This window comes from Dendropsophus ebraccatus, chromosome 2 (genome assembly GCF_027789765.1).
Source record: "Dendropsophus ebraccatus isolate aDenEbr1 chromosome 2, aDenEbr1.pat, whole genome shotgun sequence".
NCBI lineage: Eukaryota > Metazoa > Chordata > Amphibia > Anura > Hylidae > Dendropsophus > Dendropsophus ebraccatus.
In genome coordinates this window covers 213220502-213364680 of record NC_091455.1, presented here as the reverse complement: position 1 = coordinate 213364680, position 144179 = coordinate 213220502, and the positions used below count along the sequence as shown (strand labels likewise).

General features: G+C 46.3%; 4 protein-coding genes across 14 annotated transcripts in view; 2 read left to right on the top strand and 2 right to left on the bottom strand.

The window, feature by feature from the left end:
* Positions 1-15776, top strand: part of AKAP9 (A-kinase anchoring protein 9) — a 161265-nt gene extending 145489 nt beyond the window's left edge. For all 6 annotated transcript variants that reach the window (XM_069959453.1, XM_069959451.1, XM_069959452.1 and 3 more), the window contains 20 exons: positions 1-149; positions 764-910; positions 1216-1731; positions 2215-2278; positions 2586-2695; positions 3021-3209; positions 3715-3903; positions 4180-4318; positions 5290-5509; positions 5753-5903; positions 7882-8541; positions 8973-9169; positions 10628-10736; positions 10857-11039; positions 11743-11931; positions 13040-13272; positions 13357-13439; positions 13821-13950; positions 14783-14904; positions 15295-15776. The exon at positions 1-149 is cut by the window's left edge and continues 4459 nt beyond it. In XM_069959453.1, coding sequence (XP_069815554.1) covers positions 1-149; positions 764-910; positions 1216-1731; positions 2215-2278; positions 2586-2695; positions 3021-3209; positions 3715-3903; positions 4180-4318; positions 5290-5509; positions 5753-5903; positions 7882-8541; positions 8973-9169; positions 10628-10736; positions 10857-11039; positions 11743-11931; positions 13040-13272; positions 13357-13439; positions 13821-13950; positions 14783-14904; positions 15295-15338 — 3824 coding nt within the window. In that variant the 3' untranslated portion in view covers positions 15339-15776. The remainder of the gene's footprint in view (positions 150-763; positions 911-1215; positions 1732-2214; positions 2279-2585; positions 2696-3020; positions 3210-3714; positions 3904-4179; positions 4319-5289; positions 5510-5752; positions 5904-7881; positions 8542-8972; positions 9170-10627; positions 10737-10856; positions 11040-11742; positions 11932-13039; positions 13273-13356; positions 13440-13820; positions 13951-14782; positions 14905-15294) is intronic.
* A 1369-nt stretch (positions 15777-17145) lies between these two features.
* On the bottom strand, positions 17146-36878 carry CYP51A1 (cytochrome P450 family 51 subfamily A member 1). Its single transcript, XM_069959455.1, has 11 exons — positions 36518-36878; positions 27150-27317; positions 24191-24289; positions 23154-23330; positions 22166-22292; positions 21732-21906; positions 20422-20541; positions 19426-19621; positions 19251-19346; positions 18998-19166; positions 17146-17975 (listed from the first exon to the last, which is right to left on the bottom strand). Exons 2-11 carry the CDS (start codon positions 27309-27311, stop codon positions 17797-17799), a joined length of 1500 nt encoding a protein of 499 aa, XP_069815556.1. The 5' UTR covers positions 27312-27317; positions 36518-36878; the 3' UTR covers positions 17146-17796.
* A 6293-nt stretch (positions 36879-43171) lies between these two features.
* On the bottom strand, positions 43172-77939 carry KRIT1 (KRIT1 ankyrin repeat containing). Of its 5 annotated transcripts, none has more exons than XM_069959445.1 (18): positions 77878-77939; positions 64463-64547; positions 56833-56982; positions 54661-54820; positions 53771-53863; positions 53361-53490; positions 52229-52472; positions 52011-52126; positions 51124-51267; positions 49860-50016; positions 49621-49728; positions 48468-48624; positions 47127-47278; positions 45739-45905; positions 45436-45523; positions 44747-44953; positions 44029-44145; positions 43172-43442 (listed from the first exon to the last, which is right to left on the bottom strand). In XM_069959445.1, the coding sequence occupies exons 3-18, from the start codon at positions 56932-56934 to the stop codon at positions 43353-43355; spliced, it is 2232 nt and encodes a 743-aa protein (XP_069815546.1). In that variant the 5' UTR covers positions 56935-56982; positions 64463-64547; positions 77878-77939; the 3' UTR covers positions 43172-43352. The 5 variants fall into 5 exon arrangements, with proteins under 5 accessions (XP_069815546.1, XP_069815545.1, XP_069815547.1 ...); XM_069959444.1 differs by lacking the exon at positions 77878-77939 and adding an exon at positions 70320-70424; XM_069959446.1 differs by lacking the exon at positions 77878-77939 and adding an exon at positions 65196-65217.
* Positions 70786-135021, top strand: ANKIB1 (ankyrin repeat and IBR domain containing 1). 2 transcript variants are annotated; one of them, XM_069959442.1, is made up of 20 exons: positions 70786-71057; positions 86685-86947; positions 98598-98898; positions 101047-101229; positions 101999-102116; positions 108669-108877; positions 109848-109936; positions 111899-112043; positions 113454-113620; positions 115471-115559; positions 115890-116020; positions 116662-116796; positions 118372-118458; positions 127218-127284; positions 129691-129836; positions 130870-131048; positions 131783-131834; positions 132867-132975; positions 134004-134047; positions 134157-135021. In XM_069959442.1, the coding sequence occupies exons 2-20, from the start codon at positions 86760-86762 to the stop codon at positions 134862-134864; spliced, it is 3147 nt and encodes a 1048-aa protein (XP_069815543.1). In that variant the 5' UTR covers positions 70786-71057; positions 86685-86759; the 3' UTR covers positions 134865-135021. The 2 variants fall into 2 exon arrangements, with proteins under 2 accessions (XP_069815543.1, XP_069815544.1); XM_069959443.1 differs by lacking the exon at positions 70786-71057 and adding an exon at positions 78118-78203.
* Positions 135022-144179: the final 9158 nt, after the last annotated feature.

The following is a 144179-nucleotide window of genomic DNA, read 5'->3' as shown; positions in this document are numbered from 1 at the left end:
AGCAGGTTAATGCTGCAAATCAACAAGCGTCCGAGAAGGAGAGACAACTCCATGAGCTGCAGAAAGTCCTGGAGAGCAGCTGGGGCAATAGAGACATAAACTGGGTAAAGGGGGAACCAGACGCTGTCGAGTCCTGTGCACCCTCCCAGGTATCGTTACATTCTCTTCTGCTCATACTTGCTAATATATAGTGATAATGGTTATGGAGGGCATCGTTTCCCTTTTCTATGGATAGACCCCCCCCACCCCCTGTCAATTCATCTGGGAGTAGGCCCATAGCTGTGTGGTTGCTCCTATCATCCTTATTGACACTAGGGGTAGATGGTGTAAGACCAGGGATGGGGAACCATTGGACCTCCAGCTATTACAGAACTTACAGCTCCCACCATGCCTGGACAGCCTTGGTTTTGGCCGTCCAGGCATGATGAGAATTGTAATTTTGCAACAGCTTAAGAGCCAAACCTAACAATACAAATAAGAACATGTAGACAGGTTTGTGTATACAGCTTCTAGAAAACCCTGTGTAGTCTCATCCTGTAGTTCCATGTCCCTGCAGCCTCTCTCCATCTTCAAGGAAGAAAGTTACACATAACAGCAGGATCTGACTACACAGGGTTTCTTTTGTCGTCTGTTACCATGGAGATGCATGGCTCTATAGTAGACTTTTAGTCAGGACTGTTTGCACAGTTGTATTAGAGAAGTGCAAGAAGAAATGGTTGCAAAAGTTTACATAACCTTCATTTTTAAAAAATTTCTGTTGCAGTCACAGGGAATTGTTATACAGCCTAAGGTCAACACTGTGACCGACCTGGAAAATGCGCTCCAAAGTGTTAAGGCGGAAGCGACGGCTACCAAAGAAGAGCTGTGCCATTACAGGGAGATGGCCGAGAAGCTGAAGGAGGAGCTCATGGTGGGGAACTTTTAAGAACCTCTAAAATCTGGTCCTTTTAACCTCTGCACATTGCTGCTGAAATATGTATACATGGGAAACGGGGTCCTAGAGGCCGCTGTGTAATGCTGAGCATCGGAGGGATAACATGGGCCCCCATGATAAATCTGCCCCCAGCTGCCTAGTGCTATATACTTTTAACATTTTGTATTCTATATTTGTATTATAATTTTGAGGTCAGCCACCAACATGGCTGCCTCCACGTAATCACTTTCTCTGTAGATCCTCAGTCTCCTTTAAATATGATCCTCATAACCCACCTACAGGTCAAAGAATCCACCTTGGCTCATCTTGAAGAAGACCTCCGGGAGGTGAAGAAATACCTGGCTCACGCGGAGGAGAAGCTGGCGTTTTACATGAAGAAGGAACTTCAAGAAGAGCAACAACAAACCATGGCGGCTGTAGATTTCCCTGACGAGATTAGAAGCCCCGAATGGAGCACCAGGGAGCGATCAACATCCTCATCCTCACAGACCGACATAGTGCCAAGTGTGAACAACGGCAACCAGACAGCCCGGATCCATCACAAGAACATTGGAGTCCAGAAGGAGCCGGAGAGCGGCCGCCGGAGCAATGCCTCAGAGGAGGTGGCCGAATTAATGGAGCACTACACGGAAAAGATCAGCCAGATGCAGGAGCTCCACGCGGCCGAGATCCTGGACATGGAGGCCAGGCACATCAGTGAGGCCGACACCCTGAGGAGGGAGCAGTATGCCGTGGTGCAGGCGCTCACCAATGAATGCGAAGCCCTGAAAGTCGTCATTGAGGCCCTGAAATCCTCCGTAAGTAGTAGATCCGGAACCTTCTACCCAACATAGATATTTCTAATATAATTTATCTATGTGTGGATGGTGGAAATGGGGCAGCTGGTGTACAGTTCCCATCATGCCTGGACAGCTAACGCTTTGGCTGTCCAGGCATGATGGGAATCGTAGTTTTGCAACTGCAGGAGACCGGAAGGTTCCCCATCTTTGTTCTGCAGCAGAAAATCTATTATGATGGTGTGAACAGACCTGTAGTCTGTCTGCAGCACTGATTCACAGTAGATGTATTAGAGGACTGGGATAAGACAGGAAGCCTCCCGCTTTAGGCAATGTTCATACATTGTAGTTTTGTTGGTCTAGTTTTAACATCACGTTTTGACTTTGATTTCTGCAGCGGTTTTACCAAAATTTCTGAAAATTGTGGCAAAAAATGATGTTTTCATGTATTATTTTCTGTATTCTTTGTTAATATGATCCAATTGTATTTCTATGTTACTCCAGGGAGGCGTTGTTCCTGATTCGGCTCTGTCTACATCCTATCACCTCACGGACGCTGCCTCTAGTGGTGAGATCATCAATCCATAACATACATCTATATAAGTATGTGTTTAGGCTGGGTTCACACTGCATTTTTACAATCAGTCTCTTTCATCCGCTTTGTCCAAGAGCCTGAGTATTGTACCAGTCATTATTTGCCTGTAGATGTAGCAATGCTGTATATTATATTGTTCTGCATATTATATGAAAGTCTTACATAGGACTACTTGCTATCTGTTGCATTATCTTAACTAATAGACTTATAGTGTGTAAACTTTGCAGTCCCATGTAAAAGGTCAGATTTCTCACCTTTTTTTCCTGTTTGGGGGTAACAGAATGTGATTGGAGCCAAGGAACCTGTGACGCTCAGAGTCTCGACCAACTCCCAGAAGGACTGAGAGTAGAAGATGACATCCCGGCAGAGTTACTTCCCAGCAAGATTAAGGTACAAGCAGTGATGATGAGGGAACCATGACCGAATCCAGGGATGGGGAATCTTCGGCCCTCCAGCTGTTGCAAAACTGCAATTCCCATCATGCCATGATAGGAAGAAGGCCAAACATTCCCCATCCTTGACCTAACCCATAATTCCTTTGTTGACCCCCATTCCCTTATTTAAAGGGGTATCCCAAGACTACACCTATCCCCTATCCACATAACCAGATGAGTTGGGGCTAGTAGACGTTCCCCCACCGATTATCCCCAATCCTGTGGATATTCTTGGAATCACCCTTTAATACCCGTACTGGCAACCTGTGTTATTTCTATAGGACTTGTTACGAGCTGTCCATCAGGAGGGAATGCAGGTCTTGTCGCTGACTGAAGCCACCAGCCCCGAGAAGGACCAAACCTTCACTCTGAAAACGCCGTCCTGGCGAGAGGAAAGGAAAACCTTACTGGACACCATCGCTTCCTTAAAAGACTTGATTGGAAAAATGCAGATTTACAAGGAGCCTGAGGTTGGTCTGACGTAATTCACACTGTGAATACATATATCTCCAAATAATACCGCCATACAGAGCCCACATACAGAGCTCACCTAATGCCACCATATCATGCACAAACGATGAACAATACGCAAAAATCATCACATAGGAAGGCCTGAATGATACCGCCATATATATCTCTGCAGTTTGCAACTAGTCCTACAAAATGTGTGACAGGAATTCCACCAAATACCGCCATATAGTTCCCACATAATACTGCAGTTCAGTTCCCACATAATCCCACCCTGAGGACAAGAGAGGCGCTGTTTCTGGTATAAGTGGTCATGCTTTTCTAAGCCTGGACAACCCCTTTAAGTCTTTGTTAATTTGCCACACAATATTGTTTTAATGTTTCAACACCCAACCTGAGGACAGGAGAGGCGCTGTTTCTGGAAAAAAAAAGTGGCCTTGTTTTTTCTAAGTCTGCTCAATCCCTTTAAGAAGTCTCTTAAATATCTATGTTTCCCTTGTGTTTTAGGTTCATACACGGTCAGACTTTCATGAGCGGATTCCGGACTGGAGAGGAGAGCTGCTGCGAGCTATACAGGAGGTTTTCTGTAGAGAGCAGGACGCTCTTCTCTCTGCCTTTCATACTCAGCTGGCGACTCTGAGCAATTGTGACCCCACAGCGCTGGTCAATCAGATGCAGCACAAACTACAGGAACAGGTGATTCCCCCAGCCCCTGTCCAGACCTCCCAGCCCCCTCCAGACCTCCCAGCCCCCGTCCAGCCCCCCCAGCGCTGTATCCACAGTCAGTACTGATCAGAAGTTAACCCCTTTATATGGGTTGAATGATCTCTACTTATTGCCAGTAAACAGAGACATTTCCATTTATATCCCCAGGCTCTAGAATATATACAGCCTTAAAGGGGAACTCGGGGGGGGGGGGGGGGGCATGGACTTCTGCTAGTTATATCATGATTGTTTCTCCTTCTCTTCCAGGGCATTGAGCAGATTAACTCCATGGACTGTATACAGAACGCAGAGCGACGGAGTTTACTGCTCGAGATCCAGGATCTCCGGGCCCAGCTGACCAGTCTGCAGATCGATCGTAATATCGAAACATTACATCACACTGAAGGTAATACGGCAGATCTCAAAGAGGCACTGTCATTGAAAATAACTTTTGACAGATTTTCAGACTTGTCAAAAGTTAATGATCACAGTGGATCTCCTTGTTCAGACCCACTGTGATCCACTCCCAGCTCTGACATTGCAAGTCTATGAGGATACATTGTCGGAATTAGCAGCCAGCCGGGGAGTGGATCACACTGCTGCCGCGCTCTTTCGCTGGCTATATCTCCTGATCACAGTGGCTGTCAGCGGTGATACCCACTGCGGATGGATGACATGTGAAAAGTTATTTTTAACAGCAGTGACTCTTTAAAGTGCACCTCTAACTTTATACAAAGCAATAGTACAAGTGGTGATAAAAAAAAAATATATATATTTAGAAAATGACTCTTGATCTCCTGTCCTCCTCTGCTCTGACCAGTTCTCAGTTCTGCTCTGCTCTCAGTTCAGTGATAAAATTCATAGACAGGAGGTAAAAAATTACCAGCTTTTCTGAGGGATCAGGTTACAGTTGTTGCCCATAGATGTCTAGGGAGAGGGGAGGGGGAGGATGAGGGAGCAGTTGCAGAGAGAGGGTGAGACACCTGCACACACAGGCAATGTGACTTTTTACATACACAGGAGAATGAGGACATTATACAGCAGTAGGAAGTATTTCAGCAATGGGTGAGACAGAATACACGCTGGAACCAGCGCTGTGTACTTGTTTAAGATTGACAAGTACATAATGGAGGCAGATTTTGAAAAATCCAGCAGTTTGCCTGACAACCTGCATGACAGCCATGGTGGCCACATTGGTTGTCACCCAGAAACAGTAACCAGTGTCCAGAAGTTCTAAAACCTTGACAATCAAGTGTGAGCTAAAAAAGTGAGAGGAGGAGGGATTGTGTATTTCCCGTTGCTTCCTCGTCTTTCTAACCATCCATGATCGTTCTCATACTCTCCCCACCTTATTCTGTGCTCTATTCTTTGGTACAGGGGCCGCTCTCTACCTGCCGCCAGACCCGTCCGCACTGCCACAAGAAATGCACCTGCAGCTGAACAGCATGAAAGTGAACGCCGGCGAGCTGCAGGAACAGCTGGGCTCCGAGAGGCTCCTGTCAGCAGAAGTCAAGAGCGAACTTGCACTAACCAAGATGGAACTTGAATCAACCCTCAAGCTGCAGCACAAGCACTTTAAGGAGCTGGAGTCCCTCAGGTGATCCGGGCGCTGTTAGTTATAATACTACAACCCCCATCATTCATCAACAGCCGGGAGTCGCCATAGCATGATGGAGGGTGTAGTTTTCCACATGTTGGTCATACTGTATTGTAGAGACAGGAATCCATATTACCAGTAGGAAGCCACTCCCATGAGATCAGGTCACATTGCAGGACTGTAGTGAATAGAGATGTGGGGCTCCTATTATTCTCTATGATAAATATTCTGTGTATTTATTAGGATGGAACTCAAGAAGAGGAGAGACGAACTGGACAGTGTGAACGACACCTTGGCAAATGAACAGAAGAAGACCAGAGAGCTACAGTGGGCTCTGGAGAGAGAGAAGACCAAGACGGAACGCATCGATCAGCAAGACAAGGAAGAGCTGGAGGTGAGTGGTCACATCAAGGATGGATAGCCGGCCGTACAAGACAACATCTGTAGGGGGGGAGGTGATATTAAGGATGGATAGCCGGCCGTACAAGACAACATCTATAGGGAAAGAGTCAGGACGCCTCCTTACACATCGGTCAGGGCGCCTCCTTACACATCGGTCAGGGCGCCTCCTTACACATCGGTCAGGGCGCCTCCTTACACATCGGTCAGGGCGCCTCCTTACACATCGGTCAGGGCGCCTCCTTACACATCGGTCAGGGCGCCTCCTTACACATCGGTCAGGGCGCCTCCTTACACATCGGTCAGGGCGCCTCCTTACACATCGGTCAGGGCGCCTCCTTACACATCGGTCAGGGCGCCTCCTTACACATCGGTCAGGGCGCCTCCTTACACATCGGTCAGGGCGCCTCCTTACACATCGGTCAGGGCGCCTCCTTACACATCGGTCAGGGCGCCTCCTTACACATCGGTCAGGGCGCCTCCTTACACATCGGTCAGGGCGCCTCCTTACACATCGGTCAGGGCGCCTCCTTACACATCGGTCAGGGCGCCTCCTTACACATCGGTCAGGGCGCCTCCTTACACATCGGTCAGGGCGCCTCCTTACACATCGGTCAGGGCGCCTCCTTACACATCGGTCAGGGCGCCTCCTTACACATCGGTCAGGGCGCCTCCTTACACATCGGTCAGGGCGCCTCCTTACACATCGGTCAGGGCGCCTCCTTACACATCGGTCAGGGCGCCTCCTTACACATCGGTCAGGGCGCCTCCTTACACATCGGTCAGGGCGCCTCCTTACACATCGGTCAGGGCGCCTCCTTACACATCGGTCAGGGCGCCTCCTTACACATCGGTCAGGGCGCCTCCTTACACATCGGTCAGGGCGCCTCCTTACACATCGGTCAGGGCGCCTCCTTACACATCGGTCAGGGCGCCTCCTTACACATCGGTCAGGGCGCCTCCTTACACATCGGTCAGGGCGCCTCCTTACACATCGGTCAGGGCGCCTCCTTACACATCGGTCAGGGCGCCTCCTTACACATTAAATGGTGGATTGGGTGTTGTGTGTGTCCAGCATTAAGGATGTATAGGGGATACATTTCTGAACGTGGGAGAAGTCGACCTCTGGCAATGGGGTTAGTGGGTCGGCGCTCGCACCCCTTAAAGGGAACCCACCACGCTGAGAATGCAGTCCAGTCTGCAGCCGTTATGTTATAGAGCAGGAAATTCTTAACAGACTCATATAGTTTTTTGGAAAAAGTTCCAGGATGTTTCAGGATCTCATTCAATCATTTACTCATTTATTATAATCTTCATATTCTCTACTAGTAGCCATGTGAGCGGTCCTACCCACTATCTGAGTACAAGTGGGAGTGTAGAGAGAGCTGTCAGTCACCGAGTAGGACCACCCACTCTTTCCAGTCTGACACAGTGCTCTCTGCTGCCACCTCTGTCCATGTCAGGAACTGTCCAGAGCAGGAGAGGTTTTCTATGGGGATTTGCTGCTGCTCTGGACAGTTCCTGACATGGACAGAGGTGGCAGCAGAGAGCACTGTGTCAGACTGGAGAGAATACACCACTTCCTGCAGGACATACAGCAGCTGATAAGTACTGGAAGACTGGAGATTTTAAATAGAAGTAAATTACAAATCTATAACCTTCTGAATTGAATTGATTTGAAATATTTTCGCCGGAGTACCCCTTTAGCGCAGAATGAGCAGAGCTTTACATGAATAATTACAATTTACCCAAGAATTTCCCCTCCAAAAAACAATCTATCAATCCCCTCAGCTCCTCCTGACGCCTACAGACAACGTGACAGGTCCCCTTTAAGTAATGGAGGCCTTGCCTGCAAACCCCCTGCTCTATTCAGAGGGCCAATAGAGTCCTGATTCTCTTGATCGTGGGGCTCCAAGGCCGACCCAGTAGAAAAGAGACTGAACTGACCAAAAGTTCTTGTTTTTCTTTTTTAGGACCTCCAAATTCTATTAGAAGAGCAGAAAACCAAGACCCTGGAGATCAGCAAACGTCTTGAGGAGGAGCAGCTGCTGGTGAAGAGTCTGCAGGAGGAGCTGGCCTCCAAGGAGAGTCTGCACGAGGCCGCCCTGTCTGTCCAGAGAAGCAGAGTGTCCGAACTCCAGGCTTTCCTGGACGCTGAAAAGACTCATTCAGGGGAGCTGGCCAATGTCCTGGAGCATAGACAAGGCCTAGTGGCTCATCTAGAGAGCGCCGGGGCAACTGGGCAACCAGAGGGCCACAACCCAACCCAGGAGCTGCTGAGAGATCTGCAGGCTCAGCTGGAGAGCAAACACCATCGTATCGTAGAGTTAGTGAGCGAGGCCGAAGGCTACAAGCTGGAATGTGTCCGACTGAGGCAGAACCTGGACGAGGAGCGACAAAGACTGAGGAAAGAGCTGGAGACCGAGAAAGAGACTGCGAGACTGGCAAAGAAGCAGGTCGAGGATCTGACCGCTGTGGTGGAGGAGCTCCGACTGCAGATACAGGAGCGGGTGAAGGAGATCAGGAGGCTCCAGGCAGAGGAGAAACGACTGAAAGAGACCATTCAGACCATACAGAACAGAGAACAAACCAAAGAAGGGGGCGAGGAGGGGGCTGGGAGCTCCGAGACAGCGGTAAGTGTTCTGGGACTGGAGTTTGGTGTCTTTCAGATTGTTTTGGTTTTTTTTGCATGTTACAAGTTATTCCTACTCTGGACAGGGCAGCAGCTGGTCTAGACGTACTGCATCCATGTGGTGGAAGGGAATCAGCCACAGCGCCATTGTGTGACCCATCTTGTCTACATAGAACATGCTATAGAGTTTACATAGGAAAAAAACTTTTATATATATATATATATATATATATATATATATATATATATATATATATATATATATATATATATATATATAAAAAATTTATGTTTAAAATGTTATGCTTGAGTGGAATACCCCTTTTTATATACCTTTTTTGGGGGGTCAGAAATCCTATTGGATAATCACCTGACGGGATGAAGCCACCACTAGGGGGAGCTCTTTGAGTACACTTTTGTTTCTTTCTCCAGGCTTTGGGTATAAGCTCTGTGGACCCAGCAAGAAGTGAAGTCTGCCAACTGGTAGGAAGCGCCCCGAATGTCTTGTGTCCTGATCCTCTCAGTACAGTGAATGGGGATCCCGATGCATTCAGCATAGACACCATCAGACGACGGCTCCTTCAGGTCTCCTCTAAACTGATACAGCTGGCGGCCAAAGCCACACGAAGGTGAGAAGCTATTGTTGCCTACTGATGTCATGCAGCTCTGTGGGGGAGGAGCTAGAAGAAATCAGCACCACCCTTAAATCTAAGTCATATGACTGCTTGTTATATGTGGAAAGAAAATCCTAGACACTTAACCTGCACCCACTGTAGGGAACTGCAGCACAACTCCATTGAAGTGAATGGGGCTGGCAGACCTCCAGTGATCATAAAGTGATGGAACATCCTGGCGTTATGCCATCACTATGCCGTCACTCTGACATGGATATACCCATGTAAGTAAGCCTGTCTGCACCCACCCACCCATAGGCAGGCTGGGATTGCACTTGACTGGTGACTGTCATTTTTTTCACATTGTTCGGATATTGACCCTTTGTGACTCTCGGGAGTAGATCGCCCCCTCAGTTCTCACTTCCGTCATATCGGACTATAATGTGAGATGCCAGCATCTCCTGTCTCCCGCACGTCAGCTTCCCCCCCCCCCCAATTACTGTAGAAGTTTCTGGAGGTTAATCACAGGACAGCCGATGATTGGTCACACAGATACGTCAGGGTATGACATGACAGCCGATGATTGGTCATACAGATACGTCAGGGTATGACATGACAGCCGATGATTGGTCATACAGATACGTCAGGGTATGACATGACAGCTGATTGGTTGTACAGATACGTCAGGGTATGACATGACAGCCTATGATTGGTCACACAGATACGTCAGGGTATGACATGACAGCCGATGATTGGTCACACAGATACGTCAGGGTATGACATGACAGCCGATGATTGGTCACACAGATACGTCAGGGTATGACATGACAGCCGATGATTGGTCACACAGATACGTCAGGGTATGACATGACAGCCGATGATTGGTCACACAGATACGTCAGGGTATGAGATGACAGCCGATGATTGGTTGTACAGTACGTCAGGGTATGACATGACAGCCGATGATTGGTTGTACAGTACGTCAGGGTATGACATGACAGCCGATGATTGGTCACACAGATACGTCAGGGTATGACATGACAGCCGATGATTGGTTGTACAGTACGTCAGGGTATGACATGACAGCCGATGATTGGTCGTACAGATACGTCAGGGTATAACACAACAGCCTATGATCGGTCTTACAGATACGTCAGGGTATAACACGACACCCTATGATTGGTCGTACAGATACGTCAGGGTATGACATGACAGCTGATTGGTCGTACAGATACGTCAGGGTATGACATCAGGCGTCTGTTATGGCTGAGGAGGATGTAATATCTCAGAAGCATTGGTGGTTGTAACTTCTGGACGTTATTGTAGACGTAGATCATCCGGTCATTAGTTCCGCATTGCTGTCCTCCGCCATATTACTAGGCTCATATTACCTATACGGCAACATTAGGTCCTAACACTCGTTCATCGGGATTCTCGCTCTCTATTCTTACATCTTGGATTCTTCTATTGAAGGGCAATGTTCGATGCTGCTGATGATGACGACTTCGCTTGGTCACAAAACGCCATTCAGGAGGTGATGTCACAGCTGGAGCACCTGTCCGTGTTGTCACTCCAGGGTCAGGTATGGTCATCCCTCCCACTATACTGGGGATCTCTCCCCTCCCTATACTGGGGATCCCTCCCCCATACTGGTGATTTTGATTTTTGATTTTGAGATGGATGTTCTTGTATCTCTCACCAGAATTTAGTGATCCCTCCGGGCATTTCAGCCAACACCCTGACCGAGAAGCTGCTGACGCAGAACGCCGAGCTGACCGGCTATGTCAGCAGGTTAACCAACGAGAAGAACGATCTGCAGAACGCCTTACTGAGGCTGGAGGGCGAGATCTCCCATCACAGGGCGCGAGAAGGATCCGGAGACCATGTAGGTGGCGAGGAGCGGTGTGCGGACGCAGGTCGTCATAATCCTGTACCATCCCACCAATAGATAATCATACTTACCAATATTATCCTGGTTAAAGGGATTGTTCACCAAAAAATGTTTCTTTCAAATCAACTGGAGCCAAAAAGTGCCGGAGATTTGTAATTTATTTCTATATAAAAAAAATCTCCACTCCCATACTTATCATCTGCTGTATGTCCCACAGTAGTGGTGTATTCTCTCCAGTCTGACACAGTGCTCTCTGCTGCCACCTCTGTCCATGTCAGGAACTGTCCAGAGCAGCAGCAAATCCCCATAGAAAACCTCTCCTGCTTTGGACAGTTCCTGACATGGACAGAGGTGGCAGCAGAGAGCACTTTGTCAGAAGTAAATTACAAATCTCTGACACTTTCTGGGGCTATCCCTGGGAGGAAGGGGGGAATGTGATTTATCTCCCTATTACCCTAGACCACCAGGGATGCTAAAGTGACTCCTTTACTTTAGACTCCAAGGGGAACAGGAATGACCTCCTCCATCTCACTAGACCACCAGGGAAACCAGGCTTACCTCCTCCATTATAGCAGTATAGGAGTAGATCTCAGCGGGTTTTATTTTAGTGAAGGCCAGAGAAGTCTGAGGATAGAGCTTATAGGCGAGCGACGTCCGGGCTGTTTCTTTGAATTGACCATTTCCATTGTTTCCTCAGTCCACCTGGGATCCTACAATGAACATCAACTCATTCACAGAAGAAAGGGAGGCCTGGAACAGAGAGAAACTAAACCTGCACAAGTCTCTGAAGGAGATGGAGGCCGAACTTTCCAAAGTGAAGGCCGAGCTGAGGAATGAAAGTATTCAGAGAGACCTCGGACGGGACACCGACAATGCGGCTCTGAAGGTAGAGGGAGGCCATCGGGGGTGGGGGGCTGGGTGCAGACCGGGGCTGGGGGTGAGGGGCTGAGTGCACAGTGGTGCTGGGGGTGAGGGGCTGGGTGCACACCGGTGCTGAGGATGAGGGGCTGGGTGCACACCGGTGCTGAGGATGAGGGGCTGGGGGTGAGGGGCTGGGTGCACACCGGTGCTGAGGATGAGGTGCTGGGGGTGAGGGGCTGGGTGCACACCGGTGCTGAGGATGAGGGGCTGGGTGCACACCGGTGCTGAGGATGAGGTGCTGGGGGTGAGGGGCTGGGTGCACACCGGTGCTGGGGGTGAGGGGCTGGGTGCACACCGGTGCTGGGGGTGAGGGGCTGGGTGCACACCGGTGCTGGGGGTGAGGGGCTGGGTGCACACCGATGCTGGGGGTGAGGGGCTGGGTGCACACCGATGCTGGGGGTGAGGGGCTGGGTGCACACCGGTGCTGGGGGTGAGGGGCTGGGTGCACACCGATGCTGGGGGTGAGGGGCTGGGTGCACACCGGTGCTGGGGGTGAGGGGCTGGGTGCACACCGGTGCTGGGGGTGAGGGGCTGGGTGCACACCGGTGCTGGGTGCACACCGGTGCTGGGGGTGAGGGGCTGGGTGCACACCGGTGCTGGGGGTGAGGGGCTGGGTGCACACCGGTGCTGGGGGTGAGGGGCTGGGTGCACACCGGTGCTGGGGGTGAGGGGCTGGGTGCACACCGATGCTGGGGGTGAGGGGCTGGGTGCACACCGGTGCTGGGGGTGAGGGGCTGGGTGCACACCGGTGCTGGGGGTGAGGGGCTGGGTGCACACCGATGCTGGGGGTGAGGGGCTGGGTGCACACCGGTGCTGGGTGCACACCGGTGCTGGGGGTGAGGGGCTGGGTGCACACCGGTGCGGGGGGTGAGGGGCTGGGTGCACACCGGTGCTGGGGGTGAGGGGCTGGGTGCACACCGGTGCTGGGGGTGAGGGGCTGGGTGCACACCGATGCTGGGGGTGAGGGGCTGGGTGCACACCGGTGCTGCTGGAGAAGTCACAACCATAAAGCATTGTGCTGGTGGGTATATGTATAAAATATTGATGCTGGACCTGTCTGTTCCTCATTGCAGAGAGTGTATGGGAAATACCTTCGCTCGGAAAGCTTCCGGAAAGCCCTGGTGTACCAGAAGAAGTATCTGCTGCTGTTACTGGGGGGCTTCCAGGAGTGCGAGGAGGCCACGCTGGCGCTCATTGCCAGGATGGGTGGGCAGCCGTCCTACACCGATCTGGAAGTTATTACGAAGCACTCCAGGGCCTTTACCCGCTTCCGCTCGGCTGCTCGCGTGGCCATAGCCGTATCCAGGTAACTGTGATAACATTGCAGAATACGGGCCCCTTCTTACACGCCGGGCCCGGTTACTTAGCTCTTGTGTTCCACTCCACTCAGGATGAAGTTTCTGGTGAGACGCTGGCAGCGAGCTGTAAGTCCCGGAGGAGTCGCCAACCGCAATGGCTTTGGGCAAAACATCGGTAAGATTGTGGCTTCTGGGTCGGTATCATTGCTATGTGCTAGTGGGGGAGGGGGCTCAGGTCAGCCCCCATGAGGTGTCAGCTGTATTAGACACGTGATATCATCCGGTAGCATAATCCTCCTGGACCCCATTTTCAAACTCTGGCCCTCCAGCTGCTGCAAAACTAGACTTTCCATCATTCCTGGACAACCAAAACTAAAGATTATCTCACATGTCCAGGCATGCTGGGATTTGTAGTTGTGTAACAGCTGGACAGCCTGAGTTTGACACCTGTGCTCTGGAGCCTTCTCCTCTCTATGTAGTTTTGTATCGCTCCATGTCGGGGCCGACGTTATGTACCTTTATGTGTCTATAATGTCGGCTGTTGCATATCATCCAGGGAACGAGGTGAGGACAGATTCCCCGTATCATCCGGCTGGCGGTGGTGACCTGTACGGAGACCAGAGGCTTTCCTGTCGCTCCCGATCCGGCTTTGATTCCCCACAATCCACTGTGAATTCCCAGCACAGGTATTGGGGATGGAGCGATTGGGGAGATGAGCTGCACTGTGTGTGTACCTATGTGTCTATACGTGTGTGTGTGTGTGTGTGTGTGTGTGTGTGTGTGTGTGTGTGTGTGTGTGTGTGTGTGTGTGTGTGTGTGTGTGAGCAGTGTATATAGGTGGGTGCTTACATGGTGAGAGCAGTGTATATATGTGCATGTGTATATATAGAAGGTGTGTATGTATGGATATTGGGTATGTCTGTGTGTATGTGTGTATGTGTGTGTGTGTGTGTGTGTGTGTGTGTGTGTATATATATATATATATATATATATATATATATATATATATATATATATATAATATGTGTGTGTGCATGTATATAGGGTATGGGTGTGTGTATATAGGGTATGTATGTCTGTATGTGTGTTTTTCTTTTATATATATATAATATAGAGATATATATATATATATATATATATATATATACACACACACACACATATATGGTGTGTGCATGTATATAGGGTATGGGTGTGTATATGGATATAGGGTATGTATGTCTGTGTGTATGTATATAGGGTGTATGTGTAAATGGATATAGGGGGTGTGTGTATGTGTATATGGATATAGGGTATGTGTGTATATAGGGTGTGTGTGTATGTGTATATGGATATAGGGTATGTGTGTATATAGGGGGTGTGTGTATATAGGGTATGTATGTGTATATGTCTGCATGTATAAGAGCTCACTTAGGTGTATATCTTCCCATGACACAGCGCTGGTCCTCAGAGTTAATGTGTGACCTGCTCTTCCCTGATTTGCTCAGTCTCGATGATTTATTCTTCCCTCTCGCTCAGGTTTGCGTCCTCTGACCTGAGTCCCTGCTCCCATCTTCAGAATTACGACCCTGATCGAGCGCTCACAGATTACATAGCGCGGCTGGAGGCCTTACAGAAGCGATTAGGAAACGCTCCCTCAGGTAATGTCCTATAGATACGTCCATGATTCATGGTAAAGAACATGGCGGCCATCCTCTTCTCTGTGCAGTAAGTACAAGCACATGATATTATGTGGTTACATAGGAGCTGTCTATAGCACTGAGTCCAGGGGCGTGAGAACTTTCTGATATATGCACCATGGTGACCAATCAGCAGAAACCAAGGAGGAGAGCAGTTCTGCACCTTCATCTTAGAGATTGATGGGGGTCTCTCATATGGCTGAATAATAGGAATGATAGGTACTGTATCTTCTAATGGGGGATGGAGGATTGTCCTGGGGCTGTCAGGATTATTAGAATATTACCGCCCCATCAGCTATTATTGTACTTGGTATTCTGCGTTTCCTAACCGTGATTATCTCTCCCTTGCAGGGTCGAACGCGAACAGCACAACACACTACAGTATACGGAGATAATGCCCCTTTCTGCAATACTTGAATGGCCTTTTGTACCAGTGCGCTGCTTCTGTTTCCCGTATTGTGCATCTCGTGGGACCAACATCCGCCCATCGAACAATCGGACACCAGAGCCCCCCGTCAGGCGGTTTGGGGTCTCCGCTGTGCATATCGGCTTTTTGTGTTTCTTTTTGTAATCAGCCGTCGATGATCTGTACATTATGTGGATTTCTAATTTAAATGATTAACTTATACGTATTTATCGAGGGGGAGGGGGGGTGAAAGGAACTTTTTGGTATCATGGAACTGGAGGTGGAAATGACTGTCACATCTGAGAACATTTGCTACTGGCGATGCAGAATGAACATATCATATGTAGAGACCTATTTTTGTAATGGTAGAAGTTTTGAATTTTATGGGTATTTTGTCAAAGTACTGAAATAAATTTCATCATTTTAATATTTTGAACATTGGCAGTTCCTGCAGATGTTGGTTTGGTGTGTTGTCCCCCCATGTGACTGCTGGACGTGAGGGCAGAATAAGGGGGGTAAAATGCCGGAGCTTCTGCACAATCCGCTACCTGGCAGAATGGAGAGTGCTGTATCTTGATGGTGTAAGGATGCATAGAGCTCACACTCGCCCTTCTGAAGCTCCTATTACACGGGGCGATGTGAAGGTCAGCGCTCGCTTGCTCCTCGTTCCGATCGTCGGGGCAGCCCATAGGAGACCGGGGTGGTCTGCTGCCGCTGCTCCTATTACACAGAGCGACGGCACCAGATCGTTAACAGGCTGATCGTTTGTGTTTCAACATGAAAGACAGCGATCAGTCGACATTGTGCATGTTGGCTGATCGTTGTCTTCTATTACACTAAACGATTATTGGACGTAACGGTCGGTATCTTCCGAATACGGACAATAATCTCGTTGTGTAATAGGGCCTTTAGTCACACCCTAGACCTTGTTCCAGTCACAACGAGATTCTATAGGTAATGGTGACTGTACACAATATTGGTTGCTGTAGCACTGGCTGTCCATGTATTATATAGGGCCACAAGACTACACTGGATCTCGCATGGTTAACAGATTTGGTTCCTCAATCGTTCTTGCTGATAACTGAAATGTTTTGGGCTAAAGAGGCAGTGTCACAAAAAATACATTTTTAAAGAAATTAACGGGTTGTGATTGTAAGCGAATTTGCAATATGCTCTAATTTTTGCTTGTTTAAATCAAGGATTTACATATGGCCACTAGGTGTCTCCCTCCACTGCGCAGGTGTACACCTGCTGCGCGTCCACTTTCAGTTGCAGAGAATCCTGGGGGTGCTCGCATTGTACAGTCAGCTCTCCTGTCACACAGCACCAAAACCTCTGTAACCACACAGTGACATTATGCAAAACACACAGCATTGTCTCCTGGTAAGCTGCAGAGCTGATAATAGAATTAGTAAAAGGTAATAATGTAATTAGTATACGATAATTCCCCTCATGACCTGCATGATGGACAGGGGTCTCTCTTAGTTTGGTCTCTTTTTTTAGAACAGAGAAAAAGAAACCAAATCAGCACAGAGGGAGCTTGGAGCCCAGTGTGACAGAAAGGAGACACCTAGTGGCTGGATGTATAATAGTCATTTAAACCTAGAAAACATTACAAATAAATAGAGTATATTGCAAAGCTGCTCGTGATCACAGACCCTGATAATTTATTGAAATCTTTTTTTGCAACATATATATGCTTTAATATTGGCTACTCATGTTTTTTATTCTTTGTTATTCCCTCTTTTGACCAGCAGGTGTCATCATGTTACTCATGTTTCACAGGATACCGTATATGTGGTGGGCCCAGTCACTTTATTGGAGTGAACATAGTCTGCTCTCAGTTCTTCTATTGCAGGGGTACCAAACCCGCGACCCTTCAGCTGTTGCAGAGCTAAAATTCTCAGCAAGCCTGGACATTAAATGCATTGACAGCACTGACCCCCCCAGTGAGGAGCTTGTGGCTGGCTGCACATATCTGCAAGAGCAGCTAGAAGGTAGCACAATATGAATACGGCACCAATGGAATAGATGGGGAGCTCTATCTATGACATCTCTGTATCCTAGCAGGCCATATAGAAAGGAGTTGTCTTTACAACATTACCCCTTTAAGTCAGTCAGGCCTGCACCCCACAAGCATAGCCACAAATGCCGGTAGTTTTTAGCACATGTAACTTTTCAGCTGTTGCAAAACTACAAATTCCCAGAATGCCTGGCCGCCTGTTAGAGACCACTATATAGTCCTAGTATATAATATCCGGAGAATAAAGCAGCTTCACATGGCGGTAATTACACATTATTTACAGCCATATAGACATACAAAATCCAAACAAAACCTCTGACCTTCCCCCCAATTTACACAGTAATATTTCATTCTATAAAATACAGGACATGTACAGTAGTGACCCCCAGTAATGTACAATGGTGCAGGAATCCCTGTCGCTCCCTCACACCTTCCTTCTCTTATATCTGATGATGGGGTTGTTGGGCGTATGGATCATCGTCGTGTAATTGATTGTAGGGAAATATCCGTCTACAAGGTCAAATTCATACAGACGCAGCATGGTGGACCAGATGGTTTTTATCTGACAGTAAGCGAAATTCTCCCCGATGCATCGATGGCGGCCTGGAGACGAGAACAGCAAATCACCTCAATCCTATTACATTAACGTATATAATCCCTGACAGAACCAGTGTATCCCTGTGGGGTCCAATTTGTTGCTATTCAGCTGTTGTAAACCTGCTGGGAGTTGTAGTTCGCTGCCCGCTTTGGGGTACAGGTTCTCTGAACCTGCACTACATCCCTGTATAACAGACTGACGTCTGGTCTGTCCCTATATTATTCTGCCCTAACCAAGTACATCAGGGCGGGGTGCTTTCCCAGGATTATATAATGCCTCCTTCTACAAACAGCGCCTCTCTTCAGGCTGTGTACACAGAAAGATGATCTGACAAAGATTTGAAGCCAAAGCCAGGAACAGACTATAAACAGAGATCGGTAATAAAGGAAAGCCTGATATTTCTCCTCTTTTCAAATCCATACCTGGCTTTGGCTTCAAATCTTTGGCAGATAATCTGTCAGATAATCTTTGTGTAAATGGACCCTAGGGTATTACAATTTAGCTCCATTCACTTAAATGGAACCAAGCAGCAATACTACACCCAAACTGAGGACAAGAGTTGTGCTGTTTCTAAAAGAAAGAAAGAAACCATGCTTTTCAAAGCCTAAATAACCCCTTTAATGAAAAGTTATAGAACTTTATTAAAGAAAATTACATTTACAATTTTTTTTTTTTTTTTACATTGAATGTCAGCAGTAAGAGGCAATGCAGAATCTCTGCTGCCCCCCAGTGGCTAAATCAGGAACTGCAGGGCAGCTCAATCCCTGGCTCTGGCTCAGTAACATATCACTAGTGCTGCTGTATGCGGATACTGCGCCTACCCTCTATTTTTATTCACCAGAATACCCTTTAATTTGATGCAAATTTTATCTATATATTTTTATATTTATGAAATCTGCAGAAAATTAAGTACGTGTGAACATGCCCTAAATGTGGCAGCTGAGAGAGAAGTGAGGAAGTAGGGGTGAAGTTTTAAGTGTTTTTTTCAAGGTCATTCACTTTTTTTTTTTTTTTTTTTTTTTTTTACCTGCTCCAAAGGGAACATAGGCGAACTTCTCCCCTGCCGCGGGATTTTCATGGAGGTAGCGGTCAGGATTGAACTCTGTGTTCTGCACCCAGGTATCCTTGAGCCGGTGGTTGACGGTGGGAGACACACACACCTGATGTCCAGGAGGGATATTGTATCCTGCAGCAGTCTATAAGGGGAACAAGACGACGAAAGTCACTCTCTCTGCTCCAGATCCCTACCGCCTGCATCCAGCACTGCCCCGGGCACTGACCTGCAGGGTCCTCGCCATCCTCATCATTGTCATTATAGGGGGTCGCAGCCTTAGGGTCTCCTTAATGCAGCGGTCCAGGACTTGCAGGTCTTTCAGCTGTGGACAGACAACTGGTTAATAATACATTGCAATGTTATAGGCCAGCATTGTCATTGTCAGGCAGCGAGCCCCTCACCTGGTCATAGTTCAAGGGTGGGAAGTCCTCCCCGCACACCGCCTTCTGCTCTGCAAAACATTGAGCTTGGATAGACTTGTGCCTGGCCAAGAAGAAGCCCAACCAGGCGCTGGTGGTGGAAGACGTGTGTTGTCCTGCCAGTAACAGCCCTATCAGCATCCCGGCTATCTCATCATCAGTGAGGGGGGTGCCGTCCCTGCAGGGGTGACATCCGCCATAATAATACAGCTGTGCTCACAATGTCCTATCACAGACCAACACCAATCTACCATAATACAGGCTGGACAACCCATTGAATCCATGCTTATTGCCTACAGGAGAAGGGCCTGGCTGAAAGCTTCACTCTCCAGTCTGCTGCCTTTATCTATTCTGTGCCAGCAAATGGAGATCTAAGCAAGCCGGGGAGTCAAGCTTTTGGTTAAAGGGGTAGTCCGGCAGGGGAGGCATTTTTTCCTGACACCGGGGAGTAGGTGGCTGAGGGAAACGACGTCCACGCGGGCCCGAGACGTGACATTTCAGGTCTGCTCAGATCCCGCCTCTGTCACTGACTAACTGAGCGGACCTGAGACGTATCATCTCGGGCCAGGAAGGGGCTGGGGACCGGAGCGCAGCGATGCGGGACCCACCACTGAAACTGGGGAGGTGAGTGGACGTAGTTTCCCTCAGCCACCTACTCCCCGGTCCCAGGGAAAAATGCCCCCGCCGGAGTACCCCTTTAAACACTTCTCCTGGCTCTATCCAACCATGGATGAGGATCTGATCTTGCAGACCCAGTCAATATTTTTTTCTATTTAATTAAATAGCATCAAGCACATCTGTGATACAGAACAAGAAAAAAAAAAGGAAATTCACTGTATACAGAGGATCCAACAGTTGTGAAACTACAACTCCCATTGTGCGAGTGATAAGTGTTGTAGTTGTATACGAGCAGGATGGTCGCAGGCTGGAGATCACTGCTGTACACAGGCGGAGGGGACAGAAACCACAGTCACATACTTGTAGGTGGCGTCGATCAGGGTTTGCAGCATGTCGTCCTCCCTGTCCTGGGACTGTCTCCGTTTCTGGATCACCTGGTAGAAGATGTTCTTGATCTCTCTGTGTGCTCGGTCTCTGCGTCTGCACAGAACACAAAGCTGGATCACAGCGTGTAACACATCATTCATAGTTATGGGGAAGATATAAAGGTTCCACTGTGTCTAATAGTAAGAGCCCCCCCAGTATGCCGGCAGGAAGCTACCACCAGAGCCATATGGGAAAGTTTTCCCATCATAAGCCGGGAGTCTGTAGTCAAGGGTTACGGGGGGGGGGGGGTCGCCCTAAAATGTGTGCTAACATGATGTACCCTTAAAGGAGATCTGGATAGTAAGGGGTGTACAGTAGATGGTGGGGACCCTCACTGTTTGGAGGGAATCTGTCAGGTGAGTACCAGGTACAGGCAGATAGGTCATAGGGAGATAAAACACATGACACCTTTCTCTTTGCTGGTGGTTATTTACAGAGATTTAAAGGGGAACTATCAGCAGGTTAGAGGAATCTAACCTGCTGATCTGTCCTTATTGCGTATGGGGCACCGAGGAGGAAGGTAAGACACATCCTTTCCTCCCCCCGTTCCTGTGCTGTTAGCAGTGTAATCTTTGGCCCGCTGCACCGTTAGAAGCACTGCCCGCCCCCAGACTCCAATCCAGCCTGCCCGCTCCATTGATTATCATTAAGAGGAGCGGCTGGCTATGCGCTGTGCTAACGGTGCCCCGGACCGAGGATAACACAATGCTAACAGAACTGGAAGGACACAGAGGAGGAAGGCAATAGACACACTATCCTCCTCTGCGTCCCTGGGATATCAGCAAGTTAGATATTCGTTACAACCTGCTGATAGTTCCCCTTTAAAACTGCGTTTTCCCTTGGAAGTTGAGATGCCACAGAAGTGAAGCTGAGCCCCAGCATGCATGCCTCCTCCCCCACCTCTCAGTCAAGACAGGAAGGAGGAGGCGTGCATGCTGGGGCTCAGCTTCACTTCTGTGACACTACAGCTTCCAAGGAAAGATGCCATTTTAAATCTGTTCAAATAACCACCAGCAAAGACAAAGGCGTCATGTATTATATCTCCCTATCACCAATCTGCCTGTGTCTGCAGCTCTGTACCTGGTACCGACCAGACAGATTCCCTTTACCAACCCAATTGGAATAAATTAATGCAGTAGTTGGCACAGTGCCCCCATGTGTGCGTGGCTGTGTTTGGTACTGCAGTGAGGTGACCATCCCCCCGGGGGCCCTGACTGAGCATAGGAAATAGGTTTTATTGATACCTGAAACTTGGTAATGGCAGCCACCCAGGAAGCAGCCAGGCCGCATGTGTGAAGCCTCCGTCCAGGTCGGCGTAGAGCTGCGCCACTCTCTCATCTAACATGCTGCGGATCTCCTTGCCGTGCAGGCAGCGGCTGGCGGTCAGGATGATCAGCTCTGACAGCGCCTCAAACAGGTCTGAAGGAGAAGAGCACAATGTATGGAGCCCATCACATGTTATCCTGGACTACGGTACTAAATGGTGGCAGTGGGCGGACTGGGGGTCAGTGCAACAATAATAACTGGGGGGGAGTCAGTAATTATAAACCCAAGTGGGGCCCCCGACTATAATAGATCAGGGTTCCCATCTTATGTGGATTGACCCCATGTAACTCCTCTGTGTTATGGCCAGTGCCGGGCTCTGTGCCCCCATAGTGTATATAGGAATCCTCCTTACTTGCCACCCCGCTCTCTCCCCAGCGCTTGAAGTACTCCACCGTCTCCTCCTCCATCATCCTCACGTGTGTCTTGAAGTGCGCGATGTTCAGACCCGTCTTAAACATTTTCTTCTGTTCTAAAAAGATCTATGAAAGGTAAAAAGGAACAACATGAATGATACATGATAGGCTGCAATCACATATACACCACGCGCACAGAGGTGTCCTTCCCTCCCTATGGGTTCTTATTATTAAAGGGGTACTGCAGTGAAAAAAATCAACTCATGTTAGAAAGTTATACATATTTGTAATTTATTACTATTTAAAAATCTGCAGTCTTCCAGTACTTATCAGCTGCTGTATGTCCTGCGGGAAGTGGTGTATTCTCTCCAGTCTGACACAGTGCTCTCTGCTGCCACCTCTGTCCATGTCAGGAACTGTCCAGAGCAGGAGAGGTTTTCTATGGGGATTTGCTGCTGCTCTGGACAGTTCCTGACATGGACAGAGGTGGCAGCAGAGAGCACTGTGTCAGAATGGAGAGAATACACCACTTCCTGCAGGACATACAGCAGCTGATAAGTGCTGGAAGACTGGAGATTTTTCAATAAAAGTAAATTACAAATCTATATAACTTTCTGATACCACTTGATATGAAAGGAAAAGATTTTGTGTGGAGTACCCCTTTAAAACAAGGGGGCAAAACTAAGGGGGAAAATGTGGCCAAACAATCCTCCTGGCATCCTGGATTTATGCCCCTCCAGGCAATGTATGAAGGTCCTTCTGCACCTCACTTGGGGGTCACCGAGTTCTTCAATACGACCGTCTGCATGTTTGTCTGCTGTGGGCTTGATTATATGGGCGTGGCTAACATGGCCACACCCACAAATTAAAAGCAGGCTCCATGTGGCCGTGTAATGCACAGGACACGTTCTGCTGCCATCTTGAACCAATTTCCATTCAAAGAAAACAAACCTGGTGAGTAATCATCAATAAATGCAGATTTATTACCGGGTTGGGGACATCATAGGCGACTCCCTTCCCGAACACGGGGGTGGTGAGCCGGGAGTACACGTCCTCTGCGTTCAGATCCTCATTCTTGCTGTTAAAGAGTAACGCCGCCGCATCGCTGCCAACCAAGTAGGTGAAGGTTTTGCCCACCATGGTAAAGCTGAAGACCGGGCCGTACTGAAAGAGAAAGACGGACATGTCTATGAGCAGAGGCGCCCCCTGCAGGATGGCATGAATAAGGATTGTCCAGGTTTAGAAAAATACGGCAGCTATCTTCTATAAACAGCGCCACTGTTGTCCTATTGTTGGGTGTGGGTATTGCAGCTCAGTTCCATTAAAGTTAATAGAGCTGAATGGTAATACCCCACACAACCTGAGCACAGGGGTGGCGCTGTTTATGTGAAGAAAACAGTAATTTTTTTTATTTTATAGAAAATACCTTCAGTTCTATATAAATAAGAGGATTTCATTTATAGCATCAGCGCTGCGTCATTATTAACCCCTACAGTATAATGGCCGCTGCATTTGCCAGGGAAATCATCAGCTGCTCATATTCTCTGCAGCGACCACTAAAGGTGACATGCGGTATTACAAATGAGGCCTGATCATACTATACAGTCTTCCAGTACTTATCAGCTGCTGTATGTCCTGCAGGAAGTGGTGTATTCTTTCCAGTACTTATCAGTGCTCTCTGCTGCCACCTCTGTCCATGTCAGGAACTGTCCAGAGCAGGAGAGGTTTTCTATGGGGATTTGCTGCTGCTCTGGACAGTTCCTGACATGGACAGAGGTGGCAGCAGAGAGCACTGTGTCAGACCGGAGAGAATACACCACTTCCTGCAGGACATACAGCAGCTGATAAGTACAGGAAGACTGGAGGTTTTTAAACAGAAGTAATTTACAAATCTGTATAACTTTCTGAAACGTTGAAAAGTTGATCTGAAAACTTTTTTATTCTCTGGAGTGCCCCTTTAATAATTGATGGGGGCCGTGTACCTGTCATGGCCGCCTGATTCCCATGTACGGCTCCTCACTCACCTTTTCATAGGCTTTTTCTAGAAATTCAATTGGACTTTTCCCGAAAGATATGGCGTGTCCCAGGAAAGGGATGTGGGATGAGATGTACGGGGGATATTTCTGCGGAGACAAGAAAACATCAGTGAGAAGATGTTATAACGTGCGAGTTATTATATAGCCACAGCAAACAGCTCCTCATAGCTCAGCTTCCTGAAAGGGACATATAGGATGGTCGGTGTGATTACTGAAACGCTACAGGAGATAACAAAATGGCCGCCAGACCACATAGTTACCAACATTAGAATTTTTTTTTCCAGGGACATGTCAGCGTTGAAAAGGGGTGTGGCTTATTGTGGGTGTGGGCTCGGTGGGGTGTGGCCTATTATGGGTGTGGGTTAAAAATTTTCCAGTTAGAATTTACAGTCATAACCACACAAAAGGAGCATTACACACCCCAGTATATTAAACACCCCAATATAAAGACCCCAGCATATTACACACCCCAGTATTAGGTCCCCATTATATTACACACCCCAGTATTAGGTCCCCGGTATATTACACACCCCAGTATTAGGTCCCCAGTATATTACACTCCCCAGTATTAGGTCCCCAGTATATTACACACCCCAGTATGAGGTCCCCAGTATATTACCCACCCCAGTATATTACACACCCCAGTGTCAGGTCTCCAGTATATTACACACCCCAGTATATTACACACCCCAGTGTCAGGTCTCCAGTATATTACACACCCCAGTATATTACACACCCCAGTGTCAGGTCTCCAGTATATTACACACCCCAGTATGAGGTCCCCAGTATATTACACACCCCAGTATGAGGTCCCCAGTATATTACCCACCCCAGTATATTACACACCCCAGTGTCAGGTCTCCAGTATATTACACACCCCAGTATATTACACACCCCAGTTTCAGGTCCCCAGTATATTACACACCCCATTTTCAGGTCCCCAGTATATTACACACCCCATTTTCAGGTCCCCAGTATATTACACACCCCAGTATATTACACACCCCACTCAAAGAAGGCTGAGACTCAGAGCTAGCATTCTTCTGATTGACTGTACATACTGGTAGCTTGTACCCATATGAAGCAGCTGCACCCCATATCATCATACTACTACTACTTCTTCATCCTACTACTCCTCCATCATCATATTACTACCCCCTTCATCCTCCTGCCCTTCCATCATCATAGTACTACCCCTCTCATCCTCCCCCTTCATCTGTATTTAAAACAAAAGAAGCTATACTTACCTCACCAGTATGGTTCCTCTAGTATAGGTCCCCAGTATATTACACTCCCCAGTATTAGGTCCCCAGTATATTACACACCCCAGTATGAGGTCCCCAGTATATTACCCACCCCAGTATATTACACACCCCAGTGTCAGGTCTCCAGTATATTACACACCCCAGTATATTACACACCCCAGTGTCAGGTCTCCAGTATATTACACACCCCAGTATATTACACACCCCAGTGTCAGGTCTCCAGTATATTACACACCCCAGTATGAGGTCCCCAGTATATTACACACCCCAGTATATTACACACCCCAGTTTCAGGTCCCCGGTATATTACACACCCCAGTTTCAGGTCTCCAGTATATTACACACCCCAGTATTAGGTCCCCAGTATATTACACACCCCAGTATATTACACACCCCACTCAAAGAAGGCTGAGACTCAGAGCTAGCATTCTTCTGATTGACTGTACATACTGGTAGCTTGTACCCATATGAAGCAGCTGCACCCCATATCATCATACTACTACTACTTCTTCATCCTACTACTCCTCCATCATCATATTACTACCCCCTTCATCCTCCTGCCCTTCCATCATCATAGTACTACCCCTCTCATCCTCCCCCTTCATCTGTATTTAAAACAAAAGAAGCTATACTTACCTCACCAGTATGGTTCCTCTAGTCCCCCAGAGACTCCTCTCTCCATAATGGTCTCCACAGAACAGGATATCTGCCCATAGCAACCAATCACAGCTCAGCTTTCAGTTCTCACATTGCTCTGATAAGATGTAAGCTGAGTTGTGATTGGTCACTATGGGCAGATATCCTGTTCTGTGGAGACCATTATGGATCCCAATATCCACTGGGATCAATAGGGTCTGTCATGTAAAGAATCATATGGACGATCCTGTCTTACATTGTCTTATACAAGTTCTTTCTATGGCTCAATCTTCTGCTCTGACCCCCATGCTTTACACTGCAGCCTTCACTACCCATCTAAATGGGTTGTCTAGGCTTTTACATGTCCGCTTTCTTCCAGAAACAGCGCCTTTACTGTCCTCAGGCTGGGTGCGGTATTGCAGCTCAGTTGTACTAAAGTGAATGGAGCCAAGTTATAATACCACACACAACCTGAGGACAAGGGTGGTGCTGTTTCTAGAAGAAAGCAGCCATGTTTTATACCCCTTTAAGCATGAGAGCAGCAGGAAACCAGTGCACAGAGAGTTTAATTCCCTTACAACATAGAGGGAGTGATTATAAACTCCAAGCAAATATAATGATCCAGTGTAGGCCACCATACACACCAGACGTGTGTCTGTCAAACCTGTCCACCATCTAATGCAGTATTCCCCAATCTGTAGCTCTTGAGCTGTTGCAAAACTACAACTCTCAGCATGCCCTGAAAGCATCAGCTATCCGGGCATGATGGGAGTTGTAGTTGTGTATTGGATGGAGAGTCATTGATCTTCTTCGGTGTATAGGTTTCTTCCATCTTACACTCTCAGGCGTGGAGTCTCTAAACTGAACACATGGACACCCAGCAGAACGGAGCATCCATGTGCATAGGGGGTGCTGATGGCTGAATGAGTGAGTGTCTCCCTAAACAGTCAAAGAGGGTATGGAGAGATGCATTATGGGTACATAGTAATAGTCACCATATCATAGACCATAATACAGCCATATACAGGACGGTGCCGCAGACTCACCAGGTTATCCGGCTCCACCGTCTGCAGGTGCTTGAAGGCCAGTTTAGACAGATATGCGATGGTGAGGAGGAAGGCGCAGGGCAGGAGAACCTTCGAGGCTACACTGCCCCCCACTGCCTCCTCTAGCAGGGCGCCCCCTGCCTGCCACAGACTCACCAGCATGGCTACCTAGAGATAAAGATATGGGGGTTACCAGAGCTGCAGCCGCTGCCACCGGGGAAGCGTAAAAGCCCTGAGACATCAATGGCAGAGATCAGCATGTATGTACCCTGGTGAGGATCAGCATGTATGTACCCTGGTGAGGATCAGTATGTACCCTGGTGAGGATCAGTATGTACCCTGGTGAGGATCAGTATGTATGTGCCCTGGTGAGGATCAGTATGTATGTACCCTGGTGAGGATCAGCATGTATGTACCCTGGTGAGGATCAGTATGTACCCTGGTGAGGATCAGTATGTATGTACCCTGGTGAGGATCAGTATGTATGTACCCTGGTGAGGATCAGTATGTATGTGCCCTGGTGAGGATCAGTATGTATGTGCCCTGGTGAGGATCAGTATGTATGTACCCTGGTGAGGATCAGTATGTATGTACCCTGGTGAGGATCAGTATGTATGTGCCCTGGTGAGGATCAGTATGTACCCTGGTGAGGATCAGTATGTACCCTGGTGAGGATCAGTATGTATGTACCCTGGTGAGGATCAGTATGTACCCTGGTGAGGATCAGTATGTATGTACCCTGGTGAGGATCAGTATGTATGTACCCTGGTGAGGATCAGTATGTACCCTGGTGAGGATCAGTATGTATGTACCCTGGTGAGGATCAGTATGTACCCTGGTGAGGATCAGTATGTATGTACCCTGGTGAGGATCAGCATGTACCCTGGTGAGGATCAGCATGTATGTACCCTGGTGAGGATCAGTATGTATGTACCCTGGTGAGGATCAGTATGTATGTGCCCTGGTGAGGATCAGTATGTATGTACCCTGGTGAGGATCAGTATGTACCCTGGTGAGGATCAGTATGTATGTACCCTGGTGAGGATCAGTATGTATGTACCCTGGTGAGGATCAGTATGTATGTACCCTGGTGAGGATCAGTATGTATGTACCCTGGTGAGGATCAGTATGTACCCTGGTGAGGATCAGTATGTATGTACCCTGGTGAGGATCAGTATGTATGTACCCTGGTGAGGATCAGTATGTATGTGCCCTGGTGAGGATCAGTATGTATGTGCCCTGGTGAGGATCAGTATGTATGTACCCTGGTGAGGATCAGTATGTATGTACCCTGGTGAGGATCAGTATGTATGTGCCCTGGTGAGGATCAGTATGTACCCTGGTGAGGATCAGTATGTATGTACCCTGGTGAGGATCAGTATGTATGTACCCTGGTGAGGATCAGTATGTATGTACCCTGGTGAGGATCAGTATGTATGTGCCCTGGTGAGGATCAGTATGTATGTACCCTGGTGAGGATCAGTATGTATGTACCCTGGTGAGGATCAGTATGTATGTACCCTGGTGAGGATATGTATGTATGTACCCTGGTGAGGATCAGCATGTATGTACCCTGGTGAGGATCAGTATGTACCCTGGTGAGGATCAGTATGTATGTACCCTGGTGAGGATCAGTATGTATGTACCCTGGTGAGGATCAGTATGTATGTGCCCTGGTGAGGATCAGTATGTATGTACCCTGGTGAGGATCAGTATGTATGTACCCTGGTGAGGATCAGTATGTATGTACCCTGGTGAGGATATGTATGTATGTACCCTGGTGAGGATCAGCATGTATGTACCCTGGTGAGGATCAGTATGTACCCTGGTGAGGATCAGTATGTATGTACCCTGGTGAGGATCAGTATGTATGTACCCTGGTGAGGATCAGCATGTATGTACCCTGGTGAGGATCAGTATGTATGTACCCTGGTGAGGATCAGTACGTATGTACCCTGGTGAGGATCAGTATGTATGTACCCTGGTGAGGATCAGTATGTACCCTGGTGAGGATCAGTATGTATGTGCCCTGGTGAGGATCAGTATGTACCCTGGTGAGGATCAGTATGTATGTACCCTGGTGAGGATCAGTATGTACCCTGGTGAGGATCAGTATGTATGTACCCTGGTGAGGATCAGTATGTACCCTGGTGAGGATCAGTATGTATGTACCCTGGTGAGGATCAGTATGTACCCTGGTGAGGATCAGTATGTACCCTGGTGAGGATCAGTATGTATGTGCCCTGGTGAGGATCAGTATGTATGTACCCTGGTGAGGATCAGTATGTACCCTGGTGAGGATCAGTATGTATGTTCCCTGGTGAGGATCAGTATGTATGTACCCTGGTGAGGATCAGCATGTACCCTGGTGAGGATCAGTATGTATGTGCCCTGGTGAGGATCAGTATGTATGTACCGTGGTGAGGATCAGCATGTACCCTGGTGAGGATCAGTATGTATTGTGCCCTGGTGAGGATCAGTATGTATGTACCGTGGGGGGTGCGGATTCAGCAATGTACCCTGGTGAGGGATCAGTATAGTATGTTCCATGGTGGGAGTCAGTATGTAATGTACCGTGGTGAGGATCGAGCATGTACCCTGGTGAGGATCAGTATGTATGTACCCTGGTGAGGATCAGTATGTTCCCTGAATGAGGATCAGTATGTAGTACCCTGGTGAAGGATCAGGGTGATGTAATGTACCCCTGGTGAGGATCAGTAATGTTCCCTGATGAGGATCAGTTATGTAATGGTTCCCTGGTGAGGATCAGTATGTTCCATGGTGAGGGTCAGTTATGTTCCCTGGTGAGGATCAGTATGTATTGCCCTGGTGAGGATCATATGTACCCTTGTGAGGGGATCATATGTACCCTGGTGCGGATTCAGTATGTATGTACCCTGGTGAGGATCAGTATGTATGTACCCTGGTGAGGATCAGTATGTATGTACCCTGGCCAGTATGTATGTACCCTGGTGAGGATATGTATGTATGTACCCGGGTGAGGATCGGCATGTATGTACCCTGGTGAGGATCAGGCATGTATGTACCCTGGTGAGGATCAGTATGTACCCTGGTGAGGATCAGTATTATGTAACTCCCTGGTGGAGGATCAGTATGTATGTCACCCTGGTGAGGATCAGTGGTATGTAGCCACTGGTGAGGATCAGTATGTAATTGTACGCCTGGTGAGTGATCAGTATGTAGACACTGGTGGAGGATCAGTATGTATGTACTGTGAGGATCATTGCCCTGGTGAGGATCATATGTATGTACGCCTGGTGAGGATGCAGTATGTATGTAACCCTGGTGAGGGATCATGTATGTATGTACCCTGGTGAGGATCAGTATGTATGTACGCCTGGTGAGGATCAGTATAGTATGTGGCCCTGGTGAGGATCAAAGTAGTATGTAACCCTGGTGAGGAATCAGGATGATATGTAACCCTGGTGAGGATCAGTATGTATGTACACCCTGGTGAGGATCAGTATGTATGTTCCCTGGTGAGGATCAGTATGTATGTCCCTGGTGGAGGATCAGTATGTATGTACCAGTGGTGAGGATCAGCATGTACCCTGGTGAGGATCAGTAATAGTATGTTCCCTGGTGAAGGGATCAGTATGTATGTACCGTGGTGAGGATCAGCATGTCCCTGGTGAGGATCAGTATGTATGTGCCCTGGTGAGGATCAGTATGTATGTACCCTGGTGAGGATCAGTATGTACCCTGGTGAGGATCAGTATGTATTACCCTGGGTGAGGATCAGCATGTACCCCTGGTGGAGATCAGCATGTATGTACCCTGGATGAGGATCAGTATGTATGTACCCTGTGAGGATCCATATTATGTACCCTGGTGGGATCAGCAGTGTATGTTCCCTGGTGAGGATCAGTATGTATGTGCCCTGTGTGAGGATCATATGTACCCTGGTGAGGATCAGTATGTACCCTGGTGAGGATCAGTATGTACCCTGGTGAGGATCAGCATGTACCCTGGTGAGGATCAGTATGTACCCTGGTGAGGATCAGTATGTATGTACCCTGGTGAGGATCAGTATGTACCCTGGTGAGGATCAGTATGTACCCTGGTGAGGATCAGTATGTATGTACCCTGGTGAGGATCAGTATGCATGTTCCCTGGTGAGGATCAGTATGTATGTACCCTGGTGAGGATCAGTATGTATGTACCCTGGTGAGGATCAGTATGTATGTACCCTGGTGAGGATCAGTATGTACCCTGGTGAGGATCAGTATGTATGTACCCTGGTGAGGATCAGTATGTATGTACCCTGGTGAGGATCAGTATGTATGTGCCCTGGTGAGGATCAGTATGTATGTACCCTGGTGAGGATCAGTATGTATGTGCCCTGGTGAGGATCAGTATGTTCCCTGATGAGGATCAGCATGTATGTACCCTGGTGAGGATCAGTATGCATGTACCCTGGTGAGGATCAGTATGTATGTACCCTGGTGAGGATCAGTATGTATGTGCCCTGGTGAGGATCAGTATGTATGTGCCCTGGTGAGGATCAGTATGTATGTACCCTGGTGAGGATCAGTATGTATGTACCCTGGTGAGGATCAGTATGTATGTGCCCTGGTGAGGATCAGTATGTATGTACCCTGGTGAGGATCAGTATGTACCCTGGTGAGGATCAGTATGTATGTACCCTGGTGAGGATCAGTATGTACCCTGGTGAGGATCAGTATGTATGTACCCTGGTGAGGATCAGTATGTATGTACCCTGGTGAGGATCAGTATGTACCCTGGTGAGGATCAGTATGTACCCTGGTGAGGATCAGTATGTACCCTGGTGAGGATCAGTATGTATGTACCCTGGTGAGGATCAGCATGTACCCTGGTGAGGATCAGTATGTATGTACCCTGGTGAGGATCAGTATGTATGTTCCCTGGTGAGGATCAGTATGTATGTGCCCTGGTGAGGATCAGTATGTATGTACCCTGGTGAGGATCAGTATGTACCCTGGTGAGGATCAGTATGTATGTACCCTGGTGAGGATCAGTATGTATGTACCCTGGTGAGGATCAGTATGTATGTACCCTGGTGAGGATCAGTATGTACCCTGGTGAGGATCAGTATGTACCCTGGTGAGGATCAGTATGTATGTACCCTGGTGAGGATCAGTATGTATGTACCCTGGTGAGGATCAGTATGTATGGTGCCCTGGTGAGGATCAGTATGTATGTGCCCTGGTGAGGATCAGTATGTAGTACCCTGGTGAGGATCAGTATGTATGTACCCTGGTGAGGATCAGTATGTATGTGCCCCTGGTGAGGATCAGTATGTATGCCCTGGTGAGGATCAGTATGTATGTCCCTGGTGAGGATCAGTATGGATGTACCCTGGTGAGGATCAGTATGTATGTACCCTGTGAGGATCAGTATGTATGTGCCCTGGTGAGGATCAGTATGTATGTACCCTGGTGAGGATCAGTATGTATGTACCCTGGTGAGGATCAGTATGTATGTACCCTGGTGAGGATATGTATGTTTTTTACCCTGGTGAGGATCAGCATGTATGTACCCTGGTGAGGATCAGTATGTACCCCTGGTGAGGATCAGTATGTATGTACCCTGGTGAGGATCAGTATGTATGTACCCTGGTGAGGATCAGTATGTATGTGCCCTGGTGAGGATCAGTATGTATGTACCCTGGTGAGGATCAGTATGTATGTACCCTGGTGAGGATCAGTATGTATGTACCCTGGTGAGGATATGTATGTATGTACCCTGGTGAGGATCAGCATGTATGTACCCTGGTGAGGATCAGTATGTACCCTGGTGAGGATCAGTATGTATGTACCCTGGTGAGGATCAGTATGTATGTACCCTGGTGAGGATCAGCATGTATGTACCCTGGTGAGGATCAGTATGTATGTACCCTGGTGAGGATCAGTACGTATGTACCCTGGTGAGGATCAGTATGTATGTACCCTGGTGAGGATCAGTATGTTACCCTGGTGAGGATCAGTATGTATGGTGCCCTGGTGAGGATCAGTATGTACCCTGGTGAGGATCAGTATGTATGTACCCTGGTGAGGATCAGTATGTACCCTGGTGAGGATCAGTATGTATGTACCCTGGTGAGGGATCAGTATGTACCCTGGTGAGGATCAGTATGTATGTACCCTGGTGGAGGATCAGTAATTATGTACCCTGGTGAGGATCAGTATGTTACGCCTGGTGAGGATCATATTATGTTGCCCTGGTGAGGATCAGTAATGTAGCCCTGGTGAGGATCAGTATGTATGTACCCTGGTGAGGATCAGTATGATAAACCCTGGTGAGGATCAGTAGGTATGTACCCTGGTGAGGATGAGTAATGTATCCCTGGTGAGGATCAGTATGTATGTACCCTGGTGAGGATCAGTTATGGACAACTGGTGGAGGATCAGCATGTACCCTGGTGAGGATCAGTATGTATGTGCCCTGGTGAGGATCAGTATGTATGTACCCTGGTGAGGATCAGCATGTACCCTGGTGAGGATCAGTATGTATGTGCCCTGGTGAGGATCAGTATGTATGTACCGTGGTGAGGATCAGCATGTACCCTGGTGAGGATCAGTATGTATGTTCCCTGGTGAGGATCAGTATGTATGTACCGTGGTGAGGATCAGCATGTACCCTGGTGAGGATCAGTATGTATGTACCCTGGTGAGGATCAGTATGTTCCCTGATGAGGATCAGTATGTATGTACCCTGGTGAGGATCAGTATGTATGTACCCTGGTGAGGATCAGTATGTTCCCTGATGAGGATCAGTATGTATGTTCCCTGGTGAGGATCAGTATGTTCCCTGGTGAGGATCAGTATGTTCCCTGGTGAGGATCAGTATGTATGTGCCCTGGTGAGGATCAGTATGTACCCTGGTGAGGATCAGTATGTACCCTGGTGAGGATCAGTATGTATGTACCCTGGTGAGGATCAGTATGTATGTACCCTGGTGAGGATCAGTATGTATGTACCCTGGTGAGGATCAGTATGTATGTACCCTGGTGAGGATCAGTATGTATGTACCCTGGTGAGGATCAGCATGTATGTACCCTGGTGAGGATCAGCATGTATGTACCCTGGTGAGGATCAGTATGTACCCTGGTGAGGATCAGTATGTACCCTGGTGAGGATCAGTATGTATGTACCCTGGTGAGGATCAGTATGTACCCTGGTGAGGATCAGTATGTATGTACCCTGGTGAGGATCAGTATGTACCCTGGTGAGGATCAGTATGTATGTACCCTGGTGAGGATCAGTATGTATGTACCCTGGTGAGGATCAGTATGTACCCTGGTGAGGATCAGTATGTATGTACCCTGGTGAGGATCAGTATGTATGTACCCTGGTGAGGATCAGTATGTATGTGCCCTGGTGAGGATCAGTATGTATGTACCCTGGTGAGGATCAGTATGTATGTACCCTGGTGAGGATCAGTATGTATGTACCCTGGTGAGGATCAGTATGTATGTTCCCTGGTGAGGATCAGTATGTATGTTCCCTGGTGAGGATCAGTATGTATGTACCGTGGTGAGGATCAGCATGTACCCTGGTGAGGATCAGTATGTATGTTCCCTGGTGAGGATCAGTATGTATGTACCGTGGTGAGGATCAGCATGTACCCTGGTGAGGATCAGTATGTATGTGCCCTGGTGAGGATCAGTATGTATGTACCCTGGTGAGGATCAGTATGTACCCTGGTGAGGATCAGTATGTATGTACCCTGGTGAGGATCAGCATGTACCCTGGTGAGGATCAGCATGTATGTACCCTGGTGAGGATCAGTATGTATGTACCCTGGTGAGGATCAGTATGTATGTACCCTGGTGAGGATCAGCATGTATGTTCCCTGGTGAGGATCAGTATGTATGTGCCCTGGTGAGGATCAGTATGTACCCTGGTGAGGATCAGTATGTACCCTGGTGAGGATCAGTATGTACCCTGGTGAGGATCAGCATGTACCCTGGTGAGGATCAGTATGTACCCTGGTGAGGATCAGTATGTATGTACCCTGGTGAGGATCAGTATGTACCCTGGTGAGGATCAGTATGTACCCTGGTGAGGATCAGTATGTATGTACCCTGGTGAGGATCAGTATGCATGTTCCCTGGTGAGGATCAGTATGTATGTACCCTGGTGAGATCAGTATGTATGTACCCTGGTGAGGATCAGTATGTATGTACCCTGGTGAGGATCAGTATGTACCCTGGTGAGGATCAGTATGTATGTACCCTGGTGAGGATCAGTATGTATGTACCCTGGTGAGGATCAGTATGTATGTGCCCTGGTGAGGATCAGTATGTATGTACCCTGGTGAGGATCAGTATGTATGTGCCCTGGTGAGGATCAGTATGTTCCCTGATGAGGATCAGCATGTATGTACCCTGGTGAGGATCAGTATGTATGTACCCTGGTGAGGATCAGTATGTATGTACCCTGGTGAGGATCAGTATGTATGTACCCTGGTGAGGATCAGTATGTATGTACCCTGGTGAGGATCAGTATGTATGTACCCTGGTGAGGATCAGTCTGTACCCTGGTGAGGATCAGTATGTATGTACCCTGGTGAGGATCAGTATGTATGTACCCTGGTGAGGATCAGTATGTATGTATGTACCCTGGTGAGGATCAGTATGTACCCTGGTGAGGATCAGTATGTATGTACCCTGGTGAGGATCAGTATGTTCCCTGGTGAGGATCAGTATGTATGTGCCCTGGTGAGGATCAGTATGTATGTACCCTGGTGAGGATCAGTATGTACCCTGGTGAGGATCAGTATGTATGTACCCTGGTGAGGATCAGTATGTATGTACCCTGGTGAGGATCAGTATGTACCCTGGTGAGGATCAGTATGTTCCCTGGTGAGGATCAGTATGTATGTGCCCTGGTGAGGATCAGTATGTATGTACCCTGGTGAGGATCAGTATGTATGTACCCTGGTGAGGATCAGTATGTATGTACCCTGGTGAGGATCAGTATGTATGTACCCTGGTGAGGATCAGCATGTATGTGCCCTGGTGAGGATCAGTATGTATGTGCCCTGGTGAGGATCAGTATGTATGTTCCCTGGTGAGGATCAGTATGTATGTACCCTGGTGAGGATCAGTATGTATGTACCCTGGTGAGGATCAGCATGTATGTGCCCTGGTGAGGATCAGTATGTTCCCTGGTGAGGATCAGCATGTATGTACCCTGGTGAGGATCAGTATGTATGTACCCTGGTGAGGATCAGTATGTGCCCTGGTGAGGATCAGTATGTATGTACCCTGGTGAGGATCAGTATGTATGTATGTATGTACCCTGATGAGGATCAGCCTGCACTCCCCCTGCCGTTGTGTATACATGTATATAGCCGAGTACCTGCTCAGTGGATGCGGACGATGCTTTGCGGCTCCTGCGATCACTTGGAGGGATTCCTCACTCACTCACTCAGGTTTTGCAGCAGAATGACAGTGGGCGTGGCTTAGTGATAACAAGTTGTCACCGGTCTCCACCCCCTTTCAGGCCTTGCTTCTTCACTATCGCCCGTATATAGAGGCCGGGAGTCTGCCCGCACGGCGTATATAAGGGCGGACAATAACGGGGGACACCGGGGAAGAGAAACGCTACATAGCATCCTATGGAGGGCGGGGACTAGGATTACCAGGGGCGGGGCCAATATGGCTGGCGGGCGGGGCCTGTCACCGGCAGCTCCTGTGCCGTTTCTGAACGCCGCGCTCTGATTGGCTGGCTGCGGCTGAACTGATGTCTGACTATGTGACGTCACATGGTCACCGCTGCTGCAGCTGGTCAGCGTGGAGCGCGACGTCAGTGTCATGGTGTGAGGCGGAGGGGAGTGTACACACCTGTGTGTGGTGCGGTACCGCCTCACCTGACATCAGTATATCCTCAATATATACACACATACCACCAATATATCCTTACATACCAACAATATATACACATATACCATCCCTATATACTTATATACCACCGATATATACTTACATACCATCACATCAATATATACTCATATATCATCAATATATACACATATGCCACCAATATATCCTTATATACCACCAATATATCCTTATATACCACCAATATATCCTTATATACCACCAGTGTAATATAAAACAATATGACTATTCCGGTCACTGACAAATCCCTTAAGATTTTTACAGCTGAATAGATGAGCTCTCCGTGTATATACAAATATACAATACATACAGATCCAGAGCATCATCATACCGCCATATAGTACACACCATACACCACACCATCACTATATACTATACATACAGCCATATAGTACACACCATACACCACTATATACTATACATACCGCCATATAGTACACACCATACACCACTATATACTATACATACCGCCATATAGTACACACCTTACACCACTATATACTATACATACCGCCATATAGTACACACCTTACACCACACCATCACTATATACTATACATACCGCCATATAGTACACACCTTACACCACTATATACTATACATACCGCCATATAGTACACACCTTACACCACACCATCACTATATACTATACATACCGCCATATAGTACACACCTTACACCACTATATACTATACATACCGCCATATAGTACACACCTTACACCACACCATCACTATATACTATACATACCGCCATATAGTACACACCTTACACCACACCATCACTATATACTATACATACCGCCATATAGTACACACCATACACCACACCACCACTATATACTATACATACCGCCATATAGTACACACCATACACCACACCATCACTATATACTATACATACCGCCATATAGTACACACCATACACCACACCATCACTATAATGTGGTCACCCGGCTCTCCTGGCATCATATACTCACTATGTACACTACCGGTCCAAAGTTCTGGGTCACCCAAACAATTTAGTGTTTTCCATGTAGTCACACTTCTTCACCACCAGACGTTGTGAAATGAATAGAAAATAGAGACAAGACATTGACAAGGTTAGAAATACTGATTTGTATGTGAAATAACATTGTTCTTCCATCACACTTTGCTTCCGTCCCAGAATCCTCCTTTTGCAGCAATTCCAGCATTGCCCACCTTTGGCATTCTAGCTATTAATCTGTTGGGGTAAGCTGGAGAAATTGCCCCCCACGCTTCTAGAAGCAGCTCCCACAAGTTGGATTGGTTGGATGGGCACTTCTGGCGTACCATACGGTCCAGCTGCTCCCACAATGGGGTGGTGATCTGGTGACTGCGCTGGCCACTCCATTACCTATGATAGAAGCTGCTGCTTCTGCTGGAAATAGTTCTTGCACAATTTGGAGGTGTTTAGGGTCATTGTCCTGTTGTAGGATGAAATTGGCTCCAACCAAGCGCTGCCCACTGGGTATGGCATGGCGGTGCAGAGTGATGGCCTTCCTTATTCACAATCCCTTTTACCCTGTACAAATCTCCCACCTTACCAGCACCAACCCCAGACCATCACATGACCTCCACCATGTATAACAGATGGCGTCAGGCATTCTTCCAGCATCTTCTCATTTCTTCTGCGTCTCACAAACGTTCTTCTTTGTCATCCAAACCCCTCAAACTTGGATTCATCCGTCCACAACACTTTTTTCCAGTCTTCCCCTGTCCAATCTCTGTGTTCTTTTCCCATCTTAATCTTTTTCTTTTATTGGCCAGTCTCAGATATGGCTTTTTCTTTGCCACTCTGCCCTGAAGCCCAAAATCCTGCAGCCTCCTCCCCACTGTAGATGGTGACACTGGTGTTTTGCGGGTACTATGTAATGAAGATGCCAGTTGGGGACCTGTGAGGCGTCTGTTTCTCAAACTAGAGACTCTAATGTGCTTATCTTCTTACTTAGTTGTGCAACGCGGCCTCCCACTTCTTTTTCTACTCTGGTTAGAGCCTGTTTGTGCTGTCCTCTGAAGGGAGTAGTACACACCGTTGTAGGAAATCTTCATTTTCTTAGCAATTTCTCGCATGGAATAGCCTTCATTTCTAAGAACAAGAATAGACTGTCGAGTTTCAGATGAAAGTTCTCTTTTTCTGGCCATTTTGAGCGTTTAATTGACCCCACAAATGTGATGCTCCAGAAACACAATCTGCTCAAAGGAAGGTCAGTTTTGTAGCTTCTGTAACGAGCTAGACTGTTTTCAGATGTGTGAACATGATTGCACAAGGGTTTTCTAATCATCAATTAGCCTTCTGAGCCAATGAGCAAACACATTGTACCATTAGAAGACTGGAGTGATAGTTGCTGGAAATGGGCCTCTATACACCTATGTAGATATTGCACCAAAAACCAGACATTTGCAGCTAGAATAGTCATTTACCACATTAGCAATGTATAGAGGGGATTGGTTTAAAGTTAGGACTAGCTTAAAGTTATCTTCATTGAAAAGTACAGTGCTTTTCCTTCAAAAATAAGGACATTTCAATGTGACCCCAAACTTTTGAACAGTAGTGTACGTCCTCCTGCGTTAAGGCCCAGGCAGCGGGGGAGTAAATGTATGCCCACAGTTGTTTGGGGTTAAAGAGATACTCCAGCGAAAATCTTTTTCTTTTAAATCAACTGGTGTCGGAAAGTTATATAGATTTATTTACCTCTATTTAAAAATCTCCAGGCTTCCCATACTTATCAGCTGCTGTATGTCCTGCAGGAAGTGGTGTATTCTCTCCAGTCTGACACAGTGCTCTCTGCTGCCACCTCTGTCCATGTCAGGAACTGTCCAGAGCAGGAGAGGTTTTCTATGGGGTTTCCTCCTCTGGAGCATTCCTATCTTGGCCAGTAACGATTTTTGCTGGACAACCCCTTTAAATAAGTGGGAATTAGGGCTTGGTGATTTGGTCAAAAAATAAAATCTCGTTTTTGAAAAAAAATTTTGGCCAATTCTCGATTTAAATCTCGATTTTTCTTTTCTGCAAAATAAACAAAATACGGACACAAAGGGAAAGAAGCTGCTGCACCTCACACCTACGGCTGACACTAATGCCTCTCGGCTGCATTTAAAAACCATATATTGGCATATAATTTGATCATACCATACTGCCTCATGTACCGCATGCAGGTCTCCTGGTTCACACGGTTCCCTACACTAACTCCACACTGTGTCGGTCAGCGACCGCTCACCCCGCAAAGCGTGCACATGCAGGGAAGGGAGGCCATAGAACGGCCCTGCAACCCCAATGTCACAGGAAAAAGGCTTTTGTGCCAGTCGGGGGGTAAGATTTCAGTGTTGGCCCTGTGGTATGAGTTACTCTTATATGGCTTTATATACAACCAATTTTTTCTTGTGTATGTTTGGTTTATCACTATATTGTTTAAATCGCACTATTGCCTAATTTATTTGGGGTTATATACAGTCTCCCCTTATATTACATATTCCTCATGGTTGTCATTGCCATATATGACCACTAGATGGTAGTACCCTACCACTCTCTACCACAATATACTTATAATTCTGTCATACTGCACTGATGTCTTCCTCCCCCTCTGGTTTTGACCTCTGTGTTCTATCCCATATGTCATTTTATCTGTTTTTATGGATTGATTTATTGTAATAAAGACTTTTTGTATATTTCTATCTTGTTGTGCAACTCCTTTGGTTTTGGTTTTTGTATGCTTGTTGCACTTTAGAATATTGGAGGCAGGACTTTATAGGTTGTCTCCCACTGTCACAGGACCAAAACCCAGCAGGCACCGCCAGCTGAGAAAGCTGCCACCAAGCAACACAAGTGTGAACATGGTCTTACTACTCATGTGTGCACAGGTGCTTCCTGCTGATTGGGGTCACATGGGTCTTACCCGGAGGAGTGCTAGCTACTCAGAAAAGGGAGAAACGTAAAATACGACATGGAGAGAAAGAAGCCGCTGCACATCCCACCTATGGCTGACACTAATGCCTCTCGGCTACATTTAAAAACCAACTTCAGGATTTTGGTATATAATTTGACCAAACCATATTGCCCCATGTACCACATGGCAAGTACCTCCTATCTTTCCCATTGTACCTGCAGGAGCAATGGTGAGTAATAAGACCATGTTCACACTTGTATTGCTTGGTGGCCGGCAGCGGTGCCTGCTGGGTTTAGAGGGCCCTTGGGTTTTGGTTCTGTGAGATTGGGGTTGCAGGGCCGTTCTATGGCCTCCCTTCCCTGTTTGTGCTCACTTTGCAGGATTAGCGGTCGCTGACTGACAGTGCGGAGTTAGCGTAGGGACCCGTGTGAACCAGGAGACCTGCATGCGGTACATGGGGCAATATGGTTTGATCAAATTATATACCAACATCCTGGCGTTGGTTTTAGCTGAGAGGCATTAGTGCCAGGCATAGGTGTGAGGTGCAGCGCTCCTTTCTCTTTTTGGGCCAGTTCACACTGAGGATACACGGCGCAATTCCGCGGCGGAGCTCTCCGCCTTGCTCAGTGTCCTGATTTGAGTGAATGGAAGAGCACACACCTGCCCGTTGCCGCTGCTCTCCGCTCAAAGACTGAACATGTTAGTTCTTTGAGCAGAGAGCGGCAGCAGCGGACGAGCGCGCACCTTCTCCATTCACTTACCGCAGCACGCTGAGCGCGGCGGGATTCCGTGGAGGAAATCCGACAATCTTGCTCAGTGTCCGCCCTTTGAGCGGAGAGCAGCGGCAGCGGACAGGTGTGTGCTCTTCCATTCACTCAAAGCAGGACACTGAGCACGGCGGGATTCCACCGCGGAATTGCGCCGTGTTTGCTCAGTGTGAACTGGCCCTTTTTCCCTAAATAACCAGAACACTTTATTCCTTGCAGCATCAGATCCTATTTTAATGACATTTCTGACTACAGCTGTATTGCTTCCCAGTGTACCAGTGCTCCCCCTGTGCCCCCCATGTAATGGACAAGCCCCCTCTGTGCCCCCATGTAATGGACAAGCCCCCCCTGTGCCCCCATATAATAGACAAGCCCCCTCTGTGCCCCCCATATAATAGACAAGCCCCCTCCGTATCCCCATGTAATAGACAAGCCCCCCCTGTGCCCCCATATAATAGACAAGCCCCCTCTGTGCCCCCCATATAATAGACAAGCCCCCTCCGTATCCCCATGTAATAGACAAGCCCCCCCTGTGCCCCCATATAATAGACAAGCCCCCTCCGCACCCCCATGTAATAGACAAGCCCCCTCCGTGCCCCCATGTAATAGACAAGCCCCCTCTGTGCCACCATGTAAAAGACAAGCCCCCTCCGCACCATCATATAATAGACAAGCCCCCTCCGCACCCCCATGTAATAGACAAGCCCCCTCTGCGCCCCCCATGTAATATACAAGCCCCCTCTGTGCCCCCATGTAACAGAGAAGCCCCCTCCGCGCGCTCATGTAAAAGACAAGCCCCCTCCGCACCCCCATGTACAAGCCCCCTTTGGCCTCAGGCAGCAGAAACCTAGAATCAGCCCTGACTGCACAACAGCACCTCCAGCTGGTGAGAGATAATATCCCTTCTTTCTTCTTCTTCCATTTTCTCCTGATTTTCTGCAATTAATACAGCCCGAACTGCTTTGCGCACAGACTCCGGCTGTGACAAGTGTGCTAAGTATTTATGGAATCGATCGAATTTGTCTAATTTTTTTTTTTTTAAAGTTACGTTTAACCCCTTAACAACCATGAGCGTATATTTACGCCCTCAGGACGTCAAGGAAGTTCAGAGGGGGGCCGCACGTCGACCCCGCTCTGAACCGCCGCAATCCCAGGTGCTGCTTGTAGCCCAGGACCGCGGCTATTAGCGGGCACGGTCCAATTGCTTTTCAAATGCAGCTGACATGACAACCAAGCAATTTTCTTTACTATTATAAGGCCGCTATGGTGTCACTGTTAAAGGGTCAGTATCAAAGTCGCTGTACAGGGCCTGCACAGAATAAGCAGGGTTAAAGTTTATCTTCAAGGGGAGCTCTGGAAGTCACTGTTAAAGGGGCACACTTTTCAAACTATATGTATTTTCTTTTGGAAACACACATTTAGTTTTATTTATAACTTTTTTAATAAATATGAAGATTTTTTTACAGCATTTCTATTCAGGATAAAAAAAAAAACAAAAAAAAACAAAAACAAATGGCGCGTACAAAAATACTTATAAAAGAAGCAGATGGATGGGCAGTGGTCTGCGGCCGGGGCATCCTCCACAGAGAAGCAGGTGGTCTGGAGACGCCTTGTAGCCGCTATCCGTAACCATAGCGCTCTGTCATGTTCTTATCGCCGGGCACTAACTGGCCGCTCAGTTTCATCAGGAGCTTCACGACGAGGCCGGCCTGTACCAGAACAAATACACAGGTATACAGAACACAATACATATTCTTTACATCAGTGCGATCTATATACTTCTGCAACAGTGCTCTCTGCTGCCACCTCTGTCCATGTCAGGAACTGTCCAGAGCAGCAGAGGTTTTCTATGGGAATTTGCTGCTGCTCTGGACAGTACCTGACATGGACAGAGGTGGCAGCAGAGAGCACTGTGTCAGACTGGAGAGAATACACCACTTCCTGCAGGACATACAGCAGCTGATAATTAAGGAAAGAATTTAGATTTTTAAAAAGTAGTGGAAGACTAGAGAAAATACACCATCTATAGAACTGCTTTGATCTATAATCGAGTTATTATATGAAAGTTAAAATGATTTCATTTCTAGACCTTGGATATGATGTATTATACAGATTCTGGGGCGGTGATGAATCTAAAGAGAAGCTTAGGTTGTGCGGCAGGAGATGGGGTCATAGTGTAAGGACGCTTCGGTCCTCCTCCTGGTGTATGGCAGATATACAGACCCCATAGCGGCAGCCTGAGACATGAATGGTGTGGTGTGATATGGGATGGTTGACTATCTCTGCCTCACTCACCTGCTTTGTATGGACCACAAAGCTCATTTTGTTTTCCATGCTGTGGATCTGGAAGCAGGTGTCTCCGTCTCCCAGCTGCCACTTAAAGCAGCCGAACTTTAAACTTATTAAAAGAGCCTGAAGGTGAAAACATGAAGAGATGGATCAGGAAGGAAAACAGACGTGATGGAATATAGCTACATATACATGGCCTTTATATCATCTGCTTGTAGTGTGCAATGTCCAGCACCTCTCAGATTCTATTAAAACTTTATTTAAAGGGGTACACCAGAGAAAAAAAAAAGGTTCTTAAATCAACTGGCATCAAAAAGTTATATAGATTTGTAAATGACTTCTATATAAAAAATCTCTAGTCTTCCTGTACTTATCAGCTGCTGTATGTCCTGCAGGAAGTGATGTATTCTCTCCAGTCTGACATCGTGCTCTCTGCTGCCACCTCTGTCCATGTCAGGAGCAGCAAATCCCCATAGAAAACCTCTCCTGCTCTGGACAGTTCCTGACATGGACAGAGGTGGTAGCAGAGAGCACTGTGTCAGACTGGAGAGAATACGCAACTTCCTACAGGACATACAGCAGCTGATAAGAGAGGTACTTTACAAATCTTTATAAATATCAGTTAATTTGAAAAGAATTGTTTTTCTCTGAAGTATCCCTTCAAGGAATGTTCTGATCCCATCCACCGGGATAGTTGTAGGTGCAGTGATAGATCGCAATTTACCTTGGTCTCCAGGTTGAGGAGGTGCAGCCCTTTAGTATTGACGCCCACATACACCCGAATGACCTTGTGACTGCTGGACGTGGCCTTGGTGAATATCTGTCCTGTGAAGAACGCTGCCCCGTAGGTGGGGATATCCCAGCAATTCTGGAGAAACATCCGCTGTAGATGGTGCATTTCCTTGCTCACCCCTTCACTTGTACTCAGATTCTGCATGGACAAATAGAGAGCAAATAATGCGGGCATGGGGGACTGCCAAATTACAGGGCAGCAGCAAATCCCCATAGAAAACCTCTCCTGCTCTGGACAGTTCCTGACATGGACAGAGGGGGCAGCAGAGAGCACTGTGTCAGACTGGAAAGAATACATCAATTCCTGCAGGACATACAAGCAGCTGATAAGTACTGGAAGACTTGGGATTTTTAAATAGAAATAATTTACAAATCTATATAACTTTCTAAAACCAGTTGATTTTGAAGAAAAATACTTTTCCCGGAGTACCCGTATAATGCAACCAACCCAGTGTGTTTACTGCAGCGCCGACTAGAGGGAAAATGTAGCATTACAAGAGACCATTCTAATAAACATAGACGGACCGGCTTCGTTAGAGCGCTATATGCTCTTTTGTTAGTGGTTCTCGCTCCTGTTCATATGGCGAGGTCCGGTCTGTACCCCCATAATGCACCCCTCACCTTATACTCATGGAGGATGCGGTTCGTCCAGTGAGGGGCTTTACTCTTCACCTTGGTGATTGGTACAATCGACTTTAAATTTTCTTCACTATAGAAAAAAGGTGACAATAACCATATAATATAATGGATCGAGAGTTTTGTGCTCTTAAAGCAACATATCCAGATATCCCATAATGCACTGCACACTACACCCCCCACCTGGCTGTGCTGTAGATATCTCCCTCTTTCCACCGGTACAGACAAGCATATGACTGAGGCAATGGCAGGTGAGATCCCTTACTAGCCCGCATGTCAGCCACTCACTTCATGAATCCTTGTTTGTGCTTCTTGCTCTCGTAGTTCCCATAGACGATCTGCAGGAGGAGGCTGGCCAGGGTGATCAGCTTCACGTCTGCTGCCGGATAGAAACCTTTCAGGAGGTTGTATCGAGCTTCATCAAAAAGGATCAGTATAGAGAGGGGATCCTCAATCTGCAAAGACAAAATATACACATAGAGACTGAAGATGAGCGGGTGGGAGAAGCAGGACTCACAGGCTTTCTCTATGAGTGGTAGTGGGGGAAGCAGGACTCACAGGCATTCTCTATGAGTGGTGAAGGAAGCAGGACTCACAGGCTTTCTCTATGAGTGGTGGGGAAGCAGGACTCACAGGCTTTCTCTATGAGTGGTGGGGGAAGCAGGACTCACAGGCTTTCTCTATGAGTGGTGGGGGAAACAGGACTCACAGGCTTTCTCTATGAGTGGTAGTGGGGGAAGCAGGACTCACAGGCATTCTCTATGAGTGGTGAAGGAAGCAGGACTCACAGGCTTTCTCTATGAGTGGTGGGGAAGCAGGACTCACAGGCTTTCTCTATGAGTGGTGGGGGAAGCAGGACTCACAGGCTTTCTCTATGAGTGGTGGGGGAAACAGGACTCACAGGCTTTCTCTATGAGTAGTCGGGGAAACAGGACTCACAGGCTTTCTCTATGAGTGGTGGGGGGAAGCAGGACTCACAGGCTTTCTCTATGAGTGGTGGGGGGAAGCAGGACTCACAGGCTTTCTCTATGAGTGGTGAGGGAAGCAGGACTCACAGGCTTTCTCTATGAGTGGTGATGGGGGAAGCAGGACTCACAGGCTTTCTCTATGAGTGGTGGGGCAAGCAGGACTCACAGGCTTTCTCTATGAGTGGTGGGGCAAGCAGGACTCACAGGCTTTCTCTATAAATGGTGGGGGAAGCAGGACTCACAGGCTTTCTCTATGAGTGGTGAGGGAAGCAGGACTCACAGGCTTTCTCTATGAGTGGTGGGGCAAGCAGGACTCACAGGCTTTCTCTATAAATGGTGGGGGAAGCAGGACTCACAGGCTTTCTCTATGAGTGGTGAGGGAAGCAGGACTCACAGGCTTTCTCTATGAGTGGTGGGAGAAGCAGGACTCACAGGCTTTCTCTATGAGTGGTGGGGGGGAGAGCAGGACTCACAGGCTTTCTCTATGAGTGGTGGGAGAAGCAGGACTCACAGGCTTTCTCTATGAGTGGTGGGGGAAGCAGGACTCACAGGCTTTCTCTATGAGTGGTGGGGGAAGCAGGACTCACAGGCTTTCTCTATGAGTGACCAACATTTCTAAGACCTCTGCTTGCTGTCAGTATGTAACTTGCATTGTGCAGCCACTACCTCTCTTAGTGCATCTGGCTGATATGATATATGATATGTCACCTTTTTCTCTACATCCAATGGCAGCTTCACGTCCCTGCGGAGAAAGAGCTGTGGGGTCTCTCTCTGGGGGTCCAGGTTAGTCAGCTCATTCACTATCTCGGGCCAGTCTCGGATGTGCTGCAGGGGCTTGTGAAATGGTTTAAGCTGCAGGCCTAGAAAAGCAGCAGAGAGACAAGCATAAAACACTGCAGAGCTTCACATCATTTAACCAGGAAAACTAAAACCCACACTTTACTTTTACTTTGACCATTGTAAAAAGTGGCAAGAAAAAGGAAATGACTATTAATGCTTTAAAGGAGGCTTCTGTCTTTAAATTGTCTCCTTATATGGTTTACATTCACTAATACCTATCTAATCCAGTCTCACATACAGTTACATGAATGTGCTCCTGATGGTTATTCCTGGAGGGATTGTGTTTCACAAGCTGGGCAGCATAAAAAAAAGTTGCTTGCAGGCACCTGTACTTAGAGACGATGTGTGTAAAAGGGTAGAGGAATTATGGGAAGTACAAGTACAAGTGCTATACAGAGCTGCAAACTAATACCATGAAATACATCCAGTAAACTACACTCACACCTCGATCCAGAACTGAGCTGTTTGAGAACCGAGTTGAGTTTTCCAATAGGGAATAGTGTAAATCTATTTAATTAATTTTTATGCTCCATGCAGAGCACCCACAGAGCCCAAAGAGTTAAGTGTAATAGCATCATCCCTTACCTCCTCTGGACATACTGTAAGTAGCAGTGCATTGTCCTTACTTTACAGGAGCAGGGAATCCCCTTGTAATGAAGGGAATGCCTGCTCTAAATGGGGTTTCTCACTCAAGAGCAGAAAGCTTCCTCTCCTGAGTAAGCTGTGTCTTAACTGTATGCCTCCTGCTCAGTTTGTGAGCCAATTGGGGGTTAAGTGGTGAAGCTGTGCACAGCATCACCACTTAACCCCCTAGGAAGTGTAGAACACCAAAATTACAGGTGTTCTGTTTTCCTTTGGGGAGATATCACTTACCACTCCTGGATGCTGGCTGTGTCTTTATTCCTACTGCAGGCTCTACTGATGGTACCATCATTAGAGGTTGCAGTACACATAAATACATCGCCAGGAGAAGTATGTGACACCTCTCCAAAGAGGAGCAGGACACCCATCATTTTGACAGTTGTTAGGCTTAACACCTGCCTGGCAGGAAAAGTGAGCAGGAGGCAAACAGTGTATGCCTCCAAGAAAGCAGCTTCTGCTCTTGAGTGGGAAACCCTGTTTAGAGTGGGGATTCCATTAATTATGTATAGGTATCAAACTACAGACAGAACATGCACTGGGGTCATGGCGACATGTAAGTCTCCTTACTGATATTCTCCGAGCAGATCCAAATGGCAAAAAACTGCTGAGTCTCCTGTGACAGGCGCATCCCCTCCATGATCTGCTGCACGGTGGTGTTATTGCCATGTTTCAGCTCCACAGAGCGGTACGAGCTGTCCATTCTGTAGATGCGAACCTTTTCATACTGATGTAAGGAAAAGAAAGAAGGATCAATGTATACAACATATACTATACTAGGCTTATCCAGGCTGAGGCTATGTTCACACTATGTGAAAGACCGGCTGTTCCGTGACCTGGCCGAGTCACGGAACGGCCGCTCCCTGCAAAGATCATCCCAGCCGGAACTTAACTAACGGCTGGATGATCTTTCCGGTCGCATTGTTCTGATGCGGGCGCATTGGCGCGCGACCGCATCAGAACTCTCATAGCACACAATGAAGCAGGCGGTCGGAGCTGCTCGCCTCATTATGTGAACTGACATGGGCTTTCTGTGGCCGCATGGGATCCCGGCCAGAGCATATACGATGTGTATACGCTCCGGCCGGGATCCCATAGCAGGAGAGGCAATGTGCACATACGTGCAAAGTACGGCCGTTTTTGCCGATGGCAACAACGGCCATACTTTTACGTAGTGTGAACATAGCCTGAGCATGTGAAACTTTATCAGCAATAGAGATACAACATGAACTGTTAGTTATTAAAGGGGAACTCCGGCAATTTTTGTTTGCTTTCAAAAGCTGTCAGAAAGTTATATAGATTTCTAATTTACTTCTATTTAAAAATCTCCAGTCTGACACAGTGCTCTCTTCTGCCACCTCTGTCAATGTCAGGAACTGTCCAGAGCAGGAGAGGTTTTCTATGGGGATTTGCTGCTGCTCTGGACAGTTCCTGCCATGGACAGAGGTGGCAGCAGAGAGCACTGTGTCAGACTGGAGAGAATACACCACTTCCTGCAGGACATACAGCAGCTGATAAGTACTGGAATACTGGAGATTTTTTAATAAAAGTAAATTACAAATCTCTGGCACGTGCTGGGACCAGTTGATTTGAAAGATTTTTTTTTTTTTTTTGTGAACTAACCCTTTAAGTATAATGCATTACAGGGGCCTTCCTGATATACTGATGGCCTATCCCCAGGATCCTCTGTATTTTTATATCATTCTGGTTACACAAAACCTACAGGTTTATTCAGGGAATTCTTCAGCAGCTCCACCGTCTCCTCCCATTTGCTCTGCTTGTTCTCCTCACATATATCCAGCGGCGTCCGTCCTTGCTGGTCCGTTATGTGCTGTAAAAACAACAAAATCTATTCAATATAAGGCTCCGGTCTCCGCATCCATTACACCGGAAGCCATGAAAGCAATGCTAGACCGTCAGATGACAGCCAGCCAGCGACCACTGAGGAATCCTCCCGCTTACCCTATCCGTCTCTGGATGATTGAGGAGAATTTGGACTATCTCAGCATGGCCGCCTCCGGCAGCGAAGTGCAGCGGGGAGCTCAGCTGGCCGTTCAGTAAGTTCGGATTGCATTTTCCTTTGTCCAGTAACATACTGGTGGCCTCCACCTTCCCGTACCTTATCAAGAGCAAAATGGAACAGGTAGTCACTGACTATTGGTAACAAAACACATCGCCCGACTGCTTTACCTAAAGCTACGTTGGTCTATATGGGTTAAAGGGGTACTCCAGTGAAAATCTTTTTCTTTCAAAACAACTGGTTTTAGAACATTTTAAATAGAAGTAAATTATAAATCTTTATAAACTTCAGTCTTCCTGTACTTATCAGCTGCTGTATGTCCTGCAGGAAGTGGTGTACTCTTTTCAGTGCTCTCTGCTGCCACCTCTGTCCATGTCAGGAACTGTCCAGAGCAGCAGCAAATCCCCATAGAAAACCTCTCCTCTGGACAGTTCCTGACATGGACAGAGGTGGCAGCAGAGAGCACTGTGTCAGACTGGGAATAATACACCACTTTCTGCAGGACATACAGCAGCTAATAAGTACTGGAAGACTTCACATTTTTACATAGAAGTAAATGACAAATCTTTTATAACTTTCGGACACTAGTTGATTTGGAAGAAAAAGATTTTCGACGGAGTGCCCCTTTAAATGGGTAAATAAATATGTCTGCTTTCCTTTAGAAACAGCACCGCACCTGTCTATGGGTTTTGCCTGGTATTGTAACTCGACTCGAAGCGAAGCGAATGGAGCTAGGCTGCAGTACCACACACAACCTGCGGACAGGCGTGGCACTGTTTTTAGAAGCAAGCAGAGATGTTTTTTTTATTTTGGAATAAAATGACAGTGTCATCAGATTGGCTAATATAGCGGCCATTATATTAATACATAAAATCCTATATATTTCCTGTGTTTAGCACAGACAACATGTGGAGTAGACGTTTTCCAGTTGCAGCAAGGGGATATCCCAAGATTATAACTTATGGTGTATCCACAGGTGCTGTTAAATGGGTCAGAGACTGCTAGACAGGACAGGTGATCAGGACAGGGGGGTCCCACTGATACTTACATAGATGGCCGAGTCCAGTACTTGTCTATCTCAGTCAGTCTGACTGAAGCAGCAGAACTTATGCTGAACAAAGGACCCCGGTTTTAGTGAATGGTGGAGATCCTGGTGGTCAGACTGCCCATATCTTATATAGGTATAGATCCATGCAAGTTACTCACCAGCATGCATAATGTATGGGCGCCCACTGGTCGTTGTCCAGCTGGTTGACGGAAAATCCTTCATCGAGTAGTTTGCTGAGCAGCTCGGTGTCCCCCTCACAGGCGCTGCGGTGCAGGGGGAAGTCATCTACCCATTGACGCTCTCTACGGAGCAAAACAATAATGAAACACACCCAAAAAACGAAGGTTAGGAGGCCCAATGTTATTAGTACACAACATATAAATTCTTAAAGGGGAACTCCGGTGAAAAGAAATTGCCAGAAAGTTATATTGATTTGCAATTTAAAAATCTTGTGTCTTCCAGTACTTATCAGCTGCTTTATGTCCTGCAGGAAGTGGTGTATTCTCTCCAGTCTGACACAGTGCTCTCTGCTGCCACCTCTGTCCATGTCAGGAACTGTCCAGAGCAGGAGAGGTTTTCTATGGGGATTTGCTGCTGCTGTAGAGAATACACCACTTCCTGCAGGGCATAATGCAGCTGATAAGTACTGGAAGACTGGAGATTTTTAAATAGTAGTAATTTACAAATTTGTAATACCAGTTGATTTAAATATTTTTTTCACCAGAGTACCCCTTTAAGATCTCTGCTTGCTGTTGGTAATATCCAAGGGCTGAAATCCCCTACATTGCTTGTCTTACTCACAGCTGAGGATTTGTTACAATGTATCAGTGCATTCTCCACTTCCATGTATTCTGATTCATCACAGGACATATAAGGAGGGGTTTTCAGTCTCTTCACTGACAGCAAGCAGAGATCTCACATAATACATGATCTATATAAGCCCGGACAAAGGTATTACAGCTATTGATAGGGTGTCGGGGTCTGGAAAGATGATGTAAATATTCAGACATGAATATAAGAAATGTAGGGGAGATCTGGCTCGTACTTGTCCTCCATGACGCTGCTCATGCTCCTCTGCCACTTGTCTCTCTTTGGAATCTGGATTTTGGAGTAGTCGGGGGCACCGAGCCCAAAGTAAGGGTTAATCACCACTTTATCAACCTGACAAGATGGAGAACAGGTAGATACTGAATATAATACTCCCAAAAAACACTGCAAGCTGCTGTAATAAGACTACAACTCCCAGCATGCTCATATACATACCCTATTGGTATACTGCAGATCCGACCCGAACAGGGGGTTGTAGATGCAGACGTCCGCCTTCTCCAGAGCCATCATCTTGCTCTTGATTTCCAGGGCGGTGTATCCCATGTGCAGCGACTCCTCGGACTGTCCGCTCTCTGGAGAATACGCCGGGTTTGTCACATTGGTCTTTATCCTGTCTAATGGAGATGGACGGAACAGGGCGGAAATGGCGTGAGACTTGGTGTGCTGCTCATCCAGCCACCTGGGTAAGGAGGTAATAAGACAGGTCAGATAATATCATATTACATTACTCACTCCAGAGCTGCACTCACTATTCTGCTGGTGGGGTCACTGTGTACATACATTATATTACTGATCCTGTACTGATCCTGAGTTACATCCTGTATTATACTCCAGAGCTGCACTCACTATTCTTCTGGTGGGGTCACTGTGTACATACATTACATTACTGATCCTAAGTTACATCCTGTATTACACTCCAGAGCTGCACTCACTATTTTGTTGGTGGGGTCACTGTGTACATACATTACATTACTGATCCTGAGTTACATCCTGTATTATACTCCAGAGCTGCACTCATTATTCTGTTGGTGGGGTCACTGTGTACATACATTACATTACTGATCCTGAGTTACATCCTGTATTATACCTCAGAGCTGCACTCATTATTCTGCTGGTGAGGTCACTGTGTACATACATTACATTACTGATCCTGAGTTACATCCTGTATTACACTCCAGAGCTGCACTCACTATTCTTCTGTGGGGTCAATGTGTACATACATTACATTACTGATCCTGTACTGATCCTGAGTTACATCCTGTATTATACCTCGGAGCTGCACTCACTATTCTGCTGGTGGGGTCACTGTGTACATACATTACTGATCCTGAGTTACATCCTGTATTATACTCCAGAGCTGCACTCACTATTCTGCTGGTGGGGTCACTGTGTACATACATTACTGATCCTGAGTTACATCCTCTATTATACTCCAGAGCTGCACTCACTATTCTGCTGGTGAGGTCACTGTGTACATACATTACATTACTGATCCTGAGTTACATCCTGTATTACACCCCAGAGCTGCACTCACTATTCTGCTGGTGGGGTCTATTTATCTCCTTACTTGTCCAGAGCGATAAGCATGCGTGCAGTGATGGTAGAGAAGTGATTGCTGGTCTCGCTGCACACCCTCATGATATCCTGCAGGCAGTAGAATACAGGACTCCCGGGGTTGTAGTTGGTCTTAGAATTTTCTGTAAAGAAACAAGAGGAGTAAATTGTAAATAATAGTAAAAACAAGGAGAACAAACTTTATTAATTATCTAATTAAAAAGATGTGCTGGCTGCGCCTTGTAATCTTAAAAATCTTCTTCCATTTATTGTACACAACTGTCATGTCTCCATGGTAACAGACTACAAAGAAACCCTTTGTAGTCTGATCCTGCAGTCTCACTTTCCTATTTGTCCTCTAATAGTAATCTACTGAGGGAAAAATAGTAAGATCCGTAGTAAGACTATCCCTCGGCCATTTACCTTTCACAGAGGTCGGGACCAGGAAGAGGGTGGCTTCTTTACCCGCCTTGTCACCGTCTAGAGGAAACTTGTTCATTAACACAACTCTTTTGCCTGTGAGAAGAGACACATATAAGATATAGTATGATAATATGCATGGAAAAAGGACTGAAGCTCACACATAGGGTCCCAGTACAGTAGGTGTCACTTTATCTTCCAATTTAAAGGGCATCTCCACCTCTGATAAGTCTTCGTAAAGCATTAATTTGCATTTGGTTTAAAGTTTACACTGGACTATGTACAACAATAGAATGTGGGACTAGCTAAGTGCTCCCTACTTCATAAGAGTTCAAGCAAACTGTTAACAATGTAGCTAACAATAGCAGAATTATGAATTCAGCTCTGGAGCATCAGAACTGTTACAAGGTAAAGGGATTATCGTTGGACCATGCTAGAAGATTCCTTGACAAAAAGATAAAGGAAACCTGTCACCAAGACAATGCTATGTAATCTACCGCCATCAAAATCCCAGCTCATTCTGTGTAAGGAGTCCAGTGGGTGGGGTCAATCAATGGACTGGACTCTTTAGCATGGGAAGATCAGAGATTTCATTTAATAATTAAAGAGTTATACTAAATTTTCTCCCATAAAGATATATATTAATCTGCTCTGTTCTTCCTCCTCTATAACACGATGGTCACAGCTTAGGTAGAATTTTCATGGTGACGGGTTCCCTTTAAGAATTAGCAGTCAATGGTTGGGAAATCAGATAGTAAGTTTTCATTCTTGCTATAGCGCCTCCACAGAGGGAAAGCAGCATGACACTGTCCCCATTTATATGTCCGGCTATATCCATCCATGTGAAGTACATGATGTCTCCTCCTACCCCCTCCCATGGATTTCATCCTGACCTTTGACCCCTTGGTTTGAGGGTGAGCTTTGCCTGGTGGCCTCCAGCACATAGTCCAGGATCTCCTGGGACTTGTCCTTCTCCCCCTGTAGACTGGTTTCCAGCAAAACTTTCCTCCGTTTCTTCTTCTGCCCCTCTATGGGCAGCTCAATCATCAGGATCTGTAAGGAGGAAAAAGAAGGGATCAGCCTCCAATGATGGAGTAGATGTAGGTTACCATCTAAGAGAATGGAGAAGGTGCCAGACCACACAATGCGCCCTCACCAGGAGATAATGTGGGAGGCGCTAGCAGATACCTGGAGCCCAGCAACAATTCTAATGCATCAAACTATGGCTGCGGACTCTCCTGGGCCGTGTCCCCCCCACAGGGCAACCGTATCCAACATTGCCACGGGGAGAGGAGAGATGGGCTGACATGGTTATGGGGGGTGGGGACAACACTAATATGGAGAGTATGGCTGACGCTGGCATGAGGAGCATGGCTGACGCTGGCACAGAGGACACGGCCCACACAGATATGTGTCTGACACTTATGGAGGGTATGTGGCTGACACCATCACTGTATTAAATCTATATTTCCCATCTGTGGGGGGCACCATGGCCGGCTATGTTATGGGGCAGCTCTACGTTCACACTGGGGCTGTCTCTTGGCATCACTACAACTTTAGATGGCAGCCACATAACTGTAGCCTGCTGTGCATTTATCCAGCACACTGATGTAACAGGCGTGTAATATGTAGTGTGCAGTGTGTAATATGTAGTGTGCAGTGTGTAATATGTAGTGTGCGGTGTGTAATATGTAGTGTGCAGTGTGTAATATGTAGTGTGTGGTGTGTAATATGTAGTGTGTGGTGTGTAATATGTAGTATGTGGTGTGTAATATGTAGTGTGTGGTGTGTAATATGTAGTGTGTGGTGTGTAATATGTAGTGTGTGTTGTACAGTGTGTAATATGTAGTGTGCGGTGTGTATTATGTAGTGTGCAGTGTGTATTATGTAGTGTGCAGTGTGTATTATGTAGTGTGTAATATGTAGTGTAAAGTGTGTAATATGTCATGTGTGTTGTACAGTGTGTAATATGTAGTGTGCAATACGTAGTGTGCAGAGTGTAATATGTAGTGTGCAGTGTGTAATATGTAGTGTGTGTTGTACAGTGTGTAATATGTAGTGTGCAGTGTGTATTAAGTAGTGTGTGTTGTGTAATATGTAGTGTGTGGTGTGTAATATGTAGTGTAAAGTGTGTAATATGTCATGTGTGTTGTACAGTGTGTAATATGTAGTGTGCAGTGTGTAATACGTAGTGTGCAGAGTGTAATATATAGTGTGTGTTGTACAGTGTGTAATATGTAGTGTGCAGAGTGTAATATGTAGTGTGCAGTGTGTAATATGTAGTGTGTGTTGTACAGTGTGTAATATGTAGTGTGCAGTGTGTATTAAGTAGTGTGTGTTGTGTAATATGTAGTGTGCAGTGTGTAATATGTAGTGTGCAGTGTGTAATATGTAGTGTGTAATATGTAGTGTGCAGTGTGTATTATGTAGTGTGTAATATGTAGTGTGAAATACATAGTGTGTGTTGTACAGTGTGTGGTGTGTAATAGGTGGAGTACTCATAAGGGAGTGTTATAAGTGTTATAATAGAGAGCCATGGAGGGTGCTGGATAATAGAGAGCCATGGAGGGTCCTGGATAATAGAGAGCCATGGAGGGTGCTGGATAATAGAGAGCCATGGAGGGTGCTGGATAATAGAGAGCCATGGAGGGTGCTGGATAATAGAGAGCCATGGAGGGTGCTGGATAATAGAGAGCCATGGAGGGTCCTGGATAATAGAGAGCCATGGAAGGTCCTGGATTCTAGAGAGCCATGGAGGGTGCTGGATAATAGAGAGCCATGGAGGGTGCTGGATAATAGAGAGCCATGGAGGGTGCTGGACAATAGAGAGCCATGGAGGGTGCTGGATAATAGAGAGCCATGGAGGGTGCTGGATACTAGAGAGCCATGGAGGGTGCTGGATAATAGAGAGCCATGGAGGGTGCTGGATAATAGAGAGCCATGGAGGGTGCTGGATAATAGAGAGCTATGGAGGGTGCTGGATAATAGAGAGCCATGGAGGGTGCTGGATAATAGAGAGCCATGGAGGGTGCTGGATAATAGAGAGCACACATCTTGTCTCTTACCTCGTAGAGTTTTGCCCGATACTCCCGGGAATTGAGGCTTCCGGCGTTCTTGGGGCGGATCACGGCTACGTGCACCTCCTCGGTGTCGGTGGGGCTGCCCATGGTGACACTGCTCAATGGGTACAATTAGAAATAAAGGGCGCCTCCGGCCTGTAGAAACAAGGGGGAGATGATGTATCACCATGTGGATAAGCGGCTGTCACTGCTATCACACTGGTTACCGGGCACCCTACATACCCATAGACCTTAGCCTGACTGGATGATATTGTATATAAGGATGTATAAAGAGTGTGGGAGTAGCCAGTCATCCCAGGATCCAGCATATGCATTGTGACAGACACAACAGACGGGGCCTGTCCAACTGACATGAATGGGAAACATTACTGGGCATACTCTGTGACCTGTGCAGGGATTATTCTACATAGAGGGGGAGGCTGAGCTGTGAGCTTCATCTATTTACTGTAATGCTGAACAGATCACTTTCCAGCAGCCGCCTCCTTATCATCACAGACACAACAGGAAGTCTGAGCTTTAGGCCTAGTGGCCAGACTGAGAACTGCAACATTTCTGGATTATTTTATAATATATGCATTAAAATAGAAAAAAGCTACGCTCAGACACGTGCCACACAGCCCAGACACATGCCACACAGCCCAGACACATGCCACACAGCCCAGACACATGCCACACAGCCCAGACACATGCCACACAGCCCAGACACATGCCACACAGCTCAGACACATGCCACACAGCCCAGACACACGCCACACAGCTCAGACACATGCCACACAGCCCAGACACATGCCACACAGCCCAGACACATGCCACACAGCTCAGACACATGCCACACAGCTCAGACACATGCCACACAGCCCAGACACATGCCACACAGCTTACACACATGCCACACAGCCCAGACACATGCCACACAGCCCAGACACATGCCACACAGCCCAGACACACGCCACACAGCCCAGACACATGCCACACAGCTCAGACACATGCCACACAGCCCAGACACATGCCACACAGCCCAGACACATGCCACACAGCTCAGACACATGCCACACAGCTCAGACACATGCCACACAGCCCAGACACATGCCACACAGCTCAGACACATGCCACACAGCTCAGACACATGCCACACAGCCCAGACACATGCCACACAGCTCAGACACATGCCACACAGCTCAGACACATGCCACACAGCCCAGACACATGCCACACAGCCCAGACACATGCCACACAGCCCAGACACAACAACAAAAAAAACACAACTATATGACGACATGTACAAGCCCGGCATATGGCAGTAGAACACTTCAGACACAGGAGGGTGGGGTGTGTACAGGCTCCTGGAAGCCAGAGTGGGGCAAGTCTTATCCTTCTCCTGCTAAACAGAGGAGACTGGCGCTCCCGGCACCGACTACAGGAGGCGAAGGGAGACAGGGGGCGCTTCCTCGTGCAATAAAAGATAGCCAGGTGGATGGAAACAAGATCTTACAAGGATCCACTCACCTGGATAGGTTGTGCAAAATTTAGGCACAACTCTATATGTAGCATGAAAGAGTATACTCCGCAGCTGTACTGGGGGACGTCACCACCAACAGTGGGAGAAGCAAATGTAGATGTGTAATCAGCCGATTACAGGACCAGGAATCGAATCCACACCAGAGTATAGTGAGCGCAGAAGTATATAGGTTTGCACACAGCGGTGCAGCCAGGAATCATCCAAAAATAGATGGCGTAATAGGCATATGTTCTTTATTGTTATTGCAACGCGTTTCGGCCCTATTTCATCTAACATGGGCCTTTATCAAGCATGCTTGATAAAGGCCCATGTTAGATGAAATAGGGCCGAAACGCGTTGCAATAACAATAAAGAACATATGCCTATTACGCCATCTATTTTTGGATGATTCCTGGCTGCACCGCTGTGTGCAAACCTATATACTTCTGCGCTCACTATACTCTGGTGTGGATTCGATTCCTGGTCCTGTAATCGGCTGGTTACACATCTACATTTGACTACAGGAGGCGGGAGAGGAGGAGAGGGGATGTAGGAGAGGAGGAGGCAGGAGGCGGCAGAGGAGGAGGCCAGCGCTGACTCGGCACAGACTACAGGAGGCAGGAGACGAGGAGGCAAATGGAGGCAAGAGAGGAGGAGGCGGCAGAGGAGGAGGCAGGAGAGGAGGAAGCCAGCGCTGACTCGGCACAGACTACAGGAGGCAGTAAAGGAGGCAGGAGAGGAGGAGGCAGGAGGCGGCAGAGGAGGAGGCCAGGGCTGACTCGGCACAGACTACAGGAGGAGGCAGGGGAGGAGGCCAGCGCTGGAGGGAAGGAAAGGTGAGTGGGGTGTTTATTTTTTCGTACAGACTACCAGAGGCATCACTGGGGGGTTAACTACAATACTAGGGGCATCAGAGGTACAATACTTAGCCTTTCCCCAAGTGTTGCCAACCCACGCTACAGCACTACCGCGCACAGAAGAACACTGAATGTGGCGGCCGTGTAGTGTATGGCCCTCGCATGATTTTATAAATGCTTGACCACTCCCTAAAGGGGTTATCCAGCTAAAATCTTTTTTTTTGTTTCAAATCAACTGGTGTCAGATAGTTTTACAGATTTGAAATTTACCTCTATTTAAAAAAATCTCCAGTCTTCCAGTACTTATCAGCTGCTGTATGCCCTGCAGGAAGTGGTGTATTCTCTCCAGTCTGACACAGTTCTCTCTGCTGCCACCTCTGTCCATGTCAGGAACTGTCCAGAGCAGGAGAGGTTTTCTATGGGGATTTGCTGCTGCTCTGGACAGTTCCTGACATGGACAGAGTTGGCAGCAGAGAGCACTGTGTCAGACTGGAAAGAATACACCACTTCCTGCAGGACAAACAACAGCTGATAAGTACTGGAAGATTGGAGATTTTTTTTAAATAGAGGTAAATTAGGGTCCATTTACACAGAAAGATTATCAAAGATTTGAAGTGAAAGCCAGGAATGGATTTGAAAAAAGGAGAAATTTCAGGCTTTCCTTTATGACCTGATCTCTGTTTATAGTCTGTACCTGGCTTGGGCTTCAATAATCTTTCTGTGTAAATGGACCCTCACAAATATGTATAACTTTCTGACACCAGTTGATTTGAATAAAATCAAGTACCCTTGTAACAGGGTAAAAGTTCCCCATCCCTGGGATATAGGACTGCTATCGGCTGAAGCTTCCCTGCGCCTCAATCCACAATATCCTCCATGATTAGTGATTCCGCCCCCTCTGCATCCCAATATTACATGAATACATCTCACAGCAATACCGTGACAGCGGACAGAAGCCGAGCCCAGACGGCCCGCACCACTGATGGGAATATGAGCTCCATCCTACGCCAGTAACGGCTCCATGAAATGAGCGGCCGACCCGCTGGCCGTCGTACAGCCGCAGATAATGGGGCCGGAGACGCAGCATTAAGTGTAAAGGGCCAGACTGTGAATTCATCCTGGTTAGAAGCAATAATCTGCAGCGCGGTGAATAAGAAGCGAGAACAAGGAGTACCGGGAGGGAGTCCAGGTGTCTGCGCAAAACAAATGCAATTACAGGGATACGGCCCGCGGCCATTGTACTAATGTGCAGAGCGATGGAGGGGAGGAGGCTGTGCCCGCTGCATACAGGAGGGATATATATATATATATATACTCCAGTATAGTCTCCATTAGTCTCATCATCAAGACTGAGACTAGAAGACCGATCATAAGTAGGTACTATAACTGACAGGCTAAGAAAGTACATTAAAGGGGAACTCCGGCTATTTTTTTTTCTTTTAAAACAACTGGTGTAAGAAATTTATATATATTTGTAATGGACTTCTATTTTAAAAAATCTGTATACTTCCACCACTTATCAGCTGCTGCAGGAAGTGGTGTAATCTCTCCAGTCTGACACAGTGCTCTCTGCTGACACCTCTGTCCATGTCAGGAACTGTCCAGAGCAGCAGCAAATCCTCATAGAAAATCTCTCCTGCTCTGGACAGTTCCTGACATGGACAGAGGTGGTAGCAGAGAGCACTGTGTCAGAATATAGAAAATACACCACTTCCTGCAGGACATACAGCAGCTGATAAGTACTGGAAGACTACAGACTACAGTAAATTACTCATCTATATAACTTTCTGACACCAGTTGATCTGAAAGAAAAGAAAAATGCAGAGGGTTTCCCTTTATTAGCAACCCCCTTATATGCCCCTTTCATTATATATGCTCCCTGTGCCCTACAGCTTACCTGCCTACCACATTTAGGTTACTAAGAAGTAGAGGACCGAAATAAATGAGTATAGGCGCAGCATCAGACTACACAGGGGTTGTTTGTAGTCTGTTACCAAGGAGACACATTGAACAAAAAGAAAATTTTTTATTTTATTAGTAGATCTACTTTACTTCATCTTTAATTTTAGATGCACTTGGACAATAGTATAAACTGGTTGTTAAGGTGGAACATCCCTTTAACTGCTTCCCAACATTTGACATACATGTTTGTTAAAAGTTGGGTCAGGATGCCTAGAGTCCTCTGAAAAGCTGCATACTAACCTGGTGCCTGCTGTTAAAGGGGTTATCAGGGATTAGACAAAACACAGCTATGTTTATGTATAATAAAAAAAAACAAAAAAAAAAACAGCGCCACCCTTGTCCTTAGGTTGTGTGTGGTATTACAATTCAGCTTCATTCATTTCAATAGAACCGAGCTGCAAAATCCCACGCAACCTAAGGACAAGAGAAGCGCTGTTTCTGGAAGAAAGCGGACATATTTTTCTAAGTTTGGATAGTCCCTTGAACTGAAAATGACACCCAGCCTCAGGGGTCAGGATTAGGGATAACTTCAGTCCCAGCCATTTAAAGGACTAGATGGAGAAGTCAATAGTGACTGCATGTAACCACCTAGATGCCATGGTCACTAGTGACTGCAGCATCTAGGGGGTCCAGTGCTTCCACAGACCATTTAATTGATTCCTTCTTGGACATTTGCTGCTATCTGTCAGCAAAGACCCCATGAAGGTCTCTGGGTCGGCCTTGACTATACTCATAGTACGCCCTACTTTCCTGCATATATGTATAGTGATGTAGACGGGTCCCTTCTATATCCAGGGGGGTCGTCCCCATAGTGCAGGACTGGCATAGAATAATACAGCTGTATTATACAGCCGGACGTGTTTTACCTGTGGGAAATCAATGTTATTGACGGCCAGTGATGAACATTATTAGCAGCATCTCCTGCCTCTAAATAAATGATGGGCCGGAGATCGATGCCGCCGCTTAAAGTGCTATTAATAACGCAGAAAATAAATGCAGATATAAAAGGAAATCAATGAAAGAGAACACATAAAACAGGAACACCCGAGCAAATGTCAGCGAGAGTGGAGGGAGAGGGGCGGCGGCGACTGAGCTATGGGGAACGGTAATGGGCACAAGCAGATTCAGCAACAGAACATCGACAGTAAAAATAAAATAATGGGGGAGATTTATCAAACATGGTGGAAAGTGACACTGGTGCAGTTGCCCCTAGCAACCAATCAGATTCCACCTTTCATTTTCCAAAGAGTCTGTGAGGAATGAAAGGTGGAATCTGATTGGTTGCCAGGGGCAACTGAGCCAGTTTCACTTTACACCTTGTTTGATAAATGTCCCCCAATATTTCCGTATTTAGAGGAAAAGTTCTTGATTCCTCATCCATAGGAGATAACAATTTAAAGGGGTAGTACACAACAAATTATTTGACCAATGGGCGTCCTTATGACTGTTTGAGACTCATCACTGATGTGCGGAGCGGTCGATGATGTAGAACTAACCCTCATTACCTCACAGTGTCAGCTGGCAGGGGATCAATGGTAGCGGCTTTCAAGAAAAAAGTGTGCAAAAAGAGTACGTGGAGTCTCACAACACGGGACTAACCAGATATCCCTCCAGGGAAGGACCTAGCCAGGGGTTGGCTCCCGTAATAGACCACCCAAAACCTCAGATTAAAGGGGTACTCCACTCAAACATAACAAATGATATGTTACTGCCTATGGTGAGACTAACAATTCCTTCCATACTTGTTTTTATCTATTCAGTCTCCTACCCCGAGTTCTCAGCTGCTGCTTTTCTCTCTTTCTCCACCTTCCTTCTGAGATGGCTGATGTCGTCACTGGCTAGCTTTATCTGCAACATTAAAGCTTCTTTGTAATGCTCGGAGGGTTATTCTGAGGTCAGGTTGCTGATCATTCCTCCCAGCATTACAAAGAAGCTACAATGTTGCAGATACAGCCAACCAGGGCCTTGTTTACATCAGCTGTCTCAAAAGGGAGGAGAGGGAGACAGAGAGAAAAGCTCACACACAGATTTTTGTGTCTTCAGCAGAAAGCAGTATCGAAGAACTGGGGGAAGGAGACATAATAGATAATAAGTATATTATGTTTAAGTGAAATACTCCTTTAAGTGGCCCTTTAAGTCAATATCCACCTCAGTTAGAAGTGTAAGGATATTACAAAGAAATGACTAAAGCCAGGTATCCATCCACAGACAGCAGTTTGCGTCGTCATATCATTTCATATCTACCTGTATGAAGGATTTCTTTGTGGTCTCTCCCTTTAAAAATGCATGTTATTGTCGGAGGCCAGTGCCATATGGGCGGGCTTCACGGTCATCGTGCCCCATATCCCTGCCTACATCTGTGCTGTAGGCTCCTCCATGGCATCATCAATGCCTAAGCCCCGCCCCCTCTGCTACGTCATCGTAATGGGCCGACGTAGAGGACTAGACCCCACCCCCTCTGATGTGGGCAGCAGAGAGGGGGCGGGGCCTATTCCATTAGGTTGGCCCCTTCAGATGACGTCGCTGAGGGGGCAGGGCCTAAGCAGCAATGACGTTTTTATTGTAGTTGTAGTTTTTCTTGCCACCATTTTGGACACTAGTGCACACTTATACCCTATATACAGTGCCAATGATTGGAGCCTACACAATTTCTACTCCTAAATCTCACATTGGATTGGAGCGGCAGAGTGAATTATCCACTATTGTCTATGGGAGTGTGAAGATAGTCTGGATGCACCATAGAAATCTATGGGGTACATGAAATTCCAAGCAGTCCTTTTAAAGGGGAACTTTAGTGGAAAAAAATTCTTTTAAATCAAAAGTTAAACAGATTAGTAATTTACTTCTATTTAAAAATGTCCAGTCTTCCTGTACTTATCAACTACTGTATGTCCTGCAGGAAGTGGTGTAATCTCTCCAGTCTGACACAGTGCTCTCTGCTGCCACCTCTGTCCATGTCAGGAACTGTCCAGAGCAGCAGCAAATCCCCATAGAAAACCTCTCCTGCTCTGGACAGTTCCTGACATAAACAGAGGTGGCAGCAGAGAGCACTGTGTCACACTGAAGAGAATACACCACTTCCTGCAGGACATACAGCAGCTGATAAGTACTGGAAGACTGGACATTTTTAAATAGAACTAACTTACCAATCTCTTTAACTTTTTGACATCAGTTGATTTGAAAAAAAAAATCACCGGAGTCCCCCTTTAATGGAAAGTTGGTCCAAAACTTTGTAAGAGGGTGGAGAAGCGCTAGCTAGTGGTGAATGCACTTGATGGTGTTTTATAGCTCTTCTTACCCAGAATCCCTCTGGCCGTCACATGCTGCTGCTCCTGCAGTATTATAGACTCTTGACGGAGATGACTGACGGGGCCAAGATGTGGCTGAAACAAGAAGGTTACAATGAATGCATGTATATTTCCTGTCACAGGAAAACAACTCCGCCACGCCCCTGAGAGGAGCACTCCAGCCCCAGACGGCTCAGATGTGGTGTGTGCGCTGCATCAGCACTGCTACATACAGTGACAACACATGACACAGTGCATGGGGTGTGTGTATATGCCGGGTTCCCAACCTGTGGTCCTCCAGCTCTTGCAAAACCGCAACTCCCAGCAGGTCCTGACAAGATGGGAGTTGTGGTTTTGCATTGTGGTAAACCAACAACTCCAGTTGACACAGTGCTCTCTGCTGCCACCTCTGTCCATGTCAGGAACTGTCCAGAGCAGCAGCAAATTCCCATAGAAAACCTCTGCTGCTCTGGACAGTTCCTGACATGGACAGAGGTGGCAGCAGAGAGCACTGTGTCAGACTGGAGAGAATACACCACTTCCTGCAGGACATACAGCAGCTGATAAATACTAGAAGACTGGAGATTTTTAAATAGTAGAAAATTACAAATAATAATAAGAAAATCACAAGCAGTACAGAGTATTTGAGAACAGGTGTTATATACAGAGAATAGGATGTCATCGGGTATACAGAGAACTGGTAACAAGTGAGATGTTATAGGGGGAGGGAGGATGATGTCTCACAGCAGAGCAGAGTATTTTAGAAAGGTAATGATGACGGTAACAATTCCATGATCAGATGTCCGTATGCTACACAATGAAGGATAGTGAGGAGATGCCCATAGCAACCAGATTCCACCATGACTGGTTGCTATGGGTGACTGCCATCTTCCTCAGTGTAAGTAGATGGAGGACGGTGCCTCTGACCTCCTTCTGAGGAGAATTCTGTCGGCATCAGCTAAACCAGCCGCGTACGGCATCCCCGGAGAATCTCATGGCGCCCTGCCAGGTCTGACGCAGGACGGGAACTTCTATACTTGGAAAATCTTGTTTTTTCCATCCCTAAGATAAATGTTCCCAGACGTGAGATCCTCCATCTTGGAACCTTTCCTATAAACGTCCCTTAATCTTTCCAATGTCATGGAAAACGTGAACATGGTGTCCTCAATCCTCATACCTCACTGACGGGGTCCCCGCTCCCCACCCCAACTCACTGTAGCTTCTCAATGTCAGAATAAATGTAATAATAAACACCCACCCCGAAACACCCTACTAATCACAGTACCCCCCATACTAGTCACAGTACCCCCATACTAGTCACAGCACTCCCATACTAATCACAGCACCCCCATACTAGTCACAGCATTACCCTACTAGTCACAGCACTCCCCATACTAGTCACAGCACTCCCCATACTAGTCACAGCACTCCCCTACTAATCACAGCACCCACCATACTAGTCACAGCACCCCCCCATACTAGTCACAGCACTCCCCTACTAGTCACAGCACCCCCATACTAGTCACAGCACTCCCCTACTAATCACAGCACCCCCATACTAGTCACAGTCCTCCTCTACTAGTCACAGCACTCCCCTACTAATCACAGCACCCCCATACTAGTCACAGCACTCCCCTACTAGTCACAGCACTCCCCTACTAGTCACAGCACCCCCCTACTAATCACAGTACTCCCATACTAGTCACAGCACTCCCCTACTAGTCACAGCACCCCCCTACTAATCACAGTACTCCCATACTAGTCACAGCACTCCCCTACTAGTCACAGCACTCCCCTACTAGTCACAGCACCCCCCTACTAATCACAGTACTCCCCATACTAGTCACAGCACTCCCCTACTAGTCACAGCACTCCCCTACTAGTCACAGCACCCCCTACTAGTCACAGCACTCCCCTACTAGTCACAGCACCGCCATACTAGTCACAGCACCCCCCTACTAGTCACAGTACCGCCATACTAGTCACAGCACCCCCCTACTAGTCACAGCACTCCCCTACTAGTCACAGCACCCCCATACTAGTCACAGCACTCCCCTACTAATCACAGTACCCCCCTACTAGTCACAGCACTCCCCTACTAGTCACAGCACTCCCCTACTAGTCACAGCACTCCCCTACTAGTCACAGCACTCCCCTACTAGTCACAGCATTACCCTACTAGTCACATCAACCACCCCCACTAGTCACAGCATCACCCGACTTTTTCCATGTACATGTATGTATAAAACAAGATGTAACATCGGATCAGTAATGTAATATATGTACATAGTGACCTCACCAGCGGAATAGTGAGCGCAGCTCTGGAGTATAATACAGGATGTAACTCAGGATCAGTAATGTAATGTATGTACACAGTGATCCCACCAGCAGAATAGTGAGTGCAGCTCTGGGGTATAATACAGGATGTAACTCAGGATCAGTAATGTAATGTATGTACACAGTGACCCCACCAACAGAATAGTGAGTGCAGCTCTGGGGTATAATACAGGATGTAACTCAGGATCAGTAATGTAATGTATGTACACAGTGACCCCACCAACAGAATAGTGAGTGCAGCTCTGGGGTATAATACAGGATGTAACTCAGGATCAGTAATGTAATGTATGTACACAGTGACTAGAGATGAGCGAACCTGGAGCATGCTCGAGTTGATCCGAACCCGAACGATCGACATTTGATTAGCGGTGGCTGCTGAACTTGGATAAAGCCCTAAGGCTATGTGGAAATCATGGATATAGTCATTGGCTGTATCCACGTTTTCCAGACAACCTTAGAGCTTTATCCAAGTTCAGCAGCCCCAGCTAATCAAATGTCGATCGTTCGGGTTCGGATAGACTCGAACCCGAACCCGGTTTGCTCATCTCTAACATTGACCCCACCAGCAGAATAGTGAGTGCAGCTCTAGAGGATAATACAGGATGTAACTCAGGATCAGTAATGTAATGTATGTACACAGTGACCCCACCAGCAGAATAGTGAGTGCAGCTCTGGAGTATAGTACAGGATTGAACTCAGGATCAGTAATGTAATGTATGTACACAGTGACCCCACCAGCAGAATAGTGAGTGCAGCTCCGGGGTATTATACAGGATGTTACTCCGGATCAGAAACAGTAAGTATAAAGTTTAACTTTTATGTAAGTGAAGTTTAAAGGTGAAATTACATTTTAAAGTGGGGGTAAAAAAAAAGTAGAATTGGGATACAAAGAAATAAAAATACAAAGAATCTTTCTCAGGCACGATGCTTCCTGTTTATAGTGTAAGGAGGTGATTTCCTTTCTAATTGAAGCTTTTAAGAATCTAATTATAAAAGAAAACAAAACAACCAATCAGGCGCAACACATAGAAAACCACATGACACCGACTTCTCTCCTGCTGTACAGGCAACCAAAGCCCCAACAAGGAGATGAGGTACTGCCTTAAAGGGGTCCTACCCATGTTGATGAGTGATGCCTTTATGCCTAATGGGACTATCAGCTCAGTGAGGGCTTCTCTCCAGTCTTCCAGTACTTATCAGCTGCTGTATGTCCTGCAGGAAGTGGCGTATTCTCTTCAGTCTGACACAGTGCTCTCTGCTGCCACCTCTGTTCATGTCAGGAACTGTCCAGAGCAGGGTAGGTTTTCTATGGGGATTTGCTGCTGCTTTGGACAGTTCCTGACATGGACAGAGGTGGCAGTAGAGAGCACTGTGTCAGACTGGAGAGAACACACCACTTCCTGCAGGACATACAGCAGCTGATAAGTACTAGAAGACTGGAGACTTTTTAATAGAAGCAATATGCAAATTTATATAACTTTCTGACAACAGTTGATTTTAAAGTGACTGTACCACCAGGCCCAGGCTGAAGCACTGGAGGCGGCCGACCCACCCTTAGGGTTCCATTGATTCTAATGGAGTCACGTCATGGAGGGGCTGGAGTTTCCTCCCACTAAGGGTGGGTCGGCCGCCTCCAGTGCTTCAGCCTGGGCCTGGTGGTACAGTCACTTAAAGAAAATAATAGTTGGCTGGAGTACCCCTTTAATTTCTCTGGTGCCCCCCTGCAGGTGTTAGTGGCCTCTCAATCCTGGCCTGTCAATCATTCCCGCAGAACTGTGACTAGCGACGGACGGCTCTCCGCCCAGATGACTAGTTGCCACCCCTTTCCTGGCCTTGCGCGCTGCAATAAAGATAACCTGGCGGCCTTGGAGAGCTGCACAGTAGACCTGTATATAGGTGGGAGCCATATAGAAGAGATGCATTGTGGGTATATATACTGTATGTATATTTAGATAGAGAGAGAGAGCGCCTATATCCAAATCCTGAGCGCGGAGAATAAAGGGTCAGGAAGCGGTGCGGCCTCGGGATTTTATTTCCCTGCATTGTATATACTTCCTGTAATGTTTACCTGCCTGTGTGTGTGTCTTACGCCATTATTACATGAAGCCTCCATGGCGGTATTTACTTAAAGGGGCATTCCCGACTCCTGACCATAAGATGCGGCAGGGATGGGGAACCTTTGGAGATGCTCCAGCTGTTGCAAAGCTACAATTCCCATCATGCCTGCCTGTAGTTTTACAATAGCTGGGAGAGCTGAAGGTTCCTTGGAGGGGATAGCAGCACTGCACATGCACGCACTCACTTGGAGGAGGGGCAGATGGGGGTCCCAGTGGTTGGGTTTGACCAATATATTATCCCCTATCCTATAGGCAGGAGATAACATTTGGAGTCGGGAATATGTACTAGGACAGCAAAGCTTCGGCTGTCCAGACATGATAGGAATTGTAGTTTTGCAACAGCTGGAGAGGCCGAAGGTTTCCCATCCCTGTCCTAGTACAAGAATACCTCAGCAAAAAAAAATACATTTAAATCAACCAGTTTCAGAAAGTTATACAGATTTGTAATTTACTTCTATATAAAAATCTCCAGTCTTCCAGTACTTATTAGCTGCTGTATGTCCTGCAGGAAGTGGTGTATTCTCTCCAGTCTGACACAGCGCTCTCTGCTGCCACCTCTGTCCAGAGCAGCAGAGGTTTTCTATGGGGATTTGCTGCTGCTCTGGACAGTTCCTGACATGGACAGAGGTGGCAGCAGAGAGCACGGTGTCAGACTGGAGAGAATAAACCACTTCCTGCAGGACATACAGCAGCTGATAAGTACTGGAAGAATGGAAATTTTAATATAGAAGTAAATTACAAATCTATATAACTTTTTGATCCGTTTTTTTTCCCTTTAAGTAGAGTATTATAGTTGGGGGGTCATTTACAATCCTTCTGGTCCCATCGGTAACAGTTGACATGCCCGCTCTCAGGGTGCCATGGTCTCTGCACTTGGGTTATTTATTCCCAGTTTTCACTATTGACTTCAATGGGAGCTTTGGTGCTGACCGGTAACATGTTACTTCTGAGCAGTCAGACCAACGCTGATCACTGGATCTGTGGATAGAACATCTCCCACAATGCAAATCACCAAACTCATTGCAGAATTGTGAATGCAGCTCTGGGTAGTTCACATGAGTAACTCTCAACCGGAGGCTAGAACTACAACTCCCAGCATGCAATACACTATATGTATGTGGTCTACAACCTGTGGCTCTCCAGTTATTGTAAAACTACAACTCCCAGCATGCAATGCAATATATGTATGTCTATACCCCTCTGGTCTACAACCAGTGGCTCAAACTCTGTCCGCCCTGGCATGCTGGGAGTTGTAGTTCTGCGGCAGCTATGGATGAATTAGATGCCTCGGCCCATAGAGTATAAGAAGGAAGTGTCCGCTGCTGTCTCCCCCAAGTACTATCCCCGCCCTTATAGCGGTGTATATACACTATGCGGGGGCCCCATGGCGGCTGAGGGGCCCCACATCACTCACCTGCTCCTCCGATCCCCCAATAGAAGTTACCCTGCGCCAGCCTCTCCCAGACTCGCCAGCATGTCTTCCTGGGGCGTGGTCTGAGCCACCAAAGTGGGCGTGGAGATAAGTTAGGGGCGTTTCTACCCAACACCCTCTGGATCTGTGCCTTGGGCGGGATTAGTAGAAAGCCAATAAGAACCGCGAATTCCACAACGGAGGCGTGGTCACGTCTGTAGATCATGGACTGGGAAGAGGCGTGGCTTATACTTAAAAGGCGTGGTTTTTCTCTAACAAGTCAGTTCCGATAGGCGTGTCCATTACTGTCTGGGGGCGGGATCAAGCTCTGTTTACGTCCGGCCAGTCAGTGAGGTGGGCGGGGTTTTGAAGCCAGTGGGCGGTGCACGTCTCGGAGTTGTTATTATGGCTGTGGGCGGGGTTTAGAGGTGTAGGCGGGGCGAGTTTCGGTGGCTGTCGGTATACCGGGGCTGGCGCTCGGTCAGTGAGGGTGGGGGTCGGTGTCAGGCACGGTCGGGGCGGTGTCGGAGTGGTGCGCCCCGTGTTGTGTGTGATTGGGCGGGAGGAGGAGGGCGCTGGGCAGGTTTCCGGGTCGCTGTAGTTGTTCCGGGTGTCGGGGGCCTGTGAGTACCGGGCTGCGCTCCCCGGAGGAGGTGATTGGCGGAGGCATGAGAGCCGGACTGCGGTGACACGGAGGATGCTGCCCGGGGGCCCCGACCTCCTGCATGGACTGCGATCATAGTGAGTGCTCCGGCCTCTGCTCGGTACCGGGCTGCTGGGGGTCACGGGGGCTCCGGTGCCGGGCTGCTGGGGGTCACGGGGGCTCCGGTGCCGGGCTGCTGGGGGTCACGGGGGCTCCGGTGCCGGGCTGCTGGGGGTCACGGGGGCTCCGGTGCCGGGCTGCTGGGGGTCACGGGGGCTCCGGTGCCGGGCTGCTGGGGGTCACGGGGGCTCCGGTGCCGGGCTGCTGGGGGTCACGGGGGCTACGGTGCCGGGCTGCTGGGGGTCACGGGGGCTCCGGTGCGGGGCTGCTGGGGGTCACGGGGGCTCCGGTGCCGGGCTGCTGGGGGTCCTGGTCACGGGGTCGGTGCTCGGGCTGTTATTGGGCTCCCATCCCTCCTCTGTGTCCCGGATCGTGTTGCTCATGCTGGACACAAGCCACAAGTTATCATGTAACTATGTGTAATACTGCAACACTGGAGGGGGCTGAAGGGGGCGCTGTAACTGTACCGACCGGGCCGCTGTGTGCAGGGGAGAGATGGCAAGGAGCTGTGCCAGCCTGCTATAGGGTCTACACCCTGTGCCAGTGTACCATGGGGGGGGGGGCATGCTGTGTACCATGGGGGGGAGGCATGCTGTGTGCCAGTGTACCATGGGGGGGGGCATGCTGTGTACCATGGGGGGGCATGCTGTGTGCCAGTGTACCATGGGGGGGCATGCTGTGTGCCAGTGTACCATGGGGGGGGCATGCTGTGTGCCAGTGTACCATGGGGGGCATGCTGTGTACCATGGGGGGGGGCATGCTGTGTGCCAGTGTACCATGGGGGGGCATGCTGTGTGCCAGTGTACCATGGGGGGGCATGCTGTGTGCCAGTGTACCATGGGGGGGGGCATGCTGTGTGCCAGTGTACCATGGGGGGGGGCATGCTGTGTGCCAGTGTACCATGGGGGGGCATGCTGTGTGCCAGTGTACCATGGGGGGGCATGCTGTGTGCCAGTGTACCATGGGGGGGGCATGCTGTGTGCCAGTGTACCATGGGGGGCATGCTGTGTACCATGGGGGGGCATGCTGTGTGCCAGTGTACCATGGGGGGGGGCATGCTGTGTGCCAGTGTACCATGGGGGGGCATGCTGTGTGCCAGTGTACCATGGGGGGGGGGGGGGCATGCTGTGTGCCAGTGTACCATGGGGGTGGGGGCATGCTGTGTTCCAGTGTACCATGGGGGTGGGGGCATGCTGTGTGCCAACCTTCTATAGGGTGTATACACTATGACAGTGTACCATGGGGGAGGGCATGCTGTGTACCATAGGAAGGGCTAGTGCTCTGTGCCAACCTGCTGTGGGGTCCCCTCCTTGTGCCAGTGTATCATAGGAAGGGTCCATGCTCTGTCCCAACCTACCATAGGGTCCTAATCCTGTGCCAGTGTGCCATATGAAGGGTCATTATGCTGTGCCAGGGTTGGCACACTATACTTATTAGAGGAGAGCTCTCCATTAGTTACCAGCTTGTGCCCACATTGTACCAGCCTCATAGTCAGGGAAGGATCTATATACTGTGCCAGCCTTATTGAGGAAGGGTCTAGACAGAGAAGTGCAGGAGGAGGGTCCTTTGTACCATGCCAGTCAGTCAGTGCAGAGGGTTATGCCAGCTTCTCCTCAGGAGGGAGTTTTATGCCAGCGGCTATATCAGTCTCGTATATCAATTTGTTGTTGGGTGGATCTGCAGCGGGTGATTCAGCACCGCACGGGATTGTGTCTCCTGGCACTGACATGCCAACTACTGATAATTGTCTACTGATGCCCGTCTACTGCTATGTAAACCAGGCTGATACCCATCTACTGCTGTATATACCAGTCTGATGCCCGTCTACTGCTATGTAAACCAGGCTGATACCCATCTACTGCTGTATATACCAGTCTGATGCTCTTTTACAGATCTGTATATACCAGTCTGATGCCCAACTATTGCTCTGTATATACCAGCCTGATGGCCGTCTACTGCTCTGTATATACCAGGCTGATGCCAGTCTACAGATTTGTATATACCAGTCTGATGCCCAACTACTGCTCTGTATATACCAGTCTGATGCCCAACTACTGCTCTATATATACCAGTCTGATGCCCATTTACTGCTCTGTATATACCAGTCTGATGCCCAACTACTGCTCTGTATATACCAGTCTGATGCCAAACTACTGCTCTGTATATACCAGTCTTGATGCCCAACTACTGCTCTGTATATACCAGTTTGCCCATCTACTGCTCTGTATATACCAGTCTGATGCCCATCTACTGGTCTGTATATACCAGTCTGATGCCTGTCTGCTGCTCTCTATATATCAGTCTGATGCCCATCTACTGCTCTGTATATACCAGTCTGATGCCCATCTACTGCTCTGTATATACCAGTCTGATGCCCATCTAATGCTCTGTATATACCAGTCTGATGCCCATCTACTGCTCTGTATATACCAGTCTGATGCCCATCTAATGCTCTGTATATACCAGTCTGATGCCCATCTACTGCTCTGTATATACCAGTCTGATGCCCATTTACTGCTCTGTATATACCAGTCTGATGCCCATTTACTGCTCTGTATATACCAGTCTGATGCCCATTTACTGCTCTGTATATACCAGTCTGATGCCCATCTACTGCTCTGCATATACCAGTCTGATGCCTGTCTGCTGCTCTCTATATATACCAGTCTGATGCCTGTCTGCTGCTCTCTATATATACCAGTCTGATGCCTGTCTGCTGCTCTCTATATATACCAGTCTGATGCCTGTCTGCTGCTCTCTATATATACCAGTCTGATGCCTGTCTGCTGCTCTCTATATATACCAGTCTGATGCCTGTCTGCTGCTCTCTATATATACCAGTCTGATGCCCGTCTACTGCTCTGTATATACCAGTCTGATGCCCATCTACTGCTCTGTATATACCAGTCTGATGCCTGTCTGATGCTCTCTATATATACCAGTCTGATGCCTGTCTGATGCTCTCTATATATACCAGTCTGATGCCCATCTACTGCTCTGTATATACCAGTCTGATGCCCGTCTGCTGCTCTCTATATATACCAGTCTGATGCCCGTCTGCTGCTCTCTATATATACCAGTCTGATGCCCATCTACTGCTCTGTATATACCACTCTGATGCACAGCTACTGCTCTGTATATACCAGTCTGATGCCCGTCTACTGCTCTGTATATACCAGTCTGATGCCTGTCTACTGCTCTGTATATACCAGTCTGATGCCTGTCTGCTGCTCTGTATATACCAGTCTGATGCCCAACTACTGCTCTGTATATACCAGTCTGATGCCTGTCTGCTGCTCTGTATATACCACTCTGATGCACAGCTACTGTGGTATTTACCAGTCTGATGCCCATCTACTGCTGTGTATACCAGTCCAGTCTTATGCCCATCTACTACTCTATGTACCAGCCTGATGCCCATCTACTGCCCTGTGTATATGACTCTGATGCCCATCTACTGCTGTATATGGGAATCTCCCCCCCCCCCCCCCCCACTCCCCGTCTCCTTCCCTCACCTCTCGGCCCGCTGACTCTTCTGTGCTTTCCCAGCAGTTTCCCCGCCATTGTTCTCAGACTACGTGCTGCCTGTGCAGGGGATGTTTAAAGGGCATTTCCATTCACTGCTCACATTAACCCCGTCTTTTCTGTAATCTATCTTATGGTAGACGCTTACATTTCTCCTTATAAAGCAGTAGAAGTCAACTTTTTATACTGTAACATCCTCCGATCCCGACTCTGCATAATACATCATGGAGGGGAAGCGACAACAGGATCGGTCTTATGTGGACAGCCCCTTTAAAGTGACTGGAGGCCACCGACCCACCCCTAGTGGGAGGAAACCCCCGCCCCTCTATGATAGGGTTCCATTGATTCTAATGGAGTCATGTCATGGAGGGGCTGGAGTTTCTTCCCACTAAGGGTGGGTCGGCCGCCTCCAGTGCTTCAGCCTGGGCCTGGTGGGACAGTCACTTAAAGTATGGAAGCTGGCTCTGCTGTGACTGCTGAGGGGGGGCTATGGTGTCTCTGCAGCGGCCACTACAGGAGGGATGCGGTATTACACGAGGCTGTCGGACAGATCAGTGCTCTCTTCTTGCTCATATACGGGGAGCGTCCATACACTCCTGCAGTAATAGGTCAGCTGGTGCACGCTCCCCCCCCCCTCTATTGTTCTGACAATGTTTGCATTAGTCGCTGCTCACTATTGTGTGCAGGATTAGTGTATACAGAGGGCAGGGCTTTGTCATGGGCCAGTGCTGGGCAGGTGACCCGGATGCCGCTGGTGCTGCCAGCTGGCGGAGCACGTGGATGGGCTCGTTACAGGAACCAGATGCTTCTCATGTTGTCTTATCGGACGCTCATACAGAAAACATGTTTACCTGCTGCCACTGTTTCCTGGTTGGGGTTGTCACACTCCGCTGGATAGTGATGGCCGGAGTGGACGGCCCCTTTTAGAGGAGTCATTGGCTGTGACTTCAATTGCAAAATAAAAAGAAAGGCTCAGTGTGCAGGGATGGGGAACCTCAGCAGAACTACAACTCCCATCATGGCTGGACAGCCAGAGCTTTAGCTGAAGGGCCAAGGTTCCCTATCCCTGGGTTAGTGTATGGCAGGGTGGCTAGTCAGTGTCAGCAAGCAGTGGTCTTAGTGTGGAAGTGCCCTGATATTATAACTTGTATTACAGTCCTACATTGCACCAGATTGTACTGCTCCAGTTTACAAATAACACAGTGGTGCCTTGGATTAGGAGCATAATCCGATCCGCGGCCGCGCTTGTAATCCAAATTACACTTAAACCAAAGCAAATAAGGAATCATTGATCTGCAAACAATTGGTTCCACACCCCAAATATAATGATTTTTTAAAATTCTGAATAACCTGTAGAACAGATGAAACAAACATTAAGATATGTGATATATAAGTTACTGTACAGTATAGCAGCATGTGGTGTATAATGTATAATAACTGTATAACCCTGATAACACTGCAGCTGGATATGTGATATATAAGTTACTGTACAGTATAGCAGCATGTGGTGTATAATGTATAATAACTGTATAACCCTGATAACACAGTAGCTGGATATGTGATATATAAGTTACTGTACAGTATAGCAGCATGTGGTGTATAATGTATAGTAACTGTATAACCCTGATAACACAGCAGCTGGATATGTGATATATAAGTTACTGTACAGTATAACAGCATGTGGTATATAATGTATAGTAACTGTATAACCCTGATAACACAGCAGCTGGATATGTGATATATAAGTTACTGTACAGTATAGCAGCATGTGGTATATAATGTATAGTAACTGTATAACCCTGATAACACAGCAGCTGGATATGTGATATATAAGTTACTGTACAGTATAGCAGCATGTGGTGTATAATATATAGTAACTGTATAACCCTGATAACACAGCAGCTGGATATGTGATATATAAGTTACTGTACAGTATAGCAGCATGTGGTATATAATGTATAGTAACTGTATAACCCTGATAACACAGCAGCAGCTGGATATGTGATATATAAGTTACTGTACAGTATAGCAGCATGTGGTATATAATGTATAGTAACTATATAACCCTGATAACACTGCAGCAGCTGGATATGTGATATATGTTACTGTACAGTATAGCCGCATGTGGTGTATAATGTATAGTAACTGTATAACTCTGATAACACAGCAGCTGGATATGTGATATATAAGTTACTGTACAGTATAGCAATCAGCATGTGGTGTATAATGTATAGTAACTGTATAACCCTGATAACACTGCAGCTGGATATGTGATATATAAGTTACTGTACAGTATAGTAATCAGCATGTGGTGTATAATGTATAGTAACTGTATAACCCTGATAACACAGCAGCTTGTACATACAGGATGGAGCTGCAGATCCCCACAATGCAGTAGCGTAGTACAAAGGCTAGAATAGAGAAGCAGGGCTGCTGTCAGGGGTCTGTGTGGTCACATGACAGCAATGGGAAAGGGGGTGTGTTCTGCATGGACCAATCAGCAAGTGAGAATCACAGAGCTGTGCAGGAGGACAGTGAGAGAAACCTCTCTATACAGCAGTGTGACTGGCTGAGTGTAAGTGCAGGCCCATTATAGCAGCAGTGTGTATAGCTGAATGTAAGTGCAGGCCCATTATAGCAGCAGTGTGTATAGCTGAATGTAAGTGCAGGCACATTATAGCAGCAGTGTGTATAGCTGAATGTAAGTACAGGCACATTATAGCAGCAGTGTGTATAGCTGAATGTAAGTGCAGGCACATTATAGCAGCAGTGTGTGTAGCTGAATGTAAGTGCAGGCACATTATAGCAGCAGTGTGTATAGCTGAGTGTAAGTGCAGACACATAATAGCAGGAATGGAGAGGATGGGAAACACAAGGGCTGACAGACTGCAGGGAGCATGAAGGAATAAGCAGGGCAGATGTGGGCACAGTATAGCAGCACTCTGTCCGGGGAGAGAGGGTTTACAGCTATGGAGAGATTACCCCCCACAGTCCTGTCCCCTGATGTAAGCCCCAGCCTGAAGTGGATCTGCTATGATTTGGAAGATGAGGGAGACTTCCTGGGTCAGAGTACAGGGCTGTAGACCCCGCTATGCAGACCATGCCCCTCCCCCACTCCCCCTCCCACCCAGTACAGGGAGCTCTTACACCAAAGCAAGGCTCTTACACCAAGTCACAATTTTGAAAAACTGTGAGCTCTTAAACCAAAGCGCTCTCAATCCAAGTTACTCTTAAACTAAGGTACCACTCCATGGTAACAGACTACAAACAAACCCTGCTGTGTATCCTGTTCTGGGGCGGCGTACGCCATAGTTATAGCAGTCTCCAGTCACTTAGGGAGATATAGGAGGAGATCTATCAAACATGGTATAAAGTGAAACTGGCTCAGTCGCCCCCGGCAACCAATCAGATTCCACCTTTCATTTTCCAAAGAGTCTGTGAGGAATGAAAGGGGGATTCTGATTGGTTGCCGGGGGTGACTGAGCCAGTTTCACTTTACACCAGTTTGATAAATCTCTCCCATAGTGTATATACTGTATACTACTGCTGCTCCGGGCAGCGGCCATGTTGCTTTCTCTGACTGGAGAAGATGAGACATGGTGAGCGCAGGCTGCGGCCTAGTGGAGCTGTCTACTGTGACTGTCACTGAGAAACTTGTTATCTGGCGGTCTCGGCGTGTCTGTCTCTCTGTTTATAATTATTCTTTGTCTCGCTCTCTCTCGCTCTCGGTTGGGTTATGTGGGTGCAACTAGCACAGGAAGGGTTAAAGGTAGAACCGATGCTGTGCGGAGGTAGCGGCCGGCTGTGTGCCCGGTGCTGTGCGGAGGTAGCGGCCATCTGTGTGCCCGGTGCTGTGCGGAGGTAGCTGCCGGCTGTGTGCCCGATGCTGTGCGGAGGTAGCGGCCGGCTGTGTGCCCGGTGCTGTGCGGAGGTAGCGGCCCGGTGCGGAGGCTGCAGGTGCCTCATCCTGTCACATCTCTCCGTTGGTGATGGACGGTCTTCCGGTGCGCTCGGCCTTGGTCACAGCTCGTTCTGCCATAACCGAGACAAAGTAAGGTGACCTGGTATTATACCTGCATTATTAATGGCCGCTTTGTTCCTGGGAGTCTTCTCTAGTCATCGCTCAGCAGTCCGGCCTAAGCGAGGTCACTGTCCTGTCTGTAAGAAAGGGAGAATCTAATGTCTTCTTCCACATGACTGGAAGCCATCCTTTCTCTATGTGTTGCCAGGCCGTGGATCAGATATTGGGGCATCTTTTAGGTTCTCAGGTGGCCCACCCTCGATATTAAAGGGGTTTTCCAGGCTTAGAAAAAACATGGCTGCTCTCATCCAAGAACAGAGCCACCTCTGTCTGCAGGTTTGGTGCGTTATTGCAGTGAATGAAGCTGAATTGTAATCCCCACACATTATAAGGGAGACATGGGGGAAAATAGCATCAGACTACACAGGGATTGTTTGTAGTCTGTTACCATGGAGACATGTAGGTCTTCTTGGGGAGCTGTAGACCCAAAATGGGAGGATTTTTTTTTTTTTTTTTTTTAATAAAGACAATTGGCAGAGTTGTTTAATCTGTCATTGCAGGGGCAATAGTCAGTGTACGCCAGTGGGATGATGTCATATGTATGTCTATGATGTATCAGGAGAACATAGAACTATTTGGCAGTGATATACGCTGACAGGGTACAGGTGGTAATATTGGTCACACTTATGATGACGGAGCCTGTGGAGGTGAACAGGACGTGCCATCACTTAGATTCCCAGGCCCGGCCTGTATAAGGTTGGGCTCCGTTTTGTGTACACAGCTCTGTCTCCTGCTCTGCATTCCTCCGCTTCCCTTCTGTCTGGCTCCTTCACAGCTCCACAGCCAGGAAACCATGCCGTATTTTTAACCCTAAGAACAAGTTACAGTGATGGATCAGGATCTGCAGAGCGGGCGAAAGGAAGATGTGAACGGACGCAGAGTGAGTCAATTGTGAGCTCTGTCTGCTTCTGGGAAAGCTGGGTGACTACCAGTATGGCCACCGTTACAGATGCCATCAATCAGATCTGTGTAATTATTAGTGGGTTAAAGGGCTACTCCGTAGAATTAATTTTTTTCAAATCAGCTGGTGTCAGAAAGTTATACAGATTTGTAATTTACTTCTATTTAAAAATGTCCAGTCTTCCAGTACTTATCAGCTGCTGTATGTCCTGCAGGAAGTGGTGTATTCTCTCTGGTGCCACCTCTGTCCATGTCAGGAACTGTCCAGAGCAGGAGAGGCTTTCTATTGGGATTTGCTGCTGCTCTGAACAGTTCCTGACATGGACAGAGGTGGCAGCAGAGAGCACTGTGTCAGACTGGAGAGAATACACCACTTCCTGTAGGACATACAGCAGCTGATAAGTACTGGAAGACTGGATATTTTTAAATAGAAGTAAATTACAAATCTCTATAAAATGTCTGGCACCAGTGTATTTGGAAGAAACAGACATTTGGGTGAATTTGCCCTTTAAGGGCTCCTCTATCATTGGCAGATATTGTACATGGCAGCATGGCGGAGGGCCAGGCTCAGCCCGACTGGATGAAACAGACCGCTCCCCGTCCTTATTACCTCAATTGGATCTTTGCTGAAGCCAGACTGAATATTAGCGCTAAGCAAAATGGAGGAGTAATAAAAAGGTCAGGGAGGCGTGGCTGCAGAGATGGGTAGTCAGGGGTCATGTGATGCTCACAAGGTCCTGAAGGAACGCTGCAGGCACTTTCCTTATATCTGCCAGTGCTTCCATAATGCGGAAAACAGACAGCGTCAATGAGGTGTTCCCAAGCTTCCAGAAGCGCCGAGGGCTCTAACGCCTCCTTGCTCCCCCTCCTATCCTTATCCCAGCTTGATTGACAGTCATATTCCTGCTTTCAAATTTGTTTCCACAATGCTTGAATCTGATTTAGAAACGTCTCGGCTTCCTGCTGTCAGTCAAGTAGTGATGGTAGGGGGAGCGAGGAGGCATTACAACCCTCAGCGCTTCAGGGGATTTGGGACACCAATAAAACAGCTTTTTTCTATGTTAAATATGTAGGCAGATATATGAATGGTACCATGTGTCTCCTTGCCCTAACAGTGTCTGCGCTTTGAAATGTGAATTGCAGCTAACAGAATCCCTTTAACTATTAACTGACCCAATGATGGAATTTCCCATTGTGGCACCAATATTTATAGAGTGTATATGTACATTGTTTAGGGGTTGGATCGACTCTCCTGACCAGATTGTGGGACGTCGCTCCATTGTCATTGGTCTTTTCTGTGTTCTGACATAGAGACCAAAGACAGGACATCCCCGTCCTTTGTGCTCACAGGCAGGCCTTAGTATTGATTGACAGCCATTTCTGAGCAAGCACGTAGCAGGACTGCGCATGTGTACAGCTGCTGTGCTTCCACATGGAGTAGCAGAGAATCCTGGGGATGCTCGCATTGTATAGTCAGCTCTCCTGTCACACTAGTGGCCACATGTCTAACAATAATATAAACATAAAAAAAAAAAAACAAGTATATTGAAAAATTGTTTCGCATCACGACCCCTGATTTGTTTTTTCCCACAACAGTGCCTCTTTAAGGCTGAAGAACAAAGTCGGCCAAAACTGTTGGGGGATTCAACTTCTAAGGCCCAGACTGTTCCTAGTATAGCGAGGCCTTGGGGAGAAGTGGCTGCGGATGTAGGGACGTGATGTCATCGGACTCTCTCAGTAGTGCAGCCTCAGGCTTTGGGCCTGTGAATTCATACATCCGTGTGTGGTGAAGCTCCTATGAAGTGATAGGGATGTGGGTCCTGCACCTTTAATAGCGAGGACGGAGCCCGTACAGGGAGCCATATATCCCGCACTCAGGGGGTTAACATTTAGTCAGATTAAAAGCGTCCTGTCAAGGACTCCAGCCATTTTTATAGGACGGCCGTGTATGAGGGCACGCTTCCCAGAACCTGTAAATTATGGCGACAAATGAAACGCTCAGCAATCTGCCTGTGTGGAGGCGATGCGCGGAAACCTTGTGCTCCTGACAACACTTGGCTGCAGCGTAATACTTCACTGACTTGATAGTTGTGTCTCCTAATATGAGATCATCAGTCAGCGATGGGAAGAGACTGGGGGGCACAGATAATGAAGCCCCTTTAAAATGGTTGCCATGGATATAGCTATGTGTATGTACATTACACTGGTGAAAACTGCGCCATTTATAGGATAAGACGTAAGAGGACGCCGCTGCTTCTATACCAGCTGCCGCACTTGTACAAGGGGAAGGAGGGGGCAGACAATGGGTAATGTGCCCAAGTGGGTATGCTAAAGTCAGTGCCCTCCAAATATAGCAGAACCACAACTCCCAGCATGCCCTGACAGTCTTCAGTTGTAGTTTTGCTACAGCTGGAGGGTCACAGCTTGGGTGAATACTGAATTAAAGGGGTACTCCGCAGGGAAAAAAAATGGAGAAATAACATAAGTCACCTGATGTCAGAAAGTTATATAGATTTGTTAATTATTTCTATTTAAAAATCTCCAGTTTTCCAGTACTTATCAGCTGCTGTATATCCTGCAGGAAGTGGTGTATTCTTTCCAGTCTGACACAGTGGTCTCTGCTGCCACCTCTGTCCATGTCAGGAACTGTCCAGAGCAGGAGAGGTTTTCTGTTACTTTGTTATAAAATCTGAGCGTTTGTATAACCTTGTCACCATCAGGTGGTGTATACTGTTTTAGGGGGCACATCTGCCCGCTCTGTCGCCCGGGCGACGCTGCGATCAGCTGGCACACCATACAGGGCCCAGCTTCTCCTCTCAGTCTCCTCTTGTAGCTTTCGCTCTCCATATTGCTTGCACATGGCACATTGTGCCAACCCCGCCACTCTCAGGGTGAGAAACTCGCCAATTAAAAAAAAAATGGAAGCCGTGCCATGCTGTGCGCCTAATGAAGGAAGGGTGCCAGCGTCCTGCAGAGGCGGCGTGCGGTGTGTCAGTATACACAGAGGCCTCACAGAGGGGGCACAGGAACAGTCACTATAGTTCTCTAAAGATTTTATCTTGTTTTTTACATTTAGTATTTTATATAGGTTTTTTTTTTTTTTAAACTAATATTGGCAGAGCGCCACCTTTGTGTCGGAGGAAGCGGCTCATCTATAATTCTCATTCTGTGTGTATGGTGGACGTCACCTGCGTGGGGCGGATGGAGATGGAGAAGACGGGGTCGCTGCTTAGTGTCTGGAAGTTTCTTGGTGAGTGAACGTGGTTCATGTGGTGACTGACTGGGCTCCTCTGTGATGGGACAGGGATATAGCAGAGGCTTCGTATAACGCTATAGGAGATATTGTCCCAGTTATCTCCTCACCCTGGGAATGGAGATCAGCTCCGTCCCTGACGACATTACCCCTCCTGCCCTCGGTCCCGGCCGACATTACCCCTTCTACCCCGATCCCTGACGACATTACCCTTCCTGCCCTCGGTCCCGGCCGACATTACCCCTTCTACCCCGATCCCTGACGACATTACCCCTTCCCTCGGTCCCGGCCGACATTACCCCTTCTACCCCGGTCCCTGACGACATTACCCCTTCCCTCGGTCCCGGCCGACATTACCCCTTCTACCCCGGTCCCTGACGACATTACTGTTACTAAAAACTCTAGGAAAATAAGGATGGGGAGCGCCTCCCTTCTTACACATTAACCCCTTAGTATCCTGTGACGTACATGTATAGGGGGGCACAAAAGCTGCTGCAATGGGCAATAATAAAAAAAATTCAGATCTCGACTAGGCGAGCAAACCTCGAGCACGTTCAGGCTGCCTGATAAACATTGATATAGCCTATGGCCGTATCCATGTTTTTCAGGACTCCCTAGGGGGGCATCCAACTTCTCCAGCCACTGGCTCATCCGCTCACCTTTAAATTTTGACCAATTAGGGTGTGCTCATGTACAAGATCTGCAGCAGATTTGATGGCGCAGATTTGAATCTGCAGCAGATTTGATGGCCCAGAGTTAGGGGCCTATTCCACGGAGCGATAATTGGCCCAATTCGGCCGATTATCGCTCAGTGGAATAGAGAGAACAATCAGCCGATGATCGTGTCATTTAGGTTCAGACCTAAAATCATCGTTCGCCACCAGCACATCGCTACAGTAGAATAGCGGTGCGTGGCAGCGACCGACGATTTCAGCAGCATCATACATTACCTGTCCAGGCTGCAGGTCTCCTTCTCCTGGGGTCCCGCGCGCAGCAGCTTCGGAGCAGGGCTGTCTGAACTGACAGACTGCTCAGCCAATCACTGGCCGCGGCAGTCCCAGCCAGTGATTGGCTAAGCGGTCTGTCTGTTCAGACAGCCCCGCTCCGAAGCTGCTGCGCGCGGGACCCCGGGAGAAGGAGAAGACCTGCAGCCTGGACAGGTAATGTATGGTTCAAGGGCTGAAAGGGCATCGGTAACTATGTCCCTGCAGCCCTCTCTTAACGATTATCGGGCCGTGCTAGATTGGCGCTCGTTTACATCGTTGATAGGGCCCCCATTGGCCCGTGGAACAGGACCCCTACTTTGCATTGAATCTGCAACTTCAAATCTGCGCCATCAAATCTGCTGCAGATCCTGTACGTGTGAATTCACCCTTAAAGGGGTACTCCGGCAAAAATCTTTTTCTTTCAAATCAACTGGTTTCAGAAAGTTAGAAACATAGAAGGTTGTTTGCAGAAAAAGACCACTGGGTCCATCTAGTCGGCCCTTTTAGTATTTCTATTATAATTATCTTACGATAGATATGTTTATCCCTGGCGTATTATATAGATTTGTCATTTACTTCTATTTAAAGGGGTTATCCAGCGCTACAAAAACATGGCCACTTTTCCCCCCTCTCTTGTCTCCAGTTTGGGTGGAGTTTTGAAACTTAGTTCCATTGAAGTAAATGGAGCTTAATTGTAAACCACACCTGAACTGGAGACAACAGTAGGGGGAAAAGTGGCCATGTTTTTGTAGCACTGGATAACTCCTTTAAAAATCTCCAGTTCTTGTCCAGACCTACATTACACAAACAACCCATTGATGTGAATGGACACTGTAATGCATCCTTTCCCATGTGGTGGCGCTGCAGGGAAACTAAACACTTACCGCCTGGTTTTCCGTACAGCTGATCATTGACGGAGGGGCCTGGCAGGTAGTCGCTATTTTTTTTATTTTGGAATATAAAGTGAGGACTATTCCAGGTTGTCGTGGGCGACAAGACATTTGTGATCCGTTCAGCTTAATGCGTTATTGATCTGGGACGAGGCGATGCGCGGGTGACAGCGGCCTGTCACGTCGCTATCCCCTCCATTAAGCTGCCTGGGTTACCGCCATCATTACGTGTAATTTATAGGCACAGGAAGGGGAGACGGTGGATGCGGCTTATTCCGTCGCAGCACTGACTCACTTCTCAGGTCCTGTTAGAATGAAGTATATCCGAGGAGAAACCGCATCCTGGGGGCCGAATGTTCACTTTGGCGCTGTAATCGACATCTCCTTCCATCCCATAGCAGTAAGCGGAGGCATGCTGATAATGCACCAAACGGGGTCAAGCGAGTGCTCTTCTCTTGAACGGGGGGTCTAGTCGGTCAGACCTCCAACAGTTGTACATTGATCACTTATTCTGTGGATAGGTGGTGGTCGGGGGAAGTCTACTGCCTAGTGTTCATCAGTAACAAGAATACAATAGTATATATTAAGCTCAACAGCTCCCCCTAGCTGTGGCTGAAAGCAGCAAAACTTTATAGCTGAGAAATGGGGAGATCCAACTACTATAAGGGCCCTATTCCACCGTCCGATTATCGTTCGCATAATCCTTAACGATTAACAATCTCAGACGACCGCTATTGCGAAAGACCTTAAAACGTTCATTCATTTCCATGGAACGATAATCGTTACTTATTATCGTATTTGCAATCGTTTTTTCTTCGCTATTGCGTTCGTATCTACTACGAACGACTGAACGATGTCTTATTCAATGCGAACGTTTTGCAAACGAGCAACGATAAAAATAGGTCCAGGTCTTATAAAGCGATCAACGATTTCTCGTTCGGTCGTTAATTGTTAACTGCATTACAACTGAACGATTATCGTTTAGATTCGAACGATTTAACAATAATCTGAACGATAATCGTCTGGTGGATATAGGGCCCTAAGGCTATGTTCACAGTTAGCAAAAACAACGGCCACTGTTTGAGGCGATACTGCCATATCAGCCGCAGGACCATCGTTTTATTTCTATTTGGATTGTACGCCTGCAATCCAAATCACTGTAAAATTCCATGCAATGTACGGCCGTCAGAACAATGGTCGTTGCTCACACTCTAGCGGACGTAATAATTCAACCATTCCTCTACTTGCTTGAAAAGTAACAAAAAGTAATTGCCCCCTCCCCAGGAAATGCGAGCGCTATTTCAGGGCCCACGTAGTCTACAATTTGCGTTTAATTCTGTGTAAATCCGCCCGATAACCCTGTCGGTTTCCATTTCTATGACCATTTAGCATTTTCTGCCTGCCTCCCCGCTGTTCTTGTTGTTCTTACGAGTTCCCTGCGATCTCTCGGCCCATTAACCATCGTAAATCATCCATCCACGAGCCGAGGCACCTGACACGGGCAGAGTGAAGGTAGCCGGACCTTGGCGCTTGCCGCCCACAACACAAGGAAGAGCCGAGTACGTGGGAATTGATAAAAATAAAGATTTCCAGACGTGGAGGGGAAAAAAAATTCCTCTCAGACAGTGGTGGAAGCCGATGACCTGTTCTGTCTGCAGCCGTGACCTTTACATCACGGGGACGGCTCGCATGGGAATCAGACAATATTTCACAAAAATTCCCTTCTTTATAGAGTTTCTAAGAATCTGTAAAAGCCGGCGATATCGTTAAAGCTTTGATCCGTCCTCCATGAACTTCGCGGCCCAATTACCGTTTGACGAAATACCATTGGGCACGGCAGAGATTTTACACATGAGAAGCTGGTTAACCTTTCATCCAAAAGTTTTACATGAACTCCAGTGTCGCAGCTCATATTCAGTCCTATTGATGGTGTTTTTTAGTAATTTTTTATTTTTTTTTTCCCTCCCCAGATCGGGCGCTATGCATTGGATCGACCAGGCACGAGGCTGAACGTAGGGTAGAGAAGCGCCAGTCTCCAGCCCACAATGGGAAACGCCACTACCAAGTTCCGCAAAGCGTTGATCAACGGCGACGAGAACTTGGCCTATCAGATCTACGAGAGCAACCCGCAGCTGAAAGAGTCCCTGGACCCAAATACTTCTTATGGGGAACCCTACCAGCATAATACACCGCTGCATTATGCCGCACGCTATGGGATGGCTCGTCTCATGAGGTTAGTGGCCAACTCCTTTGTAAGCCATTTGTTGTTGGATCTAAAGGGTCGGAACGCACCATAAGCACCACATGCCAAAATCTGAAGGTTTATGTATGTTTAAGGTCAGAGCACCCGAGGCTGAAAGGTGGAATTAGTGCAAATTGTGACTTCCTGATATTTTAGTCCCTTGCAGTGGGCCGGATCTGTCTCTCTTCTTTCTCTCTTTCTCTCTCTCTTTTTCTCTCTCTTTTTTTTTCTCTCTTTTTTTTCTCTCTTTTTTTTTCTCTCTTTTTTTTCTCTCTTTTTTTTTTCTCTCTTTTTCTCTCTCCTTTTTCTCTCTCTTTCTTTCGTTCGTTCTTTCTTTCTTTTTCTCTCTTTCTCCCCCCTTTAAACTCTCATGGTGGTTCGCTGTAGATGTTTTAGGGAGAAGCTGAATTGCACCTGATCTTCATGATGGCGGGTGGGATGGACCTTGTAGTTCCCTCAGGGCCAACTCCGTGATACTGCTGTCTGGGCTAATGAAAAGATGGTGGGTATGCTTTGATGTTGGTGCAGATTAAGGGCCCATTCACATTGAGCTAAACAGGTGGAAATTCCGAGAGGAACCCCAGCCGCGGACTCCGCTCAGAATCCCGTCTGGCTTACTGTCTCAATGCTGTGCGCCTCCGATCTCCGCTTGAAGAATTGACGTGTCAATTCTTTAAGCAGAGAGTGGAGGTGCCCAACACATTACATGGAGACAGTGAGGTAGGATTCCGAGCAGAGTCTGCGGCCGTGGTTATGTTCGGAATCTCCACCTGTTTAGCTCAGTGTGAACGTACCCTAAGGCAGCCGGAAGAGAAATGAGGAGGATGATGGTGAAACAGTTACGCTTGGATGACATGGTGGAGATTAATCAATATTAACAAACCTGACAATAAATTGTCCATATTGCCCTCCGCAACCAATCACAGCTCAGCTTTCACTTTTGTGTGTAATTGGTTGCCAAGGGCAACAGGACCCGGCCTGTGCTAGTTTTGATGAATGATCCCATTACACTGGATGTTGTATCTAAGTGACTCGTGTAGTGGACGTGCCGAGCGAGAAACACGTGCCAGACAGAGACGCGGCGCAAACTGCGAACGTGAGGAGACTGTGGCGGCGTAATATAGAGACCGGAAATAATCATCAATCATTGTGCGGTGTGAGGCGTCTCATAGCTGTCTCCATATCTGCTGGTCTCTACCTCCGTCTGGTGTTCTCTGTCTATTTGTGTGTCTCTCTTTCTGTATCTTAATTTTCTCCTTTTCTCTCTCTTGCTGGCTGTCTCTTTTGCTGTCTGTCTGTTCTGTCTGGTTCTCTTCTTTTCTGTGTGACTCTCGCTGGTTAGCTGCCTGGCTCGCTTGCTTGCTTGCTGGCTGCCTGCCTGGCTTTCTTGCTTGCTTGCTGGCTGCCTGGTTCTCTTGCTGGCTGGCTGCCTTGCTTGCTGGCTGCCTTGCTTGCTTGCTGGCTGCCTGGCTCGCTCGCTTGCTTGCTGGCTGCCTGGCTCGCTTGCTTGCTTGCTGGCTGCCTGGCTCGCTTGCTTGCTTGCTTGCTGGCTGCCTGGCTCGCTTGCTTGCTTGCTGGCTGCCTGGCTCGCTTGCTTGCTTGCTGGCTGCCTGGCTCGCTTGCTTGCTTGCTGGCTGCCTGGCTCGCTTGCTTGCTTGCTTGCTTGCTTGCTGGCTGCCTGGCTTGCTTGCTGGCTGCCTGGCTCGCTTGCTTGCTGGCTGGCTGGCTGCCTGGCTGGCTGCCTGGCTCGCTTGCTTGCTTGCTGGCTGGCTGCCTGGCTCGCTTGCTTGCTGGCTGGCTGGCTGGCTCGCTTGCTGGCTGGCTGCCTGGCTCGCTTGCTGGCTGGCTGGCTGGCTCGCTTGCTTGCTGGCTGGCTCGCTTGCTGGCTGGCTGCCTGGCTCGCTTGCTTGCTTGCTGGCTGGCTGCCTGGCTCGCTTGCTTGCTTGCTTGCTTGCTGGCTGCCTGGCTCGCTTGCTTGCTTGCTGGCTGCCTGGCTTGCTTGCTGGCTGCCTGGCTCGCTTGCTTGCTGGCTGGCTGGCTGCCTGTCTGGCTGCCTGGCTCGCTTGCTTGCTTGCTGGCTGGCTGCCTGGCTCGCTTGCTGGCTGGCTGGCTCGCTTGCTGGCTGGCTGCCTGGCTCGCTTGCTTGCTTGCTGGCTGGCTGGCTCGCTTGCTTGCTGGCTGGCTCGCTTGCTTGCTTGCTGGCTGGCTGCCTGGCTCGCTTGCTTGCTTGCTGGCTGGCTGCCTGGCTCGCTTGCTTGCTTGCTGGCTGCCTGGCTGCCTGGCTCGCTTGCTTGCTTGCTGGCTGCCTGGCTCGCTTGCTTGCTTGCTGGCTGCCTGCCTCGCTTGCTTGCTTGCTTGCTTGCTGGCTGCCTGCCTGGCTCGCTTTCTTGCTTGCTGGCTGCCTGGCTCTCACTGGAAGCTGTCTGGCTTTCTTCCTGGGTGGCTGAATGGCTCTCTTGTTCTGGCTGGTTGTCTACCTGTCTCCCTCCCTCTCTCTCTCTCTCTCAGCCTATATACGTTGCCCCCCCCCAGCCCATATCCTGACGTACAGATGGAGACACTATGTAAAGATCTGTCTGTGATTCCGTCACCATCTTCTATATTAATTCTCTCTGTCTCTGTGTGTGTCTCTCTATCTAATATATATATATATATATATATATATATATATATATATATATATATATATATATATATATATATATACACAGTGGTACCTTGGTTTAAGAGTAACTTGGCTTAAGAGCGTTTTGGTCTAAAAACTCACAGTTTTTCTAAATTGTGACTTGGTGTAAGAGCATTGCTTTGGTGTAAGAGCTCCCTGTACTGGGTGGGAGGGGGAGGGGGGGAGGGGCATGGTCTGCATAGCGGGGTCTACAGCACTGTACTCTGACCCAGGAAGTCTCCCTCACCTTCCAAATCATAGCAGATCACTTCAGGCTGGGGCTTACATCAGGAGACAGGACTGTGGAGGTAATCTCCCCATAGCTGTAACCCCTCTCTCCCCGGACAGAGAGTGCTGCATGTATGTGCCCACATCTGCCCTGCTCATTCCTTCCTGCTCCCTGCAGTCTCTGTCCGCCCTTGTGTTTCCCATCCTCTCCATTACTGTACAATAACTTATAATATCACAGATTCTGCTGCTTCTCATTGTTTCATCTGTTCCACATGTTATTCAGAATAATAAATCATTATATTTGGGGTGTGGAACCAATTGTCTGCATTTCTATGATTTCTTATGGGAAAATTTGCTTTGGTTTAAGAGTGGATTTGGATTACAAGCGCCGTCCCGGAACGGATTATGCTCCTAATCCAAGGCACCAATGTGTGTGTGTGTGTATATGTATGTATATATATATATATATATATATATATATATATATATATATATATATATATATACACACACACACATACACTCACACTCTTGATGGCCAAATCTCTATAAATGGAGCACAGTCTTTTTATATCTGTTGCCGATTGACAAAAAAAAGACAGAAAAAATGTTGTGCGCCGCTTATGATTCGGCAGCATAAGGAGCAGGTCTGATACCCGGGGCCGCCGCCACCTACTCCCCATCTGCTGGCTGTGAGGCTGTCCATGCAGAGAGGGGGTGCCGGTGTGATGATATGTGGGCGCTGGATGGGGACACCTGTCAGAAACTTACATTTAGGGAACTTATATTTTTGCCCTTTAGACACCTCTTATCCGACTCATCTGTAGCTAAAGACTGTTCAGGCATGATGGGATTTGTAGTTCTCCCAACTCACTCGCTTTAATCTAATCTCCAATACCTCCTGTCAGGAGTCAGTGAATATGTTATAGTAGTACACATGCAAGTCTGGATATATAATGGGCTGCTATAAAGTGTAATGAGGGGAAGAAAAGTGCCTGTTTATAGCGTCTGATGTCATGGAACCTTCCAGACTGATTTATAACCTGTATATTCCGTGCATTTATAAGTGTAATAAACATAATGGGGATGTGTAGATGAGCCCAGTCAGGTATGTGGTGATGCTTTTAGTGGCCTTTTTCTGTATGGTTGAATTCCCCTTTAAATAGGCCCTCTAAGAACAGTGTGCTTCAGAGCTGTAATCATAATGTATTCCTTCACATGGGCAGGTTTCATCACTGGGGCTTTAAGACTGATAAATTAACGCCGTATTTATTGTAATCAATAGTGAGACTGTAATAGAGAGGTACTAAGTGGTATATAGATTATATCCTGGCAATTAGATAATCTTTTTAGAAGATAGGAATACCCCTTTAAACAGGAAGTGCATCATTATCCAGTGTATTGACCTAAAGGGGCAGTTCAGCAACAAATAAATAATAATTAAATCAACTAGTGCCAGAGATTTGTAATTTACTTCTATTAAAAAAAAAAAAAAAAATCTCAAGTCTTACAGTACTTATCATGTGCTGTATGTCCTGCAGAAAGTGGTGTATTCTCTCCAATGTGACACAGTGCTCTCTGCTGCCACCTCTGTTCATGTCAGGAACTGTGAGGGAGAGGTTTTCTATGGGGATTTGCTGCTGCTCTGGACAGTTCCTGACATGGACAGAGGTGGCAGCAGAGAGCCCTGTGTCTGACTGGAGAGAATACACCACTTCCTGCTGGACATACAGCAGCTGATAAGTAATGGAAGACTGGAGAGAATACACCACTTCCTGCAGGACATTAACCGGTGTACTCCCCATGGCCGATCATAGGTGACAGGTCCACGGTGAATGTTAGAGGGCGGCAGGCTGGGTGACGTCTTTCCCCCATAATTATAGGCCCCCGCTACAGATAGAATTCTAATTGTGTTGTCATAATTCTCAACCATGTACGACAAATCATTAGGGAATGATGAATGTCTTGCTGATCGGGTCTTGTGGTGAACTTGTGCCCTCACCCGCCCGGCCTGCTCCTATGTAATAGCATCCAGGCCTGGCGTTCCCGGGGGCCCATTAGTTCCTTATTACATTGGAGGGATTTGTTTCCTGCTCACATAATTGTATCCTTTGCTCATTTAATTATACGGCTTCTGTTTCTCATCTCGTGAAATGATTAAAAGTGCTTGAACTTGTGGTGCAGGTACGATGGTCGGAGAGTGTACCGAGAGGATCCAGAAAGGTCCATGTACTGGAATAAGGTGTAGTTTGTTATACAGGGAGATGTGGGGACTGTCCATAATGTTATGGCAGCTGGGACCACATCTCTTCCCAAAACAAAGTCTTCTCTACATTATCCAGAACCCAGATCTTGGCAAGATTGGTGTTTATTTGTCACCTAAATATTGCCTAAATATTCCCCGTCGCTCTGGATGTCTGACTCCCTCCCCGTCGCTCTGGATCTCTGACTCCCTCCCCATTCCCCCTTTGTAAGTGTGGATAAAGCTTCAGTCATTCATTCTAAACAAAGGGTTAACCATCAGAGACGGGGATGGAGTTGGAGATTCTGAGGGAGGAGAAAACCTTCAGAGATCCTGAGCGACGGGGAGCAGTCAGAGATCCTGAGCGACGGGGAGCAGTCAGAGATCCTGAGCGACGGGGAGCAGTCAGAGATTCTGAGCAACGGGAATCAGACAGATTGTTTAGAATCACTGAAGCTTTATCCACACTTACAATCTGTCTGATTCCTGTCAGTCAGAATTTGTTGGCTTCCCCGTCGCTCAGGATCTCTGACTGATTTCCCGTCGCTCAGGATCTCTGACTGATTTCCCGTCGCTCAGGATCTCTGACTGATTTCCCGTCGCTCAGGATCTCTGACTGATTTCCCGTCGCTCAGGATCTCTGACTGATTTCCCGTCGCTCAGGATCTCTGACTGATTTCCCGTCGCTCAGGATCTCTGACTGATTTCCCGTCGCTCAGGATCTCTGACTGATTTCCCGTCGCTCAGGATCTCTGACTGATTTCCCGTCGCTCAGGATCTCTGACTGATTTCCCGTCGCTCAGGATCTCTGACTGATTTCCCGTCGCTCAGGATCTCTGACTGATTTCCCGTCGCTCAGGATCTCTGACTGATTTCCCGTCGCTCAGGATCTCTGACTGATTTCCCGTCGCTCAGGATCTCTGACTGATTTCCCGTCGCTCAGGATCTCTGACTGATTTCCCGTCGCTCAGGATCTCTGACTGATTTCCCGTCGCTCAGGATCTCTGACTGATTTCCCGTCGCTCAGGATCTCTGACTGATTTCCCGTCGCTCAGGATCTCTGACTGATTTCCCGTCGCTCAACACTGCTGACCGCTCTCTCGTCAATAGCAATTTGTTGGCTTCCCCCTTGCTCCAAATCTCTGTAACCAGCACCAAAGTTATAATTTATGTATAAAATAAAAATCTTTGGGTTAGTGCTTCTCCTTATGAAGATCATCTCCTTAGCCGTGCAGTGCTCTCCGAGATAAACATGTATGCACAGTAGCTCTCCTCCAGGATGAAAAAAAGCTCTCTCCACTACCATCACTTCAAAGTAGCTCAGTAATCCAGTATCCCCTCCAAAGGAAAAGGAGCTAGCAATTTTCATCCTCTATACCCCACCCACATTTACTGTCTTGCTCAGGCTGTTACTAGAGACAGATTTTACCTGACAACAGGCAGTGGCCAGCAGAGACTCCTAGTGGCCAGGACCTTTTTTCTTTTTCTTTTTTTTTTGTTTTCTGTTTGGTAAATTAATCGATTTACAAAAATGTGAGGGATCCCACGGAGGGAAGGAAGGTGCTTGAAGCAGCTGCAGCGACTATTACTATTTAGACTATTTAGAACAAGCCAGAGAACCATGAAGAGGCAGAGATGACATCTGATGTGCCCAGAAAATCATCCCCTGTTCTCTGAGCCCTTTTAGTAAATGATTACCTTATAATCTCCAGGTCACATGCGCGGTTATATCCGCATTCCTCACTACTATATCATTTGTTTTTACCGTAATCTCTATGTACCGGAAGCTTCTCACTTACAGTGACACCGGGTTATGGGCCGTAGATAGGGCTGGAGCTCTGGCTGACCACTATCTCATGTCCCCCCCCATCAATACTTGTGCACGCTCTGTTCAGGGGAGCATACATGTGTTCCAGCTGTTCTCATTGGCTGTCCGGCATGCTGGGAGTTGTGGTGTTGCATCGGCTGAGGTCACTGAGGTGGCGTTCTGTTTGTAAATCCTCATCTGTGTCACCGGCCTGGACACCTGCTCGTACCTGCACTTTGTTTACCAGCTTTACTTGACTGGTGATTTAGTTCCCCTTTGGCTGTGGTGACGTCCTCCGGACTGCACAGGTGGATTCTTGTTATATTACTGACTGAAAATTACAGCAAAACTTTAAACGACGACACTATTATAGGAGCTATATTGCGGATCCACAAAAATATATGGCCGCACTACGGACAATTGGGCATAAAACAATGGGAAGTCTTTTAATCAAGACTTTGGACCCAGTTGCTCCATTGTTCATTTAAAGGGATTGTTCACCAATTATTTTTTTTTTCTTTGAAATCAAATGGTGCCAGAAAGTGTCAGAGATTTCTCATTTACTTCTATTAAAAAATCTCCAGTCTTCCAGTACTTATCATCTGCTGTATGTCCTACAGGAAGTGGTGTATTCTTTCCAGTCTGACACAGTGCTCTCTGCTGCCACCTCTGTCCATGTCAAGAACTGTCCAGAGCAGCAGCAAGTCCCCATAGAAAACCTCTTCTGCTCTCCATACTGGAAAAAATACGCCACTTCCTGCAGGACATACAGCAGCTGATAAGTACTGGAAGACTGGAGATTTTTTTTTTTTTTTATAGAAGTAAATTACAAATCTACAGCACTTTTTGGCACCAGTTGATTTAAAGAATTTTTTGGTTGTGAACTACACATTTAAAGGGCTACTCCAATGTCAGGTGAAAAAGCAAACGTACGTCAGAAGCGTGTAACCTTTCCATCTGCCCCAGTACAGAAACCACCAAAATATTATCACAGTACTTGGTTGAGCAGTTGCTCAGTACTACCAGTCCCAGAATGCATTGTTTTCCCTTAGCCCTCCCACCCTGTCTACTCTCCTCCCACAGCACTCCCTCCAGTTCTCCGCCCAGAATTGCTGCTGAACATTGCATGACTTTTGGCAGACTATCTCTTCACACAGCAGCATGTTTACAGCACCTGCTGTAGCCATTCCCTGTCTGCTCCTCCTCCTGTGGCATTGCTCAGCACAAGGCAGCACACTATATACTCTCCTCCTTCTTTCCCAAATCTCCTAATAATGATATATATGCATTGGCTTTAGGGGGCTGGGGGGGGGGCAGTCAGAGGTGATGACATCATACAGGGGGTGTGGCTTCAGAGACTCGCTGAGGCCAGTACTATAAGTGATAACACTTGAAGTTATATGGTATATAGTTCTATTTGAATACAATATTCTGTTACTGGAATCCAGAGGTGGATATAGGCCGCTAGTTTATTGTTTATATCACATTACTGAGGACCCCCCCACACCGGAGCGGCAGCCGTACTAAGCGGCTGGAATAGTTTCCCAGCGTTGGCACGCCATCGCTTTTGGGATTTGAAGAGACAGAGCAAAGATTAATTAAGAGCGGCAATGTTACCCAAGGTTACCAAAGAAGCGTTTCCGACTGCGATTCGGCAGCCTGATGGGAAATCCAATTCATAGCAAAATCAGCTAAACGGGGACGGCGAAAAAAGCGGAGGACTTGTGAAGTGCCTGACTGCATTTAACCCCTTTGGTGCCGCAGCCTCTGTTTATTGTCGGCTTAAATCACAGCAGCATTGGGGGGGTTTGGTTTTTGGCACTAGCTATTTGGTCGCATGAGGTGTAGAAAAAACAAGAAAAATATCAAAAATTATTTAAAAAAATAACAAAAGCGTTTTTAATTATTAATAATACTAATAAGTGTATTTATTTTTTTTTAACCTTTTTTTTTTTTATATCATTAAGCATCTATTTTCTGATCCTCTGCATATTATCCTCTCTCTTTTAATACTCTGCAGTGTCTTGTGTGTCTCGGCACCTAGTATACGCTCTGCTTCTAGAAGAGCCTAATAGGACTAAGATGGCGGTGCAGGGGAGGTTCATTAGCCCCCTTGGTGCCGTGATAACCCAGCAGCGTCCCCTAATTGTATTGTTGCAGAAGTGTCCATTGGGTTTAATTATGGGCCCTTCTTCCTGTATCCAACCTCCTTGATGCTGTGGCCGCTGCATCTATTGGTTAAATACCTGGGGTCAGTGTTTTCTCAGATCTCGGCCACCACAGCCGACTGTTAGCTGTAATAGGCAGCTTACACCTACAGCACGTGCTCTATGGACCCTTCCCTCTGAATATACGGCAGATGCAGCTAAGGGGAGCGGGAGAGGGTATACGTTTTATATGAATAAATATGAAACTAGGTATATGTCAGAGGAAATGTATTGGGGCAGGTGCAGAGGAGCAACATAGCAGCCAATCAGCTTACAGCTTTCAGAAAGGTATCCAGTGTAGACAATGCTCTGTGAGCTCTACAGCCTGGACTCCAGACTGATATATTGTATATAGCTAGTCCTGCTCTCAGCTGTATCCAGTGTAGGCAATGCTCTGTGAGCTCCAGACTGATACATTGTACATAGCTAGTCCTGCTCTCAGCTGTATCCACTGTAGACCATGCTCTGTGAGCTCTACAGCCTAGACTACAGACTGATACATTGTATATAGCTAGTCCTCTCAGCTGTATCCAGTGTAGGCAATGCTCTGTGAGCTCCAGACTGATACATTGTACATAGCTAGTCCTGCTCTCAGCTGTATCCAGTGTAGACCGTGCTTTGTGAGCTCTACAGCCTGGACTACAGACTGATACATTGTACATAGCTAGTCCTGCTCTCAGCTGTATCCAGTGTAGACAATGCTCTGTGAGCTCTACAGCCTGGACTACAGACTGATACATTGTACATAGCTAGTCCTTTCAGCTGTATCCAGTGTAGACAATGCTCTGTGAGCTCCAGACTGATACACTGTACATAGCTAGTCCTGCTCTCAGCTGTTTCCAGTGTAGACAATGCTCTGTGAGCGCTCCAGACTGATACATTGTACATAGCTAGTCCTGCTCTCAGCTGTATCCAGTGTAGACAATGCTCTGTGAGCTCCAGACTGATACATAGTACATAGCTAGTCCTGCTCTCAGCTGTATCCAGTGTAGACAATGCTCTGTGAGCTCCAGACTGATACATTGTACATAGCGAGTCCTGCTCCCAGCTGTATCCAGTGTAACAATGCTCTGTGAGCTCTACAGCCTGGGCTACAGATTGATACATTGTACACAGCTAGTCCTGCTCTCAGCTGAGAAGTGATACAATTGTATCCAGTATAGACAATGCTCTGTGAGCTAAAAATCCTGGACTACAGACTGCTACATTGTAGGATATGAGCAAAGTGCTGGTGTATTTAAGCTTTTCTACCTTGGATACAGCTGAGAGCAGGACTAGCTATGTACAATGTATCAGTCTGGAGCTCACAGAGCATTGTCTACACTGGATACAGCTGAGAGCAGGACTAGCTATGTACAATGTATCAGTCTGTAGAGCTCACAGAGCATTGTCTACACTGGAGACTCTGATCCCTATTACAGGGACCTGGTAGATTGATATTCTTCTCTCCAAGAAACAGAAGCCTATAGAAGACATTGCGCAGTCTATTCCTTATGATCGGCGCCATCGCTGTCGCTTTTCTCGGACTCCCTTAAACTTCTTTAGTTTCCAGGCAATAGCACAAAAGCCGCCATGAAGGAGAGACGGCCGATAGAATAATCCCAGAGGCCAAACTTCATTCCTCCTTTTGTTTTGGACGTTGCGGCTGCATTGAAATGCTAATACTCCTCTCCTGTGTAACCGTCACAGCGGCCGAACAAATGTCAGCGCAGGAGTGATGATGGAGGAGGTGGCCGCTGTTTGTCTATAGGATTATAGCTGTGGGAGGGTAGAGAGGAAATTACATCTGCTGCTTAAAGGGAAAGTGTCGCCTAAATTTACTGTTACTGATCAGAGTCAGATACTAAAACTTGTTCTTTTATTCTCATCTGTTTTCTATTTTCTGACTGTAATTTTTTTTTTATTTCACTTTTTGTACATTGTTATGGGGGCGGCCATCTTGCCTAAGCTGTTCTTACCAGCATTTAGTGATATGCTTTACAGCAAGACTCATGGACATAGACGACAATAGACAGACTCTGTCCCCTTGGAATGAATGTGAGACATTACTGAGCGCGCTCTGTGACCTGTGAAGAGGTCATTCTACAGGGAGCTGCTATTGTCTCCTCTATCTACTGGTGTCCCATGACGCTATAATGCTGTACAGATCACTTTACTGCAGCCTCCTCTTATCACCACAGACACAACAGGAAGTCTCAGCTTAGTTTTAGCCCCAGTGGTGAGAATGAGAACTGCAAGATCTTTTTTATAATGTAGATAGAAAAACGTGAAATTATAAAAAAAAAGTCACCAAAAATAATTAAAAAATCATTATCATATAAACATTGCAGTTTCTTTGTAATGCTGGGAGGGATAATCTGAGGTCAAGTTGCTGATGACCTCCCTGTGATTAATCCTCCCAGCATTACAGAGAAGCTACAATGTATATATTATATAAAAATATTTTCTCTATATAAAGCTCATGTCCCCTCTGACGTTTTTTCTTTCAGGGCTTTTCTCTTTGGTAAAGATGGAAACCCAAACAAGCGGAACTTTCACAATGAGACTTCTATGCACTTGCTCTGTATGGGATCCCACCTCATGATCTCAGAAGGTGCCCTGGATCACCGCTTACCCCGGCTCTCGGATGATGATCGCAGGAGAGCCGAAAGTCTGAGGATGATCCTGGAGTGGAAAGGGGCAAAGCTCGACCACGGGGAATATGAGCGGGCCGCTCTGGACGCCACTGACAACAAGAAGAATACACCCTTGCACTATGCCGCTGCCTCAGGGATGAAAACTTGTGTAGAGGTAAGATGTAAGGACGTAAGGAGCCTCTGAGCAGACTGGTTTGGATCATGTTCTGTCTGGTAGACAGTCTGGGTAACAGGAATTAGTGGCCCGGCCGTTCTTTATCAGGATGGAGAGCAGTTACAAAGAACGGCTCTCCTTTTGGAGGACTTGCCCTGTCCGGTATTACACAGACAACCCTTTAAATCAGGGATGTAGAACTTTCTTCATTCCAGGTGTGGCAGAACTACATTTCCCATCATGCCTGGAGAGCTAAAGCTTCTCTCACATGTCCAGGCATGATGGGAGTTGTAGTTTTGCAACACCTGGAATAAAGAAGGTTCCGCATCCCTGATTTAACTAGACACTATGTAATGCTTTTTTTTACCCTGTGGTGGCGCTGCAGGTAAATGATACACTTACTGACTATGATCTCTGCTGAGCGTGATCACATCATGTAAAATCATCACTCGTTAGAAGAGATTATATTGCAAGAAGAACAACTTTTTAAGGAGTTTTGCCACAATAGCAACTTATTCCCTAAATTTAGTAAAAGGGGTAGGTCACCAAAAAATGTTTTCTTTTAAATCAACCGGGGCCAAAGATGTGTAATTTACTTCTATTAAAAAAATCTCCAGTCTTCCAGTGTTTATCAGCTGCTGTATGTCCTACAGGAAGTGGTGTATTCTCTCCAGTCTGACACAGTGCTCTCTGCCGCCACCTCTGTCCATGTCAGGAACTGTCCAGAGCAGGAGAGGTTCTCTATGGGGATTTGCTGCTGCTCTGGACAGTTCCTGACATGGACAGAGGTGGCAGCAGAGAGCACTGTCAGACTGGAGAAAATAAATCACTTCCTGCAAGACATACAGCAGCTGATAAGTACAGGAGATTTTTTAATAGAAGTCATTTACAAATCTGTAACCACCTGCCACCAGTTGATTTGAAAGAAAATTTTCTGGATCTTAAGAGGTGGTCCCAAGTCTGGTATTCCTATAGACAAGGGATGGGACGAGGGATTGTAGGAGCCCCCCTGGAGGGGAACATTTATAACGGGGGTCCCCCTTGTGGCTGCTGCCCCCTCCATACATAGTCTAATAGAAGGCCTCCACTGTCAGGACATTAGACATGATGTAAAGCTCCACCAGATGATTAGAAAACGTATCTGTCATTTCTGGGAGACGCCGTAATCCAGACTTATTGCATTTCGGCGATCGGCATTGACTTAAATTAGATCTCGGCTCCATCGGAGATAGATTAGAGCCGGCGTCGGAGCCGCGCTCGTGTCAGATTATGGATAGTGCCACCGCGCAAGTGACAGGAGGCGCTGGAAACTGCGGGAAGGATTAATGGAGCGTGCCGAAACATGGCCAGACGTCATCGGGAGAAGTTTTATAACAATATGTCCGAAGATATAAAAATTATTGGTCCTTAAAGGGATAGTTCACCCAAAAAAAAATTCTCTCTCAAATCAACTGGTCCCAGCAAGTGCCAAAGGTGTGTAAATTACTTCTATTTAAAAACCTCCAGTCTTCCAGTAATTATCAGCTGCTGTATGCCCTGCAGGAAGTGGTGTATTCTCTTCAGTCTGACGCATTGCTCTCTGCTGCCACCTCTGTCCATGTCAGGAACTGTCCAGAGCAGCAGCAAATCCCCATAGAAAACCTCCCCTGCTCTGGACAGTTCCTGACATGGACAGAGGTGGCAGGACATACAGCAGCTGATAAGTACTGGAAATCTGGATATTTTTGAATAGAAGTAATTTACAAATCTATATAACTTAGTGTCTTTTTGAATGCAGATAATAGCCTGTTTGCCTAATAAACCCAATTACCCAAGTTTCTTAAAATCGCCTGGACTATTGATTTCTGCTAAAAAACGAAAGTGACTCTTTAATAGTAAATTACCAATCTCTGTCATTTGCTTGGACCAGTTGATTTGAAAGAAAGTATTTTTTGAACTACCCCTTTAAAGGGGAACTCCAGCTAAATTGCGCAGCAATAGGCCAATGTGGCTGTCCAGGCATGATGGGAATTGTAGTTTTGCAACAGCTGGAGAGCCTGCAATACCGGCTCTAGACAAAAGGTTAGGTTTGTGTCCCTTTAAATTTATTTTTTTTTTTTAAATCTTTATTGACAAATGTAAAACATCATCTGATTTTCTTCCCCGCAGCTACTAGTGAGAAGTGGAAGTAATCTTTTTTCTGAAAATGACAATAAGGACACCCCGTGCGACTGTGCGGAGAAGCAGCAGCACAAGGATCTGGCTCTCAAACTGGAGTCTCAGATGGTGTTCTCCCGAGACCCCGAAGCAGATGATATAGAAGCAGAGTATGCCGCATTAGACAAGAGAGAGGTACCCAGTGCTTCCATTAGTCGTCACCTCCGAGATTGGGCTCTTATGTTTCTTCACATTGTTACTAATGTACACGGCAGAATAGTGAGTGCAGCTCTGGAGTGTAATACAGGATGTAACTCAGGGTCAGTAATGTATGTACAGAGTGACCCCACCAGCAGAATAGTGATTATAGCTCTGGGGTATAATACAGGATGTAACTCAGGATCAGTAATGTAATGTACAGTATATATACAGTGACCCCACCAGCAGAATAGTGAGTGCAGCTCTGGAGTATTATACAGGATGTAACTCGGGATCAGTAATGTAATGTATGTACACAGTGACCCCACCAGCAGAATAGTGACTGCAGCTCTGGAGTATAATACAGGATGTAACTCAGGATCAGTAATTTATGTACACAGTGACCCCACCAGCAGAATAGTGACTGCAGCTCTGGAGTATAATACAGGATGTAACTCAGGATCAGTAATTTATGTACACAGTGACCCCACCAGCAGAATAGTGACTGCAGCTCTGGAGTATAATACAGGATGTAACTCAGGATCAGTAATGTATGTACACAGTGACCCCACCAGCAGAATAGTGACTGCAGCTCTGGAGTATAATACAGGATGTAACTCAGGATCAGTAATATAATGTAATTGCTAGGTTACTTGAAGTTTATATATGTATAATTTCTATATTTGATTACGTTTTATAAATTCTTCATGTAGCTGTTTTTTTACAGTGTATCTGTCACTGATCTTATTTCCCGGTCTCTTTCCAGCCGTATGAAGGGCTCCGGCCTCAGGATTTACGGCGACTTAAGGACATGCTGATAGTGGAGACAGCGGACATGCTGCAGGCCCCTCTGTTCACGGCGGAGGCATTACTCCGAGCACATGGTAATTACATGGAGCTACTGCAGTGTAATGGCTGACGCTTCAGTCCTAGAGCGGGTTGTGTCTGACTGGTGATCTGCTGACCTTCCTCTATGCTGATCTCCCTGTGACTTTAGATGGATGTTGGGTGCAAGTAGCAGACAGGCCAGTCTAAAAGCCCTATTACACCAAGCAATTATTGGCCGTATTTGGCTGATTTTTGTCCATTGCAGACGGTAATTGCTTGGTGTAATAGCTAGTGTTAAAAGGCGACGATCAGCCGACATACACAGTGTTGGCTGATCCTTTTCTATCAACATGTTAAAAAAAACTACAACGATAACTTCACTATCTCCTATGGGCTCCCCGGAAGACTTAAAGATCGGCGGGGGAGCCCCTGCCACAGCTCCTCACAGTAGCCTGGGCGCTGTATTCTCTGCCGCTAGTTATCTGGGCGCTGTATTCTCTGCCGCTAGTTATCTGGGCGCTGTGTTCTCTGCCACTAATTATCTGGGTGCTGTGTTCTCTGCCGCTAGTTATCTGGGTGCTGTGTTCTCTGCCGCTAGTTATCTGGGCACTGTGTTCTCTGCCACTAATTATCTGGGCGCTGTGTTCTCTGCCGCTAGTTATCTGGGCGCTGTGTTCTCTGCCGCTAGTTATCTGGGCGCTGTGTTCTCTGCCGCTAGTTATCTGGGCGCTGTGTTTTCTGACGCTAGTTATCTGGGTGCTGTGTTCTCTGCCGCTAGTTATCTGGGCACTGTGTTCTCTGCCACTAATTATCTGGGTGCTGTGTTCTCTGCCGCTAGTTATCTGGGCGCTGTGTTCTCTGCCGCTAGTTATCTGGGCGCTGTGTTTTCTGACGCTAGTTATCTGGGTGCTGTGTTCTCTGCCGCTAGTTATCTGGGCGCTGTGTTCTCTGCCACTAGTTATCTGGGCGCTGTGTTCTCTGCCACTAATTATCTGGGCGCTGTATTCTCTGCCGCTAGTTATCTGGGCGCTGTGTTCTCTGCCACTAATTATCTGGGCGCTGTGTTCTCTGCCACTAGTTATCTGGGCGCTGTGTTCTCTGCCACTAGTTATCTGGGCGCTGTGTTCTCTACCATTAGTTATCTGGGCGCTGTGTTTTCTGACGCTAGTTATCTGGGCACCATAAACACAGATTAGTCTGTATCTTCCACAAGCTTAAGGCCCTATTACACAGACAGATTATTGAAGCCAAAGCCAGGTATAGATTTGTAAAGAGGACCTGTTCTCTGTTCCTGGCTTTGGCTTTAGTGATTTGTCAGATAAATATCTGTGTAATAGGGCCTATCAGCCCGTGCCCTGGACACGTTTTGCAGCAGTATTCACTTACAGCAGCTGACAGGTGCGCCCAGCTGATATTTATTGTTCTTGTTACATGAAAACACAGACAATATTTTATTTGCTTTATAACGAACAGGCGCAAACCATATAAAATCCAGTGTCCTCCCCTGGGAGCTGTGTAATAAATAAATATACACACACGGTGGGCTGCCGTGGCTTGCGTCCCGTTAACATCAACTGTTCTCCTTTTAGCAGTCAGCCTAGATGGTGTAATAATAAGAGCGAGGCTCTGGAGGATTAAGCTTCGACCTGAGATGTGGTCACAATGTAGATATAAAAAGCCGTCTGTACATTCCTGTATTCTCAGCCTGGAGCGAGTATCAGCGGAGATGAGTCAGCCCGGCGCGGGGAGACGGACGGCTTTTCAGACGTTGCCGTAGTGATGTTGCTGTAACCCAGTAACACAATTGGCCGCGCGTCTCCCGTCTTTACTGGGTTCTAAGAGTCATTAGAGGTTATTTGGCAAACCTGTGCCCTGCCTTAAAGGGGAACTCCACCCATTACTAATTGTTAGGGCTGATCACAAAGGACCCTCATTGGTCAGCCATAATTTCAGGAGACACCTGGCAGGAAGTGTTAATTCTCCCTGTAGCGCCACCACAGGCAAAATTAGGTATTACACGGTGACTATATTATTTCAATGTGTTGTGTGTTTAATCCAGGACAGGACCTCCAGAGTGAGGTCTACTCTCTTTTTGTTGTGGACAGCCTCTTTAATTTCAGAGGCCATGGCCTGGTGGAAGAATAAAGCGGTACTCCTGCGAAAATATTTTTCTTTCAAATCAACCGGTGTCAAAGCTATACAGATTTGTAATTTACTTCTATTTATCTCCAGTTTTCCAGTACTTATCAGCTGCTGTATGTCCTGCATGAAGTGGTGTATTCTCTCCAGTCTGACACAGTGCTCTCTGCTGCCACCTCTGTCCATGTCAGGAACTGTCCAGAGCAGGAGAGGTTGTGTATGGGGATTTGCTGCAGCAGAGAGCACTGTGTCAGACTGAAAAGAATACACCACTTCCTGCAGGACATACAGCAGCTGATAAGTATTAGAAGACTGAAGATTTTTTTTTAAATAGAATTAAATTACAAATCTATGTAACTTTATGGCACCAGTTGGTTTGAAATAATTTTTGGATAGGGAAGACGGGTGCAAGTCCTTTATCATTCAAGAAAAATGATGACCAGTGACCCTAGAGCATGCCAGGAAAGCTTTCCAGACTGACACATCCACCATTATTTTTTTAGAGCCCCAACCAGGCACAGACAGGATACAGCCTCAGATGTGGACCCGGCCATCCATATAGATCAGCCAGAAAGGGGACTTGTCACTGCAGACCACCTCCCTCCATGTGTCTGGTGTCTTTCCTTGGCCCATATAGAACGATGTTCACGAAAATGCAGGGTGGTCAGGGACATCTTGTCAGTTTTCAGTAGACAAATAGTACATTGCTTGGTTATTGTGGACATTAGTCTAAGTTGCCCGATGTTGGGTCACTGATCCGATACCCTATGTGCCGCCCAACGCTTAGGTCAACCAGAGGTGGCCGGGGGCCGTGAGATCATCTCTTCTAGGGCTGTCCATGGTTCGTCCAGTCTTGGTGTGGTGCACTCTTGATATAATGGTTTGAGAACAGTGAGCAAGTGCGGCTGATCCAGATATACTGGCCAATGACCACTGTAAGCCCAATGGGCCGGAGCTTTTATAGGAGACTAGAATGTTCCGTCCTATGTAGCCTATTCCTCCATTACGGCATCTTATTCCCTAAATAACCTTGAATGGAGGTTTCCGCCTGAAGCGCCTCCTGTCTCCCGGGTATAGTTACACACAGCTTTGTAGATAGATCTTTGTTGCGTTGTGCGACCGGGAGGTTATTCCGGGTACGGTTTATATGCGGGGCCCCGCAGGGTCTTTTACAGAAGAATCACTCTCTGCTGGTTGTGATAATTTATTACCTGTCTGTAAATATAATTCTGCTCCAAATAAAGCAAATTGCTGCCCGAAATAGAAGCGATTACATAAGCGGCAACACCGCGTACACAACGGGCAGCGAACGCACGCCTGTCTGCGGCATACGGAACAAGTGCGCACCTGTTACTGGGCATAAAATGTCATTTTCTATATAATGCAACCAAGGGATGGTTTATTATAGTGAACAGGAGCAGAGTCACTTACATTATAATATAGGAGATGGACGGACGATGGCCGATGGTGGGGGTGGGGAGAAGCCGCCCTGATGACTCCTGGTTTGGGAAGCATAAAAATAATGAAGGTTTCATTAAAGAGAATTGCCCTACCAGGTGATAAGGACATCATACAGGGTTACCCCATGCTTCAGACTATAGGGCCACCACAGGGTACACGAACTCTCAACTACAAACCCCCCTGCCAATATCCCAACCATCTATGGGACCGGAGCTGCATGGATCTGCTGATGGAGGCAATATTCTGGGACAACTGTGATGTCAGCAGTGTTTTGTCTTCTCAGCCAGTCAGTTGTCTCCCCCTGCTATGCTCCCTCCCCTCACAATGAGAAAGCTGCAGCTTCGTCTCCCTCCTGTCCCTTACACCCCATTTACTATGTACTGTTTTACACCAGAAGGATGTTTTTTTTCCAGACAGAGTTGTTTTAAGAACATTATCCCTGCCCCCCACCTGATAAGCAGGACTGTAGGTATTAGGGGATGTTGGGGAGATGGCAACTTTTCCATGTCAATATCTTTATGATCTTGTTCCCACTATTCCCAGGGGTAAAACAGTTTGCACAGTTTCATCCACTCCCATAGATACCCAATGATACCTTCTTTAAAAGCGTATTCCACTCAAACATAACTTTTGATATGTTGCTGCCCATTGTGAGACTAACAATTCTTTCCATACTTTTTGTTATCTATACAGTATCCATCCCCCAGTTCTCAGCTGCTGCTTTCTGCTAAAAACACAAAAATCTGTGTGTGAGCTTTTCTCTCTGTCTCTCCCTCCTCCCCCTCCCTTCTGAGACGGCTGATGTAAAGTCCCTGGTCAGCTGTATCTGCAACATTGTAGCTTCTTTGTAAAGCCGGAAGGGTTATTCTGAGGTTAAGTTACTAATGAACTCACTGTGATTATTCCTCCCAACATTACAAAGAAGGTACAATGTTGCAGATACTGCCAGTCAGGGACTTGTTTACATCATCTGCCTCAGAAGGGGAGGGGGGAGGAGGGAGGAGACAGAGAGATCAAAATCACACAGATTTGTGTCTTCAGCAGAAAGCAGCAGCTGAGAACTGTGGGAAGGAGACTGAATAGATTATAACAAGTATGGAAGGAATTGTTAGTCTCACCATGGGCAGCAACATATCAAAAGTTAAAAACCCCTATAAGTAACTACTTTGGGAACAGTGATATAGCAAGGCGTAATTTAAGAGTAGTCAAGGAATCCAGAAATCCACTATGATGTAGCGGAGCCGAGTACAAGGTACACAATAGTGATGATAAAGGAGTCCCCCTGCCCCTTATATGATGATAGGGTAGAAGTCTTAAGAAATAAGATAATGGTGGTTTAGACGTTGCCTGCGCCTCTGATCGCCTCAGTGCGGCTCCATAGAGAGACATTATAATAATTGTGGTTATTAGGGCGTCTATTTACACCGTCATTGAGGATTTCTGCAACCATTAGTCGTCAGTGTTGATGAATGTTATTAATAAGTATTGCTGATGGCTCCTGGCAGCCGCTCACCCATCTGTCTGCAGAGACTGGAAAGTGTTAGCAGATGGCACAACGTGACGTCTCCTGCCAAGTGGAGTCAAGTCTGGTTCACACTTTATTATTGTATTGTCATCTCTCGGCTGATGAGACCGTTCGTTTTACATACCGAGAGGTTATAATATTCTGCTCCTGGTAAAGTCTGATCAAACTTTAGAGAACTGTCAGGAGAACTAGAAATGTCGTCGTTTATTCTGTTTTAAGGTGAATGGAGTTGCATCTCTCCACGCCTGATCTGACGACAAAAAAAAAAACCCTGATGTAAGTGATGAAACCAGAGCGCAACAAAAGAGCTGCGTATACACAGCTTTATTTATATGTATAGTTTCATGTCTTTTTCAGGATTCCTTGTTAAGGGAAATGGCTCTGTTGATGTCACTGTCTGTACAACAAAGCTAACACATAAACTTAAGAGAGCTGGAATGGCCAGTGAGTGATGGGGTAGCTGCACGCACAGCATTATCTCTGTGTATAGTTCCATTATCATGTCCTCAGGACTTATTGATTAATGAGATGACTCTGCTGACTGTCATAGTCTATACAGTGAAGCTGACAACTCTGAGAAAACTGGACAGACAGGGCAGCGGCATAGACAGCATTATCTGTGTGTGTATAGTTATCATATTCAAGACTCCACATTAAAGGAGAAGTCTGGGGTCGGCCATTTTTTTTTTTTTCAAAAGAGCTGGGGAGGAGGTGGCTGAACATAACCACATGCTTCTACCTGCCCAGCTCCAGCGTTGGAGTCTGCTGTCCCCCCGCTCTAGTTCTTGGTCCCCTGGCTGCTGCTTTGAATAAAATTTCCAACACTGGACTTTCCCTTTTTAAATATTGAGTTTCCTCTGCTAACTCTGTCACTGTCTATACAACAAAGCTGACAGGTGAGCTTGGGAAAGCAGGAGTGGCTGCATGGTTAGGGGGTAGCTGCGTACTGAGCCTTGTCTATGTGTATAGTACTTAAAGGGTAGTGCAGCATTTTACATTTATTCACAAAATAACACACATTACAAAGTTATACAACTGCCGGCCTCCCGAAGATGACGTTGTCGACCCAAGATGGCGGCCGGGGTTGACAGCAATTGAGTAAGTATACTGCACCACACTTCTGTGGTGGGGGGAACATGGGGAACGGTGCCATTCACTTAAATAACACACAATACAAAGTTGTATAACTTGTGTGTTATTTAGTGAATATATATTAAACGCCGCACTACCCCTTTAAGAGATGACTCTGCTAACTCTGTCACAGTCTATACAAAAACCTTAAAGGAACTGTCCACATTTTGTCATACATATAATGGGAATTGACACATGTGTATAGCTCACAGCTAGAAGAGAACAACCCGGCTAACGCTCACTCCGTGTATATAATGCTTACACTTCAATGGTATATGTTAGCACTATAACAGCTTAAAAAAACACACCCACTGTGAAGGCTTCCTTCTTACATCTTTCCTTTAACTTATAGATTGGGACAGGGAGAAGTTACTGGAAGACTGGATGTGCAGTCCGGAAAATTGCTGCCAACGATCGGGCGTCCAGATGCCAACCCCTCCACCCAGCGGATACAACGCCTGGGACACCCTTCCGTCTCCGCGGACGCCGCGTACCACTCGGTCGTCAGTCACATCCCCGGATGAGATCAGCCTGTCTCCTGGGGACATTGACATGGCTATGGTCAGTTTACGTAGAAGCCCTGGCGATCACCTAGACCTTGATCACTGCATCCATCTTGTGCGCAAATATCATGTGATGTCAAAATACCTGATCTGTGGGGTGCCAGGTCTCTGCACCTCACCCGTCTGGGATTGATGGTCTATCTTAAAGGTGAACTCTGAGCAGATTAGGTGGATCTAGCTCCTAGTGGGCACAGGGCGCCAAGGATGATGGTATGTCTCTAACTTTCATCAGCAGCGGCGTTCCTTTGCTGTTAGTTGTGCCCGGTAATCTACCACTCTGCACTGATCCGGCCCTACAACTGTGCTGGCCCCCTACATTGAAAATCATTGGAGGGGGCTGGCCATACGGCGATGTGCCCCACTAATGATTATCATTTGGAGGGGGCCGCCCCAAGGGCGGTTGGATCAGTGGTCTAAGGCAGTGCTTCTCAATTCCAGACCTCATGCCTCACCAACAGGTCATGTTTTTAAGATTACCCATACAAAAAAACACCTGTGATAATACCTGATGCACCAAGTATAATTATATCACCTGTGAAATACTAAGGAAATCCTCAAAACATGACCTGTTGGTGAGGCCTGAGGACTGGAATTGAGAAGCACTGGACTAAGGGGCGGTAGTCACACCCCCAGTGCTCCTAACTGCTTACTGGGCACAACTATCAGCACAGGAATGGCACTGAGGATGAAGGTAACAAACATATCTTCCTCCTCAGCCCCCATGCACAGTAGGGGGGCTACCAGAAGCCACCGGAAGTCACTTGAACCCACAGTAGGGCCCAGCCTATTATATTATTTATATGGAGCCCCCAGACTGTTCCGCCTATTGAAAACACATGTACATTTGGCTAAACTGAGCATGCATGTATATGGGGAATTCAACTGGAGTAGCGGTCAGTAAAGTCATTTCATGCACAATATCTCCCCCCCCCCCCCTTCCTTATTCCCCATCCTGTTTTTTCTCGCAGTGCGGTATCTGTATGTGCAGCATCTCTGTGTTTGAAGACCCAGTGGAGATCCCGTGCGGACATGAATTTTGCAGGACATGCTGGGAGTCGTGAGTATCATTTTGTATTTATGGATTTTTCATCTGTTTTTGTAACTACTGGCAATATGGCCCAGCGGTGATCGGCTTCTCCCCTGAGCGCGGCCGGATTCGTCTGATGGAAGTAGGAGGCATGGAGTCATTTTGTGTTGGGCGGAGAAAAACTGTCCTTGGATATTTACCTGTACTGTACCTTTTAAAAGGGATTATCTATAAGCAATGAGCGAACATTGGAACATTTAAAGTGTGACTGATAATGAGGTGTGTACATCATGCTGCCTTGTGCTGAACAATGCCACAGGCAGAGGAGCAGACAGGGCGTGAATGCAGCAGCTGCAATGTTCTGCAGTAGTTGGGAAACTGGTAGTTGTCCTGTGGAAGGGTTTGATGAGGAGTTGATGGAGAGCAATGCATTCAGAAAACTGTAGTTCTAAGTAACTGCTTAAACAGGAAGTAGTTGTGTTTTTTTTATATAAATTACCTGATCTTGTAGTGGCCCCTGTGTAATCATTTCCATATTTATTCTATGATCATAGTTAGTAGCTGTTATAATTTCCTATCCTTTCTCCGTGTTTCTGTCTTTCATCCACCAAATACGTAATCTTATCCCAGACAGAGGATATCAGGCTTTCTCCTCGCAGACAGTATTGGGTTTTCCACAGTCTGGCGGCACCAAAGCTAATAAACTCTTTATTGTAACGTTATTGAAAATTACATTTTTTTTTAGTTCACAATAAAAAGTCTCGTATCTGGCTGCCCGGCTACGGTTATTCAGAGAGAGAAAAATCCTAAAATCCAGAACTCCAGGGAAATCTGCTCATGCTGTGCAGAGCTAACAAAATTTTTTAAGTGGAACTCCTGTAAAAAAAACAAAAAAAAAACTTTCAAATCAACTGGTGTCAGTTATACAGATTTGTAAATTACTTCTATGTAAAAATCATCTGCTGGATGTCCTACAGGAAGTGGTGTATTCTCTCCAGTCTGACACAGTGCTCTGTCCATGTCAGGAACTGTCCAGAGCAGCAGCAAATCCCCATAGAAAACCTCTGCTGGTCTGGACAGTTCCTGACATGGACAGAGGTGGCAGCAGAGAGCACTGTGTCAAACTGGAGAGAATACACTACTTCCTGCAGGGCATACAACAGCTGATAAGTACTGGAAGACTGGAGATTATCAAACAGAAGGTTATACAGGATTTGTAATTTAATTTACTTCTGACACCAATTGATTCCAAAACAATTTATTTTCACCAGAATGGGGGTGGGGCTGTGTACCTGCATTTTCTGCCTCCTCCATAGGATCCACATTGTCCCTGAAAGGTAAATCAAGGCTCATCTCTCACAGGCATTAGACTAGGAAGTCGTGTGTGTGTGGCGCACTGGCAAACAGGCCAGTTGTGACTCTGCCCCCTGTATTGTAGAGGATGAGAGATACCTGTGCACCACGGAGGAGACTCTCCGCAGCCTTTCCCTGTATCTAACAATCTACATTATAGTGGATGGAAAAGGTGATGCGCTAAATCTGTTCTCGTACGTGGAGACTTTATATGTTTTTCCATTTTGCTTCTTTGAGAAATGACATCTGTCACGTACGTCAGCAGGGAAGTCACTGGAGTGACGTATGAAGCGCACGAGGCTTAGTAAAAATAACATATGTGACCGTTCCCAGTATAGAAGCAATGCCACAGGGTTATCTTACTTAAAGGGGTAGCACTAAATTTACAGGAACGTGGCTGAAAAAGCGCCACACCTGCCTGTGGGTTGTGTCTGTTACTGCAGTTCAGCTTTTTGGTTACTAGCGGCTATGGCGGAGCTGCTGTGTATAGGGTTATACAGCTAGTATTGGACTGTATACAGCTAATATAGGAGCTGTATAGTTCTATATACAATGATTACTCCTAAGATTATGTCATGTCCACCGTTATTTCTTTGGTTCTCAGGCCATTGCGTTTTTTTTGTTTGTTTTTTTTTTTAGATTTTTGAACCTAAAAATCCAGGAGGGGGAGGCGCACAACATCTTCTGTCCGGCCTATGACTGCTTTCAGCTGGTTCCTGTGGAGGTCATAGAAAGCGTGGTGTCTAAGGAGATGGATAAGCGCTACCTGCAGTTTGACATAAAGGTGAGGTGTATATATAGATATCTATATACTGTACTGATATAAATCTGTGTCATCCATTGAGACCCATGCAGTATACACTTGGTGCTTAAATCAATGTAGATTAAAATAAATGTAATATTTATATGTCGCTCATTGTTATATGTGTATATACTGTGTGTGTGTGTATGTGTGTGTGTGTGTGTGTGTGTGTATATATATATATATATATATATATATATATATATATATATATATATATATAATTAATATCTATGTAGTATACACATGGTGCCCATTGTACATATATGTGTGTGTGTGTGTGTATATATATATATATATATATATATATATATATATATATATATATATATATATATATATAAATATAATATACAGTGGTGCCTTGGATTAGGAGCATAATTGGTTCCGGGACCGTGCTTGTAATCCAAATCCACTCTTATACCAAAGCAAATTGTCCCATAAGAAATCATTGAAATGCAAACAATTTGTTCTACACCCCCAAAATAATGATTTTATATTCTGAATAACATATAAAACAAATGAAACAAACATTTATAAACAGCTGAATCTGTGTTATTATAAATTACTGTACAGTATAGCAATCAGCATGTGGAGTATAATGTATAGTAACTGCATAAACCTGAAAAACAGCAGCAGTTTGTAGATACAGGATGGAACTGCAGATCCCCATAATGCAGTAGCGTAGTACAACAGGCTAGAAAAGAGAAGCAGGGCTGCTGCCAGAGGTCTGTGTGGTCACATGACAGCAATGGGGAAGGGTGTGTGTTCAGCTCGGACCAATCAGGACTGACAGAGACTGCAGGGAGCATGAAGGAATGAGCAGGGCAGATGTGGGCACATAAATGTAGCACTCTGTCCGGGGAGAGAGGGGTTACAGCTATAAAGAGATTACCCCCCCCACAGTCCTGTCCCCTGATGCAAGCCCCAGCCTGAAGTAGATCTGCTATGATTTGGAAGGTGAGGGAGACTTCCTGGGTCAGAGTACAGAGCTGTAGACCCCACTATACAGGCCATGCCCCTCCCCCACTCTTCCTACCACCCAGTACAGAGAGCTCTTAAACCAAAGCAATGCTCTTAAACCAAGTTACAATTTTGAAAAACAGTGAGCTCTTAAACCAAAACGCTCTTAAACCAAGTTACTCTTAAACCAAGTTACCACTGTATATTATATCTATGTAGTATACACATGGTGCCCATTGTAATTATGTGTATATACTGTATATATATTATATCTATGTAGTATACACATGGTGCCCATTGTAATTATAAGTGTATATATATTATATCTATGTAGTATACACATGGTGTCCATTGTAATTATATGTGTATATATATTATATCTATTACGCACGTGTTTATTCATCTCTATGCGTCTTCTGCCCGTTTCAGGCATTTGTCGAAAACAACACTGCAATCCGATGGTGCCCGACGCCAGCCTGTGAGCGAGCGGTGAGGCTGAAGAAGCAGGGAAGCAATACGTCCGGCTCAGACTCCCTGAACTTTCCTCTGCTAAGGGCTCCAGCTGTGGACTGTGGAAAAGGGCATCTGTTCTGCTGGTGGGTGCTGTATGTTCTCTGCTCACCGTGTATCCTGGCACAGCAGCGTCCCCCATGGTTGTGTAAAGGACGTGCACACTTTTGCAACCAACAATGATGCAACTTTGCTAGCTGTATCTTGGGATTGCAGAGGGTCTTGGTAGTGAAACCCGGTGCGATCAGTAACTTCTGACTTGTCTGGTGACAGGTTCCATCTTGAGATCAGGTTCTCCTGGGCATCTTAGGCTTGGTTACAGCCATTCAGGTGGTCAGGAGGCCAAAAATAGGCAAAAGTTTTATGAAGTTCACATAACTCCCATAGAGGTGACTGGGAGGCAACGCAGCAACTTCGGGGCTCCTCCTCAGAGACCTGTCTTCTTTTTTTTCTTTTCTATTTCTTGAGAAAAACAAACAAACAGTGGAAATGGTAGCTATTGGGTTGCACAGGGTTAGGGCCCTATTCCACAGGGCGATTATCGTTCGCATAATCATTAACGATAAATGATCCAAACAACCGCTATTGCGAAAGACCTGAAATCGTTCACCCATTTACATGGAAAGATAATCGTTACTTATGATCGTTCTTGCGGTCGTCTTGTCGTCGATATTGCGTTCGTCACTACTGTGAACGACCGAACGACGTCTTATTCAATGCGAACGAGCAATGATAATAATATGTCCAGGTCTTATTAAACGATCAACGATTTCTCGTTCAATCGTTAACGGCTAATCAACCGAACGATTATCGCTTAGATTCGAACGACTTAGCGATAATCTGAACGATAATCGTCCCATGGAATTGGGTCCTTAAACCCTTCTTATTGTGCTGCTGGTTAGCTTCTCAGATTTAACCCCTTGGGGCACAGTTATATAAGCTTTTTCATTGTCTCACGATCGCCGCCTCCTCCTCTTAAAGCTTTGTCAGTCTCCGGTCTCGGCAGCGGTGTATTCCGCATTATATAACCCAGTGTGAGGTAAGACCTAGCTTTTACGGTCAGTGTCTGGTTACTGGCGGGAGGCGAGCTCCTTTCTTTCAATCCTCTGCCGGCTCCTACATCATTTATAAAGCAGACGAAATCTGAGACGTGACACAACAGACGCCGCAGGGATCGGCATTCATATCCTCGCCACGAGCGGCAGGTGGTGGAAACTCGTATAAAAAAGCACGAGGCCTCTCCGGGCCCAATAAGAGGTTGTTACCTTGTAAATTGTCCTCGGGGTCGGTGCGTGACCACAAGGATCCCGGGGCTCCGAGATGTTTAAGATGTGAAATCGTGACTCCTCTTAGGGGGAGACATCTGAGGACTTGGCAGGGCTGTGTAACAATCCTCTATGAATAATTCATCACCTGGACAATGGAGAATGAAACTAACAGGAATAATAAAGCAGCCACTCTGTCATCCCGTGCTCCGCTGCTTCCTATACTGTCCAGCCTGGACGGGAACTGTAGACACTTAAAGGGGTACTCTGGGGGGGGGGGGGGGTATTTTAAATCAACTGGTTTAAAAAAGTTATATAGATTTGTAATTTACTTCTATTAAAAAATCTCCAGTCTTCCAGTACTTCTCAGCTTCTGTATGTCCTGCAGGAAGTGGTATATTCTCTCCAGTCTGACACAGTGCTCTCTGCTGCCACCTCTGTACATGTCAGGAACTGTCCAAAGCAGCAGCAAATCCCCATAGAAAACCTCTCCTGCTCTGGACAGTTCCTGACATGGACAGAGGTGGCAGCAGAGAGCGCTGTGTCAGCTGCCAGTAATAAAATGCCAAAGAGTCAGGCTCAGACAGATCTCAGCATGCTCGAGTTGCGCTGATCTCTATTTTTCTGGTAAGGAACCCTGGAATTGATGTCTATGGCTTTCTGTGTTACAGGGAATGTTTAGGAGAGGCCCATGAGCCGTGTGATTGCCAAACCTGGAAGAACTGGCTCCACAAGGTGACTGAAATGAAGCCTGAAGAGTGTAAGTGTGAGATCATGGAGGGATTGTCCATCTGGGTGCACACTGCCAGCTGATCACTGGATTTAGGTCACCAGATAATAATGCAGCTAGAATGGGATCTATTGATGCAGGAGAGTGGGCCAATAAGATGGCTGCTGGGGGCTTCTGGGTCACCTGCTCTTGTCCTATACAGGGGCAGATGGGTCAGTATGAGGGGCCATGAAAACTTTGCATCATGCTGTATTGGGAATCTTAAGGTATATAACTAATCCATGCCACAGTCTTGTCTGGGTAAGCTGGTGTATTGTAATTTCTGCTGTAAACCACCTGTTATTCTCCATTCCTGTCTAGTGGTCGGAGTGAGTGAAGCTTTCGAAGACGCTGCAAACTGTCTGTGGTTGTTAACAAACTCTAAACCTTGCGCCAACTGCAAGTCTCCCATCCAGAAGAACGAGGGCTGTAACCATATGCAGTGTGCCAAGGTAACAAATGTGCCACCTGACCTAAGGTGCCCGCTGAGGCCTAAGATGCCCCAGAGCCAGGCCTTCCTATATTAGGGTGCCTCTATATAAATGTGCATGCCTTCCCATATTAGTTGCCCCCGCATAAGGGTGCATGCTTTCCCATTATAATGTGCTCCCACAGATGGGTGGCCCAGTCTCAGGTGCCCCAATTTCGGGCTCCCCTGAATAAATGTGCCCGTCCTCAGTTGCCCCTGTATAAGTGTGCCCTAATCCTGACCCTAAGGTGCCTCTGCATAAGTGTTCTGCGGCCTATGGTGCCCCAGAGTCAGACCTTCCCATATTAGTGTGCCCCTATATAAGTGTGCATGCTTTCCCATATTAGTGTGCCCCTATATAAGTGTGCATGCCTTCCCATATTAGGGGGCCCGGTCTCAGGTGCCCCCGCATCGTGGTGCCCTGCTCTCAGGCTCCCCTGAATAAGTGTGTCTCGGGCTCCCCTGAGTAAGTGTGACTGTCCTCAGGTGCCCCCTCCGATATTCCATCGATGTGCAGCCAGCTGTACTGTGGTTTTAGCAGCTTCTCATGGTGTTAGACAAAAAGCATAAAAGGTATAAAACACAGCCAGGAAGATTGAAGTCCTTTTTTTTTTTTTCCTCCAGTGTAAATACGACTTCTGCTGGATCTGTCTGGAGGAGTGGAAGAAACACAGCTCGTCCACAGGGGGATATTACCGCTGCACGCGATACGAGGTCATAAACCAGGTGGAGGAGCAGTCTAAAGAGATGACGGTGGAGGTGAGTCCTGCACCTTGTATGTGAGAGGAATGGTCCTGCACAGTTTGTATCACCTCTGGGGGGCGCTGTTCTGTCACAGGACACCTTCACCCCCTGTGGTGTAGCTGAATTTACTGTATATTGGGTTGGTGCCGGATGAATATTACAGCCAATGCTCAGCAGGATCAGACATAGTAGTGACCACAGCATCTAGGCCAGGAATGGGAAACCTGTGGCCCTCCAGCTGTTAAACTACTGTGCTGTGGCTGTCTGGGCATGATGGGAGTTGTTGTCTTGATACAGAACCCCTCCTAATTTTTATTGTACAGCATTTCCCAGGTTTTCAGCCGTTATCCAGACAATTTGTAATTTTTTTTTCTGCTCGTTTAGCTTCAATATCAGAAGCTGCTTCACTTAAAGGGAATGTGTCGCCTAACTTTTAAGCACTGCGGAATCTGTTGGCGCTATACAAATAAATATTATTATTATTTTTGTTATTATTATTATTTTACTGATTAGAGTCAGATACTAAAACTTGTTCCTTTATTCTAAGCTGTTTCTATTTTCTTACCCCTTTTTTTTTATTTTTTATTTCACTTTTTGTACATTGTTATGGGGTTCAAGTAGTTCAAGTAGTGACATGCTTTACAGCAAGCCTCATGGACATAGACAACAATAGACAGACTCTGAATGTGAGACATTACTGAGCGCGCTCTGTGACCTGTGAAGAGGTCATTCCACAGGGAGCTGCTATTGTCTCCTCTATCTACTGGTGTCACATGACGCTGCAATGCTGTACAGATCACTTTACTGCAGCCTCCTCTTATCACCACAGACACAACAGGAAGTCTCAGCTTAGCCCCAGTGGTGAGAATGAGAACTGCAAGATCTCAGGATTATTTTATAATATAGAGAGAGAAATAGGAAATTAGAAAAAATGTCACCAAAAATTCTTTAAAAATCTGTTTATCATAAAAACATTATTTATAAAATAAGTAATTTTCTGATTTACATATTCCTTTTAAGGTTTGGGGCCAATAGCGATGGCGGCACAGTAGTCATTACACGCACGGCTGCTTTGCCCTCTCCGCGTGTTCACGTTCCGTCGCAGAGTCAGGACTAGTAATCTGGTATTACGCTCGCAGGTTTATTATCCGCAGCGCTCCGCCAGACACACAAGCTCTTTATATATTTCTGCTATTGCCAAACGTATAATGAGAGCTGTAGAGGAGCTGAGCGTGCAGGGACGCCATGGAGATGGAGCCGCTTCATGAAAGAATGAGGAAAAACAATGATGCCAGGAAGGGATATTTTGCAGAGCTCATGCCGTACACAACACAAGCAGCGCCGTCATCCAAAGATCAGCTAGTATTAAAGGGACAGTGTACCTAAATAATATCATGTATCTGCACCACGCTGCCACTAGTGGAGTCTGGCAGTGGCTTATGGCCTTGTTCCCATGGAGAACACATGCACACTCAGCTGGGATGAGGATACATATGTATGGCTGGATGTCTCCACAGCATCTGTTATGTTATGATGTTATGAAACATTATCTTATGCTTTTTTTTATTTTTTATTTTTTTTTTATTTTAGGCGGAAAAAAAACACAAAAGATTCCAGGAACTGGACAGATTTATGCACTATTATACAAGATTTAAGAACCATGAACACAGCTACCAGGTACTGGACTGGATTTCCATCTCTGGAGCCTGCAGGCACAGCTTACCCGGTCACATTTAGGTCCCATGTCTGTGAATTTTGTAGATTTCAGCTCTAAATCTAAAATGTACATCTGTGTGCCGGCATATTGTGTTGTTAAATCCAGATGGCATCTTAGACCCGCCCACTTTCAGAGAAACCCCACCTACTTGGCACAAACCTATTTTCTTATAAGCTTATTTAGATCTTTTATAGGATTATTAAACAGTCCTCCCAGGAGGCAGAGATGGCAGCGGCCCTAGCTGACCACATGAGACTCTGCTTATGCATTATGGGATATATTCAAAATTAGAAAAAGAGAGAGCGCATGTAATTGAAAGACGACGGATGAGGCGGGGCAGTGGAGTCGGTAAGCTGCAGCTCCGACTCCTGAATTTTATCAGGGCCGACTCCGACTCTTTCATAAATGGCCGGTCATATACCAGGGGAGCTATTTATTACACTGGCTCAGCAGCTTCTCCCTAATGTCCTACATGATCCTGGAGCGACTTCTGAGGAAATTAGGAAAGATATGAAGCAGCTTCTCCTGTGTGTGCAGTGGATGCAGCCAGTCTCCAGCCTCCATGTCCTGAACTACTCACAACTAGACTAGATCAAAGCACAAACAGAAGGGCGCTTCCTGTTGCAATATAGTCAAGATAACAAGATTAAGTGAGCAGTAGAGACACCCAAGGAGGGTAGACTGTACACGCAAGTAGGCACAACGCTAGTTATCGCATAGGGAGAATTACCGCAGCACGCTGGAGGGACCGCAACAACTGTTGAGTAGAAATTACCAGAAGGTAATTCACTGCCAGGACCCGGCAGAAGACAGATTGTCCTCTCACAATAGGCCGCAGGTGATCAGTACCGGCAATCTATAGCCATACTGCATCTAATGTGAACGCGGTGCTAAGTGAATGAATGCTGTCTGTGGTATACCATAAAGTGCAAAAAGTTATTTATTTGTAGCAATGCGTTTCTGCCCTCTAATCTGGGAGGGCCTATCTCAAGCTCAAGCCCATACACACAGAAACACTGCTAACAATGCCAGATACCTGTAATACAGAGGTCAGTCATAGTGATATAGAGAGGGGTCACACATAGTGATATAGAGAGGGGTCACACATAGTGATATAGGGAGGGGTCACACATAGTGATATAGGGAGGGGTCACACATAGTGATATAGGGAGGGGTCACACATAGTGATATAGAGAGGGGTCACACATAGTGATATAGAGAGGGGTCACACATAGTGATATAGAGAGGGGTCACACATAGTGATATAGGGAGGGGTCACACATAGTGATATAGGGAGGGGTCACACATAGTGATATAGAGAGGGGTCACACATAGTGATATAGAGGGGTCACACATAGTGATATAGAGGGGGTCACACATAGTAATATAGAGAGGGGTCACACATAGTAATATAGAGAAGTCACTGTGGGTGTGGGGGGACGCCATAGCATACACACCTGCTGCTGCAGCCATAGCGCACACCACACACACACACACACACAGCCTTCTGCAGCCATAGCACACACACACACAGCTGCAGCCATAGAACATTGAAGAAAAACACCACATTGAGGACAGAGGTTACTGCTACACTACTTATGTCTCCTCCTCCTCCTCTATATTACACAGGATATCTCCATATTACACTGCTGCTCATATACAGTCATCCAGCATCCAGGAAGAGACCAGCACAGATCTCCCCCCACACACAATGGACTCTTCCAGCTCAGAAACACAAAATTACAAAAACTACAAAATTGTTACAGACAACTTTTCCTCGACCACCCTTATGTAATAGGGCCAGTGTCCTATCACTGATATATTCCCCGACCCCCCTTATCTAATAGGGCCAGTGTCTTATTACTGATATATTCCCCGACCACCCTTATGTAATAGGGCCAGTGTACTATTACTGATATATTCCCCGACCACCCTTATGTAATAGGGCCAGTGTCCTATTAGAATGTTGCTCATAATATATATTGATGAGAGAAACTTATAAAATTCATGTCAAAACTCAGTTTTAAATTGTTCTAAGAGCTGTAGTCTGAGTCGGTACATTTTTTCCGACTCCAGCCAAAACTAGTTCAGACTCCGACTCCACAGCCCTGGGCTAAGGTCACATGAGCCAGATAAAGTAATAAAATGTGTGGATGCAGCAGAGCTGGGATAAAACAGATGACCCTTCAGGAATAGTGATGGTAACTGTGCATTATATGGGTAGAAACAAAAATCCCAGTGAGAAATGGAGACTGTATCCAGCACTATGCTCAAATATGTAACGTACAGTATATACCCAGCACTATGCTCATTATATATCTAACTTACATTATATATCCAGCATTGTGCTCATATATCTAACATACAGTATATACCCAGCACTGTGCTCATATATCTAACATACAGTATATACCCAGCACTGTGCTCATATATCTAACATACAGTATATACCCAGCACTGTGCTCATATATCTAACATACAGTATATACCCAGCACTGTGCTCATATATCTAACATATGTATATACCCAGCACTGTGCTTATATATGTAACATACAGTATATACCCAGCACTGTGCTCATATATCTAACATACAGTATATACCCAGCACTGTGCTCATATATCTAACATACAGTATATACCCAGCACAATGCTCCTATATACAGTATATACCCAGCACTATGCTCATATATCTAACATACAGTATATACCCAGCACTATGCTCATATATCTAACATACAGTATATACCCAGCACTATGCTCATATATCTAACATACAGTATATACCCAGCACTATGCTCATATATCTAACATACAGTATATACCCAGCACTATGCTCATATCTAACATACAGTATATACCCAGCACAGTGCTCCTATATATAACATACAGTATATACCCAGCACTATGCTCATATATCTAACATACAGTATATACCCAGCACTGTGCTCATATCTAACATACAGTATATACCCAGCACTGTGCTCATATCTAACATACAGTATATACCCAGCACTGTGCTCATATCTAACATACAGTATATACCCAGCACTATGCTCATATATCTAACATACAGTATATACCCAGCACTGTGCTCATATATCTAACATACAGTATATACCCAGCACTGTGCTCATATATCTAACATACAGTATATACCCAGCACTGTGCTCATATATCTAACATACAGTATATACCCAGCACAGTGCTCCTATATATAACATACAGTATATACCCAGCACTGTGCTCATATATCTAACATACAGTATATACCCAGCACAATGCTCCTATATACAGTATATACCCAGCACTATGCTCATATATCTAACATACAGTATATACCCAGCACTATGCTCATATATCTAACATACAGTATATACCCAGCACTATGCTCATATATCTAACATACAGTATATACCCAGCACTATGCTCATATATCTAACATACAGTATATACCCAGCACTATGCTCATATATCTAACATACAGTATATACCCAGCACTATGCTCATATATCTAACATACAGTATATACCCAGCACTATGCTCATATCTAACATACAGTATATACCCAGCACAGTGCTCCTATATATAACATACAGTATATACCCAGCACTGTGCTCATATCTAACATACAGTATATACCCAGCACTGTGCTCATATCTAACATACAGTATATACCCAGCACTGTGCTCATATCTAACATACAGTATATACCCAGCACTGTGCTCATATCTAACATACAGTATATACCCAGCACTATGCTCATATATCTAACATACAGTATATACCCAGCACTGTGCTCATATATCTAACATACAGTATATACCCAGCACTGTGCTTATATATCTAACATACAGTATATACCCAGCACTATGCTCATATCTAACATACAGTATATACCCAGCACTATGCTCATATATCTAACATACAGTATATACCCAGCACTGTGCTCATATCTAACATACAGTATATACCCAGCACTGTGCTCATATCTAACATACAGTATATACCCAGCACTGTGCTCATATCTAACATACAGTATATACCCAGCACTGTGCTCATATCTAACATACAGTATATACCCAGCACTATGCTCATATATCTAACATACAGTATATACCCAGCACTATGCTCATATATCTAACATACAGTATATACCCAGCACTGTGCTCATATATCTAACATACAGTATATACCCAGCACTGTGCTCATATATCTAACATACAGTATATACCCAGCACTGTGCTCATATATCTAACATATGTATATACCCAGCACTGTGCTTATATATGTAACATACAGTATATACCCAGCACTGTGCTCATATATCTAACATACAGTATATACCCAGCACTGTGCTCATATATCTAACATACAGTATATACCCAGCACAATGCTCCTATATACAGTATATACCCAGCACTATGCTCATATATCTAACATACAGTATATACCCAGCACTATGCTCATATATCTAACATACAGTATATACCCAGCACTATGCTCATATATCTAACATACAGTATATACCCAGCACTATGCTCATATATCTAACATACAGTATATACCCAGCACTATGCTCATATCTAACATACAGTATATACCCAGCACAGTGCTCCTATATATAACATACAGTATATACCCAGCACTATGCTCATATATCTAACATACAGTATATACCCAGCACTGTGCTCATATCTAACATACAGTATATACCCAGCACTGTGCTCATATCTAACATACAGTATATACCCAGCACTGTGCTCATATCTAACATACAGTATATACCCAGCACTATGCTCATATATCTAACATACAGTATATACCCAGCACTGTGCTCATATATCTAACATACAGTATATACCCAGCACTGTGCTCATATATCTAACATACAGTATATACCCAGCACTGTGCTCATATATCTAACATACAGTATATACCCAGCACAGTGCTCCTATATATAACATACAGTATATACCCAGCACTGTGCTCATATGTAACATACAGTATATACCCAGCACTGTGCTCATATATCTAACATACAGTATATACCCAGCACTGTGCTCATATATCTAACATACAGTATATACCCAGCACAATGCTCCTATATACAGTATATACCCAGCACTATGCTCATATATCTAACATACAGTATATACCCAGCACTATGCTCATATATCTAACATACAGTATATACCCAGCACTATGCTCATATATCTAACATACAGTATATACCCAGCACTATGCTCATATATCTAACATACAGTATATACCCAGCACTATGCTCATATCTAACATACAGTATATACCCAGCACAGTGCTCCTATATATAACATACAGTATATACCCAGCACTGTGCTCATATCTAACATACAGTATATACCCAGCACTGTGCTCATATCTAACATACAGTATATACCCAGCACTGTGCTCATATCTAACATACAGTATATACCCAGCACTGTGCTCATATCTAACATACAGTATATACCCAGCACTATGCTCATATATCTAACATACAGTATATACCCAGCACTATGCTCATATATCTAACATACAGTATATACCCAGCACTGTGCTCATATATCTAACATACAGTATATACCCAGCACTGTGCTTATATATCTAACATACAGTATATACCCAGCACTATGCTCATATCTAACATACAGTATATACCCAGCACTATGCTCATATATCTAACATACAGTATATACCCAGCACTGTGCTCATATCTAACATACAGTATATACCCAGCACTGTGCTCATATCTAACATACAGTATATACCCAGCACTGTGCTCATATCTAACATACAGTATATACCCAGCACTGTGCTCATATCTAACATACAGTATATACCCAGCACTATGCTCATATATCTAACATACAGTATATACCCAGCACTATGCTCATATATCTAACATACAGTATATACCCAGCACTGTGCTCATATCTAACATACAGTATATACCCAGCACTGTGCTCATATATCTAACATACAGTATATACCCAGCACTGTGCTCATATCTAACATACAGTATATGCCCAGCACAATGCTCCTATATACAGTATATACCCAGCACTATGCTCATATATCTAACATACAGTATATACCCAGCACTATGCTCATATCTAACATACAGTATATACCCAGCACAGTGCTCCTATATATAACATACAGTATATACCCAGCACTGTGCTCATATATCTAACATACAGTATATACCCAGCACAATGCTCCTATATACAGTATATACCCAGCACTATGCTCCTATCTAACATACAGTATATACCCAGCACAGTGCTCCTATATCTAACATACAGTATATACCCAGCACAATGCTCCTATATACAGTATATACCCAGCACTATGCTCATATATCTAACATACAGTATATACCCAGCACTATGCTCATATATCTAACATACAGTATATACCCAGCACTATGCTCATATATCTAACATACAGTATATACCCAGCACTATGCTCATATATCTAACATACAGTATATACCCAGCACTATGCTCATATCTAACATACAGTATATACCCAGCACAGTGCTCCTATATATAACATACAGTATATACCCAGCACTATGCTCATATATCTAACATACAGTATATACCCATCACTGTGCTCATATATCTAACATACAGTATATACCCAGCACTGTGCTCATATATCTAACATATGTATATACCCAGCACTGTGCTCCTATATATAACATACAGTATATACCCAGCACTATGCTCATATATCTAACATACAGTATATACCCAGCACTATGCTCATATATCTAACATACAGTATATACCCAGCACTATGCTCATATCTAACATACAGTATATACCCAGCACAGTGCTCCTATATATAACATACAGTATATACCCAGCACTATGCTCATATATCTAACATACAGTATATACCCAGCACTGTGCTCATATATCTAACATACAGTATATACCCAGCACTGTGCTCATATATCTAACATATGTATATACCCAGCACTGTGCTCATATATCTAACATACAGTATATACCCAGCACTATGCTCATATATCTAACATACAGTATATACCCAGCACTATGCTCATATCTAACATACAGTATATACCCAGCACTGTGCTCATATATCTAACATACAGTATATACCCAGCACTGTGCTCATATATCTAACATACAGTATATACCCAGCACTGTGCTCATATATCTAACATACAGTATATACCCAGCACTGTGCTCATATGTAACATACAGTATATACCCAGCACTGTGCTCATATGTAACATACAGTATATACCCAGCACTGTGCTCATATATCTAACATACAGTATATACCCAGCACTGTGCTCATATCTAACATACAGTATATACCCAGCACTATGCTCATATATCTAACATACAGTTTATACCCAGCACTGTGCTCATATCTAACATACAGTATATACCCAGCACTATGCTCATATCTAACATACAGTATATACCCAGCACTGTGCTCATATCTAACATACAGTATATACCCAGCACTGTGCTCATATCTAACATACAGTATATACCCAGCACTGTGCTCATATATCTAACATACAGTATATACCCAGCACTGTGCTCCTATATACAGTATATACCCAGCACTATGCTCATATATCTAACATACAGTATATACCCAGCACTATGCTCATATATCTAACATACAGTATATACCCAGCACTATGCTCATATCTAACATACAGTATATACCCAGCACTATGCTCATATCTAACATACAGTATATACCCAGCACTATGCTCATATCTAACATACAGTATATACCCAGCACTGTGCTCCTATATCTAACATACAGTATATACCCAGCACTGTGCTCATATATCTAACATACAGTATATACCCAGCACTGTGCTCATATATCTAACATACAGTATATACCCAGCACAATAATAATAATAATAATTATTATTATTATTTTTATTTATATAGCGCCAACAGATTCCGCATCACTTTACAATTCTGGGGTACATACATAGACAAAAAATAGACATTACAGAGATACATATAATTATCCATACATGAGGAGTGAGATCCCTGCTCGCATGCATGAGCTTACATACTATCAGGAGAGGGTGCAAGACAAAATAGCAGAGGGGCAAAGTGCATCGTTGTTCTTATGGTCCGGCCATCTCTATAAATAAGGCAGTGCAGGTAAGGGGGGGTGAACCTGTCACCAGCCAATGCCTGCATGCGCAGGTCTAAGTGCTTAAATGCTGTGTGTGTGTGTGTGTGTGTGTGTGTGTGTGTGTGTGTGTGTGTGTGTGCGTGGTGGAGGTGTGTGTGTCTGTGTGTCTGTGTGGGGGGGGGGGATTGAGGGTTGAGTAAAAATTAAGGAACCTGGTAAGCCTGTTTGAACAGATGTGTTTTGAGGGCACGTTTGAAGCTTTGGGTATTGGTGGTGAGTCTGACAGTCTTGGGTAATGTATTCCATAGAACTGGTGCAGCTCGGGTGAAGTCCTGGAGATGGGAGTGAGAGGTGCGGATCAAGGTGGATGTTAGTCGTAAGTCATTAGAGGAGCGTAGGGCACGGCTCAATGCTCCTATATCTAACATACAGTATATACCCAGCACTATGCTCATACAGTATATAATTTTCCTATGATTTAGCCTATCCTATGATTGTCCTCCCTATAGCTCCAAGCCACCATTACCATTTTAACTCCTCTTTTTCCAGCTAGAACAACGTCTTCTAAAAACGGCCAAAGAAAAGATGGAGCAGCTGAGCCGAGCGCTTAGTGAAGGTAAGTGCCAGTGTTATGTAAGGGGCCGTGGCTGAGATATAGGATGACTGGCACATACACATTACATTATACTCTGCTGTGTGCCACTAGCTTTATAGTATAGAACCTACTTGTTATCCTATCGTTTTGTGTACACAGCTCATACGCAGGCCCATGTGTCTCCAGGATAGACCCTCATCCAGTAGAAGCCGCTTTCTCCTGCGTCCTGTGATCATTTTCGCCCTGTGGCACAATTAGTTGTTGGCGGGCGATCCGCATTCTCTATGAGTAGCTAGTGTGGTTAGGAAATGCTTCTGTGAGTTACATGGCAGCCGCCAAGCAGCCTGCGGCAGTGAGATGGCACCAGCCTGACTTGGCAGCAGACCGCTCCATCTCATCTGATGTTTCCTATAATTACTTTTTGTTTTATTATGTTGTGATTTGTATCTTTAGGCGCTGATTCTGCTTCAACTTAGATTATATTACAGTAGGATGTTTTAAAGTACAGAACTGCTGGGGATAATCTATAGCAGGGGTCTCAAACTTGCGGCCCACGGGCCAACTGCGGCCCTCGGGACACTAGTTTGCGGCCCCCACCTCAATGGTAGCTTTCCTGTAAGTGCGGCCCTCATCAGCTGCTCAGCCGCGATTGGCTGAGCTTAACTTTATGCTCAGCCAATCGCGGCTGAGCAGCTGATGACGCGGCAGAGGAGGGCCGGCATCAGGGACGGCTGCAGCTGTTCGGCCGGCCTCCCGAAGACGAGGGAGAGGTGGGCAGCGGCGGTGGTGGTGGGAGGGGAGGTGTGCGGCAGCGGTGTGGGGCAGGTGAGCTTGAGCGGTGCAGGGGCCTACAGCTGCCTAGCAGAGCCGCCTAGCCCCCCTAGCGTCCCTGCCGCACATGCAGCTCCCCGGTCTCTGGAGGAGGAGGCCGCGGGGACTGCAAGGTGATCGCATTGCTGCAAGTCCTGGGGCTGTTCAGCAGGATCAGGGGAAGCAGTGCAGACCCCCAATCCTGCTTTACAGCCCCAGGACTTGCAGCGATGCGATCACCTCACCCTGCAGTCCCCGCGGCCTCCTCCTCCAGAGATCGAGGAGCTGCATGTGCGGCTGAGAGGAGAGCGCCGGTGCCGGGGGTGAGAGGAGGAGGAGGGGTGTGTGCCCAGCTCCCCCCAGTCCCCTCTCAGTGACCACCAGCTCCCCCCAGTCCCCTGTGTCACCCCCAGTCCCCTCTCAGAGACTCCCAGTCCCCTGTGTCACCCCCAGTCCCCTGTGTCACCCCCTGCTCTCCCCAGTCCCCTCTCAGAGACCCCCAGTCCCCTCTCAGAGACCCCCAGTCCCCTCTCAGAGACCCCCAGTCCCCTCTGTCACCCCCAGTCCCCTGTGTCACCCCCTGCTCCCCCCAGTCCCCTGTGTCACCCCCTGCTACCCCCAATCCCCTCTCAGAGACCCCCAGTTCCCTCTCAGAGACCCCCAGTCCCCTCTGTCACCCCCAGTCCCCTGTGTCACCCCCTGCTCCCCCCAGTCCCCTGTGTCACCCCTGCTCCCCCCAGTCCCCTCTCAGAGACCCTCAGTCCCCTGTGTCACCCCCAGTCCCCTGTGTCACCCCCCTGCTCCCCCCAGTCCCCTGTGTCACCCCTCTCCTCCCCCCAGTCCCGTGTCACCCTCTCCTCCCCCCAGTCCCCTGTCACCCACCTGCTCCCCCCAGTCCCCTGTGTCACCCCTCTCCGCCCCCAGTCCCCTGTGTCACCCCCCTGCTCCCCCCAGTCCCCTGTGTCACCCCCCAGCTCCCCCCAGTCCCCTGTGTCACCCTCTCTACCCCAGTCCCCTGTGTCACCCCCCAGTCCCCTTCTTGTGGAAAACCTGATGCGGCCCAGCCTCACCCAGACTCTACCTCCAGCGGCCCCCGGGTAAATTGAGTTTGAGACCCATGATCTATAGAGAGTCTGTATCTTTATCCCCACTCCTGACCCCTGACCTCTGGGTATGTGGCTGGGAGGCAGATTGCTGTACCAGGAACCTGCTGGCTGCAGTGTTGTCCTGTGCAGTGCCCATATGTTGTAGCCTAACTTAGTCTCATAATATGGTCAGATGTATAGGGTTGAAGAACACTGTCTTATACCATAGTGTTTCTATGTCCCTGTGTACACTCTAGCTAGGAATTCAGCCATATCTTGGGAGGAGTTATAGTCAGGGTGTAAATAGTTGGCTAAATTCCCAGCTATAATGTATAACAGGAACAGGAAGTCTGTATTCCAGGCAGGAGATTGGGCTATTGAAGACAGACTGTATGCATTTATAACAGAAGAAGAGCGTGAAATATCCAAGAAAGGGAGTAAAAAAACTTTATATACTAGTATATACCAGTATTTTTTATCAGACAATGCTCAGATTCATCTGGTACAATGATCTGTCCTGCTTCCCTTATAGCGGAGGGAGGCTGCCCAGATACCACCTTCATTGAAGATGCTGTACATGAGCTGCTCAAGACCCGGCGCATCCTCAAGTGTTCTTATCCCTACGGTTTCTTCCTGGAGCCCAAAAGCACAAAAAAGGAAATTTTTGAGCTAATGCAGGTGAATACATTGCAATAAATTTAGATTACTTTAACATTTTGTAATATATATATAATATATATATATAAAGGCAGCGGTGTATAGAAATAAAGAAAACAGACTATATATATATATATATATATATATATATATATATATATATATATATATATAGTCTGTTTTCTTTATTTCTATACACCGCTGCCTTTAGTGCTGGAGTCACAGGACTCCCCTCAATGGAGCGTTGCATTAAAAACAAAGTTTGAGGGTTTCCCTAGAGTTGGATTTTCAGGTTTCTCTTGGATCAGACAAAACAGAACATGATTTCAAAGGGAATAATTAAAGAAATTTCTTCTGTGTGCAGATATTGCTGTTCTATAGTCGTTATGGTGCCCCCTGCTGTTCTCTTCATTGTCTTTTAAAACGTTCAGTTATCTAAGGACCCTATTACACCGAGCGATAATCATTCTAATAGAGACAATGATCATCGGCTGATCGTTGGATTAGGTTTGGCCCTACGTGTAATAGCGATGCACGGCCGACGGCTAACGATTGCCCAAACACCTGATACCTTACCTCTCCCGGTCTTCTGCCCTGTGCTCCGCAGCTTCCCAGTGGCTGCAGTGTCTGAGCGGCCTGTCAGCTGACAGGCCGCTCAGCCAATCACAGACCGTGGGAAGCTGTGGAGCAAAGGAGAGAAGACCAGGAGTGGGAAGAGGTAAGGTATCAGGTGTTTTGGCAAGGGCGATGTCCATGCTTCTCTTACTGCTCTATTATTGGGCTGTGTAATAGGTCCAGTGAACACAGGGAGATGTTTACACAGAGACCAGCGGCAATAGTGATCATTTTTAGCGCCGCACAAATGCAATCAGCTGCTGAGCGGCCATCTTCCCGCACATTGGCTGCTGAGCGGGCATCTTCCCATACGCCAGCTGTTGCTTTTACACAGGCTGATTATTGGACAAATTAGGGTTTCCGGGAACTGTCATTGCTAATGATCGTCCCATGTAAAAGGGCCTGAAACTAATAACTCCATTGTATTTGTCCTTTGCAGACGGACCTTGAAATGGTGACTGAAGATCTGGCCCAGAAGGTGAACCGGCCTTATCTGCGCACCCCCCGCCACAAGATCATCCGGGCAGCGTGTCTCGTACAGCAGAAACGGCAGGAATTCTTGGCCTCTGTGGCCCGTGGGGTGGCTCCTGCCGACTCTCCTGAAACAACAAGACGAAGGTAACGGCATTAGTTACTGACAATACTGACAGCGGGTGCTGTATACTTCAGCCAGGATACAGAACTTAAGCCCAAGGCAACACATAAGGTTTTAAAATGCACTTTGTGGGAAGGAAAATACATATTCCTCTTCATATATCTGCTGTATAGACTAAACAAGTGTTTCTGAGCCACATTCACCCTACTCAAAGAATTATACTCCAGAGCTGCACTCACTATTCAGCTTGTGGGGTCACTGTGTACATACATGACATTACTGATCCTGAGTTACATCCTGTATTATACTCCAGAGCTGCACTCACTATTCTGCTGCAGGATCTTCTCCAGGCTCTGGGTAACTGATTCTAATGGGTTAGTCATTGTCTGGTTCTGCATGAGCGCTAAGCTCCTCGCTGCACACAATAATTACACCTCGGGGCTTCTATATATAGAGCCGCCAGTCAGGAGTCCATCCCAGCGGTGACTGCCTTCCAAATATAACTCGCTCTGCATCCAAGAGACATGGCCCCCCGGGGAGATCATAATGGTGTCCAGACATAATGACATAGAACTTGATGTAGTGATAATAATACCGATATAATGATGGTAATGAGTAATAACTCCAGTGCTGCGTACACAATCAGTGTCTGCCATGTGGCTCCCATTCATCTAGATGAGTGTGAGTCTATAGATCTCTATATGTTACAGAAGATCTGTGCATTGTCTTTCTGCTTATCGCTGCCTTTGTCTCTTAGTTTCGCTGGAGGAACGTGGGACTGGGAGTATTTGGGATTTGCATCCCCAGAGGTAAGAGGTCATGTTGTCAGGTTGCTGTAATAACTTCCTCATGCGCCAATAATAACTATTAGGTGTGGAGACACTTTGTGGTTTCGGAATGGTTGTTGTGATCACTTTTGCTAATTGCTCTAAATGAATTTTTTTTTTTTGTCATGATGTTTTTACATTTGATTATGTAAGACGGGATCAGAAGTGGAATACTAATCCTCATGTAATCATGTAATGCTTCGCTTTTCCTGCGGAGGCAGTGTAGAGAAATTGAGCACCTGCTGACAGATTTCCATTCTGATCTCAGCAGCAGAACACCCTGTGATTAACTTTTTGCCTATTACTATCTATAGGAATTGTCCAGAATGAATAATCCCTCCAAAATGATAGATTAAAGGAGTACTACAGTTAAAAAAAAGATTTTTTTTTCTTTTAAATTAACTGGTGTCAGAAAGTTATACAGATTTTTAAATTACTTCTGTTAAAAAATTCTCCAGTCTTCCAGTACTTATCAGCTGCTGTATGTCCTGCAGGAAGTGGTGTATTCTCTCTAGCCTGACAGGGTGTTCTCTGTTGCCCCCTCTGTTCATGTCAGGAGCAGCAAACCCCTATAGAAAACCTCTCCTGCTCTGGACAGTTCCTGACATGGACAGAGGTGGCAGCAGAGAGCACTGTGTCAGATTGGAGAGAATACCCTAATTCCTGCAGGATATACAGCAGCTGATAAGTACTGGAAGACTGGAGATTTTTAAATAGAGGTAGTTTACAAATCTGTATAACTTTCTGACACCATTTGATTTAAAAAAAATTTTTTTGCTGGCACCCCTTAATGTTAATGGGGTTGAGGCACAGAGACACCCTCTGACTTGAGAAAGATCTATGAAACTGTAATGACCCAGCAACATCCTTTTGGTCTGACACATCTTCAGCCATGTCTCTGGAGCCTCTCCATCCTGGAAGATGGAACGTTACAAATGTTGCTGTTGTATGATAACAATAATGCAGGTGATGCCTATTGTGCCCGTGCTGACATAATGACGCGTCTCTGTGCAGGAATATGCAGAGTTCCAGTATCGGAGAAGGCACAGGCAGCGCCGCCGCGACTTGCACAGTATGAGGAGCAACACTCCTGATCCGGACGACCACGCGGAGAGCACACTAGGTAATGTTTAATAATGAGGCTGTAGGTTCTCTCCTACACCCGGCAAATAATGGCGGTAAAATCACAGGTTACCATAACTTTCATACAACCTCTTGTTTCTATACTAAGGCTTTGTCTGTCCAGGCATTAGTTAGGGAGTTGTAGTTTTGCATGTTCTACAGGATCAGAAAAATGTAGCTGCTTTCTTCAGGAATAGCGCCACACCTGATCACAATTGGCACTGTTTTTAGAGGAAAGAGGCCATGTTTTTCTAATGTACAGTCCTTCATCTAAATATCTGACCCCTTGGCCAGAGGTTGCCACACACTTCAAGATCTCTCCCGATCCCATACACATGGCTCAACTAAGGGCCCTATTACACGGGAAGTTTATCGTGTGAAATATCGTTATATAGTTTGAATTTAAATTATAATCATTCTGTGTAATTGCAGGCAACGATCGAAAAGTCATTCGTACGTCGTTGATAGTTTATTTAGATCTGAACCTGAAATTATTGGTAATCGTTCGCTAATCGTATACTGTAATTCTTTCACTAATAGTTCAGTGTAATTGCACATTGTTCATTGTTTTGCTGGGATCAGATGGAATAAATGATCATAGTAACGATTGCTATAACGATCGTATCTAACGATTATCGTACTGTGTAATATGGTGAACAATTTCAGGTTTGCGATTGTTTATCGTTAGTCGTTAATCGGTAAAAATCACTCCGTGTAATAGGACCCTAAATGTTCATGCATTTCGATTGTAGTCGGATAACCACTGCCAGAATCCTCTGGTGGCCACTTATCTCCCTGAGAACATAAGGATCAGGCAGTAGAAATCTAACATGCCCGAACCATCATTTGTTGCGGAACTTATGACAATCTTGTACGTTTCAGCCTCGCCAAAATCCTATCTACTCTATGGGGGCCATACTGATCCAGAAGAGTCAAACAGAGTAGTTACCTCCATATACGTTTGCATCAGTCGCATATAAGCTGACAGTATATGTCTTTAAAGTTTTGTATTCTTCATCTTCTCATCAGATACTCTGGAAGTTCGTGGCAGCAGAAGACACGGCACATCTACGGTGAGTCCAGTCAATCTTAAGATAAAGTTCAGTTCTTTACTTTGCCGCTTGCGTACTTTGACTCCATCCATCTAGTGGTCTACAAACTTACCGGGTCTTTACTTTCCAGGCACTGAGCTCACTAGACGATGACGATCCCAACATCCTTCTGGCCATTCAGTTGTCTTTGCAAGAATCCGGTCTCAACATGGACGAAGAAACAAGACAGTTCCTGAATAACGAGTCGTCCTTAGGAGCCATAGGGTCATCCTTGCCCACCAGGCTGGATCCTTCTCCACTAAGCATTGATAACCCCAGGTCAGCCCTCAGTAGTTCTGAATTACTAGAACTTGGTGAGAGTATGGTCAGACTGGGCGCCAGTAACGATCCATATACATCAGAGCGAATGCATTCACACTCATTCACCGATGCCCCAACATCCAGCAGTGACCTGGATTCTTCAAGTCAAGACCCCAACATGAGTGAAAACCTTCTGGGTAACATTATGGCTTGGTTTCACGACATGAACCCTCAAAGCATTGCCCTTATTCCTTCTATGAACTCTGAAACTGACGTCGATCTACCACCGGGGATCGCTGGCGAGCAGCCTGTGGCCGAGGAGCATGCACTTTTTCAGGATGCACTAATTCACGAAGACCCCGAAACGCGAACAGACGAAAAGACTGCTGAGGAGACGGCACCTCAGGCCGCAAGAGCGTCGCAGAGCGACGAACTCCACACAAACGAGATCACGAGCAGTATGACCAGTTCTGAAGATATCTCCAGTAGAACTCCTGAACCTTCCACTGAATGGGTTGAACAGGTCCATTTGGTATGAACACAACCAAACTGTCTAGTAGTTAACCCCCCCGGATATCATGAACAGATGAAGACGACGTTACCGACCGCTGGGGAAATAATCACCGTTTTTGGATTTCCAAGACTTGAACTTTTCTGCATTTAATGGAGTTTGATTGCCTTTTTTTTTTTTTTTTTTCAAGAAATACGTAGGGTGAAATCTTCTAATAAAATACAGTCATGATGTAGCCTTAGTTTGGTAACACATTTTTTTTTTTTTTTTAAGTAATTTATGTTTTTAGAAAAAAAAAAAAAAAATTGTGGTGGTACCTCAGACCTCCTCCCCCGGTGATGCCGAAATCCGTACCGCTCACTCCTCACGTGACGTTGTATGAGAAGACTCGATGTAGTGCAGGTTGCGTTTGTGGTTGGAGCCTACACAATGTCGTCGGTGATGTCACTCCTCCTGTTTTGTGTGTCTGAGACACGGTGAAACCGCGTGCTACCATGGCGTCAAATATGAACAGTTATCCTATCCATATGAAGTGGATCTGTCCAGCCGTGCGTGATCACAACCAGACGTGTAACCTTGGTTAGGTATTTTTTTTATTATTTTTACATTACTTTTCTCTCTATATAGTGCGATTTTAATTCCAAGGAATCATTTTCTTCCCAATTAATATGATCAAAAATCTATAAAAATCTTTCCTCTCTGAAGATTTCCTTAAAACAATGGGCGAGTTTTATTAAAAAAAATAAAAAAAAATTATATATTAAAAACTAGTGTTCACTGGAATTTCCCACGATATATATATATATATATATATATATATATATATATATATATATATATATATATATATATATATAATTATAATATATAGTGGGAAATTGCTGTTTTTGAGCCTGAAAGCCTGAAACGGGGGAAAAAGAAAAAAAAAAAATTATATATATATATATATATATATATATATATATATATATATATATATATATATATATATATATATATTTTTTTTTTTTTTTTTTCTTTTTCCCCCGTTTCAGGCTCAAAAACAGCATTTAAAAAATTCAGCTTATGAAGCCACACTTCAGGTAAATTCACACACAGTTGATTGGATTAGAAAAAAGTTTTCTATTTATCCCAAATATCCCCATTTTGATGGCTGGAACAGTCACAGAAATTTTTGCCTTTTGAGAACTTACCCTTGAAGTGATGGTATAGGCTCGGCCCCTTTAACGAAAAGTTTACTTCCAATAGGGGTCATAAATTTGCTCCTCCACAGACAATGACTTATGTATTCTGTATGACACTATGATCATATAGTCTTAGGCCTCATTCACATGCCCACAATGGCGGACTGCACTACGGACCCATACATTTCAATGGCCCCGTTCACACATTGGCATGCAATATGAGGCCTTGATCTGTCCCGCAAAAAAAACCAAAAACAGGCTGGTCCTAGTATAGACTGCGGCAGGGATCACTATCTTTCTATGTAGAGGTCAGTGCATTACGGATGTGTGAATGAGGCCGGTGCGGTAAACACCATGTGATCCAGAATTCTATATGTTCTATTGCATAAAGGTAACCACTGAATATCTGTATCATTCACCTCTGAAGGTTTTTACTGAATAACCGTTCTACTTTTTATATATAAAATATTTTTGCCCACTAGTGATGTCATCAGGAACCAATGGGATGATAATGGTGCTTGACCCCCCGGTAACACTGCGGCAGGTTCCTCCTCTCATAGAGGTACAGTTCTGTTATAACATTATGGAAGTTGAGTTTCTCGGTTCTATTGTTAGATTTTCTAAATTTTGCTGACATTTTTATTTTTAAAAAGGAAAAAAAAAATCTATAGAAAGAATTAAAATTGGTAAAAAATAATAGACTGGTTATATAAGTGATGTAAGGGTTAAGTAAGTGAAGTCACAGGAAAGGCTGAAGAAGGCTTCTAGGTTTGATGTACTAGTCTGGGGTAAAATTTCTGCCGAATAGAAGGGAGGAAGGTAATGGGGTTTGCCTCTTACTGGCTGGTGGTTATAATATGGCCGCTTTAAGGGATCCATCTATATCACGTTACATGGTCCCCCTGAGGTTCTCCTAAACCAAGCTTAGGTGTATGTTCTCACATATATAACCCACATTAAATCCGCCTGTGTGAATGCACCCCTAAATTACCATTGAACCCCGTGTTCCATCGGTTTTTATAAAGTTTATTCAAATTATTTGACTATTTCAACTAACTTTACTTAAAACATACAGGGCCTTGTTTAAAGCTGAGCCTGTAACCTATAGCAACCAATCAGAGCTCTCATTTCAGCTGTGGTAAAATGTAAGCTACCCTGTGATTGGTTGCTAACAGTAACATAGCCATTCTTTCAGTTACCTCACAGATTTTAGTCGGCCATCTTGACTTTTTCCTGATCCACCATTTTCAGTCAGCTTCTTCATATATGCAGCTGATTTGCTTTACATTGTTTTTATATTTGCTTCCATATTGACGAGTAATTGTGAACGAATACTTCATCTATAAACTTTACTCCGTTTTAGTACATCACTCGGTAATTTGTATAAAGCAAGTGCCATGTGGGCAAAGGAGGACAATGATCAGAGTGTCGCTTACTCTGGATGTCTGTGCAAAATTATGGACAGCCCCTTTAAGCTCCTGACAGATAACATGTCCACGTTGTCTGCGTTTATAACGGTATAAACTCACAGCGAGCCAATCACGTCGCTGCTTTCACTTTCCTGTCCTCCTCAGAACCGTAACCGTGATTGGTTGCCAAGGGCAACCAGAGCTACATAAACTAATGCAAGGGAAATGTTCAGTCGTTGCCGGTAGCAACGAATTATTGCTGCTTTCGTTTTTTCCATGAAAATAAATATATGGTTGCTATGGGCAACAACTTTATAAATCCTCCCCCCCCCCCCCCCCCCCCCCCCCCTCCCAATATAGAAAGCTCTGCCATATTGAACTATAATAATAGTTGTAATGAACGGTAACTGTCCACTCCCTGGCTGCCAACTTCCGTAGGTCCCTGCCATTGTGGCGTCTAGATTTTGGCACGTAGATTTCCACCCATGGAACAATATGGCAGGCTTCAAAATGGCCGCCACCCTCGCAACCATCCCAAGATAAAAACTCGAGTTGTCCGTCTTTGTGCAGAAGTTTTTCTATAGGAACACATAGTCCTTATGGGGGGATAGATAGATTTTATTTTATATAATCCCAAAACAGCGCCCCTCCAGCCCATAGGCCGTGTCTGGTACTGTGCAAGTATTCATTTGAATGGTGCTAAGCTGTAATACCAGACTCTGCTTTTGCAGTGGCGCCAATTCTAGGATAAAAAGCAGATCTCATTTTTCCAATCTTGCACAACCCCACCATGAATGGTTTATACAGGGTATATAGAATGTATATCACTCTCTGATGATCATAAATCCCCCATCTGCTTTGTCCTAAAAATTCTATGTATGTTCAAAGTGCAACCAGCGCAGGACGTGTTACAGTCCGTGGCTGAAATAGTAGTCAGTGAGCGATCAGGCGCCTTGGCTCAGGAGTTCTTAGTAAAGCTTTGCTATTGTGAATGGCCCTTTGTGTAAGTCTGATCACTACAACGTAAAGCATAGAATACATCACTTCCTGCAGGACATACAGCAGCTGATAAGTACTGGAAGAATGGAGATTTTTTTTTAATAAAAGTAAATTACAAATCTGTATAACTTTCTAAAACCAGTTGATTTGAAAGAAAAAGATTTTCGCCTGAGCTAAACAGTGACACATACATATACCTTTTAGGTGGATTTCCCCTTTAACATAATCTGTAAGGGACAATCATATGTGATTGCAGAATGTAGTGCAGTGTTCCTTTATTATTATCGTCCCTTTTTAGGGTTTTATTTCAGACCTTAGAAATTGATACGGCTTAAAGGGAGTTATCCAGGCTTAGAAAAACATGGCCGCTTTCTTTCAGAAACAGCACCACCTTTGTCCTCAATTTGTGTGCGGTATTGCAGCTCAAGTCCATTGAAGTGAATTAGAGCTGGATTGTAATAACACACATAACCTGAGGACAGGGGTGGCGCTGTTTTTGTAAAAAAGTCTTTGTGTTATTTCTAGTCCTATAGTATTAGAAAAAAGAATAACCCCACACCTCAAGATGACTTCTATCTCCAATATTTTCTTTCTAAGTAACAAATCAGCGTAAATTTTTCTAGACTTCTATATAAATGACTGGGCTGCGCCTTCCGTACTGACACGGAGATACAGGCTGTGTGTGTGATGTAGAATTTCTTATGAGCTGATAGTAAGGATGACATTGAGATACATTGCTGTGCCTTTCTTTCTCCTCCTCCTCCTCCTCCTCGTACTAAATCTCTATTGTAAACTGAACTATTCATGGCCTTTGATTAAAGTGAACCCATCACCAAAATTCATAGGGTTAAAAATTACTTAGAATAACATGGCCGCTGCCTTCCAAAAACAGCATAACAACTATTCACAGGAGTGTGCCATCAATGGAGTTAAAGGGATTGTTCACTAGAAAATGTTTTCTTTCAAATCAACTAATGCCAGAGATTTGTCATTTACTCCTATTAAAAAAATCTCCAGTCTTCCAGTGCTTAACAGCTGCTGTATGTCCTGCAGGAAGTGGTGTATTGTCTCCAGTGGCAGCAGAAAGCACTGTGTCAAACTGGAGAGAATACATCACTTCCTGCAGGACATACAGCAGCTGATAAATACTCGAAGACTGAAGATTCTTTAATAGAAGTAAATTACAAATCTCTGACACTTGCTGGGAACAGTTGATTTGAAAGAATTTCTTTTTGTGAACTACCCCTTTAAGCCACAGTACCAGACATGGCCAGTGACCAGGTGTGGCGCTGTTTTCTGGAAGAAAAAGGCCAAATTTATCTTATAATTTAACTACTGATTTATGGAGACAGCAGTGCCAAGTCTGTCCCATAGGGAAATGACTTATTCAGCTCTGCTACGTGGAAGTTTGCAAAAGATTTGACTTCTGAAATCTGTGCAGGGCCCAGTGCTCTGTATAGACATGGCGGCTGCTGTGTGTCGTATTGCACTCTATGTACTTGATGTGCTGATTCCTGTTGTAGTGAAAATTAAGAGATTTAGCAGAAACCTACAATGTGCGTTAGTTAGGCGGCTGCTCATGCAGAGGGCGGAGCTAATAGTCATGTGACCGCACTTCTTCTAATCCCTTGTCACCGTTTTGACTCCGTTTGTGTTTTTATGATCATTTTTGTGAAAGGGGGAAAACGAACTATTCCGCCTCTACTACTGTCTCACAGTGTGTACAGGGACTCTGCATCCCGAGTCACATGGTATAATTATATATAATATATGATTGATACAGCATTAAGGGGGGGACTGTGTCCTCTATTTCACACCTGCTCAGACTTGACTTAAAGCAGGGATAGGGAAACTTCGGCCCTCCAGCTGTTGCAAAACTACATTTACCATCATGCCTGGACAGCTAAAGCTTTGGCTCCCCGGGCATGACGGGAATTGTGGTTTTGCAACAGCTGGAGGGCCGAAGGTTCCCCATCCGCAACTTAAAGGCATCCTCTTTAAACACAATCTTTTATTTGCCTATTTTTGGGTGATGAAAATCCCTTTAAGACCTGACTGTTCACAGAAAAAATTCTGCTGCTATAGCCAGTCCTGCCATTATAAAAGGAAAAAAAAACTTGGTCAAAAGTTTTGATGGTTCTGGATCTGAGTGTTCAAACCCAGAGTGATTGGGAAAATGCAAGAAGACTGTGCTGTCCGTCCTCTCTGCTCCGAGTAACAAAAAAAAAAAAAAATGTCTGGTTCTATAGAGCTCCATTATAAGTCTAAGGCTGGGTTCACACTACGTTTTTGCAACAAAAAAAAAAAAAAAACTGCTGGAAAAAATTGATGCTTTTTTTGCATTCCATTAATAAATAAGAACGGATCCGTTTTTGTTTTTGGTTTTTTTTAACGGACCCAAAAAGGAGAGAGACTACGTTTGTGTGTATGCTAAAAAAAAACTGATCTGTTTTTTTTTTTTTAATAATTGAATTCAATAGAAGACGGATCAAAATGGATGCACACACATGCATCTATATTTTTCAATCCGTTTTTTGCAAAAACGTAGTGTGAACCCAGCCTAACTTTTTTTTCGTTTTCCTTACAGTAGGGAGAGGATGTGCTGCAGCGCAGTCTTCACCCTACTGGTTCTCATGATAGATACAAGTCCGGACCAATCAAAACTTTTGACATGGACTTATCAAACGGTTTTTGTAGCGACAGTGACACTTGAAGGCTGCCATCAGTCTCCTCCTCCTCAGTATTAGTATGGAGACCCCCTTTAGCTGCTGCCGCTCAGCTCGTCGTCCGCTTTGCCTTTGTTGACATTATTGCTCATTTGAAGTATTTTATTTTCTGATAAAAAAAAAATGACTAAACCACTAGAATCCATCGTTATTGCTGTTTGATCTTTATGTAACATTCTGGATTTGTGTTTGCTGCCATGTAAAGGAGATCAGGAGCGGCACATGGTGAAGGACATGGTGGCCGACACTCACTCAGGATTGGGGGGGGGGGGGGTGCGGCGGGCACATACTCGCCCTCGTTACTTCTGTGGTGCAAGTGATACGGCATGGCCTGAAAACACGCACCTAGCCGCATTGCCAACGGCGGCAGGACCACAGGGTTGTGGTGGCCTCCTGCTTTCTGACTGTGGCCGTGGTCCATAGTTTCACGTTTCTGGACTTCTTGTAGAATATCAGTGGATCAGGCATTACTGACTTCATTGTTCTCCTATGGAAAGGAAAGTTTCAAAAAGTCCAAAAAGTTCCATGATAAAACCTTGAAATCAGTTGAGTCCCAGTAAAGCCTTGTCTATCTGTACCCGATCCCGTCACTGATTCAGGGTTGTCCTTCCTTTAAAGTGATTCTCTGATGTAGAATAAGAAGACATTTGTTCCAAGACCAGTCTGCTTGATATCTAAGGGTTGTTTTTTTTTTAATGCTTACAAATGGCTTTGGGTGGGGTGAGGGGGGCGGCATGGTGTGTAGTCATCAATCATTCATACTAAGCTGCTATCAGCCCTTCTCCTGGGCTCCCAATAGCCGACCTCACAATACGCCTGTGTCCACATAAACGTGCTGTCTATTCCCTTGCCTGATCGTGTTCTAATCCTTGATCCTTGAATGATCAGATGGGAAGCAGCTGCTTCCCTGCATAAACAGCGCCACTCTTGTCCTCAGGTTGTGTGTGCTATTGCAGCTCCAATTCTATTGAAGTGAATGGGATTGCACACAACCTGTTCCTGGAAGAAAGCAGCTACAGTTTTTTAGTCCTGGACAACCCCTTTCCTTTTAGTAAAAGTTCTGAGACAGTATTGTAACCTCCAGAATGGCCACAGTAGAGCTCCCACAAGGGGTTAAACTGCAGATTTGCTTAGCTACATGTAGTATATAACATTACCTGCCATCTTTTACAAACAAAGGTGAGAGCCCCTTTAAGTGGCGGCCATCTTGGCCATGACCCACCGCCGGTGTAATCTCCTGGCGCTCTGCTTAGGGCCCTTGTATAATCTTTGGATCCAGTAATCTTTAAGTTTTCTCAGATTTTTTTCTTTTGTAAATCTCTGTTCTTTTCTAATGATTCCTGTAACCTTGACTTGTTATTTGCACTTTCATGCCGTATACTTGATACATTCCCATTTTCTATACATTAGGATATAACAATGTAGATGTTCGGCCAGATGAATGCTGTTCAGAAAATGCAACAACAAAAACTGATTAAACATTTATTACTTTAGCACTTCTCCCTTTGTCTCATTCCGGTCTGTTACATATATGTCGGCTATAGGGCTGACGGGCGCCATGGCGAGGTTGGGTTTGCTCAGCCATATTGAGGTCTCAAGTCCTGGCCTGATGACCCAAACTGAGCGTCATGTATGATGGTGTCTGTCTGGGCCTGTAGACAGCTGAGTCAGAGCTTCTCCATAGCAGTCAGTCCTGTGGGGTCCCTGGTAGGTGATGGTCAGTACCAACCTAAAGTGTCCAAGGAAGGAGGACCATATGTGATGTGTGGCCCCATCCGACAGAGGAACTACTGTAAACTGCTGAAAATGGTCCCAATGGCTGTGATGGACACCACAGCAGCCTGGTCAGAGTGTCCACCATGCTGACCCCTGTCCACCACTGAAAGTCTACAGCACACGTGTCAAACCTGGGCCCTCCAGCTGGTCTACAGTGATCACATAGGCCTCATGCCTGGACCCTGGAGCAATGGAAGAAGGTGTCTGGTGTGATGGGTCACGTTCTCCATCATATCGATAGCCGTGTGTGTCACTTACCTGGGCAGGAGATGGCACCAGGATGCAATATGGTGGGGGCAGTGTGATGGGCAATGTTCTGCTGGAGACCTTGTGTCCTGGCATCATGTGGAGGTTACTGGGACACCGAGCACCTTCCTAAGCAATAAACACCAAGTCCCCCCTTCATGGCAGGCTGACCCCCCCCCCCCCCCCAATGGTAGCGGACAATACCCCGGGGGCTGCACTGCAGACATTGTACAGGAACGAGGAACATGACAGAGATCAGTAGGTTACAGGGGAAGTGATGTCACCAGAAGCCGGAAACACAGCTGGGACTGGTCCAGGGATGGGGAACTCTTGGCCCTTCAGCAGTTGCAGGACTACAATTACCACAATGCCTGGATTACAATTCCTATCATGTCTGGGAAGTTAAAGCTAATAAAAGTTTTGGATTTGCATTTCCAGGCATGATAGGGATTGTTGTCTGGTAGTCCAGGCATTGTGGTAATTGTAGTCCTGCAACAGCTGAAGGGCCAAAGGTCCCAATCCCTGAACTAGAGGCAACCTGGAAGGGTAAACAGGGGCTTGTGTATTGTTTTGCACTATGGTCCTACATTTCCATGCATGGCTCTCTATAAATTTCCCAGGTGTCAAATCTAACCTATAGAGGCCGCACCTTAAAACGGGGAACCTGCCTGAGCGCAGGGTGTGACAGAGGGAGGGAAGCAGAGTGCTGGGATACAGGGGCTTATGTGGGGTTCAGTCATTAGAAGCAGAATGTCTCAGTAAAAATGAGTGACAGGACTCCTAGAGAAGACAGTAAGAGTCCAGCCCCGCCTATGCAGGATGATTGACAGCACTGAACATCTGATAACTTTGCGTCTAGAGTCCAGGTCTCCATGGTTCAGAGCTGTTTTGAGGCATCTGGGGAAATGATACAATATTTGGCTGGTGGTTGTAATATACAGTAAACAGCAATGACGTCTAGAAAGCTATAGGATCAAAGGTTATAGATCTTTTTATTGAATA

Coding starts and splice junctions, on each gene's coding strand:
- CYP51A1 (XM_069959455.1), bottom strand. CDS start 27,311: ATGCTGGTGAGTCTGTGGCAGGCAGGGGGCGCCCTGCTAGAGGAGGCA. Junction 23,331..24,190: donor TAGAAAAAGCCTATGAAAAG/GTGAGTGAGGAG, acceptor TTTCTCTTTCAG/TACGGCCCGGTCTTCAGCTT. Junction 19,347..19,425: donor CACCCTTGAACTATGACCAG/GTGAGGGGCTCG, acceptor GTCTGTCCACAG/CTGAAAGACCTGCAAGTCCT.
- KRIT1 (XM_069959445.1), bottom strand. CDS start 56,934: ATGGGCAGCCCCACCGACACCGAGGAGGTGCACGTAGCCGTGATCCGC. Junction 50,017..51,123: donor CCCATACATTATGCATGCTG/GTGAGTAACTTG, acceptor GCTCTTGATAAG/GTACGGGAAGGTGGAGGCCA. Junction 45,524..45,738: donor CACAAACAAGGATTCATGAA/GTGAGTGGCTGA, acceptor TTTTTTCTATAG/TGAAGAAAATTTAAAGTCGA.
- ANKIB1 (XM_069959442.1), top strand. CDS start 86,760: ATGGGAAACGCCACTACCAAGTTCCGCAAAGCGTTGATCAACGGCGAC. Junction 108,878..109,847: donor GGGACATTGACATGGCTATG/GTCAGTTTACGT, acceptor TTTTTCTCGCAG/TGCGGTATCTGTATGTGCAG. Junction 127,285..129,690: donor GAGCCGAGCGCTTAGTGAAG/GTAAGTGCCAGT, acceptor CTTCCCTTATAG/CGGAGGGAGGCTGCCCAGAT.